General features: G+C 46.3%; 1 protein-coding gene, 1 long non-coding RNA gene and 1 other non-coding gene across 11 annotated transcripts; 2 read left to right on the top strand and 1 right to left on the bottom strand.

Moving 5' to 3' along the window:
* Nucleotides 1–2,620: 2,620 nt before the first annotated feature.
* USP46 (ubiquitin specific peptidase 46) lies at nt 2,621–95,944 on the bottom strand. Of its 8 annotated transcripts, none has more exons than XM_038556081.1 (10): nt 95,757–95,944; nt 80,660–80,772; nt 38,926–39,006; nt 35,722–35,935; nt 33,894–34,123; nt 21,184–21,260; nt 12,971–13,054; nt 10,605–10,802; nt 7,428–7,506; nt 2,621–6,318 (listed from the first exon to the last, which is right to left on the bottom strand). In XM_038556081.1, exons 2-10 carry the CDS (start codon nt 80,762–80,764, stop codon nt 6,217–6,219), a joined length of 1,170 nt encoding a protein of 389 aa, XP_038412009.1. In that variant the 5' UTR covers nt 80,765–80,772; nt 95,757–95,944; the 3' UTR covers nt 2,621–6,216. The 8 variants fall into 8 exon arrangements, with proteins under 8 accessions (XP_038412009.1, XP_038412003.1, XP_038412005.1 ...); XM_038556075.1 differs by having other exon boundaries at nt 80,660–80,769; nt 95,757–95,932; XM_038556077.1 differs by having other exon boundaries at nt 95,803–95,853.
* LOC111098613 lies at nt 67,017–78,905 on the top strand. 2 transcript variants are annotated; one of them, XR_005369012.1, is made up of 7 exons: nt 67,017–67,175; nt 67,768–67,841; nt 68,882–70,292; nt 70,770–70,911; nt 75,379–75,560; nt 77,537–77,642; nt 78,192–78,905. It is a non-coding gene; the product is annotated as an uncharacterized LOC111098613 (long non-coding RNA). The 2 variants fall into 2 exon arrangements; XR_005369011.1 differs by having other exon boundaries at nt 67,018–67,175; nt 77,537–78,905.
* Nucleotides 95,945–97,397: 1,453 nt separating the features above from the next.
* On the top strand, nt 97,398–97,519 carry LOC119865435. The gene has a single exon (XR_005369110.1). It is a non-coding gene; the product is annotated as a small nucleolar RNA SNORA26 (small nucleolar RNA).
* The last annotated feature ends 21,009 nt before the right edge of the window (nt 97,520–118,528 follow it).

Raw genomic sequence — 118,528 nt, forward strand, 5'->3', positions numbered from 1 at the left:
TCCTCCTCTCCACAGCCTTCACCCCTACTTCTGTGGAAGCCTCGAATGTTGAGACAGGCCCAGACAACCTACATCGACCGGGAACTCATACTTATTTTTGTGGTCAGGGCTTTGGGGTTGCAGAGATGGAAAAATATGCAGAAGCAACTTTTCAGGGGTTTTCAAACAATTTATTCTGGGGGTGGGGGAGGAGGAGTCCACACAGGCTTCATAACCCATTAAAAAATATTTTTCTACCCCTCAGCGTGGGAGACAGGCAACGCTCAACCTGGAGACCAGCTCTCTAGCGAGGAGATTTAGCTCGCTTCAGGAGGGATGAAGGCTCACTCTTAAATTGTTCCTTGTGTTTGTTATCTCAGCACAGAATGTTCTCTCAGGCAAGGTCAACTAAGAGACTTAATACAAATACAGTTGAGGTGGATCCCCGGAGGATTTGGTTAAATAGAAATAGTGGCCTCAACCATTAAATTATTTTGCCTCCTGCCAAGTCAAATCGACAGCTGTTTTCTTCTCCAAGCTCCCTACTACAAAGAGGAGGTAAGAACAAACAAAACAGGGTTTCAGCCCACAACGTAAGTACCCGACCTTCCCATGGAGAGCCTCCATGGAACCTCTCACACGGCCTTAGGGGACCCCGAGTGCTCAACTGTATTTGTATTAAGTCTCTTAGTCCACTCAAGGTTGGGGGGGTGGGGGGGGAGTAGTGAAGACGCATCCCTGGAACTCACAACATGAATAGGATACCCCAGGGTCATCAATAAATACTTTATTATGAATCATCGTGTGGGAAATGAGCACAAAATTAGGAATTCTTTTTACATTTAATGTCATTTCTGACTCTGGTGTCTTCACAACCAGAATGAAGCTTTTCATTTGTTCGTTCGTAGGCTCCTCCCGTGCTTCGTTCAAAGCACTTTGAAAACATAAGGGAACTCAAGAGGGGGAACGCAGGTTGGTAAGTGGATAAAGTCATTAGTCACATAGCTTGGCAACTCTCGTGCCCTGACTGGTTTTGCTAAAGTTTGGACAGGCTGTAATTATTTGGTAATAATGTATAAGAACTGTTTATTGGTAAAACTTTCTGTTAAGACTTTCAATATCCCTGGCCCCTTTGACATGAAATTAAGAGAAGCAAAATGCTCAGGTCCATTGCTGCAACATAATAGATTTACCCGTTTTTAAAAATGTGTTGTCAGCCCCCGATGGAGCAGGCAGGGAGGCAGGTGGGCCTTCCCTCCAGGGAAGAAAGGACCCGGCCTGCTTTATCCAACTGCCCATCTGCTCCCTGAGACCCAGGCCAAAGGCCAAACTGTGCTCAGCTGTGAAGTCCCCTCGGGCACACAGTTTCCACAATTTAAATTTCTTTTCCACAGATCTTTTTTGTTTTCGTTTTTTCCTCCTGAGGTAAGCAATGAGAAAAGGTGATCCTCTGCTTCCCCTCTTCGTTCCCCAACTCCCAACAGATCTGGCGTATACTGGGTGCTAAAGGATCACTTCATTAGAAATCTCTCTCCACTTGGGGCATCTTTAGGACAGGTCTAAGTGGTTTGTCTTTAGTACTATCCCCACAAAGTCTGCCCTGAGGGCAAGAAATGACTTAGCAAGAATTTTTATTTCATGTAAATAGAAGGTGAAGGAAGGCTGCATTCTGTTACAGGTGTTTTAGTATCGATACTAAAACATGTTACAGGATAAAATGAACCCATCTCATTCCCCGGAAACCGGGTTCTGCGGGTGGGGGACACATCTGTCCTTGTACACCCCATTTAACAGATGGACAAAACCAGTCCTAGAAAAGAAAAAGCCTTTCCTAAGGTCTTCCCTTTCCTACGGCCTTCACGGTGGCTGCAGGTGACCTTCCACTCCAGGCCGGTTCAGCTGATTTGCCCCAAGAGAAGACGGATGGAAATTGGTCTGTGGGTTTTTATTGCCCATAACTGGGCCCAGGCCAATGCATTCAGATGACCACCTCGTGCTCACACAGAACTCCTGAAGGGACTGGCTTGGGGGGGGAGGGGGAGGGGTGAGCCTTGAGCATTTTAACTGCAGGCTTGGTGTCGGGCAGGCAGTGCAGGGAGGGGTGTGCATGCCCCACTGCGGGGCCCCACAGCTCAGGAACCACCCAGAAGCCTAGGGCTGGCTGTCAGTACTACTACCGGGCCAGGACCGCAGCCCCACTGGTGCCTAGAAACCAGCTGCTGGAAGCCACTTTGTTTGGGGAACGGATCTTCTATTTCATAACCAGCAAAAGGAAATCTTAATATGCAGAGCCCCAGCTAAGGAATTCACCTGATAATATACCTGACTCTTATCCCCCCCCCAAAAAATGATATCCTCAATTTGGTATTCCCCAAATACAGGTTTCTGGATTACTTCGGTTGATCTTTTTCACTCAGAAGCAGGACTGAGTTACCTTCAGAACACTGACTTTATCAACCTTGACAGTAGCACCGCATTTATCTATCACAATGACCAGAATGTTCTTTACATTGCTTCAAAATTAAGTTTGGAATGATTACCCAGACATGAGACTTGCCAATAACTCACATTGTATCAAAAAGGGTTTTTTTTTTTTTTAGGTCCATGTGTGTAATGTTATCAAGATATAATTCTCTAGGAAGAGAATTCCTATTTTATTTATTTATTATTATTATTATCTTTTTGCAAACAATTTTAGAGGCGGGGTGTTAAACTGATTGAAATTTCACAAGATTGACGTTATTGCTTAAAGTGCTTGAATTGGTTACATTAAAAAAATTAAGGTACAGATTATTCTTAAATAAAAACTAAACTTTTTCAGCAACAAAATCAAATGAATGCCACACAAATACAGTAACTATTTTGGTTACAAAGAAATGGAGGCCAAAAATAAATTAACGTAATACTGGAAAACAGAAATTTAATTAGGCAGAAAAGTAGGAAATAATTTTCCCTGACCCATGCCATTTACATGAGTTAATCACAATAGTGCTAATAAATGCCTTGACCATATAATAGCAAATGAGGGCAAAACATTTAGTGCACGATATTTTAATACACGTGAATATACAAAGTTGATCAAAATGCAATGTTTAAAGATAAAATCCATCTGTAATAAAGCTACACTCCAATATCTAAAATAAGTCCTAAGCTCCAGTTAGAACATAGTTCATTGTTAGGCATGCCCATGAAATTAAGCATATCCATGAAAATAAATGCATAGGGACCATTCCTGTCATTTTTTTTTTCCCCATTTCATCTGAAATCCAAAATATGCCAGGCCGTAAAACCAAATACGACTGCCTGCCAATTTAAGCCAACATCCTCTCGTTTTGTTCCTTGGCTCTCTGAGAACCAGTCCACTTCATGCTGCCCTGGAATGGAAAATGTATCCATGTAGTAGGACCGGATGTCATTCATTTTGCCAAAACTGGCTTTTAAACAAATGCCTTTTAAGCCAACTGTACCATAATCTAGATGCTCAGCTAGAAAGTAACCAATAAAGCAAATGTGTCCTGTCTTTTTTAAGTGGAAAACACTGTGACTTCTTTTAAAACCCGCAGCAGTTAAAAGAAATACAGCAGGCCTACTCACTCCTGCCAGAAAATGACACACAAAACCCCTGCCATTTGAGGGAATATTGCTGAGCCTTTGTGCTGGGAATATTGCTGAGCCTTTGTGCTATCGCTGACCTCAGAATGGTCTCACACATCTCACACCGTTCTCTGCTTTACGCAATGAATGAGGGATGAAAAATAATGTGTTTGCCTGCTACTGTCTTTAGGTAAAGTGAAATGATTTGGGGGAAATGTAGCTGCCTAGGGTTTGTTTCATTTACCGAAGAGAAAGAAATGACCAGATAGCTCTACAGCTTAAAAATCTGATGGAGTAGCAGTGGATAAGTGTGTTTTGGTCTTTCTCCAATCTTCTCTTCATGCATCACACAATCATTTTAATGCCTTTGCATTATCTTCCATACTTGTTTTTTTTTTTTTTTTTTATTTCTAACCTCTATCCAGGAATACTGAATTTTAACTGATCCTTTCAATGTCTTCTGTTTAGTCACTAGGGAAAATTCTTTACACACATAATAAAAATAATAACAATAATAATGGAAATGCACTGAATCTACAACTTAGCATTTAGATATTTACTTCTGTAGGCTTCCAATTGAAACTTTTGTTTTCTAATAAATTAGCTTCAAGAGTCATTTCAAAGATAATTTTAATAGTTTTTCTTATGAATCAGTTCCAAATATATTAGATATGAACCATTTTCTTTTTTTTAAACTTTGCAACCTGTGGTCAGATACATGGGTAAGATATAGTACAAACAGTTTCTTCTATCAGTCATCTCCAACTGCAAAGTGTCTCCTTAAAAACAGAATAAATACTCACCTTCCAGGTAAGTGATTACTGCATATGTTTCATGGAGGAAAAAAAAAAGACAAAATATTTATAAATATGAATTTGCCTCTAAACAAGGCAAGGTATATTTTCGTCACTTGTATAAAACAATAACGTGAAGATCACCCTGTTTTTGTCTTCTCCAGTGAAAAGTAGAACATTTCACTTCAAGCATGAACAAATGAAGCGTCGGCATGCTTATTTAGGTTCTGAGCAATAAACAGTTCAAGATATCTCAAAGACAAGAAATCCAGTTTTCATCTAGATAAAGTGCTATGCTCTTGTTACAAAATGGCCACCAACATTTTCGATTTCAATTTTAGTTCACATTATGCCAAACATCTGCATGTTCGTTCGCTGATTTATTAGGTAACAAAATAATATGTTCACAGTATATTAGAGTGAATGGAAGTCGACTGACTTCCCAAAGGAAGCCAAGATCTATGACTCAGAGTGTTTGTAAGAATCCAAAAACCAGCTTAACAGCAAAACACCAAATTGACCCTTTTAATAAAAGGTACCAATACTCAAACGATCTAATAAATACATATATAACAAAAGTGAACAAGGTAAAAGTAACTACAGTGAGATGAGGTTCTTCCACAAAAAAAAAAAACAAAAACAAAAACAAAACAAAAAAAAAACCGTCTCGTCAAGCATTCTAGGAGTCTGAGCCAAAGAAACGCCACCGTTTTGTTCGCCCCTCCGCCCACCCACTCACACTTCCTGTGACCCCCCCTTCATGCCCAGCTAACTCCAGTTATCCCTGTAGGGAAGGTTCCATGGTGGCCCCGTGGCCCACCCGTGCCTCAGTCAACAGGCTGAAGCATGAACAGGTGGACCGAGGTGGTGAGGGCCCAGTGCCTGTGTCCTTCCTGACAGAGAAGGATGGGTGCTGACTGGGGGATGACAGCTGTGCCAGGGGGCAGTCCCCGTGGCGTCTCAACCCTGCGACCACAGGCTGCACAACACCCAGCTGGGGGACGCCTTGGGATAGCTTAGCGGGGCCAGAGAGAGGACAGATACAACGCACAGGACCTCACGGGAGGGGACGGTCACTACAAACGAACAGCAGAGGGTTCTTTTCCTGACACGTGATTTTGGTAGAAAGATAAGAAAAGTAACTTTTCACTTGTCCACACAAGCCTCCGTCTCCTGCCCCTGCCTGGCCCGAGCCCCACACCTTCTGGACCTCGGCGATTCTTCAGGCTGGGTGAGCCCAGCCCGGGCATGGCTTCTCCTCACCCCGTCTCCACCTGGAGGAGGACCTTAATGCTGAGGTTACTCACTTTTAAAACGTTCTCACTTGCACAGACGTAAAGCTGGAGTTGCGGCCCTGAAAGGTGAACATCTACCTAACTCTTCTTCTGTCCTTCTGTCAGACAGGAGGCAGGGCGGCTACAACGGGGGAGCAGAGCTTCCAGGGACACGGGAAAGGAATGCATGGAGACGCCATCCCAGGAGGCCCTCGGGACGTGGACTGTACACATTCGCAGGACACGTCACTCTGATTCAGCCAGACACAGCCAGTGGTGGAACATTCACCCGATCCTAAAATTAGCAACTGTTACTCATACTCATCTTACTACGATCTGATTGCAGTTAAACTCTACCTCAGACTAAAATAAAACCACAAGTAGTGCTGCATGTAAAAAAAAACAAAAAACAAAAAAACAAAAAAACAAAGGGAGAGAAAGTCTAACACAGCCAGACCACTGGACTTGGCGTAACACCACTGGTGGGCCGCTGGGGAGGAAAGTCTGCGGGGAAACCAGGTGAGAGGGCTTTGAACACCCCGCCCCATATGGAATTAGTCCCGCAGCTCTTCAGGTTATTCTCTTGACTGATAGAATAAAATATATCCAGATTCTGAATTTTTTGATATATCCGATGTCAGGCCATAGAATTCTTCAATAGCTTGGGCGTCTATTTTCTGCAACAGAAGAGAGACGAAAGAATACAACTGTTTAACGTGATGACTGAGGGAAGGAAGGCAAAACGAACTGGGATGAACAAGCAGATGTAAGACACGCTGTTCTAAAATGACAACTGGGAACTTCCGACAGCGAACGGGTAATTCCGCAGATTTGACAAAGGGGCACGATGACATAAATCGCAAATCGTTGAGGAGGAAAGCCACCCTTTCATCTATCAGGCCACCACGCGTGGGCCCTCTCTGAAGCAGCCAGCGCTTCTGTCTTTCAAATGGTGTGTGGGACGGGGGGACGGGGGGCAGGGGACGAGGTGGGGGGGGTGCTTGGGAATAACCCTAATTCTGTTAGATCATCAAAATTCATTGCCTTTAGTGTCACCCTAGGAGCTAAAGTGGACCTTGTCCGAGTGTGAAATTCTCTCCTTTACCACAAAATCAATATATGGAGCACTTGAGTTTTAGGTCCCACAGACTGAAAAAACTTTTTTTTTTTTTTGTCTTCTTGTTTTTTTGTTTTTTTTTTTTACAATCAATATGAGGAAAATGTGGTATAATGAAAGAATCTGAATAGAATCTTTTATTTATTACTTGGTCTGTACTAGAGAGGGCTTCAGGTACACTGGAAAACGGGACTCAGTAAAAATGTGATTTCTGGGCAGCCCCGGTGGCACAGCAGTTTAGCGCCGCCTGCAGCCCAGGGCGTGATCCTGGAGACCCTGGATCGAGTCCCATGTCAGGCTCTCTGTATGATGCCTGCTTTTCCCTCTGCATGTGTCTCTGCCTCTCTCTCTCTCTGTCTCTATAAATAAATAAAAAATCTTTAAAAAAATAAATAAATAAAAATAAAAATGTGATTTCAGAGATCCCACATCTACAGCTGGTCAGTTAACAAGAGCACGGTATGAATAAGCCCCCACATCACACTCCTTCCTCCCTTTCCACAGAGAACGAAGAGCAGCAAAATCTAGTTTTGAGAGAAAGGTAAGTTGTTTCCAAAAGCCAGATTATGGGAAAACCGGCCTATGTTAGGAAATGTCCACACATACACACGCCCCACAATACAGTCTGCGCACACCCTCGCCCCACTGTAGAGTCCTGTGCATACCAACCTCTACAATGTCATCATCAAACAAAAGCCAGAAGCCGTGACTCTTCACAATGGTAATATAATGCCCACGATTAGGACCACTGGAAAAGAACAAACAAGAGTCATCGAGTTAACGTTTACCTCTTTAGAAAACTACGCAGCTCTCTATAAGCAGGGATTTGCTAGAACAAACTAGGACAGAGAACGGGTACAGGTCACACTCGCTTCTGCTTGGCCACAACTTACGGAGGAAGACCCACGTGGCGGTGCTGTGCTGAACACAAGGGACTGTTTTGCAAGGATGCAAAAGCATCGGTCTTCTAAGGACCCACAGTCCAATGGTTCCGGAAAGCAGATATTCAAACTCAACAGATAAAAACGAATAATTCCTGTACACCTACTCTGTGCCAGACCAAAAAAAAAAAAAAAAAAAAAGGCAGTGAAGAAAACAAAGTCCCCACTTTCTCGGGTTAAGGGTTGGATGGGCAATGACTAAACTAAAAGATATGTCAAGGGGTGACGAGTGCCATGAAGGATAAAGCCAGAGTAACCGCATGGTGAGTGACGGAGGGAAGTGTTGACAGAGGCCTCTCTGCTAACATGAGATCTGAGCAGAAGGAAATTTCCCCGAGAGAGACGCGGGTGATGGTGAGAAGCCGGGGTCTATGTGACGGAAGTTTTGGGAACAGGGAATGGCAAGTGCAAAGGTCTTGGGCGTGGGGGGAGGGGAGGTGGTTCCTGGTGTGCTCACGGAACAGCAAGGAAGCCAGAGCCCAGTGAGCCAGGGAGAGGGGAGGGAGGAAGCCCCATGGGCAACGCGGCATGGGGTCGCGTAGTTAAAACTGGACTCTGCAGTGGGCCAGCCAGGAAGACACCGGGGCATTTTGAGGAGCGGCATCATCAGAGTTTTAGAAGTATGTCAGACCATAATGTATATGAACAAGTCCTCAAATGGAAAGGTATGTATCACACAATATGGGGGAAAAAAAAAAGCAGAATTAGACTGCTGTTACCATGTGGCTAGATTTGCACAACGGAGGGGCTTTAACCCTAAATCTAGAGTCCGGTTTTGTTTTTTTGGTGTACCATCATTAAAGTTCAAAAGGTGGATTCGCCTTGGCTTGCTTTCTTTTCCAATAATCTCGACATCCACCACGGGGCTCGAACTCACAACCCCAAGATCAAGAGTTGCACGCCCCACCAACCAAGTCAGCCAGATGCCCATGTGCTTTTTTTACTTTTTTTTTTTTTTTTTATGATAGTAACAGAGAGAGAGAGAGAGAGGCAGAGACACAGGAGACACAGGCAGAGGGAGAAGCAGGCTCCATGCACCGGGAGCCCGACGTGGGATTCGATCCCGGGTCTCCAGGATCACGCCCTGGGCCAAAGGCAGGCGCCAAACCGCTGCGCCACCCAGGGATCCCCGGTGTGCTTTTTTTAAACACAGGATGACCCACACGATCTGCTCCTGCCTCCTTTCTCCCAGGTCATCCAGCCGCTCTTCCCCCACCCCTCCACCATCACCCCCACCCCCACCCCCACCCCACTGGTTTGCTGTTTTCACACACCGCTTCTTCACGTCGAGGGCCTTTGCCCTTGCTGGCCTCTGCCTGAAGTACTTCCCCAAGCCGGGCATTCCTGGCCCACTCCATCCCTCAGGCCTCAGCCCACATGTCACCTCGGCAGCTACTCCCCGCCGATCACTTCCCCTGAAGAGGTGCCTCCTACCGCCCTCTCTCATTGCCTCGTTCATTCCTCACAGCCTTCACCAACCTCACAAGTTATCTCCCGGTGGGTCTGGTTTTGGTGCGGACAGGCCGGGGTGTTTCCTTATGATCTACCTTTCCCACTGGACCCTCAGCTTCTTGAGGACAGGGCTCATGGTCACGGACATACCCGCAGACCCTGCCACAAGCCTAAGACACAAGTGTTCAAAGAATAACTCGCGGTAGGAATGCATGAATGGGACTGTGCACCTGCTGCACCTGTGGGCCAGGAGGTCGCGGCACGGATGAGGAAGAGCTCAGCTCTGGGCTTCCCAGTGCCCACAGCCGAAGGCCACGTGGGCCCCACGTGCACAGCCGGCCCTGCTCCATGGGGGAGGACAATCCCACCTCCGGTGGGGAAGATTTCATGAAGGCCAGGTAGTAGTAGCATGACTGAGTTGACGCCAGGGCTCCTCCAACCCCCGACACCAGGATTGCTCCGACCCCTGCCCCCCATATGGAAACTGTTCCAGAATCCAGGCTCCACTCGTCCTGCAGGTCTCCCTGACAGTGTCCACCTCATCCTCTCCAGCGGCCCAGCGGTTAGTCCCCCCCACCCCAGATATCCCTACTGAAACCCCCCTGTGCCCTACACATCTGAGCACTTGTGTCCGCACTGCCTGCCCGCAGCAGCCCCCGTGCCCCCTAGGCCACACGGCCCCCAGGTCCCAGGCTCCGCCAGCCCGGACCTCCTTCCACCTCCTGCTGTGGGCTCCCACCCAGCATTCACAGCTGGTGTCCAGATCACCAGGCTCCTGTGTGCTTGCCGGCAGGACCCTTGCTCGGGGGCAAACAGGAAGCGGGCTTATTACTGACCGACACCCAGGATCCCGAGAATGTGGGAAAGCATCCTGTGACTTCAAGTCACCCTGCAGGGGGCAAAACACGAGGTGCTGTGGAGGCGAAGCTGGGTTTCTGACCGCGCAGGGGGAGAAGTCAGTCAGTCCCCTCCTCTGAGGGCAACCACGCGCCCTCCCGTCAAAACGTGTGCACCGAAATCCAGTCCACGTAGACGGAGAAGAAAACATGCCTGCTGGGGGATGTGCCCACCCCAGACCCCCGGCGGGCGGGGGGAGAACACGAACCCGTCCCAGCTGTGCAAAGGATGGCAAACAGGCGCATGTCAGCAGACTTTTCCATGCTTGTATCTATAGCTATGGGATAAAAAAATATATAGATATCTGCTCAAAAGGACTTTCAGCCAAACACACCACATCTCCATAACTAGGATCCTTCTCTCTTGCTCTCTTTCTTCTGATGGGGTAAATGCTGAACACCGCACAAAGAATATTTATACCAGCACATTTTAGATTTTTCTCGCAATGACAAAGAAGACCTTGGATGACATTGTCAAAAGGGGCCAGCATCGCGGAGTCCCGCGGCCCAGGGAAAGGTGCAGCTGGGGCCGGGCCCCGCCCCCCACCTGCCCTCACCTGCCACAGTGAACCACCACGGCCACCAGGTCGTACATGCGGTCCAGGTTCACGGCGTCGCTGGAAGTGTTGAAGAGCCGGAGCTCCAGCGGGAAGACCACCCGGTAGGACAGCTTGGTATACCTGTGGAGCTGCTCCATGTACTTGAACCGCTTCAGGTGCAGGGCCAAGATCATGGGCAGCTTCTTCACTCTCATCCTGAGAAACCACGAAACAGAACATCAGCCATCCCCAGCGGCCGTCAGGGGGACAGACACGCTGCGGCCACACGGATGGGGGGCGGGCCGGGGTCTCCCGGACCTCGAGCCAGCAAACAGCCAAACCACTTGCAGGAATCCAAGCACGCTTGCTTACACACACTGGCCTAACCTACTTTGCTCGGCTAACTGGGGCACAGCCAGCGAGAGCCAAGTGCAACAGCAGGTCTCTGTTTCTGTTTGGTCAAATGAGACAGTCTTGAATCGTTGTAGCGCTAAAAATGTGACGGCCGGTAGCTCTCCCTTACTGCCTGCTGCCTTCCAGAAAAGGAACGATATTTGGACGGCTCCACCTCCCTCCACCCCACCTGGAGACAGCGGAGAGGACAGGTGGCAGCTTTCGAGAAAAAAAAAAAAAAAAAAAAGATGCGAGCCCCTTGTGCGCCTCATTCAGAGGAGGGAGGCGCTTAGGGCCACCTTTCCCCAACCCTGCTTGCTGGAGCACTCGAGGTGTTAGCAGAGGCTGGGGTTCTGCGGCCACCTATTTTGAGGCTCCTCCCTGCACACTGGCAAACTGGAGGTTTTGAGAGATCCTTCCAGAAAGGAACTGTTCCTTCTTGTTTGATGCAGCCTTTCCCAAACTCACATGAACACAGAAAGCGTTTTTCACCAAGTGACCATTAATATTTCTCAGTTAAAAAAAAAAATCACAAAAACATTTTATGTAGATGATTCTGCTAGCATAGAGGACCTTCGGTCACCTTCCATCCTGAGTCAGCGTCAACGCTGCCCAGCTTATATACATTTTCAATGTGTGTTATTTGAAAAGGGCAAATTTTAAAAGACTACTGTTCAGGCATCTATGGAGGCAAAACCCCAATTGTAAAAATAAGCAATATGAAAAAAAAATAATAAGCAATATGACAACATCAGCAGAAACCTAAGAATCAGGATGCCTGGGTGGCTCAGCGGTCGAGCGTCTGCCTTTGGCTCAGGGCATGATCCCGGTCCCGGGATCGAGTCCCACATCGGCCTCCCTGCGAGAAGCCTGCTTCTCCCTCTGCCTGTCTCTGCCTCTCTGTGTCTCTCATGAATAAATAAAGTCTTAAAGAAAAGAAACCTAAGAATCATGGGGAACCCCACATTTCACTGGAACACAGAATATTTGAACCCATAAAACCTCCAGGGCTGAGCAGTACGCACCTCCATCCCACGCGGGAAGGGCCGGCTGGCCTTGGGCAGACTGAGAGGCTAAGGACGGGGAGCAGAAACGAGCTGCCCTGATCACACACGAAAGCCTATCACCTCCATTCCCATCTGGCAGGATGACTAACCTTTCATAAGCTCTGATGCAGCAAGGAAAGACGTGCACGTCTAGTCGGGGGAAAGAGCAGAGGAGGTTGGGCAGAGAAATTATTTGCACCTCAGCTCTAGACCCCTGAAGGTTTCAGACAGCAGTAATGAGCTTCTGCAAGTTATTTTGAATATTCCACAACCGTGGGCAGGGTGAGCTTAACTCACAGTGAGGCCTCATGGGATAATTAACATGTCAAGTTTCTTGACTTCTGGGGCAGATAACAGAGAATCCCTGATTATCTATCGCACGCTGTCCAGGGGCTGTAAGCGGCTGGTGGTAGTAAAAGGACAAGCAACCATGGATCCTCTATCAGTTTAAAACGTGATGATTTCTTATCACCTATCCATATAACTGATGTGTTATTGATTTCCTCGTGTTTCCATATTAAATGATTAACTTCTTTAAACTCTTGTGTCTCTGGATAGGAAGTTCCGATACTTAGGCAATATCAACAACATTACTAGAGATCTACTACGGATTATAATGCTAAGTTCTTTTTTTTATAACTTGCCTTTCATCCCAAGGGCATAGTAATTCTATATGACCACCACTCGTTCGCCCCACACAGGATCTGGCACACGGCACACAATAAACATTTGCTGAATGAAGGAATGAATGAGCAAATGATCCAACAATCACGCAAATGGACAAGGCTCCAAGGGAGGCATTCTTTTCCTGGTTTCTCCAGGGAGGAAGGCAATTGACTTCTCCAAAGCTACTTGGCCATGAGCCCACGGAACTGGGATTCAAAAATCAGACACGGTTCCTTCCCTCAACACAAAGCCACCCCCTGGGCTAAATCCTTTACGCACCTTTTCTGGGCCTCCTGTTTGCTGCAGCATGTTTCACAATAGTATTTTTGTTCACTACACAGGGTTTCTGTGTTGCTGAAATCCCTGCAGAGAAAAATATTTTCAACTCAGAAAACAGTCCAAAATGTACGTGGCGTACCACGTTTTAAACCCTTTATTACACCTAGGGCCATTTTTAAGTGGACGTGGGGAAAGAAGTAATGAGAAAAGATCTTTCTGATGAGTGGCTGCTATGACTGCCATTTGGACCGCGTCTGCTGCCCTGGGTTAGGAGTTCACCACTGGAGATTTTCAAGGAGAACTTTATTTCACGGGACCACAGACAAATATAAATCAAGGTTCCAAATGATTCAGAAAAAAAAAAATCTCAAGGTTCAACAAAACTACCTGTAACCTGGAGATTACAAATTAGAAGAGATAAATACTATTATAAACGCCCATCGTTACACTGAAAGATCCCCAGAAAAGTCAATCACGTAAAATGCAAGGCGATATTATCGTGTAATGAAAAACGGTGTATCTCAGGTGGTCTACATTTTCAAAGAGCACAAAGGTAAAGATGATGAAATTTAAATCATATACAACTGCCCTTAGATTGAACTAAGAAAATCCCTAATTACGGGAAGGAGATGCCCGCTTCCTACAATCCCCGGCTCCCCGGCACCCTCTGCACCTCGGCTCCTTTTGAGAACAAACGCCACTGCAGTGTTATATCTGTAGCCACCCCTATCAGGAGGTTTTACTGCACCACTTATAGTTTTCATTTTTTAAATGTCATGGCTTCTCATTCTTTTCTGGTCATTGAGATCCTACTTAACATTCCTGTGGTACTGCTTCAAAGGCTAAGAACATCCAGAATATAATAATACCCTAGAGTCCTGAAAAAGCCTGTGATATTTCTTTATTCATAGGGAGTGTCCTAGCACCAGAATGATCAGATTTTATTAAACAGAAAATGTTATTTACATGCTGTTATTGACTCACACACTTGAACAGAGCTTATCAGAAGAAAACCCGGATTGCTCGTCATTCACTATGCAAACGTTTATCAACAGTACTCTGGCCTTGGTGCTGGGGGCTCGCAGAAGCACCTGCCCTCACGCTGGCCCCCGGGCCACTGGACACGCGCAAGTGAGCCACAGGCAGTGTTCAGTGTAGGTTGAAAAATATCATTCCACACAATTCTCCCACTGATAACCCCCCAGCAGTTCCCCAGGACACTTAGGAATGAATACAATCCAGATACCTTGCCATGGTCGACAGGCCCTCCGTCCTCAGACCCCTGACTGTTCTTCTGACCTCAGCTCCTACCCTACCCCATCACTGGCCTTCAGCCATCCTGGCTTCTACAGGTGCTGCTTCCCTAAACAGCTCCTTTCCAGATGCTTCTGTGGCTGGCTCCATTCATTGTTCAGAGCTCAGCATAAATGTCACCTCTTGGGAGAAGATTCCTCTGCCCACCTTCTGCAAATCCACTCAGCTTCTATCCTGCTTGCTGTCTTGTTTTCTTCGGAGCACTTAGCAAGTATTTGAAACCATCCTCCTATTTATTTGATTACCTGCCTCCCCTCTCTGTGTCTATCTCACTCACTGCCACATCCCCAGCACGCAGAACAGGCCCGATGCAGCACGGCACTCCATCCGTTGGCTGGGTGAGGACAGAAGCACGCATATAAAGTCCAGGGGAAAGCACAAAGGAAGGAGAGATGAACCTGAACTGGGGTAATGCAAGTCATTTCCAAGGGATGATGCTGAAGTCAGGTTCTCCAAGAGGGAAGGTGTGCCAGGAGGGAAGGTCTGTCCAGGACCCCAGACACAGGGGCCGCGGCAGCACAGGCACATGGAGGCAAAGGACAGGGTGGGCCTCGGAAGCTCTAGAATTCCACTAACCGATCTTAGCAAGGAAGAGACATAATCAGACAGTGCTTTTGAGGAACACCTTGTCCGACAGCACTGTGGAGGAAGGATTGGAAGGCTGAGAGGCAAGAAAACAATTTAGAAGGCAATTACACTCTACTCTCAGATATCGGGTGCTTGGTGCGTAAGAGAGGCTCAGACTCAGCTGAATGAACGCAGGCTAACTCTTGATGAAATAACGGATGTGAACACTTTTCTTGGCCTACACAGGATTGGGGTGGAACTGGTGCGTGGGAGGCAGGGAGAGGGGGAGGAGAGTTTGGGTGATGATGGAGATTCACATCGTTGGGATGTCTACCGCAGATCTAACTCTTTATCCAGCTCAAGAGCCAGGATAATCAAGGCAAGCGGAGCAGTGAATAAGAAATTAAATACTTTCTACTCTTGTTTTTCAAAGAAAGTTTTCTGAAGTATTGGCAGACCCAGATAGGTGGAAATACAGCAGAAGTTAGTACTTGATGAGCAGGCCCCATTTACAAATGACCACCCTCCTGTCCCGCCCCAGCTGGCCAGGGGCTCACGCTTCAAGAGAGACACGGTAATGCTTCCAGGGCACCTGTGGACTGAGAACTGGAAAATGAGGCTAACTTAGGAAAAGGCGCTGACCCCAGCGGGTAACTCAGAGGGAGAGCAGGTCTGTCTGTACAGATGCTGACCAGCTGCTGGAATAAAAGCAGGCAACAAAGGTTGAGGAAACCTTTCAAGGAGAAAGTCAAAGAGGAGGGAGTGAGTACAGAGGCTCTCTGAGGCTCAGGAATAATGACCAAAGCACAAAGTTGCAGGAAAGCACAAAACTCTGTATTTCTTTTAAAAAGAGTCATAGGAGCAGTCAAACATCATTCAGAAATATACTCTGGGAATAAATCTAGTAAGAAGTAGACGTCTTTACAAAGGAAATTATGAAACCTTATAAAAATGTATACAAGGAAATTTGAAAAACTGAAGAAAGACTTTCTGGGTGGAAAGACTATTGTAATGACAGCTTGTGTGTGTCCAAGGTAACATCCATGTTTGATACATTTTTTTATTACAATTATAACTTTTCCACTCAGCACCATAGATCAGAAATTGATTTTTTATTTTCAATTGTTTAAAGATTTTATTTATTTGAGAGACAGACAGAGAGAGAGTGTGTGCACAGGGGATGGGGAGAGGGGCAGAGGGAGCTGGACTAGCAGACGCCTCACTGAGTGGGGAGCCAGACTCGGGGACTCAGGATCATGACCTGAACCGAAGGCAGATGCTTAACCGACCGAGCCACCCGGCTGCTCCCAGTAATTGATTAAAAAAAAAAAAAAAAAAAAATCTCAAGCAATGCTTCTCAATTGTCATGTCATGATCCACATAACAAATGACACCATGGAGAAGGGCAAACCGATGTGGCTGTTCCTCTGGCTTGCCCTGGAGCCCTGGCAGCTCCAGGCTCGGCGTGGCCTCCCAGGAGTGCAGGGGGATCAACACACACCTGTAACCTATTTCCTATGGCACATCAGTTGGGAAGCTTTGTTCTAAGGATGACATCAGCAGTTCTCCTGGCTGCCCATTAGAATTCCCTGGGGAGCTTTCAAAAACCATCTCAATGCCTAATCCCTGCCCCTGGCCCCCACTCAATTACATCAGAAGCTCTCCAGGTAGAACAGGTGGTTCCAATATGCTTGGAAGGCTGAGAGCGTAAAGCTTCCCAGGTGGCTCTCGCAGGCTTGGAAGTCTGAGAGCCGCTGTTCCCAGAGCTTTGTAACCTTAACATGCATTTGAATCACCTGGAGATCTTGTCTGAATGCAGATTGTTTCACTCATTCATTCATTCATTCATTTATTCAACCTAAGATGCTGTTCCAATGAGCTCCCAGGTGATACCGATGGTTGTTAGCCCAAGGACCACTGCCTGAGCAGCAAAGATCTAGAGCAGTGGATCTCAAACTCTGGTGGTGTTAGAATCACCTAGAAAATAAATTAAAAATAGAGGCCCAGGCTTACGGAGGTTGGATACAGCCAGAGCCAAATTATGGAAGCAGCCCAAGTGTCCCTCCATAGATGAATGGATAAAGAAGGCGTGTGTGTGTGTGTGTGTGTGTGTGTGTATTATCTAGCTGTAAATATTATTCACCCATAAAAAAAGAATGAAACCTGCCATTTCCAACAACATGGATGGACCTATAATGCTAAGCAAAATGTCAGAGAAAGACAAATACCGTTATGATTTCACCCATATGCAGAATTTAGGAAACAAAAACAAAGGGAGAAAAAGGAAGAAATATCAAGAAACAGACTCTAGTAATTACAGAGAACACACTGATGGTTCCCAGAGGGGAGGTGTGTGGAGGGGAGGGATGAAATAGGTACGGGGATTAAGAGTATATCGGGATCCCTGGGCGGCTCAGCGGTTTAGCGCCTGCCTTCGACTCAGGGTGTCATCCTGGAGTCCCGGGATCAAGTCCCACGTCAGGCTCCCTGCACGGAGGCTGCTTCTCCCTCTGCCTGTGTCTCTGCCCCTCTCTCTTTCATCAATAAATAAAATGTTAAAAAAAAAAAAAAAGAGTATATCCACCATGATGAGTGCTGAGTAACGACGTGTAGAATTGTTAAATCACTATATTGTAAACCTGAAACTAATATAACACTGCATGTTAACTATACCGGAATTAAAATTAAAACCTTAAAAAAAAAAAAAAAAGACGCCCAAGCTGACTGAAGTTGAATAGAAACTAGGCTTCTATTTTGTCAACTTCTCCAAAGTGACTTTCATTCACACCAAAATGTAAGAACCATTGATTCGAATATTAAAGAAGATGGAAAAAAGAAATCCATAAGAGACACATGTCAAATATTAGAAAATACTATATATCAATAATAATCAAACATAGGTCAGAGAAATAGAGAAATCAATAAATAGGAACGTGGCACTGGATGGCTGGCAGGGATGCGTACAAACTCAGTATAGAGAAGCTTCTCAGGGGTACCTGGCTGGCTCGGTCAGTATCGTGCTTGGGGTTGTGAGTTTGAGCCCCACGCTGAGTGTCAAGATTTTAAAAATAAAGGAGGTTTCTCAAAATAAGTAGAAAAGGAACTCATTTTAGAGAAGATAAATTTTTAAAATAGAGCTAAGGGAGAATGAAGAGCTACGTCCCTCCCAGCTGACCTCCCCAGTGCTGGGAGAACAGGTGTTTTCAACTCAAGGAAGACAGGGGAAGAAGTGGTTTCCTGGAGCTTAAAGAGGTTTCTGTGAAGGAGCCACAGGGAGGGGCTGAGGCACGAAGTGAAAGGCAAAAAATACCCAAAAGGCCATGGAAGGATAATTAAGATAAACTTCCACGTATATGAAGTTTTTGCCCGAGGCCATCCCTGAACTTTTCAAAAGAAGGAAAAACAGTCTCGGTACTCACGATACAGTTGGCTCACCCTGCCTCAGACATGGTGCCGAGGTCGGCGGTGCCAGGGTTCGAGTTCCGTTACGGTAAGGATTTAACGGTTCCTAGAGACCTGCACCCTGAGTTTAACCACTATTTATTTCATCATTCCTCTGGGACAAAAGCAGGGAAAACATACTGTTAATTGGTCATCTGGAAGGAGGTGGCAGGGACCTCAAATCCTACGATGCAAATCCTACAATTTTAGCTTGATTTTTGGCTTCTTTTTGGTCATCAGAATGAAAGAAAGAGAATGTATCACATGGCAGGAGAGATGCAGATGGTAAGGAGAAAATTCATAGTTCTGATTTGAAAACCAGACCCTTAAAGAATGCAAACCAAACGGAACCATGGAAGGGGCCCAAAACCATTCTTCCTCTTTTGTCTCAGGTGGAAAACGCTAAGGGACCAGCTGGCATCGTTGATTCCCTGGGCCCTTCTCAGGCATTGGCACTTCTTTCTTTTGGGATAGGTTAGAAAGCTGCCACTGCTCCCAGGCCAGAGCTCCGCGGGCGTGAGGGTGAGTGGCAACACCCAGCACAGGTCTGTCTTCCTGTTGGGGTGGTGGTGAGATCTCAGGCCTGTGTGAGGGCAGATATAGGGAAGTCAGTCAAGTTCTACTTTAGGGATGATGTGAAAGAGGGGCAGGGCAAGCGATCTGGGAATACCAGCCCGGTCAGTCCGATCAGATGCAAATCTAGTGTTGCTTAAAAGGCATCTAGGGGTGCCTGGGTGGCTCAGCCCCCCCGAGCATCCAACTCTTGGTTTCAAGCTGAGGTCACGATCTCAGGGTCATGAGATCGAGCCCCTTGTCTGCACGTGGGGAAGTCTGTGAGATTCTCTCTCTGGAATAAATGAATAAATCTTTTAAAAAATAAAATATTGGGGCGCCTGGGTGGCTCAGTCAGTTAAGCATCTGCCTTCAGCTCAGGTCATGGTCCCAGAGTTCCGGGATCGAGCCCCATGGCGGGCTCCCTTGCTTAGCGAGGAGTCTGCTTCTCCCTCTCCCTCTGCTCCTCCCCCTGCTCATGCTCTCTCGCTCGCTCACTCTCTCAAATAAATAAATAAAATCTTTAAAATTTTTTGAAAATTTAAAAAAAATCTAAAAAATAAAAGGCATTCCAAAGCTCTTTCATCCTCTTCCATCCCAGCTTTAACATCTCCAAATGCCTCCAGCCTACCTTTGTCAGGTATGCATGACCAACACATACATTTCTTAAATAAATAAATGAAACATAAATCTGAGTTACATGTCTTTATAACAAGTTTCTCCAAAGATTAAAATCATAACTAACCAGTAAGCCTTTTACCTGGCTGACTGAGATCTCAAAGCTACAGCCACTGCCATCTGCCCTTTTGAGCAGCCCAGGAATTTCTTTGAAGGGAGGAGAAGCAGTCAACCTAACCAAATTCCCCCCAACTCCAACTCATAAAAAAGGAGGGGGAGAGGCAAATAGTATCTTTCCTCCCATTCCTTCATCTGCAACTAAAGTGGGCAAAACCATAACTTTTTCCACTCCCTGTGATCATTAGACCTTGGAGAAATTTAAAAAAAAAAGGCTTCTTCTCACAGGAATATTAGGAACTCATGCTATAAACAGAACCATTTAGAAGAAAAAGAGGCCACCTTAGCCTACAAAACACATTCCAAATAAAGAGTTAACATACTTGCCCCTAGACCTAAGGCCCTTGGACACACGGGCTGGTGGGCCACTCCAGCAGGAAGTGCTGTGTAACTGGGTAACTCATCAGTGCAGGGAGTGGAGGAGGCCCTGGACCCCTGGAAACCAGAGAGCAACCAGCTCCCCAAACCCCACACGACACATGACATGCAGATGAACCAAGAAGCTCTCCATGTTGGCGCTGGTGCCATCACCCTGCAAGATGACTTTCCAACAGCCAACTACCACAGCCAGTCCCCTTAACCTAACCTAAAAGGTTCCAAGTAACCTGAACTCCTGAAATAACGCTTCTGTCACCCAGTCGCCATTGACAAAGATCAACAGTGCCTTGTCCAACGCTATACAATGTCTCTGAGCTATGGTATCCTAAGCAACGGGAGGCCTGCCTGGACCACGAGGTCCACACTGGAATCCCCACACCCAATCACTCTGTAGACCTACTTCATTCCTTCAAAGCACCAGCTGTCATCTGTGGATTCCCCCTAGAACATACATTCTGATTCTCAGTCTGCCATGCCCAGTGTCTGGAGTGGGGCTTGGCTGCTGCTAAGTCCTCACGACCTACTGAAAGCAGGAGGGGGAAGAAGGGAATAAAAGAAGAGAAAAGGGAATCGTGTCTCTATACTGACTCTGGGCACATTTCCAATGTTCAAGTCAACAAACAATATGCATGGAATCCCAGGCACGTACTGTTCTGCACTCCCAGCTCCTTACCTCCTCTCAACCCTAACAGGGAGGAATTTCTTTCCATCACTGATCTCCACAGAATGCTCAAAGATGGAGAAACAGGCAGTTCCCTCATGGGTTCTCAGCTCAAGAGTACCTAATTTTTCAAATTAGCTTAGAAAAAGAAAGAGTCACGTAGGCATGGGTAGCGTTTATTAATCATGTGTGTCAGAGACAACGATGTGAGAGCCAGACTGATGAAAGCCAAAGCCTACACCCGTATTAAAGATTAAAATTTATTTTTAAACGTAATGACTAACAACTTTCACTTGATCCTCTTTCTTCTCCACAGGATCCTTCTTCTCTAGACCACATATACTTATTTTTAATCTCTCTCGGGAAAGAAGTAGAAAATAATAGGATTATATGGGTTTAACAGAAAGGAAGATTACCTCCTGAGGAAATATAGTATATCCCCCCCCCCCACTTATTTACTATCCTGATCAAAAGCTCAGATCACAGTCAGAATTCATGAGGTTACCTCAGACAGTGGGTAATGGATGTATTCTGCTCCACATCGACAGAAAGGTCAAGAAAATCTTCATCTTTGCTACTAACCTGAAGCAAAGAAAAAAGAGAAAAAGTATTAGGTACAAAATACATAATGGACATAGTATGTCAAATTTTGAACACTTATTGGTAACCAAAACCCAAAATGCAGTCACAGTCATGTGCAGTTTTGTATACTCGCTGGCAACTAGTTACACCAAAAACAACCCAATCTAGAGAAAATCCCCAACTCTCAATTGACCACAGTCCCGTTCCAGCTTTGATTCAGAATTTTTAATAATTAACACTCAACCAGATTTCTCTTCCTCCCCATTCGTCTTGCCCGTCATTCCAAAGAAGGAAGTATCAGACAAACACTGATACAGCCCAAACTGGCAGAAGGAGAAAAATTGAAAAAGAGACAAGAGACTTCGAAAACTCACTACTCAGGTAGGCAACCTTTCAGACTGTCTGCCCTGAAATCACTCGCTCTCGAGCCTCATCATCCAAGCTGCGCTTGGGGCCAGGGAGCCTGATGTGTGCTGGGCTGGAGGGTCACACTCACCGCACGTGCACCTGTCCCCGAGCTTGGAAAGCAGCCATCATTTGCAGAGCTCTGTGCTAACTGTGCTAACTGCTGGACCCGGAGCTGGCCTGGAGCCCTGGCTCATACAGGCCACCCTACTGTGGACTGCTCTCAGCAGCTGGCTCACTGACCCAGCTGTTTCTCAGCTCCTGCGGTTAACACCACACCAAGCCTGGCTCTTGTACTTACTGACGTTCCCTGAGTAAAACTGCTTGCATTCCAGCCGTACACTGGCAAGCCTGGTGTTTTCCTCTCTTGGGGGGGGTAGGGGGTGCAAACTAGCACAGAAACAACCTTGAAGTATTCAGTCAATTGGCAGCAAAATGAGAAAACACTCCCTTAAGTGTGACAACCACCCTATGACCAATACTCTACTGTAGGTCCTTATCTAAAGGAGATGTAGAATGTAGACAGACTTTTATACTTTTACTAGTACACACAAGAAAGGGCGTAGACACAGACTTTCCAGTTCCATATCCTGTCTCTGCCACTTACCCAGTAGATGACTGTAGGCCAATTACTTAGCCCTGGTGTACCTTAGTTTCCTCATCTATAAAGTGGGGACAGTAAGAGTACCTATTTCATCAAGCTGTTGTAAAGATAAAATAATACATGTAAAGTGCTTTCAGAAATAGACAAGACACTCAAAAAGTCAGAGAGGGGTATAAAAATTATAAATGGCCTAAGATGGGCAAAGAACTGGGAATGGTTCACTACATGGTGGATATCATACAATATTACATGAATAAATAGACTATACAACCGCATATAAGCTAATTCCAGTTTTGTATAAAAAAGGCATGTATATATTTATACACACACTCCATCATTCTGCCCTTTTTTTTTTTTTTAAATGGCACTTGTTACTTCTATGGTAGGATGTATGAAAGGCCCCCAGTCTTCACCACTGCCTACACTGGCTTCTTTGCCATATGATCCTCTCATCAAGAGATGTGCTTCCCATCCTTGATTCTGAGTTCAGCCTGAATGACTTGCTTTGACTAGTGGAGTGTTAGAGGACATGTCATAAGCAGAAGCTTGAACAAGCACTTATGAAGTCGCTCTCTTGCATTTCTGTCATCATCGTAAGAAGGATCAACCCGGGCTAGCCCACTATTCTCAGGAAGAAGACGAGAGACCCATGGAAGAGAGCTGTTCTCTCTAAGGTCCCCCAGCCAAGCCCAATCTAGAGCAAAATGCCTAGCCAGCCAGCAGATACATAAGTGAGCCAGCTAAAATACAAACACACAAGTTCATCCAGGTCCAGACTAAATCAGGTGACCCTCGGCCAACTCATAGTTGAATGAATTATAATAAATGATAGTTGATTTAAGTCTCAGAGGTTTTGAGGTGGTTTGTAAGCAAAGCAACAGGTAACCAATACTACTACTTCATATTACAAATGTTTTATTTGTATTTTTTTTATTGTCTGACGCCCCCTTGCTAAAATGAAAGGCTGGCTCCAGCAATGACTAAGATCTTGCCATTCGAACACTCCTCCAGAAAAACTATAGAGCTCAGATAACTATAAATAAAAATAGCTACCTGAAGGTGTTGGGGAAACCACACAAACAGATGGAAGCAGAGTCCACACCTGGAGAAAAGTTACAGAGAGTAAGCTCATGGTTACACAGCCTTTAGATGGGAATCTGGGAACAAATACAGTCTGTCTGGCCTTGGAATCAGAAAACTGAATCTGGGAAGACCATGTGTACTGGCAAGAAGGGGAGGAACTGAGAGGGTATTCCCAACCCTGTCTGCCCACATCTCTGGTTGACCACTGAGCCGCTTATGCACAGAGTCCATACACTCACAGCACTCAGCTAGAGACCAAAGGGCTGACCCAAGATTCAAGCTGCCACCTAAGAAACAGATTTGTAGTTTGCATCCAACCAAGATAAACTGCCTGCTGGAACTCAAACATTAACACTTACTGAAAAAATATAACAGAACTTAGGGTCTCCCAAGTTTTACATCCTCAATGTCCTAGATACCATTCAAACCTACAAAATGTGTGAAAGGCAGGAAAAATAGGAGACATTCTTAAGACAATTGAAACCAGTCCTCGATGTAGACGTTAAAATTAGCAGACGAGAATTTTTTTTTTAGAAGACAAGAATTTTAAAGCTATTGTAACTATTCTCAGTAAAGTAAAATATACTCACAACAAACCAAAACATAAGAAATCTCAGCAGGGAAACAGAGAAAAAAAAAAAAAAAAAAAAAGAAAAGAAAAGAATCAAATGGGAATTCCAGAACTGAAAAATTCATAAGCCAGATGGACTTAACAATGAATTGGAGATAACAGAGGAAAGAAAAAGTGGACTTGAAGACAGATCAACAGAAAATTAACCAATGAGAAGAATAAAGAAAAAGGAAAGATTGAAATAAAAATTAACAGATACTCAGAGAACTGTTAGAAAATGTCATACATACAACTGGAGTCTCAGAAGGAGAGGAGAGAAAGAGCAATAAAGCTGTTTGAAAAATAATGGCGAAATATCAGAAAAGCTGTTTGAAAAATAATGGCGAAATATTTCCTAACTTGGTGAAAGAAATACATTTATAGATTAAGACGCTCAACAAACACCAAGTATTTGGATAAACACTGCTAGAAGGCCAGCCAAGGCACATCACAGTCAAACTGTTACAAGTCAAAGGCAAAAAGCAAATCTTAAAAATATCCGAGAGGAAAATGACATTTCACAAAAGAATGGTTCAACTGGAAGCTGATCTCTCATCAGAAATTAGAGGCCAGAGACAGCGGAACAACATCTTTAATGTGCTAAAAAAGAAAAACTGTCAATGCAGAACTCTTAAAAGCCCATAAATAGATCCTTCAAGGATGAAGCCAAAATAAAGAGAATTCATTATTAACAGACCTGCACTGCAAAAAAAAAAAAGGTTAAAGGAAGTTCTTCAAGCCAAAGGGAAATGATACCAGATGGAAACCCAGATCCTCAAGAAAGAATGAAGAGCATTAAGAATAGTAATTTTGACACTTCCCTGTGGGGTTTGTAATACACATAAATGTAATACATACAACACTACAGCATGAGGACCGCATAAGGCAGGGCCAGGCAGAAGGAATATGCACCTGTATGGTTATAAGCTTCCTTTTTTTTGGGGGGGTGGGTTATAAGCTTCCTATGTTTTATGTAAAACAGTGACATTATTAACTGTAAGTGGACTGTGAAAAATAAAGGATGTATACTGGAATCTCTGGAGAAACAACAACACACACAAATATATACCAAGAGGAAGACTAAAATGGAATTGTTTATGCAAATACATATATACATGTACATATATTCAAAATATACATGTATCAACATAATTTTTTTAAAGCGAGGGAGGAGGAACATAAAAACAAAAAACTGAGGGGGAATATATAGAAAATGAGTAATAAAGAGGGGGCCCCAAACCACCCATACTGGTAATTACATCAAACATTAATGGAATAAACATTAGTGGTGGCCTGGGGCTTGCAACAGAGATTAATTGCTGGGTACAAGGAATTTTACTGGTGTAACAAAAATGTTTTATAAAACTGGATTATGATGATAGTTGCACAACTCACCAAATTACTTTAAAAATTACTGAAACGAGGGCACCTGGGCGGCCCAATGATTGAGTGTCTGCCTTTGGCTCAGGGCATGATCCCAGGGTCCTGGGATCAAGTCCCACATCAGGCTCCCTGTGAGGAGCCTGCTTCTCCCGCTGTCTATGTCTCTGCCTGTGTCTCTCCTGAATAAATAAATAAAAATCTAAAAAAAAAAAAATTACTGGGATGCCTGGGTGGCTCAGTGGTTGAGCATCTATCTGCCTTTGGCTCAGGGCATGATCCCGGGATCAAGTCCCACACCGGGCTCCCTGCGAGGAGCCTGCTTCTCCCTCTGCCTGGGTCTCTGCCTATCCCTCTCTGTGTCTCTCATGAATAAATAAATAAATTTTTAAAAATTACTGAAAGGATGAACTTTATGGCAGATAGTATGCCTCAATAAGGCAGTTTTTTCAAAAAGTAAAAGAGGGGCACCTGGGGGCTCAGCTGGTTGAGGGAAGAACTTGTGATTTCGGCTGAGGTTGTGATTTTATGGGTCGTGAGATTGTGTCCTGTGTTCTCAGGCTCTGTACCCAGCAGGGAGTCTGCTTGAGATTCTCTCTCTCCCTCTGACCCTCCCCCAACTCAGGTGTGCATGCACTCTCTGTAAGATCAATAAATCTTAAAAAAAAAAAAAAGAAAAAAAAAAGAAAAACTGGGCCACCTGAGTAGCTCAGTCAGTTAAGTGGGTGACTCTTGATTTTGGCTCAGACCATGATCTCAGGGGTCCTGGGACTGAGCCCCACATCCTGCAGTATGCTCAGCAGGGAGTCGGCTTGAGGATTCCCTCTGCCCCTCCTCCTCTCTCTCTCTCTCTCTCTCCTTTTCCTCTAAAATAAATAAATAAAAATCTAACCATGATTATGGGATTATTTCACTTTATTATTTTATTTCCTCCTCTAATTCTGTCAGTTTTTGCTTTGCGAGTTGTAATCTTTAAAAAAGGATTTATTTATTTGAAAGAGAGTGAGCGAGCCAGGAGAGGGGCAGAGAGGGAGAGACGCCCTGCTGAGCATGGAGCCAAGATGTAGACCTTATGACCCTATGGTCACGACCTGAGCCAAAACCAAGTCAGATGCAGAATCAACTGCACCAGGGACAGCCCGGGTGGCGCAGCGGTTTAGCACCGCCTTCAGCCCAGTGTGTGATCCTGGAGACCCAGGATTGAGTCCCACGTCGGGCTCCCTGCATGGAACCTGCTTCTCCCTCTGCCTGTGTCTCTGCCTCTCTCTCTGTGTGTGTCTCTCATGAATAAATAAAATCTTTAAAAAAATAAAATAAAAATAAAAATAAAATAAATAAAATAAAATAAACTGCACCACCCGGGTGCCCTCACCATCATAGGTCGATATTTTAACACCCCTTTCTCAGTAAGTAATGGAAAGACTAGGGGTAAAGAATCAAGAAAAACAGAAAATCTGAAGAACTCTAACGTTAGAATAATGTACTCAATAATTATGAAATACATATTCTGTTCAACTATAAAATACATATTCAAGGAAGCTTTTCCTTCCAAAGGACAATTTAGCAAATGTCTGGACCCATTTTCACTGTCACCTTCTGGGGGATGCTACTGGCATCTAGCATGTTTAGAAGCCAGGGATGCACCCCCACAGCAAAGAACTATCTGACTTTAAATATTAATGGTTCCAGGGGATCCCTGGGTGGCTCAGCGGTTTAGCACCTGCCTTTGGCCCAGGGTGTGATCCTGGAGTCCCAGGATCGAGACCCACATCAGACTTCCTGCATGGAGCCTGCTTCTCCTTCTGCCTATGTCTCTGCCTCTCTCTCTCTCTGTGTCTCTCATGAATAAATAAATATTTAAAAAAAAAAAATAAATATTAATGGTTCCAAGGTTGAGAGACCTTGTTTTTAAGTACATTCACCAGGATAGACTATGTGTTAGGATACAACACATGTCACAGCATATTTTAAAAGACTGAAATAATACAGAATATATTCCCTAACCACATAGAATTAAATCTGAAATCAATAAAATTAGGAAAAAAATCTAGGAAAATCCTAAATAACTGAAGGTTAAACAACATACTTCTAAGTGATACATGGATCGAAGGAGAAAAAGCACAAGAGAAATTAGAATATATTTTGAACTAATGAAAAAGAAAAATCAGAATTTGTGGGATGCAACTAAAGCAGTGCTTAAAGGGCAATCTACAGCTTTAAGTGTGTATATGATAGTAAACAAAAGAGGAGGGACAATCTTTTTTGTTTGTTTTAAATGCTATATCCCTACTACATAAAATAATTTCTAGCCTTTCCTGGGTCTCCAATAAACATTTACTAAATGCCTGAATATATAGCTGAACAAATGGAAAAATATCTAAATGCCAACAGTGGCATCTGGATGCAGAATGATAAATGATTTTCTTTTTATACATTCCTGTATCTGGTCTATAAAACATAATCCCATAGGAATTATATTTTTTTAATTAGTGAAACTTTTTAAATCTAAATGATTCTTCTCTAGGAGAAAATAAAAAGATCAGAGCCAACCGAAATCATACATAATTTAGAGAGGGAGCATTAGATTCCAGTCGAGGAAAGCCTTGACTGGAAGGGCACAGACAGAGAAATATGGTCTCCTGCTGGATGCAAATCTTTTCTCTTCTTAATTATTTTAGGGAGGGGAGAAAGGTACAAACCTAATTAACTAGATGAAAAAAGTTACTGTAACTTTCCCAATTCCCAATGTAAGCTGCTTCCAGAATTTAAGAGTGTGAGAAAGGAAAGCACAACTCAAGCAGATCAGCCCCTTAGGGGATTTGAACACATGGCTCTAAACCCTTCCATTAGAATTCTTCTCTCCCCCTGACTCAGACTGCTGTAGTCAAAAGCAATGGGTGATCAAGCAATTTTTTTTCTTTTGCCTTTCCATCTCCCCAGAAAGCTGCCAGATAATGAAACCATTTTCTTCCCACACACAAGGATCTCATTCTGGTCTAAGTGAAAATACAGCTTGTCTCCAAGGAAACATATATGTCACTAAGACTACAATACTCTCAGCAAGCACAGGCTACATCTTATTGTTTCTTCTTCTCCCCAGTTCTGGGCCTCGAGTTCCCCCCAAAACTGGTTTAAAAGGTTACTTGGGGCAAAAAAAAAAAAAAAAAAAAAAAAAAGGTTATCTGGGAAAATTAAACGATCCTACATGTTCTTCTGTTCAATTAATTACAGATCAATTAATAGGACAAATTACTAAGTATGGGATACATACGAATCATGAGCTTTCCAAAGGGCCTGGGTAATTAATATCATATTCAGATGGGCTTCTAATCCCCAGACTCCTTTCCTTGGCTTATAGAAGAGGTGGCCAGGTGGGGTTCCTCGATGATCAGCTAGGAACCGAAAGTGCGCCCTTCGAGCAGCAGCAGCAGGGCTGTGGGCTTTGGAGAGGTGGTAACTACAGCCCCCCTGAATCGCCAGGGAGAGGCCTCCCCTGGCCACATCCCCCATCCCCACTCCTCTTCTGTAAAGGGCTCTGAGGCTCGAATCCATTTCAACCTCTGCAAACGAATCAAGAAGGAGCCGAACAACTGGTATTTAATAAAGTAGTTCTTTAGATGACCTTTTGGCTCTAGTGACGGATATAAATGTGCCTTAAAGCCCCCAGGAAGCACTAAAAAACACAGGTTTGTAAAGCAAAAACTCAGCTTAAATGGAAAGGGGGGCTGGGAGGGGGGTTAACAACAGCAACGACAAAATTAAGCTCCAATTGGCGCAGCAAATCTTATGAACCAAGCAAAGAACAGCCAAAAGGAGTGCTGAGGCCAGTCTGGAAAATCCCCAGGCCGCAATTCTGAAGTGCCTCGATCAAGGTTATGTGGGGAAGTGTGCACTGAATTACCCCCTTCAAACGGTCTCTCCAAGTGTACTGCAGAGTGAAAGTGTCTCCATAAATCTCTCAGTTGACATTTGCACTGCAATCACAAGCAACATTTACAAAGGGTGAGGCCAAGGGGAAAAAAAAAATCATTGTTTTCTGAAAGCTTGAAGGCTGGCACAAGAGTTTTTTGCACCAGTGGAGGAACTAGCAGCTGAGGTGGCTACAGTGGCAAGGCTCCCTGGGGGCTAATGTGCAGCTCGGGATCCTGGAGGGCTGAAGCCCACTGTGAGATTTCACAACTGTGACGGAAGCACCATCTCAAGGCTGCTTGCCTTGGGCAGAAGACATCACTCAAAGGGGGCTCCATGTTTCTCATCCTGTGAAGGAAAACTTAAATGTTAGGTCTTCTTTTATCCTAAGTCCTCAACATCCTACAGCATCAACAACAACAAAAGCCTGCAGGCTATGTATTTTCTTAGAAAGTAGAGGGCTTTTCTAACAATTAAGAGCTTTCTAAAAATGGAATGCATGGCCCAGGGAGATTGAGTTCCCCATCCCTGGACAGGGGCCAGCAGATGCTGGTGACCAACTGGCTGGGATGTCACAGAAGGGACTCGGGCACCAGTAGGGAAGGATTGGATGACTCCTAGGATCCCATCCAGTTAAAGGATCTAAGAAATGGAGTTGATTATCTAAGTGACTCCAGAGAAAACTCCTGCCTCAAGGCTAATTACTTTAAGAAGTTTAAAAAAAAAAACAAAACAGGTTTTTCAGAGTGCCATCCTCCATAGAGATACACTCACTTCCACAAACCAAGTATTATGGTAGGAATCCCATTATAACAAACTATGGCACCACCCAAACATTTTGAAGGTTATCTCTGAGCACGGGTGTCACATCTAACAGTGACCCTCCAGGAATAAACAGGCTACATGATAGTTTCTGCTACACAAATATTTGAGGGTGTGATATTTGCATTTGTTGGGATCGAATAACCTGGTCAGGGACAAGAAAAGAAACTAAAATGTGACCGAGCCTATCATCTGAGCCTTCCTGAAAACTCACATGGAGTTTTCCACAAGATGGATTTAGTAACTGTGCTAATTTCAAAGATAACCAAAAGGACCAGCCAGCTGCACTGTCTGCTGCAGGTTTCTTGGCTAAATGTAGAAATGCGATGCCCCACTGTTCAGGCTCATGTATCATAAGCTCACAGGGTGCTCTGTACTTCTCCTTCACAGCACTTTACCATCGTAATGACAAATCTCATTATTCATTCTGTTATTAATGTGTATCTTCCATGTGAAAGCTCCAGAAGGGCAAGGCTCTCACTGTATCCTCAGCGTCTGGACCCTTACATAGCAGCTGCGAGGCAGGGGGAGGTATTTACTGAAGAAAATAATACTCAGCTACGCAGCCACTGTATTACCCAAAGTGAAGCCATCTAGAATAGTAGGTATAGACAACAATGTGGAGGAATGAGAATGATCATTCACAGGATGTGTAGAACGGTACAACCACTTTGGGCATTTGATATTTTCTGATATGAATACCATGTGACCCAAAAATATATATATTATATAATATAAATATAAATATATAAAATATATAAATATAAATGTATAAAATAATATGTAAATATATATATATATAAAGAGAAAGAAAAGATTTCTGTATTGTTATTTTATGTATTGGAATGTTCAAAGCAGCGTTGCTCATAGTTGCCTAAATTGGAAACAACCAAATATCCACCAACAGTGAAATAAACTAGTGAACTGTCCTATATTCATGCACGGTACTATAGGGCAATGAAAATGAATGAACAAAAGCATAATGCAACAACACAAATGAATCTCACAAGGATACTCCACAAAAAAAGCACAGCCCAAACCCAGTGCACAGAAGAATACATATTGTATTATTTCATTCTTATCAGGACAAAAAACAAGCCAAACTGAACGATTATTTTAGGGGTACAAAAATAAGTTGCAAGTTCTACCAAATATTCAAAGAACAGACAGATTGCTGTAAGTTGGACAGGACGGCAACATGGAGGAGGCAAGAAAAAGGGCAGAAAATCAAATAAGAAGTTACTGCAATTTAGTTGAGAATGGCAGTCAAGAGCTGAAGGGGGGGGGGGGTGGACTCTGAGCCAGGGTGAGAGCAGCGGGGATGGAGAGAAATAGGGGATTAAAAAGATACAACAGGCAGACCTCAAGGATAGAAGAGATATAAAAGGTAAGGGGAGGATGGTGCCAAGGAATACTCCCTTATTAAAAAAGAGGAAAGAAAGAAAGAAAAAAAGACTATATATCTGCAAATTATAATTATTTACAATATAGCCCTGACTTTGATGTTTAAAAGTGTGTGAGGTTATTCTAAACATACATTCAGTATTGAGAAGAGAATAAAAAACTTCAACGGATTAAAAAACATGACATGTTGGGTGACGGGCACTGAGGAGGGCACTTGATGGGATGAGCACTGGGTGTTCTACTGTATGTTGATGAATTGAATTTAAATAAAACATCGGAAAAAAAATAAAACACATGAAATGTTAAAACTCATGAGTTCATTACAAAACGGTAACACAAAAGAGGGAAAAGGTGATGAAGTATTCCACACATTCTGGCAACGTTGGGAAAGTGGTAAAAAAATTAAGGAAGGCAAAGATGTACAGTGCAGTCTCTAGAGTAACCTCTAGGAGAATTTGAAACTAATAATACAATTGATGCAAAAAAATAAAAAAAGAAGAAGAAATATTTCATTGACACAAAAGAAGGCAAGAAAGAAAAAGAAATATAAAACAGGAGGGTTAAATAAAAACAGAGCAGGATGGTGGAAACATGCTGCCATTTTACTGTACTTGGTAATGCTACAGGATGCTTCCAGAATGGGGGAAATTCTACAGGACAAAAATGATTTCTTCAATAACTAAATTGCAAGGAAAAAAGGAGGGCGGGGGAAGCAGTGGGTGGATGTTTGGATCCTTAATGTGAATTAACCAACTGCTAATATATATATATATTTGTGTGTGTGTGTGTGTGTGTGTGTGTGTATATATACACACATATGATAATCAGAGAAACTTGAACACTAAGTGAATAATGATTTAAAGGAATTATTTTTAGGTATAATAACGATACACTTTTGTTTAAAAAAAAAAAGATGTCTTACCTTTTAGAGATATGTAACAAAGTGATGAAGAAACTATAAATGAAACAAGAACTTATCTGAGATTTGCTTAAAAATGACCAGGTAGGCAAAGGTGGGGGGAAGAGGCATGAAACAAAAAATGATCAAGATGGGCCAATGTGTTAACGATCATAGTAATACCCATATGGGATTTACTCTACTCTTCTACTTCCGTATTCACTTGGATTTTACTGGAATATAAAATATAAAGGGCCAGAAGGAGAAAGGGAGGGAGGAAAGAAAGATCTCTAGACAGAAAAGTATGTGTAGAAAATGTTTTGGCAGCATATATTTCAAAATGTTTCGAGTGGTTCTCTCTGGGCAAATGTGATCACAATTTTTAGAACATGTTACAAATTTATCATCTCTAGGTAGAGGAGATCACTGGTAACTTTTACTCTCTTTTTCCCTCTTTTTTGCTTAGCTATGTTTTCTAGTTGTTTCTACAATGAACAAACGAGAATGCTGATTCAAAAACTGTTTAAAAGGACAGGAGAAAGACTGCCAAAAAACCAAGAGCCTCCTACTTACATCCACATTTCTTCTTACCCATTTCTGGGTCCTAGTTCCTCCGCAGAAACTAATGAAAGCTACTCTCTCTGAGACTCAAAATGCACAATCCTATAGAACTTTTCGTAAGATGTGACGAAACTCCTGAGACGCCTAATGAACTCAGAGACTGGCTATGTTGTTAGCAGTAAGAGTAAATAAGAAGAGTTGGCATTTATTGCCTTTTTGCAAAGTACCACGCATGGCTCTATGTGCTTTCCAACTGCTAACTCAGTTCAGCCTCCCGAGCAGCTCTGTGACACACGTGCACTCACTGTACCCAATTTACAGATGAGGAGAGTGAAGGCAGAGAGGCTGAATGGTACGCCCATGCCGGCAGAATCAGCATACAAACTCCACGGCCTGGCTCCAATGCTGGGCTCTGAGCCACCAAATCCTGAGACCACTCACAGCGTGATGTCAAACATACCAAGCAAATGTGACATCCGTAGATCATGTGTTTGAGTTCACCTCACAGTCCTGGCCTACTATGTGCCAGACTCAGCCAACACATGAGCCCACCCAGCTGACTGCAGCAGGATCAGAAGCCAAGCCCGACTTCCAACTTCAAGTGCACCACCCCACAGCTGATTCCTCCCCTAAAGCTGGGGAGACAGGGTCTATTCTGCATCACCTGACCTCCGCATGAGCAAACTTTTTCCGAGATAACTGGTGGTGGTCCCGTTTCACATTTCACAGTTTGTGGATGGTCAAATGTGCCCGTGACACCGAGCAATCCAGTTTTTGAGATTTGCCCTCATCCAGTCTGTGTTAGCAAGCGGAGACATCCTGGATGGAGACATGCTTCTAAAAGTTTGCCCCCGGGGCTCATCAACACAGACGGATCACGGTGCACTCATGCACATGACACACAGTCTGCACAAAACACGCACAAGCAAAGTACCCGAAAGCCCTCTCAGTGCTTACAGTTTCACAGTTCAAGCATCGAGTTTCATTGGTCAGCGTTCCCTGAAAAATCTCATGGACCCAGGTGAGTTCTGGTTTATTATTCTCTGCAGGCTCATTCATGTTGCCATTTTTTAATTTTCCGTTTTGCTTTTCCTGTTTCTTCTCTTCCTGCAGGATGTCCGCAATAGTGTTCAGCAAATAATTTAAAAACTCGTGAGCATCCTGCTGCATGTAGTTATCAAAGAGATCTGGAAAAGAGAAGGTCATTATTTCAATCTCTGGCTCTCGTAAAGCAAACAAAACGCTTAATTTTACATGCACACTTCAATTTTTATACTGAAATGTCAAGTGGACAGGCATGACATACATTCATCTCTATTTTGCAACCTGACTACGTAAATTCTAGAAGACTTTTTTTGTTCACTTTCCTTTTTTTCTACCACCCGCCGAAAATTACACTCCCCCTATCTCCCTAAAGTCATCTCATATATAAAAAGCTACTAAAATTTTTATTTATTCTACAAAAAGACTCCAGAAATTATTTGATAAGTTTCCGGATAAAATATCAATATTTAATATGACGTGACCGCCAATGATCAATTATTCATTTTGCAATTTATCTACAGCAACTGGGGTCTCTGCCCAAAGATCATATTAAACCCTGGACCAGACTGGAAGCAGCTTAAATGAAACACATATGGGAGATGGGGGATATATGTATCTATCTGATAGTGTTCTGAAACCAAATACGAATGATTCCAGAAGCCTACTGCTGTTCCCCACCATAAGGACAAACAATCAAGAGATGAATGCAGCTGTGAAACTTCATTATTAATCATGTTCACGACGAGACTCGGGAGTGCTCTGCTTCCTGCTCAGATTATTTTTATTCTGGTACATATAAACTACAACAACTTTAAGAGACAGCAATCAAATTAAATGAGACTTTATAAAACAAACATCTGATTAACTGCAAGTCTGTGGAGTAAGGCTGAAATCTAGGATAAACACAAGTTGCCATATCAACTATTTCTAGTCACAGAAATTACCAATGCAAATCTTCTGGAATAACCTCGTCTCTACTAGCGATTTTCCCCAAAAGAGAAGATCAAAAAACCAGGGAGGAAAAAAAAAAAAAAAAATCAGGTGACAGCAGGGCATTTGTATCATATAAAGGTATTAATTTAATATCCTGCAATCGTCTTAGGCAAAAATCAGGAGGCATTATTTTTAAAAGAGCAAGGGCTCTGATTGGATAATACGCATTGACTTTAATTACTTATGACAAGTTTATAAGAATACTATTTTATTCAATGATTGTACTAACCTATTTATTCCAATCAGCGTACTGCTTAGAGAAGGCTGCCTTGGGCAATTTCTCTTACAACAGTCCTCCCAATGTGAGGCAAATAAAAAGACCATTCCGAAATGGAATGATAGGGACGCCTGGGTGGACACCTAGGCTCCGCGGCTGAGCGCCTGCCTTCGACTCAGGGCGTGACCCCAGGGTCCCGGGATTGAGTCCCACATCGGGCTCCCTGCATGGAGCCTGCTTCTCCCTCTGCCTGTGTCTCTGCCTCTCTCTCTGTGTCTCTCATGAGTAAATAAATAAAATCTTAAAAAAAAAAAAATGGAATGATAAATCTGAATTTATAAACATGGTTTTTTGTCCAGTGTTATTTTATGTATACGGAGCGGAAAAGGAGAATCACATCTTCTTTCGAAGGCCAGTGACTTGAACAGTTGGCCAGACTATTTTCCTTTATAACCAGGAAGAGGGGAGATTCATCTCGAGGATCTGCGGGACTACGAAGGCGTGTTTCGGGCCCTCCAACACCTCACTCACCGTTCTCTTTTCTCAGCCGCGAAATGAACTTCTTTGGTGGGATCACGCCGACCTTCTTCTTCTGCGTGGCAATGCTGTGGAAGAGGTCTGCCAGGCACGTCAGTAAGTTTTCCTTCTTTTTTTGCTGGGCCTTGTACGCCAGCACATTCTCCCGGAAAGGCCGGCAGAAGTACAGCGCCTGAAGCACGGAGTTACAGTAGCACGTGTTTCCGAACTGCCAAGGACAAGAGGGAGGCTTCAGCGTGCCATCCGGAGATGTGCCACCTCCCAGAGGCCCACCCTCCAGGAACCAGCCCCGGCTTCCCAGCAGCAGGGTCCTGCTGGCCATGTCGGAAAACCAGGACACCACTCACAACACCGGTGACTATCTGAGCAACAGGGAAATGAATACAAGGGGACACCAGCCTGTTGAACGTCCCTAAAATGATAAACACTGAGCCTTGATTTAAAAAAAAAAAAAAAAAAAAAAAAGAATCTAAGGAGACCTTCTGGTGATTAAAAAAAAGAAAGAGAAAAATGAACACAACACAACATGGCGCCCCAGGAAAGGGGCCACACCGCAACACCTCGAAACTCTTATGATGGAAAATAAGAATCCAAAATCAGAAAGAAATCCGGGAACTGGGAACCATGTGTTCAGGTGAAACAGCCTTAACTCCATGGGAACTTGTTTTAGTTTTTCTCTTTCGAGATTCTAGCGCCCCTGTGCATTGCTTCGGACGGCCCGTCCTCACTTACGCCAGAGCCATGGAGGCAAAGAGGTGCCTCCCTAGGTCATCCCACTGGCTTCTTTTCCCCCTCAAACTCCTAAGTCACCCTCAATCTTGTTTCTGCCAAGATGGCAAGCGTCCCGACATAAGAGCACTCAGTTCCTGCTCTCCTGCCATCACAGTAGGATCCACACCACAAGATTTCGTTCCTCTCAAAAACCGTGGACACTCTCAGATTATGATAAAGAGGGAAGACGTCACCATCTCACTGGTTTTCAGCGGACTGTGACACCAACTCCGTGGAGGAACACGGCCGAGACTGACCCTTTAGAATTTCTCACATTCAGGGAAATGAAAAGGAGAAAAAAAAAAAAAAAAAAAACTAAAGAAATCACAAGATCAATAGCATAGATTTCAAAACGCTGTGTAAGATTAAAATAGAACACGAACATCTTCTCAAGAATGGTTGTTGGCTTGTGTGTCATTTTCCCAAGAGTGAGACAGATGCTCCGCCATGCTTAATGTGACATTTCTACGTATGCGAAGATAGAACATTTCCTATTTTTACATATTTTAATCTACTTTGACACAATTATGTAATAGGAGACAAACCTCTTTTTTAAAGAGAAGCTGGAACTTTCATGAATTACCATTCGAAGCGAACATAAATGAAGTTATTAATGAATTGAATCTCACAATGCTTCCACAGACTAGGAAATGACCTTAATTCTTTTGTTCCCCATTTGTATTTTCCCTAGCTAGGACAGAATTTCTTACAACATGAATAACTATATCTTCACAGAGCTCAGCAGAGGCCTGTGCATAATGGCTAAAAAAAAGAAAAAAAAACTATTAAAATTCTAAGTCAGTATTTCATCAACACAATGCCCTATATTCTAGTACTTTAGCCTTCCTTCTTATACCGTTTTCCCTTTGACTGAGTGTGTCTCCTCCTTCATACCTAGATACCCTTTAGTGAAGAAGCTTGGCCCCAACCCAGGGATGACTCCTGGGAAAGAAGAGATACCAACATTCACTGAGTGTCCCCAATGTGCCTCAACCTCACGTCAGGATCTTCAATAGGAGCTCTCATTGACCCTTCCCTACTGCTCAAGAGACAGGTGTTGAAAGGTCTCCATTTTATAGATGGGGAAGCAGAGCAAGTGACTTGCTCAAGATTATACAGCTGCAAAACAGCATGGGGGGATGCCTGGGTGGCTCAGTGGTTGAGCATCTGCCTTCAGCTCAGGTCCTGATCCCGGGATCTGGGATCGAGTCCCGTATCGGGATCCTTGTGGGGAGCCTGCTTCTCCCTCTGCCTATGTCTCTGCCTCTCTTTCTCTGTGCCTCTCATGAATAAATAAATAAAATATTTAAAAAAAAAAAAAAGAAAGAAAGAAAACAGCATGGGTACAATTCAGACTTACGTCTGTACTACTTCGAAACCAATGTTCTTTCCATTAGCCCCAAGTGGCATTCATTCTCTGAGATAGGTCTAGCTTCCCCAGTGGAAATGAGTACCTGTTATACCTGGGTACTGACAAGATTCTGCTCAGGGCAGTTGTTCCAGAAAACCAGGTACCTGGATGAGTTAACACTTGATGTGTGGAAAACCTCCAAGCCAGAGGGAAAGGATCAGGTGAGGAAGAAAGCTCACAGGGTAGTGGAAAATGCTGCCTTACTACTTAGTCATGACCAACTTACCAAGGAAGCGGAGCCTGCCGTGTGTGGCCATATAACAGGGAGCCACTGCTGAGCACAGATAAAATGAGGCCAAGGAATTCTGAGAAACATTGGTCCCAGTCCCCCCACCCCCCCACAACTCACCCCTGTTTTGTTTTTTCTTTTTTTTCACCCCTGTTTTAAGCACCATCATCAGGTTATATTGTTTGCTGAACAGTAAACTGGTGATGAGATGGTAACACTTTTAAAATTCTGGTTGTACTGATGCATATTGAAACGAAGACTGCCCCAGGAGCTCGTCCATATCATACAAGCAGATCTGGCATCAAGGCTAATAAAATTGCTCCGAAATTCATGTGTACAAAGGAAATCTCGTAGCCAGAAGGAAAAAAGTAAGAATCTAACCCAACAACAGTAATTAAACCCCTTTTCCTGGGAAAACTGACACTTTCCAAAACTGGACTAAACGTCTTCCGCCCCTAACATTTGCCCTTTCTGGGAACTAAGGCATATGAACAATTATGTAAAAATTGGTAATAAGGAAAACTGCCCTGGAGTTGCTTCAAGTACTCTAAAACATTTGATAAAAATAATACATTTTTTGAGGCGCTTGGGTGGCTCAGTCTGTTGGGCGTCTGCCTTCGGCTCAGGTCGTGACCACAGAGTCCTGAGATGGAGCCTCACATCCAGCTCGCTGCTCAGCAGGGAGCCTGCTTCTCCCTCTGCCTCTCACCCCACTCATGCTCTCTCTTCAATAATAAATAAAATCTTAAAAAAATAATATAAAAATAATACATTTGTGTATACTTACATTGACCAATCCAAAGTAGTGTTCATTGATTGGAAACTGCTCTGGACCAATGTCTTTTTCCAGAGCAGAGGCATTGGTGCCCTGAAAGATAAAAATAAAAGTTCTGTTGTATGTCAAACGGACAACAGACTCTTAAGAGAGTTCACTATTGATCTTCCTGGTCCAAATGGTGGTTGGCGATGTTCACGCTAGGAAAAAGGGTGTCAGACGTAAATTGATAAATGAAGTAATAATGCCAGCCTTATTCTTCTCCTCACCCAACCTAATCATCCCTTCAAACCTGTTCTACTTGGCTTTGATTATCTTCTTCTACCAGGAAAGTTGGTTTGAGATAGGCAAATCAGCAAACTATCATTAAGAACTTGTGAGTAAAACATTCTTAAGCTCCGCAGCTTTTATAATACTCAGTGGTATAGAGATTCACATCATCACTCTCGAAGTGAATTTCTTCATTCTGATGATGAAGAGTTACTGTGCACCCGCTATGAGCCAGGCACCGTTCCAGGCACTGACAATACAACAGAGAACAAAACAGACAGGGAAGCCCGCTCTCATGGAGCTTACATTTTAGTGGATGAAGACAGCTGGAAGGAAAAAGCGAATCTGCCAGGCAGTATGCTGGAAGGTGGTGTAGGTGCAGCGAAGAAAAATAAAGTAGGAAATGCAGGTGTGGACCTCAGGGAGGAGGGGCGGTGGGTGGTAGACAGCTGACACTCTAAATGGGGCAGTCAGGGAAAAAAAAACCTTACCTGGGAAAGTGAAATGTCCAAGGAATATGGTGAAGAAGGGAGCAATACACTTTAAAACCCTACACTTCCCAGTTGCATCAAACTGGTTAAGTCATGTGAAGCCAAGTTTAATGCTTCAACGAGATAGTGAGAAGCTACTGGATAGTCCTACTATGTGCAGTATTTATTCTCACAACAATCCTACAAGTAAGTACTATCATAACCCCCATTTAGCAGACGTAAGGTTTACGACAGTTAAAAATCTGTCCAAGGACCACAGTCAGTAAGGGACAGAGCCAGGACTCGAACCCAGGAGTCACACATGGGAGCCCCTGATCTTAACAAATACGATGCAGAGCAACCACACTGAAGAAACTGCTAAGGGCCAAGTGGCCACTAGGAATACCACACAGATCACCACTGCTCCCCAAAGGCCCAGATGAGTCTGCTAGGGTTAAGAATGGTGACTGAAGTCCAGTCTAACAACGTAAGTAGTTGGGGGTGGGGTGGGGTGGAATCAGGCTCCACATGTATCTGTGGCTCTAGTACCATTCTATAACCTTCCTCAGGCTATCACAGAAGACTCTGTTCATGGAATCTCAAAGATTAAAAAAAAAAAGAATCTCAAAGATTGGGGACATAGGTGTCGTAGAAAGGAAGAGACTCAGTTAAGTTTTATTTAAAAAATAAATAAATAAATCTACTGCTGCTACTTATTCTTGATTCATATAATTAGCATCCCCTGTCACAGAAAGGAATGGCCAAAAGGTAGGCTGAGAACCGGCCAAAATGGTCACTTGTCAACAAGAAAACGTTAAATGCAAAATAACCCAATTTTAAGCAAACAGAACCACAGCAAAAATGGCAATTCCATCCCCTTATCATAATATCCTTTTGTTTTCACTCGTCTTCTACACCCATTATGCAGCCAGACAATCTGAATTCCTTTTCCTGTCATCGGAGACTCTTAGTTCAGTGGACATCTACACGTTCGGCAGTTTCACTCACTGTCTTTTCGTGTGTGCGCGCAAGCGTGGCTTTCATACCTTTCACGATAAACCCCATATACAAGGCTGAATCTTTTAAATAATACTTACCATATTATAGTAGGATTTTATGGTTTAGAGAAAATCACTAAAAGCTATCAAAAAAGCTACATCTCAATGATAAATCAATATAAATAATGCATATTAAATACACCCACAGCCATATCTGAAGCAGCATTAGAATATATGGCTTAGAGCCCAGGAGGGATGTCAGATATAAAAGTATAGCACATGGAGACAGAGCTCATTAAATCTCTCTTTATGAGGTAGCCATACACTCAAGTTAATCCATGATTTTTGCTATTCAGGAATTCTTGGATCAAGTCTGCTTTTTTCTACCTATATTAATACTTTCCCGTTGGAGGGGGAGGTGATTAATCACACGGAGGGCGATGTTTAGGAGTAATAACCTGTTCTGAACACCTGCCCTTCTGAGGCTCTTGTCACCCAGTGCTCTCAAGGCCCTTCCTGTCTCCTCTTCTTGGCTGACCTCCATTCACTGAAGACCGACCTTTATCCCCCATCTCCTGCCATCATCTGGGGTGGTCTTGAGCCCCATGTGGAAGAGCATTCCCACAGCCCGCTCTCAGTAACTGGATGTCCTACTTTCCAGCTGTCTTTCATTCCACTCCACTCCCAAAGACATACTCTGGATCTGGTCACTGCCCTAAAAATGGGTCCAGGCTCAGCTCGGCCTGCTGGCTTCCTTAGGCATCCCAGAGCCACACCTACATTTATGCCCCAGAACCTCTCACCCCTCTTCTTTCTTACTCAGCTTAGAGTCCAGGGATCATGATCTCAACTGTTCTTACGAACAACCCTTACCTTGCCCTTTGGTCACACAACCTGGCCAACAACTAACCCCGGAGGAACCAAACTGTCTGCCTTCTCTGAACACATATATACACCCATACAGATGGGCAATGCTAGCAGAAGTCACACAACCAAGCTGGATGGATTCACCTGAATTCACCAAAGTGGCTCTGAACGACACACGTGTCCTGCTTCCAACCATGTCTCTGCGGTGCACTCAATCTCCATGCCACGACAACTGTTTCCCACTTTCCTGGAGCTCATCAAAACTCCAACATACCCTAGATCTCCTTGGTGCCGCTCCCTGGCCACCTACTCAGTAGGGAAAACAATTTTTAATTGAATTAAATTAAGCCAGCAGAGAGGAAGTCCCTTCATCTCACTCCCAAACCTTCAAACCCATGTCCCTCTGTTAATGAAGGAGACCTCGCTCTTGGCCAAGCCAATCTTTCCTCTCCAGTGAGATCCTTCCCATAAGAATTTAACATGCCTATCGTGAAGGCCTGTGGCAGACGTTGACACTGTGCTCTGAATGTCAAAGTGAAGAATCTGGCATGCCTAAGTGCCTCTCCCACTAAAAATACACATGTGCCCACTCTCCCACACATCTCCCCCAGTGACCTCCCCCCGTGTCATCGTCCCATCATAGTTTGACTTCTTTAAAGAACTCTCTATTGTCAACAACTACAGATGAGTCAGATAACTTCTATGGTTTTTTTTTTAAATAATCCAGTGGTGAGGGGTGCCTGGGTGGCTCAGTCAGTTAAGCATCTGCCTTCAACTGAGGTCATGATCCTGGGGTCCTGGGATGGAGCCCCATGCCAGGGTCCCTGCTCAGCAGATGGTCTGCTTCTCCCTCTCCCTCTGCCTCTTCATCCAGCTGTGTGCTTTCTCTTGTGCTGCTGTCTCTCTCTCAGATAAATAAATAAAGTCTAAAAAAAAAAACAAGAGTAACAATCTAGTGGTGAGGTGGGGAGAAGTGGGGATACAATTGTGTTGTTGAAGCTGAGTGCTGGGTATGTGGGGCTTTATACTATTCTGTTTATACACGTTTATAACATGTATGTGTGTAGGCATAGGAGAGGTCCCCCAAAGATGTCCATGTCCTAATCCCCAGAGCCAGTGATTATTCCATTACCTTATATGGCAAAAGGAGATACCTGGTGTAGATGGGATTAAATCTGCCAATCAGCCGACCTTAAAAGAGAGGGAGTGTCCCGGATTCTCTTGGTGGGCCCAATGTTATCACAAGTATCCTTAAAAGTGGGAGACAGAAGCAGAATGAAGACTAGAGTGACGCCATGGGTGAAGGACTCAACTGGCCTTTGCTAATTTTGAAGACGAAGGAAGGGGAGCAGGAACCAAGGAACACAGGCAACCTCTAGAAACTGGAAAAGGCGAGACAGAGTCCCTGCTAGAGCCTCCAGGGAAGAACGTAGCCCTGTACTGCCTTCCTGTTAGCTCAAGGAGGCCCACTTCAGATCTCTGACCTCCAGAACCGTGAAATAATAAATCTGCACTGTTTAAGGCGCTGAGTTAATGGTAATCTGTTACATCAGCAAGAGGAGACTGATACGATTTGTTAGACATTTTCCCTAACACTCTGTAAGACTTGTCTCTCCTTCCTCACCTCCACGCCTCTCCTTCTGGATTCTATCCCCACGTCACCCAATGCACCCACCCGATGGGCTCCAAACACTGCCAACTCCAGCTGCTAGCCTTCTCCAGGCACCGAGGCCCTCTTCCTTCTTCTCCACACCTCTCCGTGGAGTCCAGGCAAAAACCATTCACGTGGCCTCAAGTAGCAGCTACCATTTCAAACTTCATCTTCACCCCAGAAAACTGACTTCTGAGCTCATTCGGACCAGATAAATATCGACGTTTCCAAGGGCTTATCTCACAGGGCCTCAAAATCAATCTGCTCCAAACTAGAGCATTCCCTTCTCCTTCCCCCCAAATCCAACCCTTTCCTGTGTTTCCTCACGGAGTAAATGACAATGCTGCCTCCTTCCTGGCTGACACTAGACCTCGCCTGGGGGTCTGACCAGACCCACCCATCACCCTATCTGTGGGTTCACTCTCCTCCAATCTCTCAGGCCATTCTGCTTCTGTTTAAGCTTCGGCGTCTCTCCCCTAAACTGTAACAGCCTCCTAAGCGGCCACCAACACCCATGGGCCCACCTCTCACCCCACTGTCAACATGGCAGCACAAATATTCTTTGTAAATACAATCTGCTCTAAAACCTTCCAGTGACTCCCCTTGCTGTCTCTGGCATCACCTCTTGCCACCCACTCCCTTGTACCTCTGGCCCTGTCTCAACGGCCTTCGTTCTGTTCCTCACACACCTCAGGACACCTCAAATTCCATCCCACCCACCACCTGAAGGCTCTTCCTCAAGCCTCCTCACCTGGCTGTCCCCATTACCCTTCTCGGGGAATCCCTCAGTGACCACCCCCAGGCCCCGGGAGTGCCTGTCACAGGAAGAATAATAGCCCCTCAAAGATGTCCACACCCTAGTTCTTGGAACCTGCATCTGTTAGCTTACATGACGAAAGAGATTGTGCAGGTACGATTAATTTAAGGATCCTGAGATGGGAGGATCGCCCTGGATTACCTGGGTGGGCCCAGTGTAACCCCAAGGGCCCATAGAGGAAGGGGGCAAGAGGCGGGGGTCGGTGAGGAGACGGGCCAACAGGAGCAGAGTTCCAAGGAAGGGCCCTGGGCCGCGGAAGGCAGGCAGCCTCCAGAAACGGGAAAAGGCAAGGGAATGCGTTCTCTCATAGAGCCTCTGGAAGGTGGGCAGCCTGGCTGACACCTTGACTTTAGGACTTCTGGCCTCTGGAGCTCTAGGAGAATAAGTATGTCATTTGGAGCTACTAAGTGTGTGGTAATTTTTTGCAGCAGCAATAGGAAACCTCACCCACGCAACTCCTGCCTCCCACTTGGGGCACCTGTATGGCATCCACACCTCGCTGCAAGGGAGCTTGGCAGCGGTGGCTAGCTTCACCCTGAGCAGCTGTGACCAGCTAGAAATGGAAAATGGATATTGAGGGAACAACAACCAGCCACTGGTACCTCAGAGGGTCCTCACGGGCAAGCTTTTTAACAGAAAAAAAAAAAGTTAGAAACAACCTGACCTGGTTAGAAAATTATAGTAATCCATATGATGGAATACCATGCAGCTGTTTAAGAAAGAAAAGTTGCAGGGCACCTGGTGGGGGGGGGGGGGCGCTCCGTGGGTTAAGCATCCCAATCTTGGTTTCAGCTCAGGTCATGATCTTGAGGTTGTGGGATCAAGCCCCGTGTTGGGCTCCGCCCTGAGCTCAGAATCTGCTTCAGATTCTCTCTCTCCCTCTCTCTGGCTCTCTCCTGCTCACTCACGCACTCACTGTCTCTCAAATAAATAAATCCAAAAAAAAAAAAAAAAAGAAGATGTAAAGTTGCCACACAGGTACTGCTATGCAAATCTGTCCAAGATACAGGGATAAGTTAAAACATGCTAGAGAGTGACAATGTACAGGACAATACTGGACATGTCATATTCATTTAATCAACACACAGCACGCCCTACTTTCTGCCCGGCACCTATATGGGGGGCACATGGAGTGGACACAGCAGACCGAGCCCACCTGCGTTCACCGTGTACATGCTAATGAAACCCCTTCAGGAACAGCTGAGAGGGGCCCCCGGTGGGGCTCAGTCGGGTAATTATCTGCCTTTGGCTCAGGTCATGATCCCGGGGTCCTGGCATCGAGCCTGTTTCTCCCTCTCCCTCTGGAGCCTGCTAGTGCTCTATCAAATAAATAAAATCTTAAAACAATAATAGTAAAAAACAAACAGAATCCCTGAGAAATGATCACTATCCCTGGGGTCTAGGAGTGGGGCTGGGACATGACGAGGTCACCAAGGGGCTGTTCCGTGTTCTCTTCCCAACTATTTACAATTTTTACTGCGAGCATCTATTATTTGCCATACAAAAAAATGTTTAATAAAAATCAGCAGACTGACATCCTGCAGACCAGTTAACCTAAAGCCCATGGCACACAATTCAGACTGTATTTGGCCACTGTTTCCCCTCCTGGTATGAATCCACCTTGGGTTTTGGTCCCTTCCCTCTCTTGGCCTCGGTTCCCTGGCAGAGGTGGGGGAAGGGTGGGGGGCATCCAGCCAACCTACTGCTCCGAAGCCAAAGTGGGAATGTCACCAGCACTCCGTAAACTGCAAGGTGCACCACAGACCCGAGGGCCTACCCTTCTCCTGCTGGCGCCCTGCACAGAGGCACAAGAGGCGAGGTGGGAGGCACTGAAGATAATTGCTCCGTGACCAGATGCTGAACAAAAACCTTCTCCGTGGTGGCAAATCACAGGGTCCGGAGGTACAGAAACACAAAGATCTCATTTCCATCAGTAAAAAATTTGGTAACCTTTGAAAAACAATGCGCCACACTTTATTAAAAATAGAATCCGGGCTGGGACACGTTCCAACAAGAAGACTGTAATGTTAGCTCTTCAAAGCACTTCGGAGAGCAATTCTGTGACTGCCGAGGGGGGCTACAAAACCACCAAATAAACAACCACCACCACCGCCACCACCACCGGGCAGGCCGAATCATAGATGCCTGAGATGGGTATAGAAAGGCATTTTCTTTTTAAAGCAATTTTAAAAGCAGTTTATATGGAAAGCATATTAGAATTTCTTCCATGGGGGGATAACAAGGAGATAGGATCTTGCTCGAGAGGATGATATAATCAGAACGATGGCATTGCAAGATCTATAAAAGCCAATGAGAATATTGCCACAGTTTGGGAGTGCCTGAACAACAGCAATAACAAAACTCCCCAGAGGTCGGGAAGGGTCCCTAGAGATCAACTAGACCCATTTCACAGATGGAAAAAAACAAGGCCCAGAGAAGTAAGCCTCCTTTGCTCACGATAACCTCAGGATAGCCGCCCCACCCCTTTTTTTTGGCATCCTAGGACAGGCAGGCTCTCTTCTGATTTTGTGCAAAGTAAAGAAGGAACACACGCACCAAAGGCCGCAGATGACACACAAGGATTTCTAAGTACACAGAAAACAAGTCATTAATTATAAACCAGGAATTAAAGCTATGTGACAAGTGAATGTTGCTGCTTAAGACACATTTTCAGCTCTATGCTCTAAAGGCCAGGCTACTTATCAGGTAGGTTTTCAAAGTACAAACGTACACAGAGAACTAGCCTTCGTAAAGGACTGGTGTTCCCTGACTTCCCGTGACTAAAGGTCACGCCTACAGCCCTACAGACAGTGGGAAACAAAAATGAGGTGAAGCAGCCCAAGATCTCAGGATGAGTCAGATGCAAGCCTGGTTAAAGAGCAGCTACAGTCACAGGTTCCCTAGCGGTGATTAGTAATGATAACAGATAAAGCATCCTTACCATGCCCATCACTGCGCGAGGATGTGATGCGTATTTTGTTCCTTTCATCCTCACAATTTAACTCTATGAGGTGAATGCCATTGTTGCCCTCATGTTAAAGATAAGAGAACTGGGGCCCAGAGGGGGTAGGTACCTTTATCCACGTTCGCACAGCCAAGTGTGGACCAGGGTCTGAGCACACACCAGCATGCTCCCGACCCCTGCACCATACTGACTCTCAAGGAAGCAGAGTCCCCTGGAAATCCCAGAATGGCAAAAATCGAAACCCTGAAGAGGTCACGAAGTTGTAGAGACAAACCCCTAACTCCAAAGCATCCCTTGAAATATCCACAGTGAGCAGCAGCACATCTGTCCTTTTCTGCAAAATCTCTACAGAGCTGCAACGTGTTTGAAGGAAATGTAAAATTGAGGTTGGAAGTCAGGAAAAACTCAGGATGTAATCAATAGGAAAATGGCTTTTTTCCCCCAGATGGTTTTCAGCTCCGTGAATCTTTAGCCAAATAGGGGAAAAAACAGAAAAAAAAAAAAAAAAATTAAGCTTAACAAGGCAAAAAGAGAAAACAGCATCAAAAAGTATTTTATACCTAACAATGAATACGCAATCTTGCTGCTCAAACTTCTAAGTTTTTAGATACGGACAATAATATAAGGCAAACAATGTAATAGGAAAAAAAGCTACCAAAAAAATGCATAACAAAATGTATTTGAGAGTGTGTGTGTATTTTTTTTCTTTTTAGATTTTTTTTCTTTTTTATTTTTAAATAATCTCTTCACCCAATGTGGGGCTCAAACCCACAACCCTGAGATCAAGAGTCACATACTCCAGGGGCTTAACTCAGTGGGTTAAGCATCCAACTCTTGATTTGGGCTCAGGTCACCATCTCAGGGTTGTGAGATCAAGCCCCCTGTCAGGCTCCACGCTCAGTGTGAAGTCTGCTTGGGATTTCCCCCTCTCTCTCCCTTTGCTCTTTCCCCTTCTCATGCAATCTCTCTGAAAAAAAAAAAAAAAAAAAAAAAGGAAGGAAGGAAGGAAGGAAGGAAGGAAGGAAGGAAGGAAGGAAGGAAGGAAGGAAGAAAGAAAGAAAGAAAGAAAGAAAGAAAGAAAGAAAGAAAGAAAGAAAGAAAGAAAGAAAGAAAGAAAGAAAGAAAGAAAGAAAGAAAGAATCACATGGTCCACTGACTGAACCAGCCAGGCACCCCAAAACGTGTTAATTATTAACACGCTTGCTCATCTGATTCTAACAGGGGTGAGGGAGTGGGAGGGGGGAAGAGAATTGGTATGAATTAGATATGGAAATTTTCCTTTTTTTTAAAATTTTTATTTATTTATGGTAGTCACACACAGAGAGAGACAGAGAGGCAGAGACACAGGCAGAGGGAGAAGCAGGCTCCAAGCACCGGGAGCCCGACGTGGGATTCGATCCCAGGTCTCCAGGACTGCGCCCTGGGCCAAAGGCAGGCGCCAAACCGCTGCGCCACCCAGGGACCCCCCTTTTTTTTTAATCCAAAGCAGGCTGCAAAATATCTGCTGTACTTCTAAATGATAGAAATGCAGGCTATAGTTCTGAGCCAAGAGGCCAGTTCCCCAGCCCCTTGAGCTACGCCCCCCGACCGCTCTTTCCGGCTACCTTCTCCTCACCATTCTGCTTCAGCGCCGCTTCTTCAAAGCCACCTTCCCTGACCTTTTTCTCTCACGGAATCCTGTATGTAGCTGCATAAAACCTATCACGATTTGTAGTAACATACTTGTGATTATTTAACGTGTTTTCCCACCGAACCACAGGGTGGCGAGCGATGGCCCCTGGGCCAAATCTGGCACGACCACTTTTGTAAATAAAGTTTTATTAGAACACGGCCACAGTCATCCATTTATTTCCTCCAGCCACTTTCACAACAGTAGAGTAGTTGTGACAGAGACATTAAGGCCCAGGAAGCCCAATATATTTACCGAAAAGCTTGCTAATCTCTCTACGCCAGACCACGAACTCTAGGAGGACACACTCTGTTAGGTCTGACTGGATTGCTGGGGCCTAACGGAGCATCTGCTGTACAAGGCACTTAAATAAATTTGCAAAGTGAACAAATCTGGCAAACGAGGACAGGTAAGTGGTATGTGCCACTCACCCAGGGACTTCATGTCTACATAATTCACTTAATCTTAACCACTAGCCTAAGCCAGATTACACATATTATCTGTGTTTGACTCGTGAAGAAATGCAGGGAAGCTGCCCACGTTCACTCAGCCTGTAAAGGCAGAGACGGGACTCAAATGTAGGCCATTCAGACTCAGAGCCCAGACTCCTGACCACCAGTCAGGGGAGACGACCTTTTCATTCATATTTTTAGTAATTCCACAGCTGCAGACACAGGGCGCAAGCCGAGAGCCAGAGCTCCTTCTGAGTGTGTGCTCTCTGGCCCTTGGCCACACACCGCCTCGTCCCCTAACCCCCAGGGGGCCACGGACCCCTGATCTACTCACCCGGTCCCGGTGAGCAACACTACACAAAACTCTCTCTCCAGCAAAATCCCTCCCGGGGACTCACAAGGCCTATTTCACAGCTGAGGGAAATGAGGTTAGTGGGGGTTCAGGCTCCTGCCGAGGTCAGGTGTACACTCACGATCTGAATACCGTCACACCGCAGCCCCAACACTGGGTGCGAGGGCGCCCCTCCGCCTCCCGGGCCTCTCCGGCTCTCCCCAGGGGCCAGCGTCCCCAAGAAGGCCGCTCAAGGACGTTTTCATTCTGCGCCACCATAGCAGGTCATTTCCAAGCCTCCTGTGATATGTAGGGAAAAATAAGCGAGGAAAAAAGCAAAAAATCTCAGGATGACTTCACTTAATGATCGCAACACAGAAACAAAAACGTCTGCTATTGAAGAAGGACGACCCTGGGACACATGATGACACGATGATCTCAAGTCATCACAGGAAGGGACATTAAAGAGGAGCTCGGGTTTGCAAGACAGCTCTCCACACGTCCAGCGACAGCGTAACAACCTCCTCGTGCAAAGGTAACACTGCGACTCAAAATGCAGAACAAAAGATGCTGGTATGTGTGTCTATCTTGCAGCTGAAGGAGGCGGGGGGGGGGGGGGGGGGGGGGGGGGGGGGGGCGGTGGTCACTGAACACCGTGCTCTGGAGGCAAAGACTCATTCCCAGTCGGGGGTTCTGCAAACCACCCCTCCCTCCCCACCCCTCCACCCACCACCCACCCCAGGATGCCGTCTGGCTTCTGGGGTCTCTCAAGCACCTCCCCTCCCAGGAACCCCTCCCATCACATCACTTCCCAGAAAAGCAGCTTGGCAGGGCCCAGGGATCCCCGCAAAGGCCCAGGGGTCTGGGAGGTCAACTGTGCAAATGTGACTAATAGGGTGATTGTGAGCATTCTCCATGCAGGGCCTGTAGTAATTCAAGCTTGAGGTCCCCGTCAATGACAATGGCAGGACACGGGTACCCCACCCCACGGCACGGGGCATGGCAGGGACCCATGTACCCGACGGCTCTGCGTGGCCCCCCTGCCCCCCGGGAGTGGTCCTGCACCATCAGAGCTATTTTGCTCCATCGGATAAAGACCTACCCAGGACTGACCGTGAGCAGAAAACATACAGTCCTGCACTCTCTTCTCTCGTCCCCAAACCGGGCGGCGATGGGAGAAAAGAGAGGAGTAGGGGGCACCCCATGGCCGCGTTATCAAGGCTAATAACTCACAACTAAAAGCAGGTTAAGATGTATGGATGGATCCAAAAAAGGAAAAAAAAAGAATATATGGATGGAGGGATTCCGTATCCGTCAGGTTTCATCATAAGAAAACAGGGCCTTGTGTGCTCATGTCTCTTCGGAGTTTTTAATCCCACTTGGCTAATGATTCTCTTTTTTATTGTATTTTACAAAAACATCAGTCTGCGACAGATTGAAAATAAAAGTAAAACCAGCCCTTCCCTGCAGACTGGGGAAATAATTGCCAAGAACAAAACAGTTAAATGAAATCGAGCTTGTTTTCCTGAACGTGTGAATAGCCTCTCCGGCTCACTCCTAACAAGAGAAACGCAACCTAAAAATATACCAGGACACGATTTTTTGCCCCTGACTGGCAAAGGAGCACAGGGTTTCTGGAGAACACGCTGCCTTGGCAAGGCCGTGGGTAACCAGAGTCGCACGTGGTGCCGGTGGAGGGCAATCTGGCAAAATCTGTCCAAGTTACAACCGCGAATCCATTTCAAAGAAGGGAGTCGTGGGCTCTCGTCCCACATATGCGCAATGACATGTGGACATATGGAAATCTGTTCCCAACAGCAAGGCTGGTAAAAACCACAGACCGCCCAGTAGCGGGGCTCTGGGTAAGGGAACGCGGTGCATCCAAGCAACCAAATACTCCGCAGGCATTAAAAAAGAATGAGGATGCCCTTCACCGACGAGCACCAGGCCACCTCCAAGGCACAGGGAGCCAGGGGCACATCGGGACGCATCAGCCCATGCTCAAAGCTCTAGCTGGGTTTTTAAAAACTACAAGGGACCCATAAGCATACCTTATATGTGCGTACGCTGCTGCACGGAAGCAGAAGAAACCACGAAAATGACCCGCGCCAGAGACAAGAGTCGGAGGATGCAACTATTACCAATATTAAATCCTTTTCTGCTACTGGAAACTTCTAGCATGGGCACTCATGCTACCTCTTTAAAAACTTTGTCATTAAAAAAAAACAAAACAAAACAAAAAAAACACTGAGCTTGGCTACTCCTTAGCTAGGAACACCGAACTGGGTATGCCAGGTTATACAGAAGGGTTTGTTAGACGGTTATCAGACGGCGAGAAGTCTTTGACTTCACAATGCGCCCTCCTTTATCAGGAAAGGGAAGGACACCGTATCCTGACTGATGATTACAAACGTTTTGCCACCATCAGCGCTGTGTCCAGCACTGGCCATCTCAGTTGGAAATCACAGCTTCTTCCTCCTTCAGCCCCCTCTGGGCTTGCCCCAACCCTAGTCCTGTCTCTGACTGGAAGCCACACTAGGGCTGCAATGGGGTGCTCCTCTTCTCACCACTGCTCACCAGCAGGAATGGTCCTTAATTATTAACATCTCATCCCCTGGAGAGGCCTAAGTCGTCTGCCCAATGTCGGGAAAACTACAAAGCGGCCGGGTCAACATTGGAACCTGGGACCTCAGGTACCGGGGCGCTTCCCGCTCCATCATTTGGACTCCAGTGTTGGTGGAAAAAACAGGGGCACTAGAAGAAGACAGTAGTAAAGCGGTCAGGCCCTGGGCTAAGCGCTAGACTCATGATTCCATTTCAGCCCCACAATGCCCCAGGGACGGAAGTTCTCTTGTCACCCCTATGTGATGGGTGACGAGCAGTCTGAGAGTGGGAACAATGGAACCTTCACATCCGATCTGGACTTGTGGAAAGTCCAACCAGATCCCTTCCACAGGCTAACCTGCCTCTCAGGGAAGCCGACCGACCTGTAAATCTACAATCCAGTTTAACAATATTCCTCTAGGGGTGCTTGGCTGGCTCAATCGGTATAGCATGCGACTCTTGATCTCGGGGTCATGAGTTCAAGACCCACGCTGCACACAGAGATTCCTTTAAAAAAAAAAAAAAAAGTGTTCCTCCAATAGCCAGTTATTTCAATTATCATAATGAACCTCTTATCTGGGCCAGTGCCTCCCCCAAATTATGAACCATGAATCCCAGAGGGAGGTGAGATCATTTTAGGTGGTACAAGTATGAACACTTAACTCTAGCAATTACGTGTTTTTTTTTCAATTGAGGTAAGACTGACACACTGCATTATATTAGTTTCAGGTGTACAACATAATGATTTGATATTTATATCTATAGCAAGTATGTTTTTGATAGGCATTAGAAAAGCATATAACTAGCTCATCGAACCCATAATATCAGATGTCTTAACACAAAATGAGGCCAAATTAAAAGAAGTTGAACGCATTGAAGGAGAACTACTACGAAGTTCAAGTGGTTCAAAGACATAGGGAATAAAAAGATATAATGAAGGTTGGGAATAAAAGAAACTATAGCATACAACACACACTAGTTCTGAATGTCACTTTTTTATTTTATTTGCTCTCCTCTCACTATACTACACTGCCTCTCTCACATGGATGAGCCGATAGCCCCAATAAATAAAGCACCCTGAGATGCTGCATTTAAATGGCTGTGTCCTGGGACGCCTGGGTGGCTCAGCGGTGGAGCATCTGCCTTCAGCCCAGGGTGTGATCCTGGAGTCCCAGGATCGAGTGCCACATCGGGCTCCCTGCATAGAGCCTGCTTCTCCCTCTGCCTGTGCACTCTGCCTCTGTGTGTGTGTGTGTGTCTCATGAATAAATAAAATCTTAAAAAAAAAAAAAAAGGTTGTGTCCTTTGATGGCTTAACTTTAGGAGGACCCCCAGCCTAGTTTACCCTGAATAACTCTGATTATACCTACAGTAGATCAATTAATACCCAATAGCTATTTGGAGCCCCCCACCCCCCACTTTAAGAAGTGTCTGACTTGCGGAGTAAATCAGAGAGCCTCTCTACTGTCCTGGCATCTGCTACAGTGCAGAGCTGAGTGGGGGAGAGCAGTGGGCCTCTCTCTAGCCCCATTCCTCCTCCTACCACAAACCAGTGAGAAGGGAACCCCCCACTTCCCAGCACCTGCAGTCAAAACCACACAAGGTGAATTTTGCCTCTGCTCTGGCCCAACCTCCTCCCCCCATCCCACTCCTCTCAAAATGCCCACTAGACAGCAGGTCAGATCGGAAGCAGAATTCCAAAAAAACAGTGATGTTCGGATGTCAGTGTGTGTCGTTCATGGTTTCTGGTATATCTATAAACTACTGGAACTTATTGGTAGCTTCCCCCAAATCTGTTCAGTTTAACAACAGCTCTGTGATTTGAGCAAACTGAAGGAAACCATTAATCCCCTACAAGAGTGAAAATTATAAAACGTAACATGTGCGAGCACATCACAGTCCACAAAATGCTTCCATAGGCAGCAGGATCTCCTTCGGGTCTTCCCAAAAGTGCCATGGGAAAGATACTTTGTCACCTGCCTTTCTGTGTTCCAAAGAGATGAGGAAGTAGGCTTTGCCATCTAGGGTCCCGAATCCCAAACTCGTCCACTTTAGATCTGGATGGAGGAAGGAATCACGTTCTTTCCCCGCCTGGGGACTGGCTGTTCTCAGTGTGCGCCCCAAGCTAGGAGAATCTGGCCATGCCCGAAACGCACACTCTCGGCCCCACTCCAGACCTACAGAATCAGACTCTGCATTTTAACAGGATCCCCAGGTAATTTCTGTGGACAGTAAAATCCGAGGAGCACTGCTTGACTGCAGGCATCTCTTCCATCCTACCAGGCTTACAGCTTTTCGCTCAGTTTTCCAGTAACCATCTGTTGAGCGCCCAGCACATGCCAGGCCCTGCGCTGAATGCTAAGAAATCAGCAGTGGACACGTACCTGGAGCTCCTGTCCTTGTGGAGCTGCCAGTCTGACACAGTAGTTTCTTGGTTTCGGAGGCAGATCAAAATCAGCTGTGGCACATGTTAAAAAAAAAAATTCCCAGGTGCCTAAAACCCACCCCAGATCTCCCTACGCCTCTGGACAGTCAGAAACTGAGATGAGGGCCGCGGAAGCTGCACATCAGAAAAACTCTGTTTCCTGCAACCACTTTGGGGAACCGTCTGGCAACACCTAGCAGAGCTGCAGCCGGACACATCCTATGAGCAGCACTTCCATTGCAGGGCCTGGACCCCGGAGAAACGAAGGCACCTGTGCAAAGAAGACACGAACGAGAACATTCACTGCAGCATGGTTTCCAGAGAAGCACGCTGCCTTCCCAAAAGAACTTCAAAAAGCGACTGGGTGAACAGGAGAACTTCCGAAGTCCAGCCTTGCTGTTGTGCTCAATGGAAGAGGCCCCGGACACAATGTTCAGCAAAGCATGGACGGGGCAGCTGGTGGCTCAGTGGTTGAGCATCTGCCTTTGGCTCAGGTCATGATCCTGGGGTCCTGGGATCTAGTCCCACGTTGGGCTCCCCGCAGGGAGTCTGCTTCTCCCTCTCCCTTTCTCTCTCTGTCTCTCATGAATAAATAAATAAAATCTTTAAAACAAAACCCAAAAAAAAACATGGACAATGTACCTCAATCAGAGAGACATGGCCAGGACAATGACGCATGCCAAATGTAGCCTCAACACTCAATCAACGATCCTCTCGCTTCTGGTCTATAATCTGCTTGCTGCATGTTCTCACCTCCTGGTCATCATTCCCTCAACCTCTAGCTTCCATCCCTTCCCAACCGTTCTGGACCTGTTCTTTGCTCTCCCCATGGGGTTCCCCCTGCATCCTCTTCCTCTCCCTCTCCCTATTTTCAGACAAAGCTGGGAAACTGCCCTGGAGTCCCCGGATTAAAACCAACCCAACACAAGCAACACGGGAAAAGATGTTCAGCCCCTTAGTAAACAGGAGAGTGAACCTGTTAAGTCACAAAGATATCACTTCACACCCATCAGACTGGCACAACATCAAGACAAACAATACTGGGTGCCTGCAAGCACGGAGAGCAGGTGAACTCCCCAGCGCTGCTGGATGGAATGCAAACTGGCACAACTGCTTCGGAGAGCAATCAGGCAATAGGTCAAGAGTTGAAGATGCCCGTTTCCTGTGATCCAGCAATTTCTCCTCAAGGTATATACCACAGAGAAACTTTAAACATGAGCATAGGGAGACAGGTTCAAATCTGTCATGACCAACGCAAAACATGGTAAGCCCAAGGGTGCACCAACGATAAAATGAATCTATCGTAGCATATTCGTGAGGAGTATCGTACGGCGGTTGATAACCTAGAGTTACGTGCATTTTAATGGATAAATCCCAAAACCACAGTTTAAACCAAAGCAAACCGAGAAGGAGAAGTTTAGTATCAGAGAGCGTGTCTAAAACATGATAAAATGATGATACATCTGGTTAATGAATATATGTACATACCTAGTAAAAGTCTATAAACACAAATGATAAATGCCAAGTTTGAAATAGTGGTCAGTGTCCGGAGGAAGGAAGAGTGAACTGAGGAAGGGTTCGCTTGTGTTTGTAGTATTTTATCTCCTCACTGGGTGGTGGATGGAAACCCACGGTGTTCCCTCTATGATTCTCCACACTTTTCAGTAGGCCCGAAATGTATCACCACCCAGAAGAGTCCCAAGTCTAAAGTACTTTAAAGCACGATCGGGCCCTGAAAATGGCATCAGACCTGGATGGGCAGGAGGAGACTGGACCAACAGGTGAAAAGTGAAGCTTGGAGAACCCATGGGGTTTCTTCCATACTCTTAACAAATATCCAGCACAGAGAACCATTCTTAAAATTGTAGTAAAATTTCACGTAGAGGACTTACAACATACCCCAAATTCTTGGCAACCATCTCAGGACAGAAACATTCCAAAAAGCCTTAATGCCAGGATTGATTGTTCACGCAGAACTTGTCTCAAAGTATCTGCTCGTTCATTTTGGGGTGGCTTTTCCTCTTAAAAGATCAGCAAGGCGTTTCAAACCCTCATATTAGCAATTGTGGTTTCACCACAATTGAAGGCAACTCTAACAATGTACATTAAAATATTTAGGCCAGAAGCATTAACTAGACTAAAAGACACCAAACTCTTCCAGTCTGTTTGCTTTGGGCTGGCTCCAAGGGTGGGCTACAGATAAAACCACCAGGAGATACCTTTCTGATGATGACACCGCAAAATTAAACACTATCATAAAGTCTCAAGTCATTTCGATGAACTAGACACGCCAGGCTGGGGAGAAAAGGGACATGGAAACTACAGAAATTTCTCTTAAATGGAAAGAGAACCAAAATTGAATTGAATTTCCATTACAACCCAAACCACCAAAATTCCACACCAGTTAAAAAATAAGTAGGTTTTATCGTATGGGTGAAATGGAACACCACGTTGATATCTAGAAAATAATATTGCAATCTTTCACGCTAAGTAAATATTGGCATTCAACTTTGTTTTCCTCTAGGATTCCAAGAAAAGACAGAGAAAAATCTATAGGCCTAATTGTCAGGTCCTGACCCAACACAAACATCTACATATTAGACTGGGAGACCAGAAGAAGAGAATTTTTCTTTCCACGTTAGCCCACCCCACCCCAGGCTGCAATTTTTAAAATCTGACAACTATCACAGTAGATCCTCACACATGACTTTATCCACTCCCAGATGATACATTAATCTAAGGTTACAGTCTCCAATTATCTTTTAAGAATGAGAAGCAACAGTACCAGAGGAAGAGACAAATTACGCCTTCTCCCAAATTACAAGATGTACATAGATATTTTTTTTAAATCTTAAAAACATTTTCCAACAGTCTCAAAACACTGCCTCATGTGACTGATTTAGCAAGATAAAACGACCTCTACACAATCCTCTAGTTTCAAATTTTTGCTAATTCTACTTTCCCTTCATATCAGGGTGATTTCATTTATTTAAAACAATTCAAATATGGCACTCACTATGGTGTCCAATAATATCCTGGGACTGTCCAATGAATGTTAAAATGCTAATGGCTGGTAAATTCGACACAGTTTTAAGTAAGGTGCTTAAGTCCTTAAATGGTTGCTAGACAATTAACAGAAGGAGATTTTTTTTTTTTACACTTTAAATATGTGTTTATTGTATGTCAATAAAGCTGTTAAAAAAAAAAGAAAATGATAGTGCTTGGTTCATAATGTACTGTGTTGAGGAGTTTCAAAGTGAAATAGCGGTGGGTCAGTCCCGAGCTAGAGGCTGGTACTTCTCCTGCGGTTGGCGGTGCTGGTGAGGCCAAAGGTCACCACTCCATCCTCACAGGACATTTTGCCTTCCAAAAGACTTCCCATCTGTGTGCTGCGTCAGTCAACGGTAGGTCGCTGCCACTGGCCCAAAGAAGACTGAGAGAGAAAGTGAACCCACTGGCCGTGGACCACCCCTGCACCCCCCACCTGGGTGCATCCTCTTTTGGGAAATCCTCAAAACCTCTATTCTTCCCTGAGCTTCTGACACCAGCATCCTCAGGGATGGACCGGGGATCAGCTCCCTGACCTCTACCCACCTCGGTTCCTCCCTCTTCATCAGGCTTTTCACACGTTGCCTTGAATTGATCTTTCAGATGCTCGCCCCATCTTGAGAAAGAGGTTTCTAATAAAGACTCTTAAGAAATATTGTTCATGAAGAAGCCTCGGACAACCCAAAAAAAATGGACAACCCAGCTTTACAAGGTGAGAAAGACTAACGTCTCAAGAAATACAACCACCTGTCCAAAGGCACCATCACGCTCAGGCTGAACTAAAGAGCCACAGGAAGAACAGATGCCAGGTCTAAGTTACACTGACTGTAGTCATGTCCTCACATAAAACAAAAGATAATCAGACTCTGGTCAAATGCAAATTACATTAAGAAACATCCTGCTGTGTTCATCAGTCTTTTGGTTGTATTGCTTCTGAAATTCTGTTCAACCTTCATCTGTGCAGATAACACACCGGATTGAAACTGTTGAGTCTTCACCAATGCTGTGCCCACAAAATAAGAAACTGCTGAGTTCCATGGGGATAGGGACTCCCCTCATTCATTTATGAAGCACCTACAGCAGTATATGCCAACACGCTCATAGCCTCATAGCCGATCCTCAACAAATGGGTGCTTATGGGGACAAAAACAGAGTCTATCTGACACACGGCATTTTCTCTACAGTACATCTTACGGCGCTATCAACAAACGAATTTAAGATTTCGAGGATTCAGACCAATTTGCGTTGGTACAAGTCACATTTCTAGAGGACGCATTTGGTTTCTCCTCAACAAACGCTGCCTCTTCACAAAATTTCCCAGGCTCTTCCAACTGAAATCTTAACCAGGAAAAACAACAACAAAACCCCACAACTTTCCATTTGTTGGGCCACAAAAATACAAAGGGAGTTAAATCCATTGATCTGGACAGAAAATCAGAGGATTATCAACAAGGGACATTTCCTCATGCTTGGCAGCAGCTAGTACCTTTTAAAAATTACAACACACCAGCCAAACAAGCTTTACTATCTCTGAACCAGACACGCTGTGTGGCTAAGCTGACACAAGCAAGCTGATCAAGGATCACTATGGCAGGAGTTCACATGGATGTAAAACTGAAACAAATAGCAACGATCATTAAACTTCCAGTGGACCACAAAACTTCAGTGGGGAAGGAGACAAGCAGAGGGATGTGGATATTTTCCAACACCCCGATAACTAAAACCGGCAGAAGTGTGAGGGGGAAAAAGAAGGTGCTCGTTTCTCGATCACAGAAAGGATTGGCTACAAGTTGTGTTTCTGCTCTGCTGGGTCCTTTCTTGTCTGGTTGAAGAAACAAATCTGCCTTTCAAAGCTAGGTCTCGGCTTGCTCAAGTCTTACCTAGTCTTTTAACACCCTTTCTGGACACATCATCCTGCTTAAAATATGTCAATGTGCCTCCTTAAAAAAAAAAAAAAAAAAAAAAAAAGCAACTGGCACTTGCTGTTACAACAGCTACGCAAACCAGCTAGGACCTAATCATGTTAGGAGTGGAAAAGCCCAATTAGAGCCCCAGAGAGAAACTAAACAGTAAACAGAGATTCAGACAAGACCTACCTGGAAACAATTCATCATCCAGTGAAGAATCTAGACAGGGGTCTGGTGAAAATGTACGTTTGATCAGGTGAAAAGACAGCAGTGTCTTCATCACCAAGCCTCCTGGCGTGGGAAGTGAGACTGGGAGGGACAGGGGTGACCGGAGCCGGCTTTTACACGGGGCGGGGCTAAGGATTCCCATCCCAGCCCTTGTATACTACTGCCTTTCGGCGTGGTTTGCATAAATGAACGTGGGGCTTGTTTGTAGTAGTGGCTGCTTCCACCAGGTCCAAGAACGGATCATCTTTGTTGTCCTTTAAACCATCGGAAGGTGACATAACAGTGAGAAAGATGTTAATAATAACAGCTAGTCCTCACTGAGTACTCGCTATGTACTAGGCCCTGTAGGGCAGGAGTTCATTTAATACGACAGGCTAATGAGGCAGGGACCACTGTCATCCCCTCTTTCTGAACAAGGAAAGTAAAACAGCAACTTCTTGTTCAAGGACAAAAAGCTGGTACGTGTTAGAACCAGGACTTGCACTTGGCTCCAGACACAGTGTCCAGACGGGCACAGAAAAATCCCTACTTAGGAATTACTGGCTCCTCCCTTCACCCGGGCGAAGATCCTAACTCTGGTGCCCTTCGCAGGGACTCAGCACGAGGTGTCAACTCTGCCAACACAGCCTGCACGAGAGCACGTCTTCCCTGCAGCCCGCCTCCTTGAGTTTTATGGGACACTGGTGGTGACACTATGCCCAGGTGTGCCAAGAAGCCCCAGCCGCACTGGGGCGGTGCGGGGACGGCTGGACGCTGGCTTCCTCTTGGGACATGGTCGCTCTGGAGTTCCCAGTCTACTTCCCTATAGAGAGGGATCACCCCAGGCAAGCAGGGGGGGAACACCACCAGGAGCTGGGAGGCTGAGGCCACTCAGCACGCACGAGAGCTGCTCTGGTTTCACAGATCCGCTCAGAAAGTGGTCTTAGCAGAGACAGCAATCGGGAAGAAAGGCATCATCACCTTTTCCCTGCACCAAGCCACTGTTAATGCCACTCGACGGGAAGGGGCAGGAGCCCTGTGTCTGTGTGGAGAAGGAAGGAAAGGAGAGGAAATGGACCGGCTCCAGGAGCCACCCACCACATCTACCTGGTCCTGCGCCAACACCTTTGCGGCTCTCACCCTGGGAAGCCCCAGCATTTGCTCTGCATTTGCCCGCAGCAGCGACGTCCAACAGCGCTGAAAACTGAAGCCAGCGCCTGTGGGTCTCGATTCCACCCCTGAGCTACCACAAGGCTCCCCGATGCTCCGTGGCCCCGCGTTCATCTTGCAGGAGAATGTGGGGCAGAAGATTTAAAAAGCTGTGTGACGGGGGAAGGGTACCCCGATCACCTTACCCCCAGGCTTCTCCAGCAAGCCTTCTCAGATTCCCTGTAGGGGCCTGTACGGTGAGCTTCAAGGGAGGTTTTCCCCAAACCGGCATTAAACGGACACGTGTTCCAGCTGGAGGAGGGGCCCTTGGATGGAGGGCAAGGGGACCCCGGAGGGTGAAGGCAAAGCACGCGCTCCCTCGCCCTGCCCAGGAGGGCCACTGCCTCCCTCATTCCCGGGGGCCAGCAGAGCTGCCCGAAGCTCTGACAAGTGGGGGTGCCGGCGGGGTGCACCCTGGGAACCCGAGGGCCCGAGGCTGTTCCTGCAAAAAACTGAAGAGGGAGAGCACAGGGGGGAACCCAAGTTAAGCGAGGCCACGTGATGGGCCCAGCCCCGCCAGGGCCGAGGTGTCGCCGACGTCGCCGGCCTCTGCGCTCTGCGGGGCGCGCAGCAGAAGGGGCAGGAGGACCCTGGCGACCTCCTCCTCCTCCCGCCCCGGGGCGGCCCCACCCTCGGGGCCTCCGAGCCGCGCGGCCAAATAACCTTGTCCTCCTTCCCCAGGCGGGGAACCCGAGGCATCCGCAGGCAACGCCGCGTGCCCCGCCCGGGGGAAGTTCCCTCGTGCAACCCGAGGCCGCACCTCGTCCCGGCCTCAGCCCGGTCCAGGCACCGCTCCGCCCCCGCCAAGTGCATTGTCAACGCGGCCGAAGGGGCGAACTCAGGACCGCGCGAGGGCGGCCGGGGACGGCGCAAGGGCAGGGGGCGCCCCGCCCCGCCCCAGACGCCCCAGACGCCCCCGAGACGCCCCCAACGCAGCCCGGGGCGGAGGAGGCTCGCGGGTCCGCGGCCGCGAGGGGGCGGGGGGCCCGGGGGGGGGGGGAACGGGGGGCGGGGGCCCGGGCCCTCCCCCAACGCCCCGGGGCCGCGGGCCGCCCGCCGAGCGCGGGGCCGGGAACTTCTGGCCGCGCCGCGCGGACCCCGCCGCCCCCGTCCCCGCCCCCTTCCCCGTCCCCGTCCCCGTCCCCGTCCCCGTCCCCGTCCCAGTCCCCTTCCCCCGCCCCGGGCGCCCGGCGGGGGGCGGCTCCCGCGTCCCTTTCTTCGCCTCGCCGCGCCGCGCCGCGCCGCGCCCGGGGCGCGACCCCCGAGGCGGCGGCGGCTGCCACTCACCATATTACAGATGGAGGCGATGTTTCGGACAGTCATTAGTCTAAAGGTTGCAGCGATCCCGCACCGCCATCTTTATAAGGTGAAAACAGGGCTGTCCATGGTGGCGCGGCGGCGAGGCCGGGCGGCGGGAGGCGGCCTGGGGCCGGCGGGCGGCGGGCTGGGAGCGGGAGGCCGGCGGGGAGGGCGGCGGAGGAGGAGGGGGCGGGGGCGGGGCGGGGGCGGGGCGGGGCGGGGCGGCGGGAGGCGGGGATGGCGGAGCGAGGGAGCCTGGGCCGCGGCCGGCGGCGCGGGGAGGAGGGGCGGCCCGAGTGCGCCCGCCGCCTGCAGCCCGCGCCCCGAGCGCCCCCGCCCGAGCGCCCCGAGAGCCCTCGCCGCGTGCAGCAGGCGCCCCGAGCGCACCCCGAGCGCCCCTACCCCGGCCCCCCCGCCGCACCCCGAGCGCCCCGAGAGCCCTCGCCGCGTACAGCGAGCACCCCGAGCGCCCCTACCCCCGGCGCCCCCCGCCGCACCCCGAGCGCCCCTACCCCGAGCGCCCCTACCTCGAGCGCCCCCGCCGCGCCCCGAGCGCCCCCGCCCGAGAGCCCCGAGAGCCCCCGCCGCGTGCAGCAGGCGCCCCGAGAGCACCCCGAGCGCCCCTACCCCCAGAGCCCCCCGCCGCACCTCCGCCCCGAGGTCCCCAGCGCACCCCGAGCGCCCCCGCCCCAAGCGCCCCGTGCGCCCCCCGCCGCAGCCCGAGCGCCCCTACCCCGAGGCCCCGAGCGCCCCCCGCCCCCCTTCTCCGCGCCGCGTTATGTCCCGCTCCCCCGCTTCGGGCTGCCGCGGGGGGCCAGGCCCTCGGCCGCGTGGCCGCCGCAGCCGCGCCCCGCAGGTGCCCCGGGTCGACCCCGAGGCGGCGGGGGCCCGCGGGTAACCGGGGACCGCCCGGGGCGCCGGGCGCCTGCAGGGGTCGCGCGGGCTGCGGGGCGGGGCCGGGGCGGGGACCCAGCCTCTTCGTTCCCGCCGCCCGGCCCGCAGCAGCCCCGGGATCCCCGCGGGGTGCGCGCCCGGCGTCCGACCTTCCGGCGGGGACCCGCGGAGCGAGCCGGGTCGGGCCAGCCCGGGAAGGGGCGCCGCGAGGGGAGGGGATGGGGTCTGCGCGGAGGGGAGGCCAGCGACGCGCTCCGGCTCGGGCTCGGGCAGCGAGTGGCCGCAGCAGGTGCGAAAGAGCCGTCCGCGTCCTGGGGGAGCACTAGACGCGGGCCAAGGAGCAATTGCAACCCACGCAGACCGGGAACCCAACTTTTCCGCATCTCAAAAGGGGCCTCTCTCTCTCGGGGACCCAGCCTCATGAGGCTTGGAGAAGGGGGTGCTCTTGGTTCATGCACATTTCCTGCAGAAAAGGTCGTGGCTTAAAGCGTGAAGCCCCACGGTTGAGCCCATTTGGCCCACTCCGAATGTGAAACAGTTGTACAAAGTTGCACTTCAGTGCTTCCTTTCCTTTTTTTCTTTTTCTTTTTTTTTTTAAGATTTTATTTACTTATTCACGGGAGACCCACAGCGACAGAGGCAGAGACACAGGCAGAAGGAGAAGCAGGTGTCTTGCCAGGAGCCTGTCGCAGGACTCGATCCCACGACCTGGGATCACACGACCTGAGCCAAAGGCAGATGCTCAACGACTGAGCTGAGCTCCCCCCCCCCCCCCCCCCCCCCCCCCCCCCCCCCCCGCCTCCAGGCTCAGGGTAGTGCTTTCAACAGAAAAGTTCTGCGAGGGGGAACCCGCAATCATTCTTAAACCACCGATACATTAATGACAAACTAAATTAGAGGATAAACTGATAATTTGAAGCTTTTTTTTCTGACATACTGGGAAAATATCACACTCCCTAGCCTCCATTATTTACGAAGTGTTACTGGTGTCAGGTACTGCAGGCCATTGATTGCCGAGAACTTCAGACCTGGGGTGTAGAGGAAAGACAACTGCTGAGTGAAGTTCTCTGGGAACTTGTTGTTGGCTCTATATATGCCAGTGCGTGTAAGGAATAATATTTTGGGGATCCCTGGGTGGCGCAGCGGTTTGGCGCCTGCCTTTGGCCCAGGGCACGATCCTGGAGACCCGAGATCGAATCCCACGTCAGGCTCCCTATATGGAGCCTGCTTCTCCCTCTGCCTGTGTCTCTGCCTCTCCCTCTCTCTCTGTGTGTGTGACTATCATGAATAAATAAATAAAATCTTAAAAAAAAAAAAAAAAGGAATAATATTCTGGCTTCTGTTAAGTTGTTCAGCCATCATCTTATTCCCAAAAACATAGTGATGATAATAGTTAACTACGATTTCTTATCATTTTCAGTCATGATGTTCTTTACATTCATGACCCTCAATCACTTCAGATGATTATTATGTCTTTTGCAGATGAATAAAATAGGGATTAGAGGGTTAGGTGTCCTACCTCCACGGTGTTACAAATGCAGTGGGAGAGCACCATGGGAGAGTGGAGGACAGCAAGATACCCAGTATGGCCGGTTGGGTAAGAGGCCTAGAGAGGTTTTAAGACTTGAAGAAAATCACAAAACAGGTTCAGGAGCAAACGTGAGTCTAAAACCCAGGCCTCACGACTCAATTTCACAGACATTCCATTCGAAAGGCATTAATCCAATGCCTTAAATGATAGGGAAATTTTATACCGTAATAGAGTTCAGTATTTCTGCCAATATTGGCACAGTGGCTTGAAAGTCCAGGGGATTGAGAACACCACTGACATAATGGAAATAGAACATCATCTGATTACTGAGTGCTATATCAGCACGTTCAGAGGATCTTTTGCATGCCTTCTAACAGCCTATGGCCTAAAACCGAAGTGTTCAATATAGACGAACATCCAGATTGAAATGCAGGCAGTGAATTACATACACAACAAATCAATGAACACAGATCTTGTCAGACTCATGAATAATTAAATACATTTTTACACTAACACAAGGTTAGTATTCACACAGGTCTAAATTGGAAAAAGCATCAGTCAAAGAAGAATCCTAACCTCAGCCTCACTGAGACTCACTCAGCCTCCTTCCTTATTTGAAGGAAATAACAGGTGAAGTCATAAAAATGTTGAAAAGTTAACAAGAGAGCTTGGAGGCAAGTATTTCACATATACAGGCCTGCTGGTATAAAGGTATAGAGTCAAAACTGAGAAGGGTAGGCAAAGGGAAGGATGGGATACAGGCTAGCACCAAACGGTCTAAATAAATTTGAGGGAGGCAGTCACTCCAGGTGGCATGCCCCTTGCTCCCCAAAGTGTGGTCCATGAGCCAGGGGCATTGGCCTCACCTGGGAGGCTGTTAGAAGCGCAGACTCTTTAAGTTCCCACCCCAGGCCTGCTAAACGAGACTCCGCGTACGCAGCGTGAGGAGCACTGCCAACCCCTAGTGGTGGCATTCTCCGTTTTTGCCTGCCCAGTTTCCAGATTCGATTTGGGGGGAAGCTTCTCGTTTTCAGAACCTATGGTTCAAGTATGGCTGACCCTGTTCTGCGGGTCCAGAGCAAGGCACCAGATCCAGGCCTGGCCAATGGGAGCCCATCTCCTGGCCCAGCCACCGTGGTTGGTTCAACAAGGTGAATGTATTATAAGCTGAGCCCATGAGAGTCCACGCGGGGCCTTTAGAGAAACAAGTGCTCTCCTTCCTGAGTTCCCTGAAGTGATAGGATGAAATCTGGAGCTTCCCTATTTCCATGGCCCGAGATTGAAGCCAACATAGAAAAGTGGAACTGAGGAATGGGTGAGAGATCCTAACAGCATCATTTATCTACTAGCTGCTAGATCTATATTCTGCACTTTTCAGCAACTCAAGCCCGTAGAGTCCTGGTTTTCTCTGGCCAGTTCAAATGGAGTGTCTGCTACTCGCAATTGAAGGAATCTTAATAACCAGCGTCTTCCTGCCCCCCCCCAAAAAATTAATAAGGTTCGGTCTGAACCCATGATGTTTCCTTTTCCTGTCTTCTCCACAAACTAGACCAATATTTCAAGGTCTCCCTTCAGATTTGCGTCCTCCATGAGGCCTTTCAGATTGCTTCCCCCCCGGCCCACCACCACTACCAGTGAGCCGCTATATCCACGTGGTTCCATGCTCTCCCCTCTGTTGCTGCCAGTTTCATGTCTCTCCCACTCCCATTCCTCCTCTTTGCGTGGTCCACGCTACTCAGCCCTCAGACAAACCAAGAAAACTTGAGATGCCCTTATTATATGTTCTTGTAGCGCCTTCCTCTCTCCTCCGCACCCCCCTTTATGGACTTTATATTTGGAACTATGTCTCTGCCAAATAGCACACTTCATGGAGGGAGGTGAGTGGATGGTTGTCAAAATGAACCCTGGATCCAGACTGCCTGGACCGGCTGTGTGACCTTGGGCAAGTCTCTTAACCTCCCTGTGCTGCGATTTCTGTCTCCGTAATAGGAAGAGAGTAAGAGTACCCCTCGTGGAATGCGACTGCACTAATTTATGTAAAGTACTGAGAACATGCCTGGCGCATACTAGCCACTGTATAGAATAGCTGCCATTATTATGCCTCTGATTATTTGATTAGTGTCCGATTCCCAAGCCTGGTCAGACACGAAGAGACTGAGAGGCAGTCCTGTTTCCACTCACCATTTTACACCTAGAGAAACACACAGTTCCTCATCCATAAGAGGAGCCAAGAGAGTGAACATTAAATTTCTGGACAATTGCCTCTCTCCAAGTGGCCTGGAAGCTCCTGGAGGGAAAGAAGCTTGTCTTGTGCATGTGTAAAAAAAAATCTCATCCGGTCCCAGGCACCGTGCCTGGCACATTCTTTCCTTTCCTTTTTTTTCCTCATTGCCAAATAGGTTATTGCAGCTCATTTGATATGCAAATGCTAGTAAACATTTGGCTGTCCAAGGGGAAAATATTTTGCTGGCTGTAGAGTTTGCAACCAGAGTGGTTTCTGTGGATTATATTCCAATTCTGTGAGGAACTTTATGGCAGCCTTTTCTCCTTTTCAGCGTGCGTCGGACACCTGTCTACTAAGGACATACCTTGCACCAGGAGCTGTGCGAGCAGCTGGCGATCCTAGGATAGAAGAAGGCGGTCCCGGGGTTTGTACTGCTCCATTTCTAATGCAGTGTTCATTGGCATTGTTTACGGATATTTTTGCTACTTTTTTGCATGCAATTAGTAGAACATAAGGATAAGCTAACTTTGGAGTGAACATCAAATTAGAGTTCCTACAAGAGGGAGGCTACATGGAAGATCATGAGTGTGTTTAGGGGTGGGTAAGACTCCCTAAGCCTTCGGAACAATGTGCTTATTTTGAAGTGCCAATTGAAATGCCATGGACAGGTTTTTAAGCCAGGCTGGAACATGATTAGGTTGTTATTTGCTTCTACATTTTGGTGAACTGAGAGAGAGCTGGCTCCCAGTTCTGGGGAAAGAAGGTTGAAGGAGCAAAAGCCCTCCTTGTGAGGCCAGTTAGAAACCTGCGGGGAAAGAGTCCCAGAGTTGTCGGCAGCCCGGGTTTACTTCAGAAGCAGCAGTGGGAAAACAGGAGTGGACAGACCGGAGGCCTTTTCTGGAGATAGTCAAGCTGCATTTGGTGATTGATAAGGATGAATCAAAGAGGAGTCCCGGATTTCCGACTGGAATGAAAAAAAAATGTTTTTGTGCGTGTGTGTGTTTTGTTTTTTTCAGGGAGGAGACAAGGGACAGAGGGAGAAGAAGAGAGAGAATCTTAAACAGGCTCCAGGCCCAGCACAGAGCCCCAGGTGGGCCTCGATCTCCCAACCCTGGGATCATGACCTGAGCCCAAATCAAGAGTCGGATGCTTAATGGACTGAGCCACCCAGGTGCCCCAAGAATGTCACTTTTTACCATAGGGAATGCTGAAGGAGAAGGTTCAGGTGTAGATGGTTGGAAAGAAGCAAGATTAGTTTCAGAGGTGTTGTGCTTCAGATAACCATGAAAAACCTGGATAGTTACATCAAGTACAAATCTGGGACTCAGAAGAAATGTCTGGATTGGAGCTACATCTGGAAGTAATTAATATATAGGAGATAACGCAGGCCATACAGTTATGGATGAAATTGTCTAGGGAGTGTGTAGAGTGAGAATAGACCAGGGGAGAGCCATGAGGAGCTCCAGCATGGAAGGATCCAGTGGGGGGAGAAAGAGGATCCAGAGAAAACGAATGCAAAGCTTCTAAAGTGGTAGAGGAAAAGCCAACCAACGGGCAACACTGCAAAAGCCAAAGAGTATTTCAAGAGGGAGGGAGTAGTCAAATGGATCAGATGAAGCCAAGAGATCAAAGAAGATAAACAATAGTAGTAACAACGTTCAATTCTTGAGCAAGGCTGTAAGATGTATTTAACCCTTCTGACACCCCTTTGGGGAAGGCAATAACCATAATCCCCATTTTAGAGAAAACTGAGGCTCAGAAAGTGTTAAGGGATCTGACCCCGATTCCTGTACGTGTCGTCTCAGGGGTCCTCGACTTCTCTCAAGGGTGGTCTGCAGAGGATGGTTAGGATGGACCACCCGTTGGTAAGCAAAAGGGGAGTGAGAAGACAGAGTAAAGGTATTTGGCTTTGAAGGGAGAGAGATGGGGTGTTAGGGGGTCAAAGAGCTCAAGTACCTTTAATGTACCAGGCTTTGTGGTTTGCAAGCACCTGCCTAATCTGGCCGTGCCCCACCTCTCCCAAACCCTCACCCAAAGAAGGCCATCGTTCCCATTTCCTGCTTCCGGGTCCTCAGGCTCGTGACTCCCCTGAACCCACCCTCAGCCAATTCTTCTTCCTTCTCTTTTCAGTCCCCTCATTCCTCAAAAGTCAGTTCGAACCTGACCCCTGGAGGACGTCTTCTCAGTCTCGTCTTCCTTGGCAAGTTTTGATCAAAGGTCACCTTCTGAATGTCTCCAGAAACCTCAAATCCCTGGCACGATGCCACCCACACAACAGAAGGCTCTCCGTTGGCAGGAACATTATTTTACCGGAAACTCTTGGCTCGCCAGATGAGAACCATTTTACTCACCATCCTGCTTTCCCGGTGGTTTTCTCTTTTCTCCAAGATCTGATCTGAAGCCTGTAGAAATGAGAGCCTTTGAGGCTAAGGGGGAGGCGGGGCCTGGAAGCCAAGTGAGCCGTAAGGAAGTTGAAGCGAGCGAGTCTCCCTTAGAGATGAGATTTTCTAGAGAGAGATTTGGCAATAAAATAGAGATCTCAGCAGCTTAAGGGGGGCAACAGAATCCGGAGAAAGGTTTGATCATATTATTTGTCCCTTTTATCATGATTAGCAGCGTGGTGAGACCCTGAGTATGTTTGTCGTCCAAAAATGAGGGGCTAGTGAACGTAGCAGGGAGGCTTGATGCAGGTTGCTGTTAGGAGGGTAGAGGGACAGGTCAGCAGCCCTAGAGCTTTGGAAAGGAAAAAGTCCATCCGTTAGGTTGAGAGAATTAACATGAAATAGCCTCCATCTTCTCAGTAAAGCAGGCAGGAAGGAAGAGAAGCTCCAAGGTCACTCCTTGGGTCACCCCATAGGTTTTGACTGCTTTGTTCAGCACTATATCCCTCAGAAGAGTAAGACACCTAGTAGGTGCTCAATAAATACTTGTTGAATGGGGGATTTGATTGAAACTGTTTGAAAGAAGATGGGAAGATCTCCAAGCATAGACTCAGTAGGTAAGGTGAATAGCTGTTCTATAGCCTGATCAGACCCAGAGCGGGTTTCATTGGGGGCATTTACATTCCTTCCATGCCCATAAGCACTGTTTTCAATAAAGGGAACAGATGTAGGTCTTGTTGCCAAATGATACCCTCATGCCCTGGCAGCCCATGTGTGGTCATCTCCAAAGCTTTAATAAACCCCGTCGCCGCCTGGTGGGAGGGCAGGGTTTCACATGTGGCTCTTGGGATGAGTTGTCCTTTGGGGCAGTACCTGTAATTAATTCTCCTCTTTGGTCCTGCCCTTCTAGAAAGCTGGCAACCCTTGAAAACAAGCTACGACCATCCCGAGCTCTCTCACTGTTCAGCGTTGGCCCCAGTGAGGGGGTTAAGGCTGTATTCTTCTATTTCTTCTTGGAAAATGAAGTCAGGCCAGATTAAGGTTGCCACTGACAAGGCCATGTGAGCAGCATCCTCCTGGTGGTGGCCGCAATGCTCTGTACCTTGTAAAGCTCTGTGCGCATCCTATCCATCACTTACCATCAGGATGATCCCAAAGCGGTAAGCTGTTAGCAACTGACTGGCTTAGAAAGCTGTAGTCATTGATTAAGCCTTTCAAGATTTGCGTGAACTTAGGCAAATGGATTCAAGAGTTTCAGGAGTATTACTTAATTCAAAGAATTACGAACGGCTTATGCTGTTTTGTTGGTGTCCTGGTTCAATTGGAACCTTTGTAAAAGATACTGCAGGTGCTTTCATTTTAGGCACGCTGTACCCATTGCTGTGTGAACATTTGTTAAAAAAAAATGACAATTCCAGCTAGCTTACTTTTACTTTTATATTTTTTTATTATCCTAAGGAGAGGGGTTAATTATGAGTCGTTTGGCCAAAGTCAGTGTTAAACAATAATGAGTTTCAGCAGCAGCTACGCCTGATTCCTATGGATTATTAGAACTCTTTAAAGAGCTATTATTTTGACAAAGCACAAAGCATCAAACTTTTCTGTTTTTTAATCTTTTTAATTAAAACATACATTAGGAAGGCGCATACGTCTTAAGTGAATGGTCACAAAGCGGATACACCTGTGCACCCACCACCCAGGTAAAGGACTAGAACATGACCAGCATCCCTGAAGCCCTTCCCCAGGCCTCTCCAGGTCCCTGACCTCTCTTCCCCAAGGGTAAGACCTATCATGACTTCTAACACAGTAGCTTAGTTTTGCCAGAGTCTCTTGTTTGTGTGTGTGTGTTATATAACCTTTTTTTTTTCTCCCCTGGTTTCTTTTGCTCAGTATTACATTTGTGAGATTCAGTCATGTTACTCAGAAAAGCTGTGGCTCATTGGTTTTTGTTACGGTATAGTATCCCATCATCTGAAAGAGCCAACAATCTGTTTACAAATTCAAAACTGGCAGATACTTTGTTTTTTTCCTAGCCTGGAGCTATTACCAAAAATACTCCTGTGAGCATTCTTGTCTGTGCTCTTTGGGGTACACATGCACACATTTCTGCATGTGATGACAGTCATAGAGCATGCACGTGTTCAGTCTGGGGAGATAATGCCAAACACGTTTGTGTCAAATGGTCATACTCACCGACCCTCCCACTGCCAGAGTGTCAGGTCCCTTTGCTCCACCTCCTCCCCATCCCTAGCATTATCTTTTTAACTTTAGCCATTTTGGTGAGTATGTTTATGTATAAATATATATTTTATAATTGTGTGTATATATTTATATAGTCGTATATAATATAGTTGTATATATATGTGTGTGTGTGTGTATGTAGCTATATTTCATTGAGGTATTAGGGTACTGTATTTTTTTTTTCAAAATTTTACTTATTTATTTGAGAGAGAGAGAGAACTAGTGGGGGAGAGCGGTAGAGGAAGAGAGAGAGAGAGAGAGAGAGAGGGAGAGAGGAAGCAGACTCCCCACTGACTAGGGAGCCTGATGTGGGGCTCGACCCCAGGACCTGGAGATCATGACCTGAGCTGAAGGCAGACACTTAACTGACTGAGCCCCCCAGGTGCCAGAGTACTGTATTTTAATAAACAACTAATTTTGTTTCCTTTAGTAGCAGAACAGGGAAAATCATCTATGATTTCATAAGGATCATTAAAATCTTTTTGGTAATGAGTGCACATCATCCTGTTTCCTTCTAGGCCCATCTCAGTGATCAATCCATGTCCCAACTGACAACAATATTGAGGTGTGACACATCCATCAGAACCATCTAGCAAACAGAAGGATTCTTCTGTGTCTTTGAAACAGAACAAGGGAAATAGTCGATTACTATAAACAATAACAGAAAAACAACCAAATTTTTAAAAAACGAAGCATAAACAGTAGAATAACTGAATATTACAGTTAGATTTATGTAACTCAACCAACCCAAAGCCAAGAGAGGTTAAATGATTAAGACCCAGATCAATTGCAGAGCCAGAAGTAGAATTCAAATCCCCACCCTCTTACCCTTTAGGATACCCAAATTTTTAGTCAATGGTCTTTCTGTAATCTGAAATGTCTTTAAATTTAATTTCCCAAAATTCAGAATAATTTCATAAATGCACTAAGTTAACCATGAAAAAGACCACTATGTCTTGTGTTTAAAAAAAAAAAAAAGATTTTATTTATTTACTTTACAGAGAGAGATCGTGCACACAGGGATGGTGGTGGGTAGGGGCAGGGAGAGAGGGTGAAGCCGACTCCTCATCCCAGGACCCTGAGATGATGACCTGAGCAGAAGGCAGATGCCTGACAGAGCCACCCAGGCATTCCCCACTATGTCTTGTTAAAGAACAAAGTTAAACTGAGTAAATTGAAAGATCAAATTGACTTTATTTAAGACCCAAAAGTCAGCAGCATCCCATCTAACAAATAGAGTATTCCAAGGAATTGAACCCAGTAGAAAGCTTTGAGAGTCGGAAGAGGATGGGATAAGAAAGTTAACTAGCAGAAGAAAAGAAAGGATGGTTTCAGGCAAGGTCACCTTCCCTTAAGGGCAAGGGCAGGGGGTCTTATGCAGATTACTTCACTGGAGCTGGTCAGGAAATTCCAGACTGATGAGTTTAAAACGGAGAGAGAAAAAAAAAAAAAGAGAGAGGCTCAAAGTGCAATTAGGTTAGCCGGGAAGTCTTGGAGCAACTCCATTTGGGGCCTGTTGTTTCTTTTTTAACAGTTCCCACCCCTCTTGGTCAAACTCTCAGCCTGAGATGTGATCAAAATTGAAGGCATTAGCACCATCTCAGCTCCTGCTCTAGTTCTCACAGCTTTCATTCATCCTGGGTTTTGCTGACTCTCTGTGGTACTCACAGGTCATGACTTCAGGCTCACAGTTTTTCAGTTGGTCATTGTCTTTGTTCCCTTTTTGTCATTCCAGTCTTCGAGAGAGATCATTTACATAGTGGTTAGTGCTGCAAACATGTATTTAAAGCTCTCGGGAGAATACAGCACACCAGGGAGATTATTGTAACTATAAGCAGCATAATTCCCAACATTTGAAGCATACTTCAGAGCCATGGTCCCTAAGAACAAACCAATCAAAGAATGACCCCATTGACCAAGTCACCCTTTTTAAGCTAAGTAGTTTGCTGAGTAATCTCACAGAACTGAGTTGCAGCTTCCCCAGAAGTGTTAATCCAGGTACAGCTGGTTCAGTTGGCTACAACACAGACACCTCCTTACTCAGAACAGCTTTGGCCCGAGAGTCTAAGGATCTTTGCTGGGTAGCTAGTGTCTTAGCAACAGAATTCTGCAGTGTCTCCAAGAGTTAAGGAGAGGTTTCGAATCATATTCTCATTTGTATTTATTCCTAAACTGGGGGGCAGTCAGGGTTTTAGCATGTATAGGGAGAGAATCTCCAAACCTGAAATAAAAAATCATTTTAAGTGCCTTACAAAGATGGGTGCTGCTGGTGTGCTCTCTTAATAAATGGGGACAGATCTGGTCTAGATGATCACGGGAACCTAGGGTTCAAATGTCCTAAGATTCACATAGGTAAATTGTCTAATTGGGTACATACTTCTAAGTGGGGAGCAGAGAGGAGGGCGCGTTCAAGCATAATTTGCATTGACATTGGGATTCCAAGAGAAATTGGTCCCAGGGAGGATTCTTTGCATCATGACAAATCTAGCAATCTGAGAGCTAATCCCCACCCCCTTAACAATGGCCTGAGGGATACAAGCGTGGGCATTCTCTCTCCAGGCCAATGCCAGAGTGAAGAAAAGAAAAAGGAGATAGGGCTTCATGTCTAGTTAAAGTATGAAATCTTGATCCAGTGTCTTGAGTGAAGGCAGTCTACTTGGATGTCAGCTACTTCTCTTCCTTGTCAATTCAATTTGTAGGTCTGCCCAGGGCCAGATGTCAGGTGGAGACTTCTTTATCAGTGAGACAAGTACTGATTGTCTATAGAGACTCAGGGTGTTCTAGATTTGCAGTAGAGTGTGGTCAGGAGTACTTGGTAAAGTCCCTTCCAATGAGGCAAAATGAGGCTGTCTTCCTCTGAGGACACTCCCAGAATACCGAGTTACCAGGCTCTAGACCGTGCCCAACAGGATCCTTTGAAATAGGATCCAGAAAAGCTTCTTTAATCTCTTGGTAATATGCTTAAGCATAAGACATAAGCATAAGACTTACTGTAGCTGGTCATACTGGCATGAAAGTTGTATAACTTCAGCAGAAGGTTCTATACCAGTAGACGTGGATCTTTCCGCAATTATCTTGTGTACAGTGACTTTCCCAAAACGGAGTACTGTGAATAGTCAGCAAGACCAAAGACAATACTGTCAGCCATGGATATCTGTGGTCTCTGCAAGTTTAGACATTTTTAAGTTTAAAAATCTCGTTAGTTCCCTCAACCTTGCCTGATGATTGAGGGTGATAGGGACACTGGTAATCCACATGAGGTTTGCAAAGTGTTCGTTAAGGCTCGTATGATTTGGGGCATCTGGGTGGCTCAGTGAGCTAAGCATCTGCCTTCAGCTCAGGTCATGATCTCTAGGTCCTGGGATGGAGCCCCGCATCAGGCTTCCTGCTCAGCCGGGGGTCTATCCCTCTGCCCCTCCCCACCACTCATTCTTGCTCTCTCTCAGATCAATAAATTTGCTCTCTCAAATCAATAAATAAAATCTTAAAAAAAAAAAAAGAAAAAGGCTCATGACTAGCCTAGTGAAGTGGGTACCTTGATCACTGGAGAATGTGGAAGGTATACCCCAAATGGGAAACTCATTTTCCAACAGATTCTTTGCCACTGTGAGGGCATCAGCCTCGTGGCAGGGGATGGCTTCAGCACACCTGGAAAACCCACACATGATAACAAAAATATATTGCTAACCCATACTAAGTAGCAGTTGAATGAAGCCCGGCTGCAGGCATTCAAAGGATCCAGAGGGAGGAGGTTCTGAGGCTTCTCTGGACAAAAGTATTTTCCCAGGATCATGGCTATGGCAGGTCAGACGTGGCTGGTAGACTGTTTTTGCAATTTTATAGAAGCATCCCTACCAATATCTATTTATAATTTGGGTTATCTTAAGTGCCCTGCGGGGGGCGGGGTGGGGTGTGAAGGAATATGAAAACCTAAAAATGGAGTTAGGTGTAGGTCCAACTGTTGTTTAATTTCAATGTTCACCCATCTTCATTTCTCTGATTCAGGAGCAGACTGTTGCCATGTTACAAGGACATCAGGATCGCAAACATTAGGCAACAAGGAGCTTCTGCTTTTTTGCAGAAGCAGAATGGACTTTGTCCACACATGCCACAATCTACAGATGCTATTGCCCCTGCCTTGGCATGAGAGCCAGCTGGGATGTTCCCTGGTCCTCCGTGCTCTCAGGGTGAGCCTCAGTTTTGATGACAGCAATTTCAGAAGTTAGGAGAATAGCAGAATAGCAGTAAGAAGACCCATTTACTTGTTGCCCAGTTTTGATTGGGGTCCCAGAGGGTGCAAGAAATCCCCTTTGTCTCCACAACATTCCAAAATCACAGATGACTCCAAAGGCATCCTAGCTATCCATATCAATATGAGCAGTAAGTTCTTCTGATAACTGGCATGCTCAGGTCAAGCATGGAGCTCTCCACTGATTGGGTGGATTTAGCTTGTGAGAGCTTTCCCCTTTCCAGCAGGTCATACTGAGTAAGGACAGCACAAGCAGCCTGAAAATGTCCTTTTTCACCTCTACTGTATGGTCCCATCAACAAGCCAGAAGAGATCAGGATTAGTTAGAGGGGTATCTCCTAAGTCAGGATGACGTGTCATGAAATGGGACTCCCTGCCTCAGCCCTGGGGCTCACCTTCATCATGTAGAGGTAGTAACAGAGCTAGATCAAGGGTGCTGCAACATTTAGGTGGTGAAAGCAGATGGATCGAAGGAAGTTAGTCTACCTGCAGAGAAATGTAGTCATTTCAGAGTGAAGACGACTTTGAACAAAGTGTGAAGTTTCCAAGTAAACCCCATTTCCTAGGGTCAGATATGCAGATGCTTCCGCTCACTCCACAGCTGTGGCTCTAGCTTGAAGACAGCTGCGACAGGCACAAGCAACTGACTCACACTGTGCTGTCAGCGGCAGGTGGGTGACCACGTTTGTGCGTGAGCATTCCCAGGGCTTGGTTACCCCCTCCCTGCACAGATAAGGTGAAAGGTTTTAAATACTTAGGTGGGGGATCCCTGGGTGGCGCAGCGGTTTGGCGCCTGCCTTTGGCCCGGGGCGTGATCCTGGAGACCCGGGATCGAATCCCACGTCGGGCTCCTGGCATGGGGCCTGCTTCTCTCTCTGCCTCTCTCTCTCTCTCTCTCTCTCTCTCTCTCTCTCTCTCTGTGACTATCATAAAATAAATAAATAAATAAATAAATAAATAAATAAATAAATAAATACTTAGGTGGCCCTGAGGCGGGTGGCTCTTAAGGCACCTGTTTCTGTCTTCTAAAAATCTGCTCTTGTTTGTCCTTCCCTTTTTTTTTTTTTAAAGATTTTATTTATTTATTCATGAGAGACACAGAGAAAGAGAGGCAGAGACACAGGCAGAGGGAGAAGCAGGCTCCATGCAGAAAGCCCGATGCGGGACTTGATCCCAGGTCTCCAGGATCACACCCTGGGCTGAAGGTGGCACCAAACCGCTGAGCCACCCGGGCTGCCCTTGTTTGTCCTTCTAAGCATAGGGCTCAGGGACTGAGATTTTAGTAAGTTTACAGAGTGGGGAAGTTAATGGAGAATAATTAGGAACCCCCATAGTCTGCAATAAATGCACAAAGCTGTCACTCACTTGTAGGTCTCAAGAAATTCCTGAATTAGCTTAATTCTTTTTGGAGACAGCTGAATTGCTTCAGAGCTTAGCTCATGACTTAGGTACTGCACAATGTCCAGAGATCGTTGTAATTTTGCCTTAGAGACTTGGCGTCCCTTTTCAGCTGTTACAGCAAACAAAGGACCCCTCTTTTGTGATAAGCACGGCAAAAGTTCATCTACATAATTATGAAAGGTTCGGTTTCCCATGGAACTGGAGGGGACTAACATCTCCGTGAAGTCACTTGAGAGAAATAAGAGGCGGCCTTGGTGACTCCTCGAGGTTTAACTATCTAGGTACAGTATCAATCATTTCAGATAAAGACAAATAGATACTGGCTGCTGAAGTCCCCAGGGATGCTTAAAAAAAAAAAAAATAAACTCCAAACAGAGGTACCCACCAGTGACCTGTGCATCAGATAGAACTTGTGACCTAAGGATGTTTGGGTTTAGAATGACTGGGGAACCAGGAATAACCATCTTATTCATAGCTCTCTAATCCTAACAAACTGCCCTCCCTATCCATTAGGTTTCAGGATTGACATCGCCTCCCACATGGTGAGCCCCTGGGCAGTAAGGTCTTCTATGTCTGCTGTTGAGGCCATGTATGGCCTCAGGCTGGAAGGGACCTTGAGGTAATGTAGGGAGTTTACTTATATCTGTCCTAATCTTTATGGGTCCTGTGCTTCTTATTCTTCCAATGTAAATAGTCATGGGAGCCCACAGATTTTCGGGCTCCTCCAATTAAATAAATTTTGCTGGACTTCTCCCTCTTCTGTGCCAAGGACAGAGTATAAGGAACCTGAAAGATCAGGTTTAGGTTGGTCAGGAAATTCTCAGGTGAACACTCCACTGGCGGCAAGGTGTGTTAGCCCTTTTAATCTAGGAGGGAGATCCCTACCTAAGAGATTGACAGGAACTGATTGACACAACAAAAAGGAATGTTTTTCAGTAAGAGGCCTGAGTCATTCGTACTCGTAGAGATAAAAATTGTCTCTGAATTTTAACAGACGCCCCACCCTACCCCCAACTCTGGAAACCTCCTTTTTACTTAAGTGTTTGTCATCTTGAGGGTGGGGTTTAAGGCAGAGTGTAACTCCAGTATCTATTACAGTTTGCCAAGGTTTCTCATTAATCTTAACTTTGGTTTTTCCTTGGCAACTTAAGGGAATTTCTGATAATAGTTTTGCAGAGCAGCCTCCAGAATCTCTTCAGCTGTGTGAAGGGCTCTCCTCTGAAGGTCACTATGAGGCCACCGGAGAAGAATTTGCATAGGACCTTTGAGGACAAGCTCTTTTCCAGTGCCCCAGTGGATTACAGCTGCGACCTTGATCTTTGCACCAGCTTGATCATTATCCAGCCAGCGTCTGGATAATGGACCCTACCTAGCAAGGTGCAGTGGGGGAGGCCCAGGTGTTGTTTTGGGTCTCTGGCCTTGGAGTTGTAAAGCTAATAGCTTGGCAGATTTTTGTTTGCAATCTTACTCCAGGGTCCTTTGAAAATGCTCAGCTGTAGTCATGAGTTCAGTCAGACTGGTGGCCTCCCATCCTACTTTCTGCCTTTGTATTGATCCACTAATCTCAGCAGATAATCCATATACAAAGAGGGCAGCCAGAGCAGACTGGGTGACCTTATTTATTGCATGGAACCCCAAATGCCATAGAGAAAGGACTACAAACAGCCTTTAAAGTCTGCCCGAGAGTCATCTCTTTTTGTTTGTAAGTTCATATAATAGACCAATAAAGACGAGCAGGGAAGACTCTAGAAGTGGCTTATAAAAATTTGGCTGTGGGGCACCTGAGTGGCTCAGTCTGGTTAAGCACGTGCCTTTGGCTCAGGTCATGATCCTGGAGTCCTGGGATCGAGCCCCATGTCAGGGCTTCCTGCTAGCGGGAAGTCTGCTTCTCCCTCTGCCCCTCCCTCTGCTTGTGTTCTCTCTCTCTCAAATAAATAAATAAAATATTTTTTTTTAAATGGTTCAGCTGCTATTTTCTGAGCTTTTGCTGGTCCCTGAGTTGTTGAAGGCCGAGGATCTCGAATATCATCTTTGGGGTTTTGCATCCACTTTTGGACTTCACCAGGTCACACCAACATCTGTACAAGCCGATATAGGGTACCCGGGGGTCACAGACCCTGATGATGACTCGAAATTCTTCAAAAAATTTTTGGATTCCTCCCTAGATTTCGAGCATCCTTTGATTCTGGTGTTTAGTTCTGTCTTTAACCAAGGCATGAAGGGTACCTGAGAAGTTCCACCTGCAACCTCAAAGTTTTATTTTAAAAGGAAACTGTCTCATGGTCTCAGAATAGAAGGGCAGTTCAGTCAGACCATTAGTAAAATACAGGTGGTGCTCGGATAAGAAGGATCAGGGGAGCAGTAGGAGTCATGTCAGTCTTATTTTTTGTTGTTGTTTACCTCATATATTTTTAACCTTTTTTTAAAAAAATATTTTATTTAATCATGAGAGACACAGAAAGAGGCAGAGACACAGGCAGAGGGAGAAGCAGGCTCCATGCTGGGAGCCTGATGTGGGACTTGATCCCAAGACCCCAGGATCATGCTCTGGGCCAAAGGCAGACACGCTCAACCACTGAGCCACCGAGGTGCCTCCTTTAACGTTTTAAAAGATTTTATTCATTTGAGAGAGAGTGCATGTGCGTGTGCGCGCACGCGCGTGCACACACACACACACACACACACACGAGTGGGGGAAGGACAAAGGGAGAAACAGGCTCCCCACCAACCAAGGAGCCAGATGTGGGACTGGATCCCTGGACTCTGGAATCATGACCTGAGCTAAAGGCAAATGCTCAACCAACTGAGCCCCCCAGGTGCCCCTCTTTAATTTTTTTCTTAGGATTTTGTGACAAGTCTTTTCATGAAGCTACTTTGGAATCTAAAAGCCTTTGGAAAGCTGCCGCCTACCAATTAAAATAGGCATCCCACTCTGTGTGTCCAGCTTGGGATCCCTTGCTCTCAAGTGTGTTTCTTAAATGAGCAATCTTCTCTAACCAGAACATTCCCTATAATGGCCATTTTAATTCTAGATTATCTTTTGTACGTTTCTGCCATTTTGCTAGATATGTGCAGTTTCTGAGACTATTGTTCTTAAACATACTATTAGCAGGTGTGCCAAAGGTGGTGCGCTCAACTCTTTGGGTATATAAAGGATCCCATTTCTTAATTTAGCTAGGTCTTTGCATTTCCTGGAGCCACACTAATACCAAGGAGGGCCTGGGAGTCTTCTTGAGGTGGCACATGCTCTAACAACCTTTAAATGCTTGCCCTGTGGCCCACCAACTTTTTTGACTTGAGATTCCCATTAGCAACTACCCCTTTATGTAATACTCACCTGAGGCCTCCCACTACACCCAGTCTAGCCCAAATTGGACCCAGTCTGGCCCTGGACCCATCCAACTTTGGTTAGTAACCACCAACACTGTATGGAATCTGGGATTGGGGGAAAGATTTGAACCAGCAGACCCCAAAGAACGGCGGGCTGATTCCAAGCAGCTACCACCAGCAGTTCTCGGTGTGGAATCTGGGGATAGAACCAAGGGCTGGGGTTTCCAGTCAAATAGGAAACTGTGGAAAGTCAACTAACTCAGGATCCCAAAGCAAAGATAAAGGAGCTCAGAACTGAGAACTTACCAACAGCCCTTGGAAACAGGACAAGGACATAAAGGGTTCACGGGTGCGGCGCCTATATTTCTCGTTCTCAAAGCTGCCAGTTTTCTTCAATTCCACTACTGCCATCAAATCTGCTAAAGAACAAAACTTCAATTGAGTAAATTAAAGCATCTAATTGAATTTACTCAGTGTTTCACAAACATCCCATAGAAGGATGTTCCAGGGGACTGTAGGAAATGGAGTGTTTGGTTATGTACAACCCTAGTTGTACAAGCAGGACAAGAGTTATTTGCAAAAGAAAAGAAAAAAAAAAAGGATTGTTTCAGACAAGGTGACCTTCCCTTGGGGGGAAGTGCAGGGGTCTTAAGCAGATTACCTCCCTAGTGCTCCTCAGGAAATTCCAGACTGATGAATTTAAAATTCCATTCATAGGAGAGGCCCAAACTGCAGTAGGTATAAGGTATTAAGTCTTTGTGGGGCTTAACGTAAGTGACTCCCTTTTGGATCTGTTGTTTCTTTTGAACAGTCCATATGCTGCAATTATATAGCCATGCTTTTTCTCTCTGACTAATTAGAAGACAACTTGACACTAAAATCTAATCCCAGCAGAACATGTTATCTGGCTATCACTCTTCAGAAAGACAAAAGCATTCTGCCTAAATTCCCACTACCTTCTTTTCCCACTACCTTCCTTTTTTTTTTTTTTTTTTAATTCTTTATTTATTCATGAGAGACACAGAGAAAGAGGCAGAGACATAGGTCAGGGGGAGAAGCAGGCTCCCTAACCATAAAAAGCTAACCATAAAAAGACTACTCTCAGACAAGGAGCCTGATGTAGGACTCAATCCCAGGACCCTGGGATCACTACCTGAGCGGAAGGCAGATGCTCAACCACTGAGCCACCCAGGCTCCCACTACCCTCCCACTACCTTCCTAAGGCAAGTCAAGCCTTAAGAGTTTTAATAAAGCCATCCACATAAATACTCAGCTCTGTTTTCCTATGAGGAGTCAAGAAGGGGGGCTAGCTCCATAATGTGATAGCTTTCTTGTAGGAAGATGTCACTACCGACCCATAATCAATAGAGCGTGAACTTTGAGTTATGGCTCTGCACTGATCCACATGCATTCATCCAGAGCTTCTAGGTGACGAAGGATACCGAACTAAACTTCTAGCCATGGCTAGTGACCAGAATATAGCTAACTTATCCCTGTAAGGTTTATGGTGTGAGTCTCTGCTAATGGCATCAGCACACTGGCTATAGAGTCTAATTTTCACTCATCTTCATCTGGGAAATATAAATTCTCTTCTGTTTCATTGTGGGATTAATTTACAGTACTTTATCCCCTAAATCAAACATCCCCAAAACGGTGGCATTTGCAATCTGCAATCTGCAAAAAATTCAATTGACACATATGCAAGTTTGTTTCTTCTTTCCAACAGCTGTATTTCCCGCCCCGCCGTGTGTCAATGCATTTGACCATGCTATTTAAATTTAATAAATTTAATAAGTAAAGGCAAATGAAATTACAGAAACGGATCATCATTTTTATGGAAAACCAACTAAACAAATGTTTGGCTTAAAATGTCAGGCCATCATGGAACTTTAATAAAATACTCAAAGTAAATTCCCTAGAGGAGATGAACAATTCAAAAATAGAAAGTTTGAGAAAAGTGCTGATTGATACTTAAAGTACAAATGGCACTCCATGTCCTAATGGATGAGGAACCGTGTTACCCAGTCAGAGGACACCAATCATGCAATGGGAGTCTCTGGGGCCCAGTGAGCAGCAGCTGTGTGGGATCTGAGACCGTGGATGTGAACAACACTGGTCCTTGGGAGTCTATGGGAGAAATTAGTTCAATGTCATGTAGAATGAGACTGTACAGGACTTAGGGTTGTAAAAGTTTTCCAGAATCCTAATAACGGAGTAGTTGGAACCTAGATTGTCTCAACCACAGGATAGCACTGCAGAGAGGCCAGCACTGTATGGCACTGCTCTTGTCTGTTGGGCCTCTCTTGAAGGATCTCGCTTATCCCCCCTCCCTTCTCTTGTATTATCAGTGGTTAATCTTATGCTCTTATTTTGGAGTAACTGCTTAGATATGTACCCACTTGATGCTTTGTCCCCAAGCTCTGATGAGGTGGTCCCAAAAGGCTATTTATTCCTTTTTTTTTTTTAAGATTTTATTTATTTATTCATGAGAGACACAGAGAGAGAGGCAGAGATACAGGCAGAGGAGAAGCAGGCTCCCTGCAAGGAGCCCAATGTGGCCTCGATCCCGGATCTCGGGATCATGCCCTAAGCCGAAGGCAGACATTCAACCGCTGAGCCACTTAGGCATCCCAAGTTGTCCTTTTTTAGAAGATTTTATTTATTTTTCTGAAAGAGAGAGAACACATAAGCAAGGGGAGAAGGAGGAGAAGCAGACACTCCACACTGAGCATAGAGCCCAATGAGGGGCTCAGTGGGCTCACTGCTTCATGATCTGAGCAGAAGTCAGATGCTTAACCGACTGAGCCACCCAGGCTCCCCCCAGGGAAAGTTGTTCTTTACAGAAGTCCAACTAATAAATGCAGAAGAAATGATTTTTAAAGAATTTCTGATTACTATTTTATAGCTACTTATGGGATAAAGAGTATAAGGAATGAACCTAAGTGGAAGTTAAAGACATTTGATAAAGGATGATGGCTAACTTTGTAACAGAGGGATCACATGGACACCACCCAGACCCACTAAGGAAGCCTAAAAAATGGCACGAGTGTATCATTATATGCCTCACGATGCCTCATACTAGGAAGTATGAAGTTTTCTTGCCCCCAGAATTCAATTCATCTTATCAAGCCAGTTTATAGGGGGAAAAAAAAAGTTAAATGACACCAAAGGGAAACAAGACAAATCCAGAATGTAGGTCATTTTCCAGGGAAGGTTTGGCGCCTGCCTTTGGCTCAGGGCACGATCCTGGAGACCCGGGATCGAATCCCACGTCGGGCTCCCGGTGCATGGAGCCTGCTTCTCCCTCTGCCTCTGTCTCTGCCTCTCTCTCTGTGTGTGACTATCGTAAAAAAAAAAAAAAAAAAAAAAAAAAAAAAAAAATTTGTAGGTCATTTTCCAGGACAAATGACCCAGTTTCTATAACAAATCAGTGGTCAGGTAAGGAAGAGGATTGTTATAGAATAAAAGAGACTTAAAGACATAACCAAATGGATCATGTTTGGATTCTGAATAGAAGAAGCTAACCTTGGGGTCTGGGGGTGGCTCAGTTGGTCCAGCAACTGACTCTTGATTTGGCTTAGGTCATGATCTCAGAGTGGAGAAATCCAGTCCCCTGTCTATGATGGGTGTGGACAGCTTTAGATTCTCTCTTCCTCTGCTCCTCCCACCACACTCCTCTCTCCTCTCTTAAAAAAAAAAAAAAGCTAACCATAAAAAGACTACTCTCAGACAATTGGGGAAGTCTGAGTATGGACCTGGTATCAGACGATAAAGAAAAATATTGCTAGGTGTGGTAGTAGCATAGTTATATTCAAAAATATTTTTATTGATTAGAAATGCATACTGAAATTTTTACAAGTTAAATGACACAATGTCTGGAATTTCCCTGAAAATGCTTGAGCAAAACTCAATACACGTAGGTGGATGAAATGAGACTGGCAAAAAAAAAAAAAAAAAAAAAAAAAGAAAGGCTAATTGCTGAAGTTTGAGGTTGAGTATGTGGAGTTTACAATATTCTCCTTACTTGGGGATATGCCTGAAATTTTCCACAATAAAAGTTTTTAAAAAAATACCTTTTGCCATAGGCACTTACTCCTTAGGCTAAGAAGAAGCTGAAGTTATTATTACTTGGGAATTAATATTCCTTTATAATGAGAACTCCCCTATAAACACCCCTGGAAGGGCATTTGAAAATCAAAACTCGGTTTTCAGTTCCAGAAGTCCATTTTTTTTTCCACTCATGGCCCTAAAAGGCACCAGTTGGTTTTTCCTCAGCCACATTACCCTCTTCTGTAATAGCTTAATGAGACGCACAGAGTAAATGGAACTCCATTTGCTGCTTTGGCTGCTGAGAACCATTAAAAGACCCTTAAAAGCATCACTCATGTATTAAGTGAAAGAAAACTCATCATTAAATTAAGGGAAAACAACTCTTCCCACTCAGGAGTTTTTGGTGTTGTAAAGTACCCTAGGTAATCAAACGTGTTCAAGCAAAAATGGTTGTGCTTTGTTGTAGCGTATTTCCAGAGCACAAGGAGAGCTCCCTTAGAATATCCACAATGTACTCTCCTCTTCGTCAATGAAAAAAGAATGGCTTCAGATTAAGAATTAAAATTTCCTGAATCAAAAAGTACTCTAATTAATGATCTGGGCACACTTATACATTTTGAGCTCAATACTGTAAAGATCTGTGCAGTCCTTTAATTTGGCTCTTACTGCCTTTACAGCTAAATTTGGCAGCTTCACTCAAACTCTAGGGTGGCTAATTAACACCCACAACACAATTCTCTCAGCCAGGATTCCTTCAAAAGCCTATCTCCAACCCACCAGACATCAGCTAGGATGTTAACCTAGGCTGTTTTGAGTAATTCTATAATACATCCAACTTTATTGTTAAAAAATCCTAGCCAATGACCCACCATTGGTCTTTTGGCTTTCCTGTGCAATGTCAAGTGCCACTGAGGTCAAGTTCTAAGGACACCTAGCAGAGTTTCTCACAATGTGTTCTGGGAATACCCTCAGCAGAATCAGCTGGTGTGTTAAAAATACAGATTGCTGGGCTCCCTCTCAAGCCTACTAAGTCGGACTATCTGCTGATGAGGCCTAGGTTTCTGCACCTCAAGCAAGAGTGCCAGGTGGTTCTTCCATACACAATTTGACAACCAAGTTTTCAGAAATAGGAGTTTCTCTCAAGTCTACTAGAAAAACAGGATAGAGCTGACAAGTGAACCAGCATCAGGAGGAAAACAGTCGGCCAGCATGTGGAACACTCTGTAAGACAACTGGCCCGGTTTCTTCAATGGCATATCCATCAACTGATTGATAAATTTGAAAAGGCAGTATATCCAATCAACACAATATTATTCAGCCATCAAAAGGAATGAAGGAGTCCAGCCCTGCATAGCACTACTCTTGTCCATTGGGCCTTAAAAACATTATGCTAAGAAAAAAAAGCCAGACACCAAAGACCACATGTTGTGTAATTCCATTTAAATGAAATGTCCTAAATAGGCAAATCCATAGAGATAGAAAGTAGATTTGTGGTTTCCAGAAGATAATGGGGAGCAGGGAAGGGGAGTGGCTGCTAATGGAGTGATGAAAATGTTCTGGAATTAGATAACAGTGATGGTAGCCCCAGTCTACGCATATACTATAACCCACTGAATTGTGTACCCTAAAAGGGAGAATTTTATGGTATCTCAGTTGTATCTCAAACATTATAAATAGAAGAGTTGAAGTTAACAAAGTTAAAGTTATGTCAGGACTCACAGATCGAAGGCCACCCCGGTGTCCTGGCCCTCGTCATGAATCAAAACCTAGGTCAACCTGTATGTACAGGAAGCACCTGTCACAGAAACCTTACCCCCAACACACACTCAACAGACACCCACTGCTTGTGAGGTGAGGCACTGTACTCCCCCAATCCATGAATGTTTTCCCTTGAATAGAGGGCATCAAACTTGTTACTAAATTTTGGGGTTTAGTCGTTTGACAAAGATGGGGAAAAAAAAAAGAGGGCATTTTTTTTCTTGACTAAAAGAGGCTTAAAAGAAATGGGAAATATAACCAAATACAGTGAGCCGACTTTGTTTGGATCAACATTGTCTGTCCAAAACAGACAATTTTAGGCAATGGGAGAAGTTGAATATAGATTGGAATTATTGTTTATTTTCTTAGCAATCATACTGGCATTGTTAGGTATGATTATGCCTTTTCTTTTGAGATGAATACTGAAATATTTAGGGGTGAAATAACATGATATCTGGGGTTTCTTTAAAATAATTTGACAAAATAGTCTGTAAAATGAATGTCTTTGGTTGATACTTGTGGGCTGAAAAATAAATACACAGGGATATGTTGAATTTTATCTTTGTGCATAGCTGGATATTTTCATGATAAAAAATTGAGAATAAAGGAACTCGGGCTTTCTAGAGTATCTTCATTTGTTTTGATTCCAGAAATTTCAGTTGTATGCTTACACACTACAAGTGTTAGGATGAGATTGAAGGGCAAATAGTAGAGGTAGGTCATTAGTTTTAAGCTTTTCAGCAGGAAAAGGCCAGAGGGAGAATTTTGAATACCTTCCTTGAATTCAGTGAAATGAAATGGACAAAATAGAAAGGCACTGGGCCCAAGGTTCCTCGGTCATTTTAAAAAAGAAAAACAACAACAACAACAAAAAAAAACTATTCTAAGTCTGTCCTCAAAAGCCTCTTGAAGTTCTGAGAGGATGAAATTATTGTTAACTAAATATGCAGTTGATACCTTAAGCAACAAATTAATTTCACAGAAAAATACGTTTGTGTCTAATGTATGGGGCTCAACAGTTTATTGTGCAGGACTTCCTATGGTGACCTGTTGTTGCTTCAGAACTGGATTTTACTCTTAAAATCTTACTAGAGACATTTACTTGCCTTAAGATCTGCTGCTGGACACACACACACACATATATAACTTAATATTAAATAAGTATTAAGTTAGTTAATACTTAATATTAGTTAATACTTAGTTGTTTAATACTTAATATTAAATAAGTATTACATAATATTAAATAAACAAATATATGTGTGTATAACTATATCTATAACTTCACGAAGACTCTTTGGCCAGGGAATTCACCCCAATTATCACCTCTTTCTTTTTTTTTTTTTTTTTTTTAATGATAGTTACAGAGAGAGAGGGAGGCAGAGACACAGGCAGAGGGAGAAGCAGGCTCCATGCACCGGGGGCCCGATGTGGGATTCAATCCCGGGTCTCCAGGATCACGCCCTGGGCCAAAGGCAGGCGCCAAACCGCTGCGCCACCCAGGGATCCCTATCACCTCTTTCTTGTGGGGGAGCATGCCATCTGTCTTCAGCCGCCGATTTCAATATCACAGGGAAGGCTGGCCCTTCTGCTTCAAGACCAGAACCCCATATTGTCAGATGTCATAACCTTCTTGCCATGTGATAACTAGGATTTGGAAAAAAAAAAAAAAAAGCATTGACTAGGAGACCTTCCACCTGGACATCCAAAATCTTGGACACGTGGGGATCCCTGGGTGGCGCAGCGGTTTAGCGCCTGCCTTTGGCCCAGGGCGTGATCCTGGAGACCCGGGATCGAATCCCACGTTGGGCTCCCAGCGCATGGAGCCTGCTTCTCCCTCTGCCTGTGTCTCTGCCTCTCTCTCTCTCTCTCTGTGTGTGTGTGAGACTATCATAAATAAATTTTAAAAAAAATTAAAAAAAAAAACAAAGAAACAAAAAGAAAAAACAAAATCTTGGACATGTGAAAGTTTGAGAGATTATAAACGTTCTTTTCAGGTTCATGATCCTGAGGAGGGTGATTGAAGTGCCCTCTTTATGAAGATCCACCAAGGAACTTCTTTTAGGAATATTTTGAGTTTCTCTTGATTGTCTGATTTGTTTCTATTTTCTAATTTTTGCATCAACTGCCAGGCAGCTCAGAGAAAGATCTTTGGCCTTCTTCCAGCAAGTGTCCAGTCTCATGGGTGCTATTTTGTGTACGAGGCCCCATGCTCCAATCTCCTCGCTGTTTTCTTTACATCTCGTTGCAATGTATTCTCATAGATTACATGCAAGTCCTCTTTGGACTAAGATGGGAGTATAACAATAAATAAATAAACAATAAATTACAAATAAGCAAATGCAAAACCAGAAGGGAGAGAGGGCAAGACTCAGAGGGCTTTGGGTGTATTATTAGGACTTTCCTATATTGGAAAATAAAAAAATGTGGCTTCCGAGATGGTCTAAGATCAATGTGTTTGTGTGCAAGATGGGAAAAAAGAAGACCATGTGAGATATGTTCCATCCCAAACAGGGTGGAGAAAGCAGACTTTTTATCTGGAGGGTTTGGTGGCTGTCCAGAGAGTACAGGCAATTGACCTTTTTATTTATTTTTGTGTGTGTGCAATTGACCATTTTGATGTCTGAGGTGGCTCTCAGGGAACCTTTCTACAGGTTGACCTATTATTCCTCAGTCTCTAAACTCAATCTCATTTTATATAGGGAAGATTCCTGAGGCTCAAAACCAAGCTTCTCCACACCTGCCCTCCAAACTTGGCTGAGACCTTCTGCTCAGTTCTGGTGACTGGGTCCATCCTCCAGTGACCTCTCTGGTCACATACAGTCCTGCTCGTTCTTCCAAGCTCTTCCTGGAGCCAGGGTCACATGGTGGATCTCAGTGTGGTGACCAGGCCCTGCTTCCTTCCACCAGTCCAAGAGTCAGGCAGAAAGAACACTGCAGCAGGAGTTCAAAAGCTAGAAACCAGTTTCTGAAGCCTAACCCTGGGTTTTAGCATCTTCTGGGGCAAGTTATCACTTGTCCTGGTCTCAGTTTCTACCTGTACCAAACGAGATCAAAACATTACATATTTCCAGCATTAGCATGAGGATCCAAGGGGGCAGTATATGTCAAAAACGTAGACGGGCGTCTGGCACATGAGATGTGCAGTGAAAGCTGGCCGTTATTCTGATGAGTCAGCAAGAAGGCTTTGTGGGGGGCCCCTGGGTGGCTCAGTCGGTCAAGCGTCTCCTTCGGCTCAGGTCATGATCCCAGGGTCCTGGGATTGAGCCCCACATTGGGCTCCCCAGTCAGCGGAGAGTATGCTTCTCCCTCTGCACCTCTGCTACCCTGCTCAGGCACACACACTCTCTCTCCTCTCTCTCTCTCTCAAAAATATATAAATAAATAAAATCTTTAAAAAAGAAGAGGAAGGTACAAACATGGAATTTCCTCCTTAGCCATGCTGTGCCGGGGATGTTACTGAAGGCTAGCCAAAGCTCACCTTTCCCCAAGCATCCAAGCAGCATGGGCAGATTTATAATGCAGCTACTGGAGCCAAGTTTAGGTTCCAGGCCCCGGATGGGGCACTACAGTGTGTTCATGGGGTTGTGTATTTTTGTTTAGTGCATAAATGTAAGACGTTTTTGCATTCTTTTTCTTAAGAAGGACCACTCAAATCATCTGAGATTCAGGCTTCATGAAGCCTGGCTCCACCTGGTATCAAGTCATAGCATATCTCTGGCACCACCACCACCCCATGGCCAGATGCGTGCTGCAGCAGGTAGATTGATAGATGGGTACAGACTTCCAGATATGATTGTACATGTTAAAAAGGCTAATTTGAAACACTGCCATCCACTTAGATGAGCCACCTTTGCCCTAAAAGAAAGAATATAAAGTTCTTCTGATCTGTCTTTAGAACTTCATGAACACTTACATCATACCCCAGAGGTAGCTCTCTCTCAACAACAATGCCTTCTTCACCTTGCTGCTTAATCAAATTTCACACCATTCCCCGATCTTGCAGATGAATTGCTATGAGGAATGCTCTGATCCCAGGCTATGTCGCCTCCTCTGTTTGTGCTGGTGGCTTTTTGCGGCCCTACCCTATCAGGAGCCCACTAGTTCCCACAGCTGAGCCCACTAGACTTTGCAGAAATTGCATTCCACAGCTCAACAAAACACATTTTGCCATGAATTTAAAACAGCCTCTACAGGTAACTGTCACGCTTTCTTTGGCAAAGAAAAAGAAATCACCGAAACCTGGAAAAGATGGAATGTAATAGCAATATATAATAGATATTAGTTCTTAACAGAGCAAATCCTTGATGCTTAGGGCCAACGACGATGCCACCCAAATGCCTCTGCAGTTACCTCTCATGAGTCTAGGTGACCCTCTTAGTACACCTAACCCCCCTTTCAGTCTGCAGCCATAGAGAGGAACCCAGCAGGGGATGGAGAGCAGATTGTCATCCCTGTGTTAGGATCACGTCTATCAGAGCACAGGGTAGACATGAGAGAGAACACCACAGGCATCACAAGGGAGATCATGATGTTTTCTTTGTCCCTTTTCAGTCAGGGGTGGCCAATGCCCAGGCTGGTCCCAGCCCTTAATGGGGTGAGCGTCTCTAACTGTGCCAAGTGTCAGCTCTCCTTCTTGAAAAGCACTATACCGTTGTCCCTTGACCAACACAGGTTTGCTTGCTTGTATGTGGATTTTTTTTTTTTTTTGACAAATGTAGTATAATACTATGAATGTATTTTCTCTTCCTTATGATTTTTCTCTAGCTTTAAGAATACAGTATATTAACCATATAAACACACAAAAAGTGTGTTGTGTCTTATTGGTAAGGCTTCTAGTCAACAGTAGGCTATTCGTAATTAAGTTTTGGGGGAATCAAAAGTTATATGTGGATTTTTGACTATGCCAGGGTCAGTGTGTCTAACCCCCACGCTGTTCAAGGGTCAATGGTACTTTATCCTGATATGCCCATACAGCTATTTACAGAAGGGTAAAATAGGCTTCCTTTTATTTTCTGTAATGAAAATGATTATTATTTTATTTTCCGATTACAAATAACATAAACTCATTATAAAGACTTTGAATGATAACTCAGAGATATTTAAAAAATATTTAAATATTTTAAATACTTGAAGTCCCACCACCTTGAGAGAACCACTGCTAACAGAACCATCTTTTCATGTAGACACACAAACTGTAATATGCATATATATGGATATAGATACAGATATCTAGATATATAGATACTTATAGATACTATAGATTTTATTTGAGAGAGAGAGAGAGAGAGTCGCACAATCGCACAATTGGGGGTGAGGGCAGGGTGGGGCTGAGAGAGAGGAAAAAGCAGGCTCCCCACGAAGCAGGAAGCCTGACTCTGGGCTCTATCCCAGGACCCTGGGATCATGACCTGAGCCGAAGGCAGACACTTAATAGGATGAGCCACCCACGCACCCCAAGATACATGTGGTTTTATCATAGACATTTCCTCTCTCTCACTCCTCCCTACCCACCCTCTGTCCTCCAGATAATCATCCTAGGAATATGCTGTGCTTACAGATGCTGAATCTTGAGGGATAAATAGGAGTCAAGGAGCAAAGGAGGAGAGGTGACGGGCAGTGGAGACAAGGAAAACAGCACGTGCGAAGGCAAGGAAGCAGGAGCTCTTTGAGCAGTGCTTCTCAAAACCTCAATGCATACACGTTACATTGGTTGAAATGCAGATTATGAATCAGCAGATCAGGGATGGGGCCTGAGATTTTTTTGAACTTCTAACAAGCTTTCAGGTGGTGTCTGTGCTGCTGCATCACACTTTGGGATGTGCTAAATTGCTGTGCTATGCAATATGGTACCTACCAGTCACTGATGACTAAGTTTAAATTAAAGGTAAATAAAATTTAAAAATCAGTTCCTGGGATCCCTGGGTGGCACAGCGGGTTAGCGCCTGCCTTTGGCCCAGGGCGCGATCCTGGAGACCCGGGATCGAATCCCACGTCGGGCTCCAGGTGCATGGAGCCTGCTTCTCCCTCTGCCTGTGTCTCTGTCTCTGTCTCTCTCTCTGTGACTATCATAAATAAATAAAAATTGAAAAAAAAAAGTTAAAAAAAATCAGTTCCTTCGTTGTACGGCTCACACGTCAGGTACTGACTAGCCGCGTGTGGCTGCCATCTTGGAGAGCACAGTTATAGAACATTTCCATTATTGCAGAGAGTTGTATAGAGCAATGCTGGACAGAGCATTCAGGGGCTTACAAATAGCTGAGTATGGCTGGATCCTAATAGGTCTGTGGGGGGGGGCGGGGTAGAAAGATAGACAAAGAATTGGTCTTGGTCCTGGTGGCAGTGAGGACCATTTAAGGATTTCCAATGGTGTGGAGGCTGTACTGAGGGAGGGAAGACTGGAGGCAGGGAGGTGGAGTGGAGGCTGCTGTGGTGGGCCAGAAAGTACATGGTGTGAGCTAGAACCAAAGTAACGGGGTGGGTAGGAGAGGGAAGACTCATGGGATGGTCTGTGGAAAGAACTGACCGAATAGAAGGAGGGAGGAAGCAGGATGCTGAGAATGGGAGGAGGAGGAGGAGGAGGAGGAGGAGGAGGAGGAGGAGGCAGAGAGAGGCCATCACTTGGGCTGAGCTCTGGACAGCTGGCCCAAGGAATTGCTAGTCATTAAGAGGACACAGAAGGGAAGTGGGGGGTTGGAAGAACAGAAGGAACTGTGCTTGAGACAACTGTGTTGATTTTGTGGCGTCTCTGGCTCCTCCGGATGAGGATCGGTGCAGGACTTGGGGGTATCTGCTCCTTAAAGCCAGGGAGAGTGGTTTAGGCGAAGGGATCACCTCTGCATGGGAGGGGTTGTGGGGTGGGGGGATCCAGGGAGGCTGGGAGTCCAGCACTGGCATCCTGGCTCTGCCATAAGTCTGGGAAAATCACTCAGGCTTTTTTGGCCTCAGTTTATGATCTCTTGAGTGATGATAATGGTATTTTTATGTAAAAGGCTAAATTCTCTGGCTGGTTCATCAGTGCTCAGTCAGTGTTACTAATAATATTCTTGTTATCTGCCTTGCAGGATTGTCTTAGGGATGAGGGATGGCATGTGTAGTGTCTGATACTCAATAAGTGACTTTTATTATTGCCATTCCTGGGAAGTTGGTCAGCAGGAGCGTACAGAGTAAAAAGAGAAATGAACTGAGAGAGAATGTCGTCAGAACCAACACTTGAAGGGTAGGAACAAAAGAGGAGGAAGGAAGGGCCACAGATGTCGGTGGAAAAGGCAGAGATGAGTGGAGGCTCAGAAACCAGAGGGAAGGAGGAATCAAGGAAAGAGTGCTCAGGTATGTCTGATGCCACAGAGAGGCGGGGGGAAGATCAGGAGCATCGGATCTGGTCACCGAGAGGTCACTGGTGGCCTCGGAGAGCAGTTTCAGGGAAATGGGGAAAAGGAAAGTCAGACTACTGACCCGAGGGCTGAATAAGGCTGAGGCAATGGAGGCCTATGTTGGCATGGTCTTTCTTCTTTTCTTTCTCTTCCTTTTCTTTCATTTTTCTTTCTTCCTTCCTTCCTAATATTTTATTTTATTTATTCATGAGAGACACAGAGAAAGGCAGAGACACAGGCAGAGGGAGAAGCAGGGGAACCCAATGCCGGACTTGATCCCAGGACCCCGGGATCACGCCCTGAGCCGAAGGCAGCCGCTCAACCGCTGAGCCCCCCAGGTGCCTGGTGGCATGGTCTTTCTGAAGGTCTGTTGGGAAGGGGAGGAGAGTGTAGTACCTAGGGACTGGGACACATTTGATGGAGGAAGAGTTTATTCGGGTTGAAAGAGATAGAGCATATACACATAGAGAACTAAGAGCCGAAGAGAAGAAGCGAGAGACAAGACAGAGAGGGCAAAATAACCCAAATAACAGATAGCCCGTAAGGCTGAGGGAGGCTGGCGGGAATGAAATCTGGAGCCCAGGGGCCAGGATATATTTAATGGTGGTCCAGGGGAGAGGTACCTGTTTACGGAGGTGGGAGTTTGGGGTAATACAAAGACAGTATCTGGGGGATCTCTGGGTGGCTCAGTGTTTTAGCGCTACCTTTGGCCCAGGGTGTGGTCCTGGAGACCCAGGATCGAGTCCCTCTTCGGGCTCCCTGCATGGAGCCTGCTTCTCCCTCTGCCTGGGTCTCCGCCTCTCTCTCTCTCTCTGTCTCCCATGAATAAATAAAAAATATTTAAAAACAAAACAAAACAAAAGACAGTACCTGCCCATCAGTTCTCCTGTGCTTTTCCACCTGGCTCCCAGGTCCTCTAGGACAAGCTAAATTCAGAGTGGACAGATTTCTCTCAAATAATCAGGTCAATGGATTCCATTTTCTTTCAACTGAATCATAAGCATTTTTAATACCAAATACAGATTATTCTGAATTTAACTCTAAAGCAGTTAGGCAATAAGTTAACTTCTTAACTTCATGTCTTCATGTCTGTATTAATTATAATTAATTCTTTTTAATAGTTGAGAAGACATTTTTCCTCTACACCAAATGGCTTTACCATTTTGAATGAATGACAGTTGTCATTTGGCCAGAGGTGCAAAGTCTTCAGATTGAGGTGGATTTCTCCTGAGTTCAAGGGAAACCCTATTGTAATTATTTCATAACCTCTTTGTGTTGTTATCATCTGGCCTGGGAGGCAAACATCCTGCATGACTACTCCCAACCCCACTAGGGTTGCCACTGAACTCCTACATTAGTGTCTCTTGGCTGAGATTTACTTCTCTGTTCTAAAATTCTTCCCACTGCAACTTGTCCACACTCAGTGACACAACTGAAGGAAAGGTAATACCTGTCTACGTGTCAGGTATCCAAAGGGACTATAACAAGACCAGATGGAAAACCAAAGGCATATATAGAAGATTCTAAGATAAGAAAGGTAAAGGGAGGGACACTCCGGTGGCTCTGCGGTTTAGCTCCTGCTTTTGCCCAGGGCATGATCCTGGAGACCCAGGATCGAGTCCCACAAGGGGGGGGGGGGGGGGGGGCTCCATGCATGGAGCCTGCTTCTCCCTCTGCCTGTATGTATCGGCCTCTCTGTGCGTTATGAATAAATAAATAAAATCTTTAAAACAAAAACCCAGGGACAGCAAAGTGGTGTTCCCTCTACCACTTTAACCCATTTTACATCCTTCTAGGAGTATCTACAAAGTAGTGGCTGGCTGCCAGGATTTAATAAAATCTACTCCATTTCCTCTCGGGCAGAACTCATCTTACGGCCTCTCCAGCCACACCCTACGCCAGGGCCTATCATTTCCTCTCCTAAAATCTGCTTGAATCGCTTTGCATTGTTCTCAGCATCAACCACACTTCACCAGGGCCACTGCTCCTGCGTCCCTAAATCCCATTATACTTTTGGGTCCTAAAAGGGGTCTCGTGCTTTCCTGGGGAGCCCCCGCCCCTGGGGGATGGCCGGTGCGCGCTGCTGGTCTCCCCGCGGGGGGGCGGCGTCCCACAGGATCCCGGGGCCTGGACCCGCAGACCTTTCGGACTGAAATCCCGAACCCACCACCTGCTAGCTCCTCGGCCACCTCGGCAAGCTACCCAGCGTGTCTCGGTTTCCCCACCTGAAACGTGGGGCTGATACGAGATACTCGCAGGACTGAGCGTTACCGGCGGGTGGACTCTCGGGGCGGTCCTACAGGGTCTCAGGGAGCAGGACTCCGAGGCCGGGCCAGGTGCTCGTCGGGGCTGGGCGCGGCCCAGGGCGGGGGGCGCGCTCCGGGACCGGCCCTGGGCCGCGGCGCTTCGGTTCCGTTACGGCTCGGCCCGACCCGCTGCCCGACCCCTCCGAGCGCGCCCCGCGCGCCGCCGCCACGAGCCGCGACTGTCCCCGGGGCCCGGCCCGCCGGCCAGGGAGGCGGCTCCGCGCAGGCCCAGCTCCCGCTCCCGCCGCCGCAGAGCCGGGGCGCCGGGCCGGCCGAGGGGCGCGGGCGCCGATCCGTGCGGGGATCCGCGCCGGGTCCGTGCGCCCCCCCGACCCCCGCCGGGTCCGTGCGCCCCCCCGACCCCCGCCGGGTCCGTGCGCCGCCCCCCACCCCCGCCGGGTCCGTGCGCCCCCCCGACCCCCGCCGGGTCCGTGCGCCCCCTCCCCGGCCGCCAGGTCCATGCACCGCCCCCTCGTCCGTGCACCGCCCCCTCCCCCGCCGCCAGGACCATGCACCGCCCCCTCGTCCGTGCACCGCCCCCTCCCCCGCCGCCAGGACCATGCACCGCCCCCTCGTCCGTGCACCGCCCCCTCCCCCGCCGCCAAGACCATGCACCGCCCCCTCGTCCGTGCACCGCCCCCTCCCCGCCGCCAGGTCCATGCACCGCCCCCTCGTCCGTGCACAGCCCCCGCCCACCGCCGCGTCCGTGCACCGCCCCCTCCCCCGCCGGGTCTGTGCACCGCCCCATTCCCCGTCCGTGCACAGCCCCCTCCCCCGCCGCCGGGTCCGTGCGCCCTCCCCTCGCCTCCGGGGGGCGGGCCGAGGAGCTCGGGCGCCAATGGGGAGGGCGCCCCGCCCGCTGGGGCCTCGGGGATGCGCCTCTCCCCACACCTGGCCGCCGGGTCCGTGCGCCGCCCCCTCCCCCCATTGCCGGGCCCGTGTCCCCTTCCCCTGCGGCCGGGGGCGGGCCGAGGAGCGCGGGCGCCAATGGGGAGCTCGCCCCCTCGGCCTCTGGGATGCGCCGCCCCCGCCCCCGCCCCCGCCGCCAGGTCTGTGCGCCTGTCGCCGGGGGCCGCGGGAGTCCGGACAGGTGAGCGGAGGTGAGCGGGGGTGAGCGGGGGCGAGCGGGGGCGAGCGGGGGCGGGCGGGGGCGAGCGGGGGCGGGCGGGGGGGCCTCGGGCCGCGTCCCCTCGAGCTTTGCCCGCCCCGAGCCCGTGCTCCCGGCGGCCAGGACGGAGGGGTAGAGCAGCCCTCGGCGGCCCGGGGGGCGGGCGGCTCAGCCCGTCCCGGGGCCGCGCGAGGCACAGGCGCCGCGAGGGGCCGCCCGGAGGCCCCCCCGCCCCCCCCGCCCCCCGCCGACCTTGCGCTCTGCTCCCCAGGCCGGCGGCTCCGGAGGGCTCGGGGCGGCCCGGGTGTCGGACGCGAGCGGGGCCGCGGCGGCCGGAGCTCCCCGCGCAGGTACGACCCCCCGCCCCCACCCCCGGCGACCCCGGGCCCGGCCCGGAGCACGTGGCCGCCCGCCCCGCCCCGCCCCCGCGGGCCCCGGGCCCCCCCTTTCCTGTGCGCTCCCAAGGCTGCCGCAGTGCCCTGGGAGGCCAACACAGAAGGGGACAGCAAGGCTCCATGAAACCCAGGGACGAGCCCGCAGAGCTCCTCTTTGGATCCTGTCTGGAGTCACAGCCCAACCGGAGACGTCTCCTTCCGGCCCAGCACCTGTGGGGTTTTGTCAGGTCTGGTGTATCGTGCGGGAGAGCGAGCACGTGCTGGCCTGGGGCGCGGGGGAGGGGCGGGGAGCGGCCCCGGGACCCTGACCCCGCGGGAGGACGCCCGCCCCGAGCACCCAGGCGCCCCCTTCTGCGATGGGGCTCTAGTTGGCAGCACAGTGAGGGATGCAGACTTCCCCTTCCTTAGATGATCCTTTCAGAGTTGCTGGTCTTTGAAGGGTGGGAAAACAGGGGTGGGTGGAACGCAGAACACAGGGCTTCTTCCTGCACACCTGTCTTTGGAGACAGACTGAAAATAAGGTACCTCAACCGTTGTTTTCTGTTGGAAAGGTCATTTGGAAATTTTTCCTTTTTTTATAGGTTGAAAGCTACAGGTAGCAGCCGTGGAAGCTGGAATATTCTGATGTTGGTTATTTTTACTGACCTACAGCAACTCTGCGGCCTAAGGTACACACATGCTTCTGTGGGACCCAAAAATTCAGGAAATGTCCCCAACCCCTGGCCCCTAGAGGAGTAAGCACGGCGGCTTCCAGCCCAAGTCAGTGCCAAGAATACCCGCAGAGCATGCCCTTAACGGAAAGTTCCATATCGCAATGAGGAACTAAGGGCTTGAGAAACTCTCCCATCCTTACTAGAAATCCCCTAGACCAGCCCATAAAAATCCAGCTGGAACCCACCTCAAGACCAAGTCCCTGCTCCACTGTGACAGGTACACTTGGACCCAAGCTCGAGCTTGCTAACAAACCCTCATGTACTTGCATCGGTGTCGGCTCCTTGGTGGTTTCTTGGGTTCACAATCTTGGACACATTTGGGGGCTCCTCCGGGATCTGAGAGACCCCCAGGACCCACCCAGAGGGTCCCACGCCTGGGGAGTGCACTCAACTTTTTCTACCTTTTGCACACATACTCTCTGAGAGCTCCGTCCTGTACCTTGATGGGCCACCTGGGAAGTCAGGGCACCGAAATGGTGGACCTTCCGCCAACCGTCTCTAAGCTGGCAGACTTTCCCGCCACCCTTACAACGGGCCTCCACGTCACCATTGGGAGACGACACTCTCCACCCAGGAACTTCCCAGTTGGGAAGTGCCAATCACCTACTCCCCGCCCCATGTCCCTTGAGCGCCACATACCTTACAGATATGAACTCAAACCCATGCCCTGTGATGATGCGACACTTTCCCCCGCCCATACACACTAACCACCACCTACCTTGCCTTTTTTGGGGCAAGCCAGGGCCCTACCCTGACCCAATAAAAGAACATCACTAATTCCTTCCTCCTGCGACTTCCCCAACTCACTACCTCCCCCTCCCCCCCCTGAGTCGTGGAACCTCGCCCCAGGGTGCTTGCAATAAAGCTTGTCTCTGGGATCCATTTGCCTTGTTGTCTCTTTCCTTAACATCACTGGTGGGGGAAACTCAACATGTGGTGCCAAAACCCGGGAGGAGGTTGAGCCCTTGCTGGGCAGAGACTCCCTCCTCCTCCTCCTACGGACCTCAACCCCCGCCGCCCACCTCAAGGAGGCTTACTTAGGGACCTGTCGTGGTGAGTGTTCCCTGGCCCCTGACCCACCTCCGGGTCGCCCTGTCCTAGCCACAGCCGTGCCTGGGCAGACCTCCGGCCACCTGGTGGCCCCGCCAGTCCCAAGGAATCCGGAGACATCCTCATTCCGAGGGAACTACGGTCCCTCCATTGACCCATTACACGGACAAGGGGACACCCTCCTCCGTGAGCTGAGTGGGTCGGTGAAGGGGACCATGGGAGCCTCCCAATCCAAATTCGACCCCAAAACGCCCCTGGGCTGCCTTCTGGCGAACCTCTGTACATTGGAGCGGGACCAGGACTTACGCAGATGGCGTCTTATACATTATTGTACCGCCACATGGTCTCAGTACAAATCCAGAACCGCCTTGCCATACCTGAAAATCTGGCCCACACCTGGGTCACAGAAATTCACCAGATGCTTCATATTGGCCCCAAGGCGTGGTTTCAGTTCTTGCAGCCTCTCTTCTATCCCCCTTCCCTGTCCAAGGTCGTTGAAACCGTCCACAGGACGTGTACTGTCTGTTCAGCTGTCAGTGCACCAGGTGGAATCCGCAGGCCAGGACCTAACCACCAATTGCGGGGCCAGCCAGGAGAAGACCGGCAGCTGGACTTCACCCACATGCCCCGTCATAAAACCCATCGGTACCTACTAACCCTGGTTGACACGTTCACAGGTTGGATAGAAGCTTATCCCACGGCCCGTGAGACGGCGGACATTGTGGCCACCATCCTTACGAACACATCATTCCCGGTTTGGGGCTGCCTCGAACCCTCCAGTCGGACAACGGGCCCGCCTTCATATCCAGCATAACCCGGCAAGTGGCTGAAAGTCTCAACATCTCCTGGAAACTACACATCCCTTACCATCCTCAGGCATCGGGTAAAGTAGAAAGGGCCAACGGCCTACTTAAAGCCCAACTCCTCAAACTTACCCTGGAAACCCGTCTCTCTTGGCCTACCCTCTCGCCCCATGCCCTCACCCGGCTTAGGGCAGCCCCCCCCCCCCCCCCCCGTGGACCCTCGGGACTGAGTCCATTCGAACTCCCCTACAGTCGTCCCTTCCTTATAGATCACAATCTGCCGGCTGTCCCCCCACTCCTCCTCTCTTACCTGCCGTACCTTATTCTCCTTCAGGCCCTCCTGAGAGCTCATGCTGACTCAGTCACCCCGGCCCCGAACGACCTCGAGGACGATGAGATTCCTCCCCAGAAACTGCTCCCGGGTGACCAGGTTCTCCTCAGGAGTCACAGCCCTGGCCCCTTGCAAACGCGGTGGACGGGACCCCACACCGTCATCCTCACTACCCCAATTGCGGCTAAATTCCTGGGCCACCCGCCACGGGTACACATCAACAATCTTAAACGGGCCCCCGCCGACAGTAAATGGGCCTCCCAGATGGTGGGCCCCACCAAGCTCCGCTTGGTTAAGTCTCCTCCTAATACTCCTCCTGAGCCCCCCGATCCAGGCGGAGTCATGTGACTGCATGAGGGGCTCGGGTACCTCTCGCTACTTCTCGGCTTATACCTCTATGCCAAAATCTTGCTACCAGGGAAAAATGCCAACCCTCTGCACGTCGCCCTATGCCCCGGGAAGGACCTTTTGGACCTCTGAGCTGTCTCAAACCTTTCGATCCCCCTGCACTAAGTACCCCAAATCTGGAAAGGTCTGCTGGACCTATTTGGCCCAAATAGGACTCTCTGATGGGGGAGGGGTTCAGGACCAGGCCTCCCGCAACCACTCCCTCAAGAGAGTACAACACCTGTACAAGCACAACCCGGATATAAAGGGATCCATCTCGACTCCTCACAGGGAGCACCCTCCACTAAACCTCTCACCCTAACCCTCCTAAATTCCAGTTACAACCTCTGGAAAAATGTTTCTGGAGGACAAGATTGCTGGATCTGCTTTCCTTTTTCTTCCCTCACTAACATCATCGGGATCCCGATTTCTAATCCTGGCCTATACCCAATTTCTCCAATAAAACGGTCCACATTGGATCTATCGGTGCTCCCATACCGATCCTGAACCTCATCTCCACCCCTCATACCACCAGCAACATCTCCACTCTCCCCTACTGCGCCCCCTCGGGAATCTTTCTCTCCTGCCCCACGGGACTCTTGTTGCTTAACCACCAATGACTCTTTAAACTGCACTCTGATCCTTCTGTCTCTGACCACAAGCATCTATTCCTCTGAACAACTCTCGTCTCAAGTATTCCCTACCCCTACCCCTCGGAGAAAACGGCTGTTTTTCTCCCCTTCTTAATAGGGGCAGGACTAACAACTGGGGGGGCGGGACTGGAAACCTCCATTAACTTCTATTATGAGCTCTCCCAGGCAACTCAACGAAGACATGGAATGTATAGCCGACTCCCTCACCACCCTACAGACTCAAGTCACCAGCTTAGCTGCCGTCACCCTGCAGAACCGATGGGCCCTGGACCTCCTCACCGCCGGGAAAGGAGGAACATGCCTCTACCTGAACAAGGAGTGCTGCTATTTTGTCAACCAGTCAGGCATAGTCACCTCCAAAGTCAGGGAGCTCAGAGATCGGATCCGAGCAAGGTGTCAAGACGACTCTATTTGGGACTTAAACCCTCAAGCCTGGGTGACCTTGGCTCTCCCCTTGGCAGGGCCCCTCTGTATACTCCTCTTGTTAATCGGTCCCTGCCTTATACGTTATGTACAAGAGCGCCTGGGACAAATGACCAGAATATCAGTTAACCAACTCCTCCTACAGCCCTATTCCCGCCTGCCCACTTCCGATGGCCTCTACGACGGCGCCCCACTGCCTGCAGGAAGTAGCCAGAGCAAAGTCAACGCCCCCCTGACACCAGTATATAAAAGAGGCCGGAATGATGGGCCGGCTGGGAAGTCGGGGCACTGAAATGGTGGACCTTCCACCAACCCTCTCTAAGATGACAGACTTTCCCACCACCCTCACAACGGGCCTCCACATCACCATCGGGAGACCGACACTCTCCACCCAGGAACTTCTGGGAAGTGCCAATCACCTACTCCTCGCCCCGTGTGCCCTGAGCACTAAGTACCTTACAGATATGAACTCGGACCCATGCCTTGGCGATGATCCGACACCCTTCCCCTGCCCCATGCTCACTAACCACCACATACCTCGCCTTTTTTGGGCACAAGCCAGGGCCCTACCCCAACCCAATAAAAGAACATCACCAATTCCTTCCCAGTGTGACTTCCCCCACTCCCCCCCCACCCCCCGTGAGTCGTGGAACCTCACCCGAGGGTGCTTGCAATAAAGCTCGTCTGGGATCCATTTGCCTCGTAAACTCCACAGTAAGGTGTTCTGTACTCCTGCGAGAGGGTGAGCACGTGCTGGTGCTGGTGCTGGAGCTCAGGGAAGGGGCGGGAAGAGGCCCCCGTCTGGCCTAACTGGGCGGCCAGGGCTCACCCTGGGCCCTGGGACCCTGACCCCGTGGAAGGACACCAACCGCCGGAGCATCCAGGCGCCCCCTTTTTGTGATGGGGTTCTAGTTGGCAGCACAGTGAGGAATGCAGACTTCCCCTTCCTTAGATGATCCTTTCAGAGTTGCTGGTCTTTGAAGGGTGGAGAAAAACAAGGGGGGGGAGGCATGGATCACAGGAACACAAGGCTTCTTCCTGGACATCTATCTTTGGAGACAAACTGAAAATAAGGTACCTCAACAATTGTTTTCTGTTGGAAAGGTCATTTGGAAATTTTTCCTTTTTTATAGGTTGAAAGCTACAGGTAGCAGCCGTGGAAGCTGGAATATTCTGATACTGGTTATTTTTACTGACCTACAGCAACTCTGCGGCCTAAGGTACACACATGCTTCTGTGGGACCCAAGAAATTCAGGAAATGTCCCCAATCCCTGGCCCCTAGAAAAGTAACGATTGCGGTCTCCAGCCCAAGTCTACGAATACTCGTAGAGCACGCCCTTAACGGAAAGTTCCATATCGGAATTAGGGACTAAGAGCTTGAGAAACTCCCCCAATCTTACTAGAAATCCCCTAGACCAGCCCATAAAAATCCAGCTGGAACCCACCTCGGGGTCCAAGTCACAGCTGAACCAGAGGAAAATGTTCTTTGCGTTCCAGCATCTTTGTGATTTTGTGACACCGTTCAGAGCACAAAGTGATGAAATCAAACTTAATTGTAGCGTTGGTGGTACCTGCATTCAGTTACATTGTCCATATTCAGGGGCACCTGGGTGGCTCCGTGGTTGAGCATCTACCTGCCTTTGGCCCAGATTGTGACCCCCTGGGGTCCTGGATTCGAGTCCAGCAGGGAGCCTGTTCCTCCCTCTGCCTGTGTCTCAGCCTCTCTCTGTGTCTCTCATGAATTAAATAAAGTGTAGGTATTTGTCACTGAAGGCAGGACCAACCCACTAGAGTGACGTAAAGACTAAATTTGAGAACATCTGAAGGCCTTGGCTGGAAAGGTCATAAAGCATCTGAAGCCAGACTTCACGGGGTAGAAACAACAGACCCAGAATACTCGAAATTGACCCATTTTGAAATAGTTTTTGGTCCCCTCATGCCTGCTGACCTCTCTAAACCTTCCATTCCTAGGCTGGGTGAGCATTATGGAGCATTGAGTGAACAATTCAATATGTTGACTAGGTCTATGTAGGAACTATTGCAGCATGACATCAACAGGTGATAGGAATATGGTCTTCACTGACTACCAAGCCTTGCCATACCTTTCTACCAGGAGATGGAGTACACATCGAAGTTTGTAGAAGAAACCATGTGTCATCATCTTGCTTGGAAGGCTTTAGGAAATACTGTTAACCGTCTACACTTTGATCAAAATAACAATCTTCCAGAATCTTCCAGGAGACCCACCAAGCTAGGTCCAGAGATCATCACCCCTATAACAATTAGAAGGCCGTCCGTATGAGTGACATCAAATTGAGGATTTCCAGAGCCTACCCAGGCTCCAGAAGCAGATGACACCATGAAGTAGGCAGCTTTGTCCAAGATCTTGAATCAAGAATGTTGTCTTCGTTTATCTTCCCTTGAAACCTTTCTCCCTGACCCGGAAAATTCTCTGACCTAGAGATTTAAAAAATAAATGAATTATTTAATTAATTAAAAATCCTCTTTTATTTACAGAAAGATTGGCTGGAGGTTGCTTGTCTTAACCTATGTTCCCTCTGTCCCTCCACTGTGGGCTCCCTTTCAAACTGTGTCTTGCTTCAACTCATGCTTGTTGCTTTTTTCTTTTTTTTAATATTTTTTTTAAGATTTTATTTATGAATTCATAGAGATACAGAGAGAGAGAGAGGCAGAGACACAGGCAGAGGGAGAAGCAGGCTCCATGCAGAGAGTCTGACGTGGGACTCCATCCAGGGTCTCCAGGATCACACCCTGGGCTGCAGGCGACACTAAACCGCTGCGCCACCGGGGCTGCCCTTGTTGCTTTTTTCAACAGTTCTAGCACAACCCCATTACCCACTCCCACCACTCTTCCAAATCCTGGCTCCTTAGCTGATTTATCTGATTGCTGGTTATATCATTACTTAGATAATGCACAGGGACCCGAATTAGTTTCTGTTCTAATACTAATTAGAAGTACCTGGTGCCAGTACCTGGTGGACACATTCTGGACTGTGGGTGTATAAAAGGGAACGGTATCCACAAACAAAAGGACAGAATCACTACTTCCTCCTATTGTCGAATAATTTGGCATTGGGAATCTTCTACAGAAGCTCAGGGTCTATTATTTACTTAAGTGGAGCTTTGGGAGGGAAATTTTACTCTTGGATCGAAAATAAAAAGGGCACCAGACCCCTTCCTAGGTAACCTATCAAAACAACACCGTAATCAAACACTACGGTTTGATTTCACAGATGGTACCTTCAGACCTTCCATAGATGTTGTAAACGAGTCCAAGACTGACTCTTACGATGTAAATGTTTGCCTAGTCACTGGCCAATATTCCTGGTTTGCAGGCCACAGGTGGGACCTGGAATAGCTCAGCCTTCCCCCTGCTTGGTGTACCCCATACCCAAGACTACATAGGAGCGGACCAAAATTCTGGAATGACCTCGTTAGGTAATAACACCTATCTCTGTAGCTGCCAAAATCAAACCAAAGGTCTTCTATACCAGATATTTCACAACCTGCTTTGTTCTTTCAGGCTGACAGGCACGTGGTAAATGGAGATGCGTAGATGCCAACATGACTAATGACAGATCATGATGGACGTCAGATGCCAGCCTGGTGGGTCACACGTTCCACTCTGACCTTTGTCCATGAACGACTCTGGTCTTTTTATCTTATGTGGTAATATGGTATTTAAGGAGCTCCCCCCTAAATGGCCAGGGCCATGTGGACTTGGCCGCCTGGCACCTACCCTCCCCCAGGACTCCCATTTCCAATGCTAGCCCAATCACAAATGCACACTCTTTGATACATAAAGTAGCAACACATAGACGCACCCAACCAGACATCGTAGACAGTCTACCCATTTTTCACAACACCATTCCATTAAGGACCCTTTTTCCAAGTTTGGAAACTTCCCATTTAGAAGCAACAACTCTAAACATTTCCAAAGTAACAGAACAAGGATTCGCTGCCACCGAATCCTTTTCCCTGGGAAGTCGTAAAGACTACTTTACTTACACTGAACATCTGAATAAACAGCAGCTGCGGAAGGAGGCCAACTTTCAACCTCTCTTTGATGAGTAAAGCAGGCTTTTCTGAGAATTCAGCTGTCAGACCCCCTCTCTGAGGGAGCCTTTTGCAAGGGAGGAGCTGAGTTGGTACCGGGACATCCCAAAGAACTGTATGAATACGTCCTATCTGCACCTTCCGTACTTTCCCACTGAAGTCTTCATACTGCCCTCCAACCCCATTAAGCTGGCAGATAAAACCTTATTTCGGGCTCTTACATCAGCTGCCCTTTGCAGCCTACTCCCTACTATCTTTGTATATACATACAGAATAAACTTTCTTATTAATCTGTTCATCCGGGATCCCTGGGTGGCGCAGCGGTTTAGCGCCTGCCTTTGGCCCAGGGCACGATCCTGGAGACCCGGGATTGAATCCCATGTCAGACTCCCGGTGCATGGAGCCTGCTTCTCCCTCTGCCTATGTCTCTGCCTCTCTCTCTCTCTCTCTGTGTGACTATCATAAATAAATGAAAAAAATAAAATAAAAAAAAAATAAAAAAAAATCTGTTCATCCACAGTCTCCCAACCACTTGAACCTAAGATCCTGTATGTTTTGTAACTGAAGACTCTATTTCCCTTCAGGAGAAAGCCATACACCATTTAAGCTGGGAGGGTTCAGGGTGCTCTCCTGATAACCCATGTGCATTTATTCTCCTAACGGGCAAGTTCATCTGGTGTGAGGTGTAGCCATCCATCCCACGTGGGCAGCAGCAGAAGTAGGATTGCGGGGACAAGCATTTATTGAGCATGTCTCTTACCCAGTCCCATGGTGAGGTCCCTATATTTTTCTGTTGAATCCTTCCCATTTGGCAGGTGAATAAACCCAGAGGGTAGACAGCTTGCTAAAGATTCTATCATCACAAAAAACAAGAGCGAGATGCAGAGCAGGGTGTCTGGTGTGCTGTCTTTCATAAGGCAGAGGAAATAAAGGGTATATGCCTATGGGTGAGTAGTTTTTTGCTTTGGAAATAGACCATTCAGGAAGGGGAAACCAGAAGCTAATGAAAGGGATTAAGTATAGGGACGCCTGGGTGACTCAGCCGTTTAGTGCCTGCCTTTGGCCCAGGGAACGATCCTGGAGTCCTGGGATCAAGTCCCGCGTCAGTCTCCCGGCATGGAGCCTGCTTCTCCCTCTGCCTGTGTCTCTGCCTCTCTCTCTCTCTTTCTCTCATGAATAAATAGATAAATCTTTAAAAAAAAATAAAAGTCAAGTATAAACAAACCAATGAGCATTTTAGCAAATTGACAACTTATTCATATGGAAAAAACAGTTGTTTGAAGTTTTGCAAAAGAGCCCCCAGTAATTCTGGGTACATGCTTTGAGATGGGATCATTGTCCATTGTAATGTTGTCAAAGGCCTGAAGAAACAGACCAGTCCAGTGGTACAGAGCATAACAACACCTCCTGAGCAGAAGTCCCAGGCCCGTTGCCTTCCTGTGTCTGTTAAAATGTGGCTAAACTCTTGGCATTGAAACTAGAGAAGCCATTAAAGTAGGCCTGCAGCTTTCAGTATTGATGTACGTGGATCATAGGTAGATGAGGGAGGCAGGGCGCTATATATTAGCCTGGCAGAGATACAAAGCCCTTGAGGGAAAATGTTAGGAAAAGGAATCTAGAGTCACGAGAACCTCAATTTTCTTCTGTAAAATGGAAATAAACAGTACAGGGTAGGGCCAGTACTGCTTACTCATTTTTTTGGCCATAAAAATGCATCTTACTAATTTCATTTTATGAAAAGGTTGATAGCCACAGGCCCTTGGATTCAGTGCTCATGGTCACTGCTAAAGAGGTTTAAGACAAAGTTGATTATTTGTTGGGTGCCTGTTGTCTGTTCCCTGCTAGCATGGAAGCTTCACAGAGACCAATGTATTTGTTGAATCACAATGAAGAGAGTTGGGGGATAGATGAAGAATGCAGGTCAGGCCCTCATGGTTGACCATGGGCATTGCTCAGCTCTGTGTAAGATGGAGTTCGCCTACAGCCAATACGAATATCTGGCAGGTTTGCACTTTTGCATTGACTCTTGTCAGGTGTAAATTTGAAAACTTTTGAATAAAATTGATTGTAAGATTTTGGAGTTCTGTTCTGGCTTGCTTTGCTTCCCTTCAAATGTCCAGGTACATCAGAAACCTCATACATACAGGCAAATATATTTATTGAGCCCATAATTCCACAATGTCAAGTACCAACAAAGTGATGAGGAAAGTGAAATAAGAGTGCAGCCGTTGGAATGTTAGAGAACGTCTGTTGGAGGATGAAGTCTTATCAAATAGCCTCTGTGGTTTTGAGATATGTCAATCCCCACAATGTTGAGTTAAGGGATAAGATGCTTTTCTGCTTCCATATGTAAAGTTTGCAAGGGATGGAAAGTCCTAGGAAATAGTTGCAGTTTTACCAATGATGGTCACAAAGACCTTTTTTATGTTTGAAACTTACAGGAAATATATCTTTGTCATTATTCGAGAGAACACAATACATTGGTTGGGAAAAAAGTTTATTTATTAGCCAGCTCAAAAGGCTCATCGGATGTTTTAGCCGTTCACTGAATTATTTATCAACCTTTAACGAGACTCAATGAAAAGATGCAGCAAATCAAGGGCCATCGTAATCAATTCTGTTAGAATTAAGAGTAGTCCTTGGGATCATTGTTAACAGTGGTAAATGATTTGAACATCTTAACCTACAAATAGGATGAAGATGGCTCTCCAAAAAGCATTGTTTTTAAGTGTTTGGTTCGCAAATTGATACCATTTTAGAAGTTTTGGTATGATGAATGGAAAACAGCAAAAGGGAAATATTATGCAAATGTCCTGTTTCTCATTAAGGTTTAACTCATAAAAATTATAGCATTCAACAGTAGATATTGCTTGTTGCAGTTATTACCGTGGTTTTTAAATGGTGATTTCCTACTTCTACATTTTTTTTTTTTTTTTTTTTACTTCTACATTTATTACTTTAAATTCTAATAAGGAGGGCAGCCTGGGTGGCTCAGCGGTTTAGCGCCGCCTTCAGTCCAGGGTGTGATCTTGGAGTCCCACATCAGGCTCCCTGCAGGGAGCCTATTTCTCCCTCTGCCTGTGTGTCTGCCTCTCTCTCTCTCTTCTCTCATGAATACATAAATAAAATCTTAAAAAAAAATTCTACTGTAAGGAAAATTCATGTCAATCATTTTTATCAGTATGGACTCATAGATATACATATTATCCTTTGGCTGTAATGCAATGCTATCGTTTTTACTCTTGCTCAGATTGTGCCAGCTTTGGCCTCTGAGAGCTCTTCAAAGACGGCTCCTGTATCCTTTTGATACATTCCCATCCTTTGTTTTGTTTTATGTCTAACACTTCCTTTCTGGAACATCAAGATGCTCCAGCCTCATCTTATATTTTTCTTGCCCAGCCTTATAGCTAGTCATTTTCCAAGGAACCACGGTTCCTTTTACTGATAGTGTTATTTAGAGACCAAAATCAGGGCACCAAATGTGCCTACTGCCACTGCTACTAGGGTGTCCACCCTGGGTGGACAAAGCCAGGAAATCTGTGCACATGAATCCGTGTATACACTGGTACCTCTATTTCTATGTCTAGACATAGTAAAACAAATGAGTTCATACTGATTTCCCCAACTCATGATGCAGAGAACAAAGGCAAAAGAAATATAGAACAAATAAAACTTCCTTACAACTTACAGTCCATTGACAAGTCCTTGAGACGAGCAGAGTGACCTTCCCCAATGAGCTTAGCTGCTCGATGTTAATACTTTGCTAGAGGCAGAAGGCAACCTTCTGGATCCTATAAAAATCCCTTTGAAAACCTCCTTTATTTCTGCCCCCCCAATATTTTTTTTAGCAATCATCCTCCAAGCATATGGCCCACTGATACACATCTGAAGGGTCTCATGATTAAGGTTTTAACTAAACAGTAATAAATGATCTTTTCCTAACAGCAGCTAGCCCCTCAGGGTCCTGGAAACCTTGTTTCCAAATTCCTTAGAGACGTCCACCATCCCTAACCCCCTCTCAGCTTGAAAGTATATAATGGGCCACTCTTCACAACCCCTTAGGGCTCTTTCTGCCCACGGCCGTCCCTGTGGTATAATAAAACCACCTCTTTGCACCAAAGACATCTCAAGAACTCTTTCTTGACCATTTGCTCCCAAATCCCAACTTTTCACGTCAATCTATATATTTTTTTCTGAAACAATGAACTTTTTTTTTTATCATACATGTATAGGTGTATGATATATATATATATATATATATATATATATATATATATATATATATGTCGGTATATAGATACCTCCTTAAAAGCTGATCCATCACTGGAACCTAGATAATCTATGTACGTAATGGAAGTGACCAAGAAAACCATTTAAATTACTTAAAGGAAATAAAGTCAATCCCTCACTCAATTCTAAATTTACATAGATGGACTGCTAGGGAATAAATACTTTCTACTCTGATCAAATGTTTAAAAAAAACATTTTAGGGGTGCCTGGGTGGCTCAGTCGGTTAAGTGTCTGCCTTCCGCTCAGGTCATGATCCCAGGGTCCTGGGATAGAGCCCCACATCGGACTCCCTACTTGTGCTCTCGCACTCTCTCTGTCAAATAAATAAAATCTTTAAAAATAAATAAAATAACATTTTAAAACCTGAAACCAGTATACATATATATTATACGTGTGTGTGTGATCAAACCTAATTGTCTTTTTTTTTTTTCCAAGATTTTATTTATTTATTCATGAGAAACACAGAGAAAGAGAAGCAGAGACACAGGCAGAGGGAGAAGCAGACTCCATGCAGGGGAACCCGACGTGGAACTTGATCCCAGGACCCCAGGATCACCCCCTGAGCTGAAGGCAGCCACTCAACCACTGAGCCACCCAGGCGTCCCTGTATTTTTTTTTTTTTAATGTTTGTTTTTCTGCATTGTAGTCACATTAAGCCATCCTTCAGAAATATTGGAGTAATTGGACCATGTATAATGGGGCATTTAAAACTTCATTCTCTGGCTGAATAATTCCAATGCAAGTGTATCACGATGCAGCACTTTACCTTTTCCATACCTTGTGTCTTCCTAATGAGGAATTTCTACAAAGACATTCAACCAATCTTAGCTTATGATAAAATTCAATATTGCTAACATTCTTTTCCCTTCTTTCCCTCCGTTACCCTCACCTGGCCAAGCGCCCCCTCCCCCCCCCACCTGACTAGGCTTTCCCCCACTCCACGCCCTGCTGCCGCCAACCATCCACCTGCTCCTAGCCTGCACCTGCACCTGCACCTGCACCTGCACCAGAGCATTGCTGGAATCTGATGCTTCAGTGAGGTGCCAGGCCTCACTAAGTTCACAGCCTCAAATCCAAAACTGGCCTTTAACCTTGCCCAGCAATTCTATAGCTTCGCTCTCCTGAACACCTGCATTCTACTTTCTCTTCTTCCTTTTCCTCAGAATTCTTTATACTCTCCTCCCAAACAAATGCACATTCCCATTTGATGACTTTGCCTCATACTTCAGTGGAGAAGTAGAAGAAATCAGACCTACAGGCTCCCAGCCCATCCCCAGCTTACCCCCGTGGTTACCTACACTCTGCCTTCCTTCTGTTGCCATGAGGCGCCCTTCAACCCGTCAATGTCGGCACCTCACTTTCTTCCCTCAACCCTCTCCCTTGACACTTCTGTCCCCCCGTGAGATTGTTCTCATCAAGGACACTGATGCCCTCCACCTTGCCGAGTCCGTGGTCCTACTACGTTCTTAACAGATCTCCATTCTTGACAGCTGGCCACTTCTTCTTTTCAAACATTCCCTGAATCACACGATGATGCTTCATTTCATGCGTCAACTTGACTGGGCCGCAGGGTGACCAGATATTTGGTTGGATATTATTCTGGGTGTTCCTGTGAGCATGTTTTGGGGAAGATTAACATTTAAATGAGTGAACTGAGTAAAGTAGATTTTTCTCCCTAATGTGGTGGGCCTCAACCAATCAGTTGAAGGCCTGAATGGAACAAAGGGCCTGACCCTTCCCTGAGCAAGAATTTTTCCCACCTGACTGCCTTCAAGTTGGGACATCAGCTTTTTTCTTGCCTTCAGACTTGAACTGAAATACCAGATCTTCCTGGGTCTCAAGCCTGCAGGCCCTCAGATGGGAACTCCATGATCAGCCCATCTGGTTCTTCTCAAGCCTTTGGACTTGGACTGAAACCAAACCATCAGCTTTCCTTGATCTCCGATTTGGCAACTCACTACAGATTTGGGGGCTGGCTGGGCTCTGTAACCATGTGAGCCAATTTCTATAATAAATCTGTGTGTGTCTTCTATAGGTTTGTTGTTCTGGAGAACCCTAACCAATGCACATACTCTCCTGGTTTTTCTCCACTTCCATTAGGTACTCCTTGGCCAAATCATCCTCTGCCCCATCTCTAAGTGTTGATGTGTTCCAGGTGTGGTTCTAGGCCCTCTGTTACTCTCTGTGTACATAATAACCTCCACCAGTGTCCTAACGCTGGCAGTGTGGCTTTACATAGTACCTATGTGCCAATGATTCCCAAATCTGTATCTCAAACCCTGATTTCTCCACTCAACTCCAAACTCATGTATTCGTACTTACTTGTCATCTCTCTCTCTTTTTTTTAAAGATTTTATTTATTTATTTATTCATGGGAGACACGGAGAGAAAGAGAGGTAGACATAGGCAGAGGAAGAAGCAGGCTCCTTGCAGGAAGCCCAATGTGGGACTCGATCCCGGGACTCAGGGATCACACCCTGATCCAAAAGCAGACGCTCAACTGCTGAGCCACCCAGATGTCTCTACTTGTCACCTCTTGCTGGGTGTTTCATAGGCATCTCTATACGGCCAAAATTTAATTTCCAATTACTTCCCCAAACGTGTTCCTTCTCCAGTTTTCCTCCATGCAGTGCATAATGACTCTACCCACCAGCTACTCATGCCAGAAGCCAGATGGTCTTCCACTATGGGCACACTGAGGAAATATTGTCAGTTTGGTTCCAGACCATTGCAATAAAGTGAATATGGCAATAAAGCAAATCAAATGAATTTTTTGGTTGCCCAATGCATATAAAAGTTATGTTTACATGGTGCTGTGGTCTACTAATTGTGTGATAAGCGTCGTGTCTAAAAAAGGGTACATGCCTTCATTTAAAAATATTTCCTTGGCAAAAAGTGTTAACCATCATCTGAGCTTTCAGTGAATCATCACTTCTCAGCCTTTTGGCTAAGATCAGGTGAGCTTTTGATTGAGAATTTTAATATGATCCTTTTGGGGCATCTGGGCAGCTCAGTTGGTTAAGCGTCTGACTCTTGATTTCAAATCCGGTCATGACCTCAGGGTCGGGAGACAAGAGTCCCAAGACAAGTCCCGTGGCAGGCTCCATACTCAGTGGGGAGTCTGCTTGAGATTTTCTCCCTCTCCCTCTGCCCCCCTACTCATGTATGTACACGCTTTCTCCCTCTCTCCCAATTAAAAAAAAAAAAATAGGGGCCCCTGGGTGGCTCAGCAGTTGAGCATCTGCCTTTGGCTAAGGTCATGATCCCGGGTTCTAGGATCGAGTCCCTCTTCAGGCTCCCTGTGGGGAGCCTGCTTCTCCCTCTGCCTGTGTCTCTGCCTCTTTCTCTGTGTCTCTCATGAATAAATAAAATCTTTTAAAAAATGAAATAAAAATGATCCTTTTGTAACCCTGTTTCTTTTAATCTAGTTAAATAATCTCTTGCTTATTTACTCATCTATTCATTTGGCAAACATTTGTTGAGTACTTACTAGGTGCTAGCCATTGTTCTAGGCCCTGGATACACCACACTGAATAAGACAGACATAAGAGAGGAAAAACCAACAACAACAAAAAATCACACTTCAAAAAAGTAAAAATAAAAACGGAATGATGTGATTGTGAGTAGCTGGCAGGCTACCCTATAGGCAGCAGAACAATTAAGTGAAGCCTCCGATAAGCTACTGTCTTGCAGTTTTATCAGCATCTTTACAGACCTTTGCTGGGAATCCGTTTCCTTACTGTACGATGGGAATGATAATAATAATAATAAAATCTCTCTTACTGGGGCTTTGTGAGATAGTGTGAGTTTTGCACATAAAGTGTCAAAAAATGCCTGACATATTAAGAAAACAAGTTATAAATGTTAGTTTTTATTATTACTTTAAACTGGGGTCTCAGAGATTTCTTGGAGGAAGAAACATTTAAATTGAGGCCTAAAGGGCAAAAAGGACCCAGCCTTTAGGAAATGGGGGCCAGGAGGAGTGTTCTAGCCGAGGAAACAGGTGGTACAAAGGTTTGGGTGAGGCAGTTTGGGCACTGAAGCTGGGTGCTAGGTGAGTGATCGTGTGCCCTGTAAGTCTGACTAGGGATGTGAATTTTATTTAAATGTTTTGAAAAAGCAATGATCCTTTAAAAAAGGATGACTCTGGGGCACCTGGATGGCTCAATGGTTGAGCATCTGCCTCCGGCTCAGGGTGTGATCCTGGAGACCAGGGATCGAATCCCAAGTCGGGCTCCCTGCGTGGAGCCTGCTTCTCCCTCTGCCTGTGTCTCTGCCTCTCTCTCTCTCTCTCTGTGTCTCTCCTGAATAAATAAATTTAAAAATCAATAAATAAAAAAGGATCACTCAGTCTGTTTTGCAGAGAATGGTGTTTTAGGAAGGAAAGGATGGAAGCAGAGACCAGCTGGAGAAGGGGCTACTTCAGAGGTCAGTGTAAGAGATTTTGCCATCAGGATAGTATAGTAAAAGTGTGGATAAAAAGAAGTGATCTATTTGTGTCCTACTTGAATTTTGAGGCTCCTGTTCTGCTATGGTATTTTCATTTTCTATTTTACAGATATTTTTTTCTTTTTTCTTTTCTTTTCTTTTTTTTTTCTTAGAGAGTGAAAGAGAGTGTGGGTGAGGGGGGCAGGGGGAGGGACCAAGGGAGAGAGGGAGAATCCCAAGCAGGCTTCACACCCAGCATAGAGCCCAATACGGGGCTCCATCCCAGGATTCTGAGATCATGACCTGAGCCACAGTCAAAATTCAGATGCTTCCCTGACTGAACCACCCAGGTGTACCCATTTTGCAGATCTTTAAAGTTGTGCTATATAGTCAGATGTTCCAGTCCTTTTCTATGGAGTTCTTCAGAGCAGAGAGAAATGGACTTTTCTTCCGCAGATGTGTTTCAAAAATTGTTTGCTAATAATTCTCCGTGAATTTAAGCTTTTCTATTTAATTTCTTATCTATGGACTATTTATTTTTCAAATTTCTGATCAGTTATCAAAATACATTCATTAGGGTTTTTTAAAAATCTTTTTAACTTTGAAAAATCTTATACAGCCAAGTTCTATTTCTTTTTAAAATTCGAGGGGGATCCCTGGGTGGCTCAGCGGTTTAGCACCTGCCTTTGGCCCAGGGCTCGATCTTGGAGTCCCGGGATCGAGTCCCGGGATCGAGTCCCGCGTCGGGATCCCGGCATGGAGCCTGCTTCTCCCTCTGCCTGTGTCTCTGCCTCTCTCTCTCTCTCTCTCTCTATGTCTATCATAAATAAATAAATAAATCTTAAAAAGAAAATTCGAGTTGTGTCTCTTTCTGGATAATTATTCACTAAAGGGGAATTCTCCTATCCCACTACTATTCTGAAATTGCTCCGGAATAGGTTGTCAAAGCTACTAACAGCCCTCCTCTCCTCTTTTGGATATTCTTTTGTATTCTAATCCATTTGTTTTTCCATATGAATTGTAAAAACACTTTACATTTAGCATTTCTGTATATTTAATTGGCACTGCAGGAAAAGTTAAAGATTGCATAACTTATACACAGGTATGCAATTATCAATTAAATAGAGAAAACAGACATAAAAATATTTAGTATAAGGTTTCAGAACTTCTTTCTTACATACCCAGTCATCCAGCGTTTATTCCATCTGCCTCCATCCTTTATGCCTGTAAACTCACTCTATTTAAGAATATTGCTATAGCTCTCCATCTATGCAATTCCTCTTTCAAAAGACTTTTGGTAATAAAGTTAAAAGCTAGCACTGAAATGATACTTCCTATGTAGCAGGGACTGTTTTAAGCACTTTACATTTTTAACTCCTGTCATTTTCTCAACTCTGTGAGGTAGGCGCTATTATTATCCAGTGTTACAGATGGAAGAACTAACACACAGAGAGTTAAATAACTTCCCAATTCCTACAGCTACTAAGGGTGGAAGCCAGGATTAGCACGGGGCAGCCTTCTCTACAGGCCAATCTCTCAAGTACTACCCAATATGGTTTGTAACCACACAAATAAATACACGCCGCATCTTTTGTTGTTTTAAGTATTTTATATCTTTGTGACTGCTAAAAATTAGATCTCTTATTTTTCAGCTGGTTAGGACTGGTTGTCCAAGAATCTTATTGACTTTTTATCTATTTTTATTCCGATTAGGCTATTTTTAGATCTCCAGGATATTTTTAAGCTAATTCCTTTGTATTTTCTAGGAATATCACTTGCATCACTGCGAATAATGGTGCTTTCCTCTCTCTGTGTTTAAAGACATTAACATGGAATTTCCAAAGCAATATCAAATCATTGTGTCAGTGGGAATAAATCTTTAGGCCTGAAGTTAAAGAGTTCCATTATGGATCAAATTGCATAAAAGCGTTTTATTTTTTTTTAAACATACTTGAATAATTCATCTTGTCTCCAATAGGAGCAAACATTCCCTTAATAATAATAGGTAGATCTAAGATTTCCCTCCCACTCAAGCTTGAATTATAAATGCAATACTTTGGCTTAGCAGATCTTGAAAATATAAAAATGACTTTAATTCGGCTAAGTGGGGTTTGAAGGTAGAGGAAACCTGAGTGTGATTTAGAGATTGTATGGAAAGGAAACGAGCTTTAGATGAAGCCATGTTTACTAGTGAACTGTTCAGGGCACCGGTTCTCAAGCGTGGCTGCACATTGGAATCAACTGCTAAAATTTTCAAAAGATACTGATTCCTGGGTTCCATTCCCAGATAACCTGATATAATTAGTCTGGGGAAGAACCTCAGGGATTCTAATGTACGGCTACGTTATATAACCACTAATCTGGGGGAGACTTTAAACCTATTTCTCCCACTGTGCAAATTCTGATTATTAGGCTTATGTAGGCTGCTATTAAAATACACCAGTGTGGGCAGCCCCGGTGGCTTAGTGGTGTAGCACCACCTTTATCCCAGGGCGTGATCCTGGAGACCCAGGGTCGAGTCCCATGTTGGGCTCCCTGCATGGGGCCTGCTTCTCCCTCTGCCTGTGTCTCTGACTCTCTCTCTCTCTGTGTCTCTCATGAATAAATAAGTAAAATATTAAAAAAATAAAAATAAAATAAGATACACCAGTGTGCACACCGACTTCCGTAGCAGTATTATTCACAGTAGTGAATAGATGGAAACAACCCAGCACCCATTGATGGATGTGAATGGTTGAAGAAAATGTGGCATGTACACACAATGGACTATTATTGAGCCTTAAAAAGGAATGAAAGTCTGTTAGATGCTTCAGCCTGGTGTTTTGCAGGTCCATGCATGCTGTTAGATGCTACAGCGTGCATGGACCTGCAGAATATCATGCTGAGTGGCTGACACCAGACACAAAAGGACAAATACTGCATGATACTACCTGTATGAAGTTCCTAGAACAGTCTAATTCATAGAGACAGAAAGTAGAACGGAGGTTACCAGAGGCTGGAAGGAAGGTGGATGGGGAGCTACTGTTTCACAGGTACAGAGTTTCAGTTTGGGAAGATGAAAAATCTCTGGAAATGGGTCTTGCTGACATGAGGGTTACTAATGCTACTAAATTACATACTGAAAATGGTAAAAATGGTGAAATTTTGTGTTATGTATGCCTTCCAACAATAAGATAATTCAAACAAAAACACTTGCCAGGGTATGAACTCCTGTGAACTGCTTTCTCCAACTAGGTTTAGGGTGTTCATGTGAAAGGATATAGTACAGGGTGGTTTTGTAATTGCTTCAGTAGAGTTTGTCTGGTAGTGGCTTTTCCCCCCACACCATTCTCAAAGAAGGTTGCTCTTTTCCTTCCCTAACGATCGGCCGTCATAGAACCTTCCCACCTGTGCAGACAGGTAGAGGCCCGAAGCTGCCAACAGCAGCACAGCGCTGGGAAGCCTATTGTCTAAGATCAGAGGTGTGTCTCATTCACTCTGGCACCTCTGATGGGCTTCTGCTGGACTGCACGTGGACACACCAAGCAAACCCGAGACATCAAAATCACCATTGTTATTAAGTGAGACATTTATCAAGAGAGGTGTGATTTGTATCTGACTTGGGACGCCTGGGTGGCTCAGCGGTTGAGCATCTGCCTTCGGCTCAGAGCGTGAACCCGGGGTCCTGGGATCGAGTCCCACATCGGGCTCCCCGCAGGGAGCCTGCTTCTCCCTCTGCCTGTGTCTCGGCCTCTCTGTGTCTCTCATGAATAAATAAATAAATATTAAAAAAAAAATAATAATTTGTATCTGACTTGATAATGCTTTTTGTGCTCCAAAGAGGAAGATAAACTGACTGGGAGCATCTCTGGCATCAATTCTCATGAGGTAAATGAGGCCATTTAAAAACTGTCTCAACTGCAAGAAATGGATCACAATACAGGACAAAGGCTGAGTTACAGTAGCTGCAGTAGTTGTGTTTACCTGCTTGAGCAGAAGATAGGAAAGCTTTCCTGGCTTGGTTTTCCCATGCACAAGATTTATATTATACAT

This window comes from Canis lupus, chromosome 13, assembly GCF_011100685.1.
Source record: "Canis lupus familiaris isolate Mischka breed German Shepherd chromosome 13, alternate assembly UU_Cfam_GSD_1.0, whole genome shotgun sequence".
Classification (NCBI taxonomy): Eukaryota; Metazoa; Chordata; class Mammalia; order Carnivora; family Canidae; genus Canis; species Canis lupus.

Excerpts from the sequence above, each read along its gene's own strand:
- USP46 (XM_038556081.1), bottom strand. The coding sequence starts at position 80,764 with ATGGCAGTAGTGGAATTGAAGAAAACTGGCAGCTTTGAGAACGAGAAA. Across the intron at positions 34,124-35,721 it reads GCGGCTGAGAAAAGAGAACG|ATCTCTTTGATAACTACATG; the intron begins GTGAGTGAGGTG and ends TCTCTTTTCCAG. Across the intron at positions 6,319-7,427 it reads TTGATGATGACATTGTAGAG|AAAATAGACGCCCAAGCTAT; the intron begins GTTGGTATGCAC and ends CTTCTGTTGCAG.